A 144,179-nucleotide genomic window follows, 5' to 3' on the forward strand; every position below is an offset into this window, starting at 1 on the left:
CAGGGTACACCTGTGAGGACCCACCCAGCCTAATCGCGTGTGATTATTCCCGCGCACCCCTGTAATACACGTACCCAGCCAAATCGCGTGTGATAATTCCCGCGCACCCCTGTAATACACGTACCCAGCCAAAGCGCGTGTGATTATTCCCGCGCACCTCTGTAATACACGTACCCTGGCTAATCGCGTGTAAAACTTCACGCGTACCCCTGTCATACACGTACCCAGCCAAATCGCGTGTGAAAATTCCCGCGTACCCCTGTAATAAACATACCCTGGCTAATTGCGTGTTTCACTTCACGCGTACCCCTGTCATACACGTACCCTGGCTAATCGCATGTAAAACTTCCCTCGTACCCCTGATATGAACGTTACCCGCTTTGCGTTCCTTGTTTGGCAGCCCTATAAACTGGTCCAGGGTTAGCGCAGCCCTTTGCGATGATTTAGCGATTTTGATGGCTTTTCCTTGCACGAGGGGGGCCTGGTGGAGGCTGCCCACGGTGGCTGGGGGGTGGGGGTGGGTTGAAGACATGAGTGGGGGTCTGGTGGGGGCTGCCCATGGTGGGTGGCGGGTGGGGGTGGTGGGAGACATGGGTGGGGGCCTGGTGGAGGGTGCCCCACACTGCTGGGTGGGTGGGAGACATGAGTGTGGGCCTGGTGGGGGCTGCCCATGGTGGCTGGGGGGTGGGGGTGGTGGGAGACATGGGTGGGGGCCTGGTGGGGGCTGCCCATGGTGGCTGGGGGGTGGGGGTGGGTACGAGACATGAGTGGGGGCCTGGTGGGGGCTGCCCATGGTGGCTGGGGGGTGGGGGTGGTGGGAGACATGGGTGGGGGCCTGGTGGAGGGTGCCCCACACTGCTGGGGGAGGGGGTGGTGGGAGACATGAGTGGGGGCCTGGTGGGGGCTGCCCATGGTGGCTGGGGGGTGGGGGTGGGTGGGAGACATGAGTGGGGGGCTGGGGGGGGCTGCCCATGGTGGCTGGGGGGTGGGGGTGGTGGGAGACATGGGTGGGGGCCTTGTGGAGGGTGCCCCACACTGCTGGGGGGGTGGGAGTGGCGGGAGACATGAGTGGGGGCCTGGTGGGGGATGCCCATGGTGTCTGGGGGGTGGGGGTGGTGGGAGACATGGGTGGGGGCCTGGTGGAGGTTGCCCCACACTTCTGGGGGGTGGGGGTGGTGGGAGGCATGAGTGGGGGCCTGGTGGGGGCTGCCCATGGTGGCTGGGGGGTGGGGGTGGGTGGGAGACATGAGTGAGTGCCTGGGGGGGGCTGCCCATGGTGGCTGGAGGGTGGGGGTGGTGGGAGACATGGGTGGGGGCCTGGTGGAGGGTGCCCCACACTGCTGGGGGGTGGGGGTGGTGGGAGACATGAGTGGGGGCCTGGTGGGGGATGCCCATGGTGGCTGGGGGGTGGGGGTGGTGGGAGACATGGATGGGGGCCTGGTGGAGGGTGCCCCACACTGCTGGGGGGTGGGGGTGGTGGGAAACATGAGTGGGGGCCTGATGGAGGCTGCCCATGGTGGCTGGGGGGTGGGGGTGGGTGGGAGACATGAGTGGGGGCCTGGTGGGGGCTGCCCATGGTAGCTGGGGGGTGGGGGTGGGTGGGAGACATGAGTGGGGGCCTGGTGGGGGCTGCCCATGGTGGCTGGGGGGTGGGGGTGGTGGGAGACATGGGTGGGGACCTGGTGGAGGGTGCCCCACACTGCTGGGGGAGTGGGGTGGTGGGAGACATGAGCAGGTGTGCAGGGTAGTCCCCTGTTTTGTGGGCTGCCTGCAGGGGCCGTGGAGGGTGTACAGGGTACACCTGTGAGGACCCACCCAGCCTAATCGCGTGTGATTATTCCCGCGCACCCCTGTAATACACGTACCCAGCCAAATCGCGTGTGATAATTCCCGCGCACCCCTGTAATACACGTACCCAGCCAAAGCGCGTGTGATTATTCCCGCGCACCTCTGTAATACACGTACCCTGGCTAATCGCGTGTAAAACTTCACGCGTACCCCTGTCATACACGTACCCAGCCAAATCGCGTGTGAAAATTCCCGCGTACCCCTGTAATAAACGTACCCTGGCTAATTGCGTGTTTCACTTCACGCGTACCCCTGTCATACACGTACCCTGGCTAATCGCATGTAAAACTTCCCGCGTACCCCTGATATGAACGTTACCCGCTTTGCGTTCCTTGTTTGGCAGCCCTATAAACTGGTCCAGGGTTAGCGCAGCCCTTTGCGATGATTTAGCGATTTTGATGGCTTTTCCTTGCGCGAGGGCGTTCTTGGGGGCGTTACTGACGCTGCTGCAGGGTCGCTGCGATACTCTGCGCCACGGCTGGTTTGGGAGCCTAAAATCCATGAATACGCTGTGCGCGGAAATCGGTTTTGGCGCACGCGCTGGGCGCAGACAATCGCACGCGGACACTCTGCGCCAGCCACTTGCGACACTTTTCTGCGAAATTCTATGAATTACCCTGCTAATCTCTTAATTGATTCCCTTGGGAGTCAGGGAACTAAGTCTGTCTATCCAGAATGTTTTACATTGATCCATTCTTTTTTGTAGATTCTAGTGTAGATTCTCGTGTTTCTCCCTTCTTTGGACTTTTTCAAGAATTACAAACTTAAATTGGGCCAAGCTATGTTGTTTATTCTGCCAGTGTCTTGCCACTGCCGAGCTTGCAGTCTTGTTTCTGATGCAAGATCTATGCTCATTCCACCTTATCTGTGCTGTGCGTTGTGTTTGGCCGACATAATACAACCCACATGGACATTTGATCCCATATATGATTCCAGCTGTGTCACATGTAGCATAACATTTAAGCCTAATCTTTTCTCCAGTGTGGGGATGATTTATTGTTTGTCCTGTAATGTAAACGCAGTTGCTGCAGTTCAAGCACGGAAATGTGCCTATATGTTATTAATGAATTCCGGTTCAGGGGGAGAACAGAAGGAGGCAAGCAGCTGATCTTCCCTCACTGAGCTACAATGTGGCAGTTTTCTGGACTTAAAACTGCCTCTCACAGGTACATTTTGACAGGTTATTTGGTATAGTACATGTTTTTCTTGAAAGGCTCTCTTCTCCTCTAGCCTCCCTGCCGCCGCTGCTCCTCCGGCACCAGGCGCTGTTTGCGCTGTGGTGATCTTAAGTAACCCTGGAAGAGAGCGTACATTTTCTTTCACCGCTGCTACAGTCCAACCATTAGTGCTGGCTGCCCATGAAGGATCTGCCGATTCAAGTCCCCCAGGGCCCTCATTGAGTGACTAAGCCATTCCCAGGCCCCACTATGTAAGGATATTATAATATAATTCAGTTTGTGTAAACAGAAGTTTCCTAATATACTAAGCCCCTGAGAAAAATAATGACTCCTTCAATCCCAATGGATAGTGTAGAAATGGCGTAGAATCTTTTGCAAATCGATTATTCAAAATTGCCATCTCTTGATTGCAACGTCTACATTAATAGATTTAATTTGAATCCTGCCTTTATATTGCAGATAATTCAAAAAGTAGCCTAGAAATGGTCCAAATGTATAGAACTAGATCCATGCGGTGATAATTATTTCTGAAAACAAGTTTTTTTTTTCTGTTTCTTTTCCGGAAAGGAAGATACAATTGTCCTTCCTCCTCAGGGCTTCCTTGTATGATATGATATGATATTTTATTTGTATCGCGCTCATACACACGTGTTTCAGAGTGCGCTGAGGCAAGGGAGGGGAGCAAGGAGAGACAAAACAACGATTTTACGAGGCCCGGTGACATCGAGAACGTGCAAGTACAGGGGAGAGGGAAGGGGGAAAGTGAAAGGAAGAGGGGAGAAGTGGAAAGTGCTGGGATTCTTTGCTGCTGAAACAGGCTGTGTTTGTGTGTGGAGCGGACTTCCTTCTCGTGCTCCTTTGAACTGAACTACCTACAGGCACTGCGAGCTTGGCTCTTGCCTGATCTGTTCCGCTTCCTGATGGAGGCGGAGTTTGCATAGACCACGTGGGTGATCACGTGACTGGCAGCTCAGTCAAAGCTGCGCTCGAGCCGCCCGAGCGGCGGATTCTTTGCTGCTGAAACAGGCTGTGTTTGTGTGTGGAGCGGACTTCCTTCTCGTGCTCCTTTGAACTGAACTACCTACAGGCACTGCAAGCTTGGCTCTTGCCTGATCTGTTCCACTTCCTGGTGGAGGCGGAGTTTGCATAGACCACGTGGGTGATCATGTGACCGGCAGCTCAGTCAAAGCTGCGCTCGAGCCGCCCGAGCGGCGGATTCTTTGCTGCTGAAACAGGCTGTGTTTGTGTGTGGAGCGGACTTCCTTCTCGTGCTCCTTTGAACTGAACTACCTACAGGCACTGCGAGCTTGGCTCTTGCCTGATCTGTTCCGCTTCCGGGTGGAGGCGGAGTTTGCATAGACCACGTGGGTGATCACGTGACCGGCAGCTCAGTCAAAGCTGCGCTCGAGCCGCCCGAGAGGCGGATTCTTTGCTGCTGAAACAGGCTGTGTTTGTGTGTGGAGCGGACTTCCTTCTCGTGCTCCTTTGAACTGAACTACCTACAGGCACTGCGCGCTTGGCTCTTGCCTGATCTGTTCCGCTTCCTGGTGGAGGCAGAGTTTGCATAGACCACGTGGGTGATCACGTGACCGGCAGCTCAGTCAAAGCTGCGCTCGAGCCGCCCGAGCGGCGGATTCTTTGCTGCTGAAACAGGCTGTGTTTGTGTGTGGAGCGGACTTCCTTCTCGTGCGCCTTTGAACTGAACTACCTACAGGCACTGCGAGCTTGGCTCTTGCCTGATCTGTTCCGCTTCCTCATGGAGGCAGAGTTTGCATAGACCACGTGGGTGATCACGTGACCGGCAGCTCAGTCAAAGCTGCGCTCGAGCCACCCTTGCGGCGTTAAGCCCGTGAGGGGTAAAGGGCGCTGGCTGTTGTGCGGCTGTTGGGAGCTGGCGGGGCTGAAGTTGTGAAATATTGCGCAGAGGCCAAATAAGGGTATAGTGTCTGTAATTATTTTCTGGGGTACCTATAAAGCAGACATTCCGTATAGTATTTTATCATTCATTTTAAACAGATCATTTTACATACATGTATGGGATTGCTTTTATTCTTTTATCAGCATTTGTCATTTTAGTACTGCAGCATGTTAAGGTATTCCTCTTTTAGTATTGAGATTATCATATGGTCATACAAGTGATTGAGTAGGCCAGTAATCATAAAGTTTGGTAACCCTCCTGGGTTCCCATAATGGGAGTCACACTCAGAAGTATGGGAAGTATCCCAGAGGAATATATAGTTCAGGGGGGTAGAGTCCCACCACAGGTGGTAATTTCTCTTCCACATCCTTCTCAAGTGACTCAAGTAGTTAACAAGGGCTCTGTTACCTCTATGGTAGTAGACACTTTGGTAGTCCCGCAGGGAATTTCCACTCCTCCGGGTATAGAGGGCCCTGGGGATATTGGACCGGAGCAAACTAATCAAGTGGATTCAATGGCAGAGGTGGTGGGAGTTATAAATCGGGCTTTTTTAAACATTGAATCTAAAGTGAACTCTTTGGTAGACGAACCACTGGTGGTGGAGCGAGATTTAGTATCAGATATTTCTATATTAGCCCCACTGTTGACTCATGAGTTTTCCAGGAAAGTTCAAGGCCCAAGAGACCCTAAAAGAAAGATTTCAACAACATCAGTCCCTATACCTAAAGAATGGGGTTATAAGGAGAAATTGTCACAGTACCAGTTTAGCCAAAAGCAAGAGAGGGAAACTGCTCGTGGGGATGAGGCCACCTCGCAAAAAATTCAGGTTAGTGAAGGTGTCAAACTTGGGGATGATGACTCTATAGTGGGGGACCCAGTGATCGAGGATGAAGCAATAGAGTCTGAGGAGATAAAAGAAGTCTCCCAACAGGATCAGCTACTCCCAGTAGATGAGTTATCATCCCCAGTTCTTTCTAGAATTATGGACTCCATGGACAGAGGCTACGACACATTGAACTATGAAATCCGGGAGCTTAGGAAATCCATGAAGGAAGTATTGAGCAAAGTGCATCTATTGGAAGGCTTTATAATGGCAACCTCAGTCTTCAATACCCCAAGCCCGAAAAAGGTGGTTAGTGAAGGGGCTGTGTTTGTACAAGGCGAGAGAATGGGAGTTAAAAATATGAAAACACAGGGGGAGAATGCTGAGTTAAAGGGAGAAAGTCTTTTGGTGGTACCTGAGGTATCCGGAATAGTCCTCCCATCGGTATCAATGTTGGGGAAGGAACAGGTTCAGGATAAGAAGATGTTGAGTAGTAGCCCAAAGGTAAAAAAAAACAAGTTGTCCTAACAAGCTGAACTCACTGGAAAAAAAATCCAAAAACTGTAAGCTTCCACCCTCACAACAGAATAAAGGATCACGGAAATTCCTCCGTAATCTAAGGTTGGCAGTGGACAAACACATGCAGATTGATAGAGACATACTAGATCAGAGAAAGAAAGACTTTTTTATAAACAGGAAAGGGGGTAAAGTTAAGGAACTAATAAGGTTCAAGGAAGTTGATAGGGTTTCATCTGTGTTGGAAAATGTACAGGAGGGGGATAGTCCTTCTTTCGATCTAAGTAATATATCTGTTTATCCAGTAGATATGGAAGAGGAAGAGATTGAGAAGATTAAGGATCTAGAAGCCCCAAAAAATATTGAATTTGGAGCAGGTAGAGGAGCTGGCAAGTGTTGTAATTTGGAGGAAAGACTGTTGGTTCCACCGCATATAATAGCAGGAAGGAGATTGGTGAATCCTCTGGTGGAAGTCCCGGAAACAGGAATACCAACGGCACCTAAATTATATGCAATTTTTGCGAAACCTGTGGTGGTGAAGGCGGACTTGGGGAAGTTGCCTCCACCCAGGGTTTCCTTAACAGTGCCATTACCGACCCTAAGATTAATGGAGGAAATAGGTCTGGGGATTCCAAAGAGTACGTTTTTGGATTCATTGAAGGGGGTGGGGGAAAGTACGGGGCAAATAAAATCACCCAAAAAATGGAATTCGAGGCAAGCGGCCAATTTGCAAAAAATGATGCCAGATAACGGCGAGCTATGTATTTTCTTGAATCGGCTGTTCGAAAGTTCAAATAGATATCACTTAAATAGACATTATATCCTGGATTTGATGCAGGAAATCCCAAATCTGAAATTGATATCGTCAGGGGACATTAAGACGGTAGAATTTGTCTACGATGATTGTCTAGATACTGTAAGACTTCATTTAAGGTCACACCTAATAAGGGAAATAATAATGGGGGAAAGAGAGCGTTTCTTAGCCCTAGGTTTTGAAGTTACAGACACAGGGCCCTCAATATTGTCAACTCTGGCTCCCATTTATCAGGCAAAGCAGGGTATGATACAAGACGAAAGAGAACGATACAACAAGGAGATCTATAGTTCCAGAGGGTATACACAAGCTCCTATTGGTAGAGGGGTAAATCAAGGAAGGGAGGAAAAGGGTTTCCAACATACATGATGGTCTAATTGGTCATTAATTACATGGAATTCGAGAGGGTTCAAGAACATCATGAATAACCATGAACTTTTCTCGAATTTTGATATAATCTGTTTGCAGGAAACTTTTTTGCTAGACACACCTATGATAGATGGATTTAATACAGTCTACGTTAAGGCCCGACGGGGAGTAAAGGGTAGGCCATTTGGTGGACTACTAACAGCAGTTAAACATTCTTTGGGACTTTCCATGCAGGTAATTGATGTAGACAGGTCGGACATCCTGATTGTACTCTTAGAATGGCAGGAAGATGGTGAGAGTCTCGTAAGCAAATGTTCTTTGGTAAATGTTTATTTCAGTCCCCTAAAAGACAAACTGGAAGAAGCCTTGACAGCAATTTCTTTTACATCAATGGGTGAATTCCCGGATCATGGGGCTTCAGTGATAATCGTTGGAGACTTTAATGCAGAATGCTTAGAAGAGAATTGGTATTTAGAGAATAATAGAAAGTTTGTCTGTAAGGAATCCCGGGAGAGAGGAAAGAGGATTATCCAGGAATTTGAGGTGTGGAACCTTAGCATTATTAATGGTAATATACAGATGGATATTCCGCCAGCTTTTACACGGCAGAATGGGTTGTGGAAATCAACAATAGACTACATTTTCACTTCCCATGATCTAGCCATAAGAGGAGTATCCCTGGAAGTAAAATCTCTGATATGGAGTGATCATTCCCTTCTGGAATTTAAATTGTTCAGTCCGACAAAACATGTTGAAACTGACATTGTGGGAGTGGAAATAAATTCAGGAAAGAACGAGGTCAAGTGGATTCCTAGGATTGCATCAGCATTCTTGTCTGAAATTGCAAACTTACCAGTAAATAAGATGGCCCGTCTATGTACAGCAGAGGGATTCCCTACGATTGTGAGGGAGTTGTTAGGTAGGTTAACAACAGATAGAGGCTTAACCCAGATGGTGGCAAGGAGGAAGGGTTCCCACTCTTTTGATGTAGAAGTCCAGGCACATAAAAAGGAACTACACCGAGAGGTGAGGTATCTCAAGAAATCTGCACCTCCAGGCTATATGGAAAAGGTGCGGATTCTAAAACAATCACACAGGAACTGGGTAAAAGGTAGAAAGTTTTTCCTATACATTAAGGATGCCGAGAGAATGCTGGCTTGTATGCTAGGGAATAGGCCAGGAATATTTTGGGACCTAATTAAACCAAAAGGTACACAAGATTATCTTCAGGCACATGCGGTCAGTGACATTGGTTGGGTGAAACATTTCACTGATTTGTACAGGGTGGAAGGTTTGGACCAATCAGTCACCTGGGCAGAGGCGGATTGGAAGGGTGCCCTAGAATGGGACTTGGAGGATATAAAGAATCTGATAAAGAAAAGCAAGTCCTCGAATGCACCGGGACCAGACGGTCTTTCTAATCTGACCTATAAAGGTAACTTAGTAGTATGGTCACAGGTACTGTCTGCCTTATTTTCGGATATTCTGGCTAACAATTCGTTCCCCTCTACCTGGTCAGCAGCAACCTTAATCCTGATTTTTAAAGGCGGGGATAGGTCTTCTCCACTTTATTAGAGACATATATCCTTGTTGGATGCTTCAAACAAAATATTTGTGAAAATGCTGCTGAAAGCCTTGCAAAAATGGGCAGTGGAATCTGATTCCCTAGATGTTTTTCAGTCAGGTTTTCGGCAAGAGCTGAGTACATCCACTAATTGTATGGTGTTAGATTTATTAGCACACCAAGCAAAGGTCCAAGCACGGCCAGTATTTTTCGCTTTTTTAGATATTAGTAAAGCGTTTGACATGGTTAATAGGGCTTTTTTGTGGAAAAAACTATATGATAGGGGGTGTCCGGTAGCTCTGTTGAGTATTTTGGTGGCTCTCCATACAAATGCAAGGATTAGAGTAAGGCTGGATGAATTAGGGAATTATTCCCCCTGGATTCAGACAAATAGGGGTTTAAGACAGGGGTGTGTTTTGGCACCCTTTCTCTTTTGCCTGTATTTACTGGGAATAGGAGGTTGTATGGAACTTGTAAAAACTTTCCCTCCAAGATTGGGTGCTATGGTTGTCCAATACTTGCTTTATGCAGACGACATTGTTATATGTGACCTCACAGCTATTGGGCTCCAAAGAGCATTAGTAGCCGTGGAGGCGTTTCTAGAGAAACTAGACTTATCATTAAACACTGCAAAATCAAAGGTTTTGGTGTTTAAGGGGGGTAGAAAAAGGTGTAAAATAATGCCTTTGTACTTGAAAAATGGTAAATTAGAAGTTGTAAATAAATTTGTATACTTAGGGCTGGTAATTTATGACAAGCTCTCAGGTCCTGAATTACAGGAAGACTTAAGGGTAAAATTTGCAGGGGCAGGTGTACAACTCCGAATTTTCGATGGGAAATTCGGTAGATACTCTCTTTTACCAGCCCTAAAGTTATACAAACAACAGTTAATCCCAAAATTAATTTATGGGGCCCAAACTCGGAGTCAGCTGATTAACTGGTCACAACTAGAGGGGGCATTATGGAAAGGCCTACTTCAACTCCCGCAGTCAGTTCCTTTAGCAGGGATTTTGTTTGAATTAGGTCTGTTACCTATAAAGACTATGGTGGATTGGGGTAAGCTTCAGTTGTTGGTAAAAATACTGAACCCTCCAGGGGCGTCAATATATGAACAGTTAAACCTGGTAAGAGTTCAGGGTAGCTGTAGGGTTCTTGGGGACTGGGTTTTGAATTGTCAATTGATGCTTCAACAGGCAAATATTCCAATGGAGGAATTGGAGCTCACACCGAAGGTCGCCAAGTTAAGATGGTGTAGATATGTATGGTCTAACCTGAGAACTGACATAATGGAGTATAAATGCTTTGGGGATCACTTTCTTTGGTCATGTAAAAGTTTTAATACTCCAGCTCCTTACCTTGAAAAGCACCCGTCGAGATCCTTTAGGACACAAGTGCTAAGATTAAGGTTGAATTTGTTACAAACAAAAGAAGTATTGGGCCGCCGTGTGGAAATTCCACAAGAACAGAGATTATGTCAGCATTGTAACAAAAATATTGAGACGCTAAAACACTTGTGTGTGACTTGCCCTAAACTGGAGGACTTGCGGTCTTGTTTTTCAGCAGGCTTGGTTTTCTCCTCCGAGAATGAATTATGGAGGATATTGAACTGTAATGAATTAAGCTTGACTATACATGTTTTTGAATTTTTAAGGAAAGCTGCAGTAATTTTATAAATGTTGGATATATGTACATTGGATTGTGTATTTTTGTATATGTGTTAAAAGTACTGTGGTACTGTAGAACACAATAAAATAAATAAATAATAAATAAAAAGGTGCTGAGCAATGGATAAAACAACAAAACCTGGTAGTGCAGCCAGCGAAATGGCAAGTGCAAGGTTAAGGCACAGACAAGGGGTGTCTGATAAGTGCAAATAGGGGCACTGTAGGGTAACAGATACAGAGCCAAGTGCAGGGTGGCCAGGAGGCAGTGCGGGTGTGTGGCTGGGTGGGCAGGGACCTAGGCCCGAAAAGCAGAGGGCAACCAGGTGCCCGGTGGCAAGCAGACAAGATCAGCAGGGGAGAGGAAGAGCTAAGGCAGAAGCAAAGGGGAAGGTCTTGAGGTGCTTCCAGAACTGGAGATGGATCTCCTCAAGTTTCAGAGAGACAGGGAGGCTGTTCCAGAGTGAGGCCCCAGCCGAGAAAAGAGATCTACCACCAACTCGTTGCTTGGAGAATGACTGACCCTGTGGGAGTTAGAGGTGGCGGAGCAAAGAGCTCGAGAAGGAAGATACTTACAGAGGGAGAGTTGCAGGTATTGTGGACTCAGGCCCCAAAAGGCCTTGCGTGCAATCCAAAGGGTCTTGAATTAATCCTTGCAGCCACTGGGAGCCAATGATGACATTTCAGGGCTGGAGAGATACGATGCCAGGGCTTAAGGCCAAGGACAAGTCTCGCATTTCTGTTCTGGATAAGTTGCTGAGGGCGGAGAGTAGAGGCAGGCTGATTTAGAAAGAGGCTGTTGCAGTAGTCCATGCTAGAGAGAACCAGAGCTCAAGAGATCCACAACAGTTTATCTTCACCCAGTAGAGGACTGGTTTAAGCCAAGCCTCATGTTCTATAGCAAAGGGCCCTAGCAGTGTCCTGGAAGAGGTGCCTGGGCACTATTAGGGATGCATATGATCCTCATTTATGAGGCAGATTCTGCCACCTTACGGTGGTCCAGCCATGAAAAAAAACATGGTTCAGCCCCTCACAGGGCTGAGGATTTTTCCTGGGCTCTGTTTATTTTTATTGTAGAGGAAATATCTTGCCACCTGTATTTCTCTGGCAGGTTTACACTTCTTCTTCACCTTCTCAGATTTAACTGAGACTTCCTATAGAATAAGTCGATGTCATCTAAAAAGAGCAGTATGACTAGAATCATTGAGTTTTGAAGCATCAGAGTTTAGTTTGGGAACTGCCATAGCTAAGTTGTTGCTATACAGGAAGAACAGTGGAGGATCCAGAACACAACTCTGGCACACACCTACCTTGCCTTGAAAAACGTCTGTCTTTTCACTGCTTTTGCCCAACTCACAATAAGATAGCTGTTAGAGTGTAAGCCAATTTCGGCATGTAATAGACCTTCTGGAACTGATAGAAAGTGCACCAATGTCTGGAGAAGCAAGCTGAATCTGAATCTCTGACTAATAAGTCCCAGAGCGTGTGAGGATATTATTCTCGTTTGCCCATAAATCAAGACATTGCTTCAGTATATTGCCTAGGTCTTGCCAGGCCTTGCCAGGCCATTGAGGATGGATATAGGGTGGGAGTTACCTGAATCTTGCCTACTAACATTTTCTATATCAGCACAATGTCTGCCCTCTTTCATGGCGTTGGGAAATTCCACTAATTGCTTAACTCATTAAAAAAACGTTGTTAACAAAGGGATATGTAATGTGGGTTCAGACTTAAATAATGTTATTTAGAGTTTGTTGTTTCTCTGAATCCCCACTTACCTCTTTTTCCATTAATGTTACGCTGAATAATTTTGTACAAATACGTGAAGCAGTTCTAGATACCCCCACTGCAGAACAATGTGGCACAATGTTGTTAACCTTTGTCCTTTTTGAAAACATTTTGAAACTTTGGGTTTTCGTGGATTGCTAAGACATGACCTACACACATCTCACTATGACTGTGGTGTTTGCTGTGGTGCTGGTGTTGGCGGTCTAGCTACCACACACTGATGTTTTGCACTTCAATACCTTACAGATTATGTTTGAATGACACAGCATATAGGTGGATGAGTAGCTTTAACTTTCACTCCCAGCCCTGCAACTGCCATTGTTCTCCTCCTCCTCAGTATCAGTCGTTTGCAGAATCATGTATTGTAACTGGATGTGATGGGTGGAGCCAGGACCTTCCTATTTCCTTCTCCTCTACAATGTGCACTGTGTCCCCTGGCTCATCTGACTACTCTACATTGTTGTTTGTCTTGACTCATTTTATTCCTCTACACTATGTGAGGTGTCTCCTTGGCCATCATGCTCTTCTACACTGTGTGAAGTGTCTCCTGGCTCACCACGTTCCTCTGCACTGATTGTTCTTAGTCAAATCTCATCAATGTCTTATGCAGCAGGTGCTGTTGAATGCAACATTGATGCACTCAGTTTGCCGTGCACAAGTTTGGCTTCTCTGTGCTGACATGTTGGCACGCAAGATGGATATTGCATCATTTCCTCCTGCCACCGAATCATTCCAAGAATTCTTTACCTAGAATATACGGTAATTGATGCCTTGTGCCATGAAAATGTCGTCAATATTTGTGCTGCCAACACTGTACAAGTAAGTAAGGCTAATGTAAATTTCACTACCCTTGTAATAGCCAACTCGACATGCAGAACCCCTAAGGGAACTGAGTGGGCTACCATGGTTAGGAAGCTTGCAACATGCACACCCCCGGGTGAAATTTACATCACCACTGCCCAAAACATGGAGACCAGCCTTCAAATTTGTAATAATGACCTCACTGTGCCCACTTCTTCATCTATCCCAAAGACTTCTGGACACTGTGACCTGTGATCTGGCAAAAAGACAACCCTCCCACAATTTGCCAACCACCCTGCCTCTAGTGACATTGTGACCAATGTTTTGGTCAAAGAAAATGGGCTACCAACCCCCCACCCAGATGCACCGACACTTCTCAAATGAGCCTTAATCAATGCTAAATCACTAATAGCACATGACCTTGACATTCTGACCTTATCAACGCCAATAATCTCGACCTTTTGGGCGTCACTGAAACTTCATTTCATCCTGCAGCTGGCCCCTCTCTATCCCTGGTTATCTCAGACAACTATACCATCCTCAGGAAGGACAGACCAGCAGCCAAGGGGAGGAGAGTGGCTTTCATTGCCAAAAAGTGATTAACTATTAGAGACATGAACAACCAGGCCTTCCTAAGTGGTGATCTTCTGTCTATCAAATTGACCCTCTCTTACACAGCCACCCTAACCCTTCATCTTATTTACAGCCCGCTGGTCCAGTACACTCATTAGAAGAAGATATCACTAATCTCCTCTAACTAGAGGCTAAGCCCTCATCTAGAATTTCACTTTTGGACAACTCAAACTTAGGATCCAATTACGCCACAGACACCTACGCACTCTCCCTAGCAAAGTTCATCGAAGTATTGGACTTCGCCCAAGGCATCTGAAGCCCTACCCATGGTAAATGCCAGATTTTAGAGTGGCTATTTGATTACAACTGCAACATTAAGGTATTGTCCAATATGCCCTGCCCTTGGTCAGACCATTCCTGTGAGTCATCCCTCCACACTGGTGACACTACCTCTTCCAGCCACCCTCACGAGAACCCCTTACTATCTATCAACCTTGCATGAAGGACCCAGAAGTAATGGTTGACCTTTACAACCACTCACTCCTTTAATGGTGATTGACAAAGTGTCCACTCTAACCAAGCATAAACCCAAGCCTCCAGCACACCTGAACACTTGGTTCACCCCTAAACTCAAAACTATAAGCTCAACTCAATGAGCTGCTGAGACCTTATGAAAAAAAGACCCCTCAGATACGAACAAAAAACACTCCTTTACATTTCTAAAACATATAAACAGGCCAAACTCCAAGCTAAACGTGTCTCCTATAATGAAAGAATTGACAAAGAGCAGTCTGGGACTTGCAAGTTCTTTGCAATATTACGTGAACTAGAGTCACTGGTTACCTCCCCAGCCAGCTGCCTCAAATACATCACCTGGTTTGACAGTATCCAAAAGGCACTATTGGACAAAATCTCTTCACTCCAAACAGAAATCCTAACAATAACATAAACTCTTGGCCCTGGGTACACTCTGAGTCCAAGCCCTAGCTCCACCTCATCTTGACAACCCGCCTTTCTGAGTTCTCTTCGGTCACCGACCTATAAGTAACTCAAATAATCAAAAGTCTAAAGCCATGTAGATGTCAAGGAGTTTTCTGCCCTGCTAATGTTATTAAAGACTGTGCAGCAGAGTTGGCACCATTCATTGCGTCACTTATCAACACCTCCTTTTCCACTGGAAGTGGGCCCTCCAACCTAAAAGACGCCTGGGTTCTCCCACTCCTGAAGAAGCCAACACATGACCCTAACATTGCTATGAACTATCACCCGATCACAATGGTCCAATCCTTACTCAAAATGTCAATGGACAGAGCTGCATACCTACAGATCCAAAAGTATCTTGAAACTAACAATCTTCTCGCACTGTGCCAATCCGGATTCCAATCTGCACTCCTAGACCTAAAAATAAAAAATGGACAAAATCAGAGACAATGGCAAGCTAGCCCTCCTCCTCCTGCTAGATCTCTCATCTGCCTTCGACCTGGTGGACCACAACATTCTTTGTCAACAACTGTCCTCAGCCGTACACTTCCCTCATAAGGCAATAACTTGGATTGAATCCTTCCTCTCTAATAGATCAATGAGAGTTTTTTCTCCCTCCGCATCTGCCTCACCAGCCCCAGTATCCTGCAAAGTCCCTCAATGATCCTGTGTCTCACCCACACTCTAAAATATATTCACAAAACCGCTCTTTGATCTCCTCGACACCTTGGGTATCGTCTACACTAACTACGCAGACGATACCCAAATCCTCCTTCCTATCTCAGGCAACTACGACTCTGACTCTAAGTCCCTGACTAAAATCTATCAAAGTATCCAAGCCTGGATGGCCCTGCACTCATTATGCCTTAACAACGACAAAACCGAGTTTTTCCTCCAGGTATCTCAAAATCTCCTAAACAAACTGGATGGAGCTTACACAACCTTTGTTGAAGGCAACACCATCCCAGTCTCCAAAGAAGTCAAAACCCTTGAGGTCTACTTGGACTCTTCCCTCTCACTCACTAGACAGGTTAATGCGATAGCCTCATCCTCCACTTACACAACTAAACTCATCAATGCTGGCAGACCTTTGCTGACTATGGGCAGCTCCATTACTCTAGCGAGAGCCCTCATTGTCTACAGATTAGACTATTGTAATGCCCTTTTTTGCAGGTACCACCGAGTGCAACATTAAAAAAACTCAGGTGATGCAAAACAATGCCTTAAGATCAGCCCTGAAAATCCCTAAAAAAGACCACATTTCAACAACCAGAAGAAGTGTACATTGGCTCCCAATTCCTGACCACATCCAATTAAAAACTCAGACCATAACCCACAAATGTTTTTAAAACACTGCCCCTAGATATTTATCGTATACATTCAAGAAAACACAATCAAACAAACCCACCAGGGCCTACCACTCCCACCTCCTAGTACTCCCTAGAGTCAAACTCCAGAAAGCAGGGGGCCCATCTTCCCGGTGGTGGCCGCAAAGCACTTGAATTCCTTTCCGCTTCATCTAAGAGCGGGAAACATCCTTTTGGACCATCAGGAAAGCCTTGAAAACTTGGCCCTTTACACAAGACGTATAACCTAGGAGCTACGGACAGCTGATCAATGCACTACCAAGGATAATAAGCCTTGACTGTTTGTCTACTCTGTGACCGTACTACTGTTTAAATGTCTAAATGCCTCCACACAACTGAGATTTCTGTAACCAATGCCATGATGCCTCTGGGTTTGGTACGCTCTACAAATGACAAAATAAATAGAAATAAATAAATGAGCAATGTGGACAGGCCCCATTCTTGCCTACTTAGTGACAGTCGCTGAATGCAATCTCCTTCTGCCTCCTAGGAAATCTAAGATTGTATTATGCCAGCAAAGAATATGGGGATTCATCTCAAGAACAAGATGCTCACATTTACAGCCACTGAATGCACTTTTTCACTGGCATAAAGATTTCTAAGAGTTTTCATTGCAATTATAAAATGCGTCTGTTAATTAGGCCCTAAGTCACAAGTATGTGGAATGGTCACAGAAAGATGGCACACTCAGTTAGATAGCACACTCAGTTAGACCCACTGAATCTAATCACCTACCTGTCACTGCCTACAAACAATTCTGTGATCCTATGCTCCTCAATATGACAAGAAATGTACATATATTTATATCATACAGAAAGGTCACTTTTTCCAACTATGAATATAATCTCTACTTGCCTTCCAAGAATTATACGACTTTCTATGCAAGCAGGCAGCAAAGAGAATTCTAAGACGTCCCTAAGCATGCAGCAATGCGTGATCTAGCCTCACAAAGGCAACATTCTAAGTTACAGCACCCTATTCACTTTCTTGACTAAAACGATTTCTAAGACTGCAAATATGCCCCATGTCTTTAAAGACACAAGCTCACAAACGGTAGCCACAATAGATCTAACAACAGACATCAACACAAAGAATGAAAAAGGACAGACATGCTCAAGAACCTGTAGTCAAAGTAAGAAAATCGCTGACACAGAGTCTGCCCAAAAAAATCTGTCGGTATTGTTGGTAGTGGAGAGCGCAGCGTTGAGTCTCACAAAAATAGTGGAAGAAATTGAACCAGCATATACAATATTCAAAAAAGTAAAGCTAGGGGCGGTCGTGACTTTTGGAAACACCACCTCATTGATGCCCGAAGCGACCGCTCAGTCAACAAATAACTCAAGTAACAATACCATGACATCAACAACAAAAAGAGCAAAAAAATCTGGCTCAATACACAAGTCAATTAACACGGATCTTGAGAATACACAACGCCCAGTGGCAACAGCAGATAAAGTCACGAAGTAAGACTCCCCAAAGTCAGCAGATGACTTTCTTAAGAATGACCAACTGATGAACTTAAGTGTCTATTCCGATGAGGAAACAACAGCATCATATGTGCCATCATCTACTGATCGGAAGCAAGAAATGGACGTCCAAGGCTCTGGAGCCATAAAAAAGGCATGCGCCATCCGACAGACACTGTGATCTAAAGATCGTCAGGAGACTGACGAAAGCGAGTTTGAAACTTTGGAGGAGAGATGTAAATGATTAACTCAAACATTAAAATGGAATTTGAGAAAGAAGGAACAGGACGTCATGGAAACTCCAAAGCAAGACAGATACACAAAAAAGTGAAAGACTAATGAAGAGAGGAAATACACAAGAAGTAAAAGCGAGGCACATGACTTGAGTCAACAACAGTGCTCACTAACAGGGCACTTTTTGAAAGACGACAGGCCAAAAGAAGCCTCAAAAGTCCATCATAGATCGAGAACACAGATCTACAATTCCAAAAGTGCAAAAAGACAGGAAATAAGATGGACTATCCAAATGGACCAGAGATCAAGTAACACGACCGGACTCATACTGAATAGAAGATCGGTGTTGTCGATTCTACATCAAATTCCGAAACTGCGAACAATGAAATCAGAGGATTTGATTACTGTCGCACCGTGGCACGACCGTCATAGAGCAATAACACGCCTGTACATTGGATCATCTACAATATACAAAATGCTCTGCAATAACATACCAGAAATCCACAGCCTGGGCCTCAACCTGTCGGAAATAACTCAAAAAGTTGACAAAATGGAAATAGTAACGAAAAGTAGTCAAAATGTCGATAAAGTCAAATGTAACAAACAAGACAATAGTAAAGCCTGAAAGGAGAGGATCCATTCAATAGTAAGACATGAAGCAGTCCTCGAAAATCATAACGATGCCAAGGAACACATGTCCAGAATGCCCAATGCAGGAAAACGCACTAGAGAAACAACTTCAGTGGCTGAAAACATGATCATGACTGAAAAATCTGGAATCGACCGAGTCCACAGAGAGCACAGCCCAAGAAGAACAAACATCAGGGCTCGCACAATGACAAGAACAATTACTCAAGTAGTACAGAGTAATCAACATCACTCAGCACCAAAACACAAACCTGACAACATACAGGGCATCTGGGCATGGCTACCTAAAGTGCTAACTATGCACCTGAAAAAATAGCAACCAGTGAACAAAGATCACAGGCAGGCTCCGATTCTTCAAGAAGAAGCAACACACAAAAAGTGAAATTGTGCTCGTGGAATACTCGAGGGCACTCTCACCTAACTGTGCTGGGAGAGTTAAATCTTGGAACATACGACATCATATGTCTCCAGGAGACCTGGCTATTACAACAACCGACTTTAGAGGGCTATCAAATTGCCATGGCACCAGCAGCAAAAGATCATCTTGGCCGCCCTTCATCAGGCCTCTTGATTGCGTGTCGTAACGGCTGCGGGCTTTCTATAGGAAAAACACTGATCGCAAATCTGTCGATATTGGCAGTTACTGATACTTGGGATCAAAAGAACACTGAATGTGACACATTAAACACAATAGTGATTGTTAATACTTACTGGAACCCAGCTGCCATCAACGCCGAAAAATTCATATCGTTATGTGAGTAGGTGATCGATGAGTCCATGGCTACGCTAATGGTGACCTTCCTACTTATCTATAGGGATCTCAATGCAGTATGCCGTCCAGACAAAGGCAATCGAGCCAAACTCAAGAAATCTCCAGCAGAACAGCGAGGGAAAGCCTGGCTTGACAAGACCCAGTCACGCGACCTTCACAACTTAGATGACGTCTTCATGCAAACTAACAGACTACCAACATGGGAACGTGCTGATTCCGTTGTCACAATCGATTATATTTTCATTTCTCAGCCTCTGCTGACATAAATGACGTCTTTCAAAGTTCAGAGAACAATCGCCAGTGATCATAACCTGCTGGAAACAAGCTGGCAAATCCCTGGGAAGCAGAATAACAGGATGAGTACACAAGTCGAGACCAACTCGCAAGGATCGCGCATCAAATTGAGCACAAAGGCCATCCAAGAACTGACGGCAAAATACAAGACGATTGGGCAACCCTTACTATCGGCATATAAACATCATTTGCCAAGACGGAAGTGTCCACGCATCCCAAAAAATCACACCTACAACAAAGACCTTGTAGACAAGACAAGAGACGCGAATTCAGAAGAGACCAGAGGATGGCAAAAAAAAACAGACAAGCCAAATGCATGCACAAAGACTAAAGAAATCACACGAGCGTACAATGCAAGGGTGAGATTTCACCGGGACATGCTATACCACCAGGATGCAGTGGACATTGCCAAAACATTAAGCACACACAATACAAGAGACTTTTGGACCCTGATGAGATCCATTGATGCGCCATTTGAAAAGACAATGCCCAATAACATCGGACAGCAGACCTGGGAAACACACTTCAACGGAGTATTCAAATCCGTCAGGCTCGAGTGCAGAGAAGATGTGCAACATAGTAACATGAAGTGGATCAAGCTCGAAAACAGCAAGGACATCAAGGAAGTAATTAAGAAGCTCAAAAACTCCAGGGCTCCGGGACCCAATGGAATCACCAATTTTGAGCTCAAAGCGCATCCCCATGAATGGGCTGCCCTGTTAAGCATAATTTTTCATCGATGAACAAAACAATGTCACTTCCACCATCATGGACCTCTGCGTTTGTGATTCCGATTTACAAAAAGGGGAACAGAAACGACCCCCACAACTTCTGACCCATAGCCATCCTTGATGCTATGGGAAAGGTGTTTGGGTCTTTACTGCTAAAAAAAATTCAAACTTGGGCCGTCTCTGCAAACTGCAATGACCAGCTGCAAGCTGGATTTAAAAAAAAAGCAGGGACTGCAGATAACATTCTCCTGCTCAGCATCCTGAAAACCAAGGCTCTACAACACAGTCATCGCCACTTTGTCATCTTTGTCGACTTCACTCAGGCGTTTGATCGCGTTGAAAGACCTCTCCTTTGGCAAAAACTCCTAGACTGGAAGTGCCCTAAAGAAATCTTGGCTCCAATACACGCTCTACATTTTAAAACCTCCATGAGAGTTCGCCTCAGCCGACAAGGGGATCTATCGGAAGAAATTCCAACTACACCTGGAGTCAAACAGGGATGTCCCTTGGCCTCATCTCTATTCTTGGCCCATATAGGAGATTTCCAGCAGACTGAGGTGGCAGTATGTGCATTTCCTCCAGAAATCAGAAACACTTCGATTTCACGGCTCCTGTACGCTGATGATCTTAGATTATTCGATCAAACACCCATCGGCCTACAGCAGCAATTAAATAATCTACTTCTGTACACAAAAGAAAACTTTCTTGAGATCAACAAAGAAAAAACGAAAGTGATGATCCTGCAAAAATCTACCAGGAAAGCTGATGAAAAAAAATGTTTTTTGGGAGAAACTAAAGTAGAGACAGTTGAAACATTTAAATACTTGGGAGTCATGCTGGACAGTTCCAAACGTGAAAATGCAATGCAAGCCGCCTTACATGGAAAGATCAAAAAGTTAGCGGCCCAGGCAAAAGCGATAGACAGAAAATGTGGGAAGTACTCCTTAATCCCGACAATCAACTTTTACAAAATGAAGGTGGTGCCGGCCGTGACGTATGGAACCGAGGCCATGCCAACCATTCTAAAGGACCTATGGCCCAAATTGGAAGCCGCCTTCTGGAGATCTGTCCTTGGTTTGCCGCCCTCAACATCTGGAGTGGTTATCAGACGTGAATTGATCCTACTATCACATGAATGCACTGTCAGCTGCAATTTGATGATGCTGTATAGAAAGTGCAGGATGGCTGACAGCAACCCAATTTACAAAATGATCAACAAAGAAATGCAGGGTGACAACTGTGATCTGTTAATGAATTGGCAAAAGGAAAATGAACTTTTACTGGACATAACTGTTTCCGAAGCAGAAGAGCTCATTCGAAATCCATGCATGGTCCTGCGTAAAATCAAAGACCTAGATTGCGCAAAGACAACGGAAACAGCAGCCACAAATAAACTGACGTCACACTTACCTCACAATAAAAAAAAGCTCAACGAATTGCAAAATTACATAAAGAAATTTCCCAACAGGGTGGCTCGAAATATGATACTAAGAGCGAGATGAAACCTGCTAGAAACAAATGAAATTTTACACATTAGAGGCCGTTCTCTAACACCAACCTGTCACTTTTGCCAAGAGTCATCTCCCCCCCTCCAAGAAACCATTCAACACCTTCTGATGGTATGTTCAGGGACGCTGTTGATTAGAGCAAGATACCTAACCAACTTAATCGGAGCGGACATACCGCCACAGGAAGAGCCTTGGTGGAACAGGCTCATAGACGGTGACAGAACCAGTTGGCAAATTACAACAGCAAAAATGCTTCAACATATTGAGAATAACTTGCTTCAACGGAAACCACCCCCCCCCCACTGAAGGCGACACAGTCACAAATAAGTAAGAAAACATCGTTCACGCTGCTGTAAAGCAGTACCCAATCATGGTTTAGACGCTCATCGACTATAATATTGTAAAAATCTCATGTTGATTAAACAATAAAAAAAAAAAAGAATGAGCATAATAGTTGTAGGCAGTCTTGAAGAGCGTTCGAGTGGTAGTATTCTTATTTGCAGGGGTAGGGAATTTCAGTGATAAGGAGCATGGAGGGTAAATGAGCATTGGTGGGTGCCAGGATTAAGTGAGGGGAACAGAAATGTTGAGCGGGGCTTGAGGTTGCTGAGTGTGAGTAGGTTAGCATTGGGAGGTGGAGTTAGCCAGGTATGCGAGAGCACATCATGCACAGATTTAAAGACCAGGAAAAGGAATTTAGTCAGTGGCAAATGTTGTATAGCAAGCTGCCCTGCGGAGAGGCGGTAGGCACAGTTGGGTGAAGAAAGGGACAGTTTAGAGAAATTACTGGGGGAAAGTTCAGTACTTTGGTTTTACAACTTTTTTTATTGAGTTTTGTAGCAGAAATACAGACAATGAGACAATGATCAGCAATACATCCATCCGTAACATGCATTTAATAGTTCATTATCAGAGAAGGTGCCATTTATTCCAGTGGCCAAGACTGGTACCTGTGTGACCCCATGCCCACTGCGTTAGTAGACAACTGAGTATCCGCAAAAGATCACCCATTTTTCAAGCAGCACTCAATACTGAGCATATCAGTGGTAGTAAACCAAATTGCGGTAAACATTATAGGCTGGGTAATCACTCTGCCCTGTCGACATGTATATTCACTTTGGCCACCAGCACTGATAAGAAGACCGCCCCACCCAGCAAACCCCTGCAATCCCTCTCTATCCGCATTCTCCCATTTATGCCAGATTTTGTAATGTTTTTATTGACATCCCCCCATTTGATAGACTCTTTGTTCCAGTGCCATACAAGTATCCACTCCTGTTTTTTCAGTATGAAATATGCAGTTTGTCTGGGCTGTCCCAACCTGTGCAATCACATGTCTTGTTACTGCAAGTGCCACTGCTAGGAATAATTCTTCATATCTACCCCCTTGCACCTCACCCCATATGCCCAGTAGAAACAACTTGGGATCAGCCGTACTTGTTCGTTCAAAATAGTGGAGAGGTGTATGGCCACTTTAGATCAATATGTCTCTATTATTGGGCAAATCCCAAATTGTGTGTATGAACGTGCCAATGGTCACTTTACATCGAAGGCAGTAGGGGTTGGGTGCCGGGGCCCCATTGATGGAGCTTGTTCCTAGAGAGATATACCCTATTTATGCACTTCTGATGTGTTAGTCATAGCTTGGCAGGCACAATATATTCCCTGGGGTGTGTTAATGCCTCAATCCATTCCACTGGCTCCCTAGGCCCCACATCCCTGGCCCATTTGTCTGTCACCTTTAATTCGTCCGGGGAGATAAACAATGCTATTACCTGGTATAGTGTGGAGTTAGCTTTGGTTAGAATCTTTGCCGACTTTATATTTGCTTCAAGAGACGAATGTGTCAGGAGTGCCCCGTGTTCCGGTATTTAAGCCTTCAAAGCGTGTATCAGCTGTGTGTATCGATAATTCTCCGCCTCTGGTATTGCATGTATCTGTGTCAGCCTCTCAAATGGGATTAACCTCCCATTGTTTGTGTGATATGGTTGTCTGCCCATCACCTGACCATTCCAGATTCCCTAACTTCAGTTAGGGTCTTGTTGTCCCACATGGGGTTTCCAGAGTGATTATGTGGTCCCAGCCAATCTTTCTCAGCACTGTGTATTTTATTTGAATCACTAGCTGCGAGGCTTTGGGTAATGTGGCCATCTGACCACTGCCAGAAAAATACTGCTGAGGCACATCCGGTCCCATTCATACTAATTTGCACTTAATATGTGGTAGTGTTGCTGCCATGTGCAACCAATTGTTGGCAACTACCAATTGCAATGCCCAGTAGTATTTTTTTATTGTTTGGTAAACTGTTACCTCCATCAGTCATCAACCGGTACAGTGTCTGTAGGGCTACGTGGTTGAGAGTTTTCCCAAACAACGTGTGCACTGCTGCCTCTATCTTGTCAAATTCTGCCCCCGGGATGTCATACGGCGAGGTCTGTATGACATATATGTATCTGGGGAGGGTAAGCATTTTGAAGAGAGCTGCCTCCTCCCCAAAAGCGTTTGCAGTCTCTGTGTCAGGCCACCCATAAGTGCTGGTTCGAGCCTCAAGGGGAAAGGCTGCTCTGAGTTCTTCCGGCCCTTGGTCTCAGAGATTAGGAGCGGGGTAAAAATTGCTGCATCTACCAGGGCCTGCGAGTCCACAAGATCATTATGTTCCACTATAGCGGGTCAGTTATACTTCTCAGCATTAATTATAGAATGATATTTTCAGTGAAGAGTGGAGGCAGGGTGCTGTGTGACTGCATGCTTCGGTGTGCCCCCCTTGAGTACTTTGTTGAGTGGCCAAACGAATGGATAGAGTGGGAGTCACATGAAAGGTCTGGTTCAGTAGTCTAGCCTTCTGAGACCAGGGGTTGAGGTCATGTTTTCGCGAAGTGAAAGGTCAATTGGAGTCATCTTTTGCAGATGTGCAATCGGCTTAGACCCAAAGCAGTGGCAGTGGATGTGATAAACAGCTAGGGTTTAAGTTTGCTGTCAAAGATACCCTTCTTCGTTGCAAGCCTTGGGGAATATGATGAAGTGATCCGCTGGAGGGATACAGGAGAGGGAAAAAGGGGTGAGACAATAAAAGGAGGTACAAAGTTCACTTTTATTTTTCAAGAGTTGATAATCAGTGAGCAGAGTGCCATCCAGTCAGAGTGGCCATTGGAGCTGCGTCAGGAGTCAAGTCGGGGAAGAAGATGATGTGCGTGTCATCAGCCAATGATTGACCGGCGAAAACGCAGGACATTGGTTCTCAGAGAGAGATAATGTAGAATGTGAGGAGGAGGAGAGTAAGGTCACACCCTTCATGAACCCCTGCTGGGAGAGGAGATACTAGAAAGGGGGCAGTCAGATAGGTTAGACCGTGTTGTGTCCCATGACCACTAACTAGGAACATCGTACAAAGGTAAGGTCATGTTGGCATTCTTCACTCAGAGCATTAGTCAAATATACTGTGTCACTGATCTGGAATCCTACACCTTTAAAGGCACTTCTTCTCTGAAATCTCCTGGGCTCTGATTTCTACATTATTTGTTAATCACAAATGATTGTGTCCAATACAGAGACTATTTTGCAGTCTTCAAATATCCAGGTCGGAGACAAAGTAAAGATACCAGTTTTGCTAAATAATGAAGCCCTTATGTTACCAGGAACATCACGATTACTCCTTTACTCCAGAACTGGTCTCAGAGAAGTCACAATGAGGTGCATTTTGCAACCCCGCAGAGCATAAATGAAGGTGCTAAAGACAGGCGCAAAAGGTGTCATATAATTAGTAGAATTAGAATATCTTGAGGCCAGCAGAAGAGGAAAGTGGTCACTTTCAGTTCTTGTAAGTACCTGCATGTCAATCACATAGGGATGCATCACGTAATTGACAAAGAAATAATCAAGGGTTGTGTTAACTCGCATATGCTTCCCGGGGATATCACCAGGACACTGGTCGGTTAACTTCGTAAAGCCTCCAGGGTATAATAGGGAAGCCCAGCGCCTGCCCTTTTTATCCTTGCTATTACCATGGTGCCTTGTGTTGGATTCAGGAGTGGCATGGAAATATCATCACCTGGTATGCTTGCATTAAGCAAGCATGAATGTATATAATGCATTTCTTAGTCCAGTTGACCCTCTCTTTGAAAAACGAGAACCAGGGTGAAAGTCACTGCAGACAAGCAGACTCCGGTGCTAAGACAATTTGTAGCTCTGGATCCTACTCCCATAGACAAAGCACTTCTTTGCCATATGCAAGATGCTCAATAGGCAGCTGAAGATTCATTTGACTTCATTAAAACAGGCGCTGCTTGCTCTGATATGATCTTCAGCTTCTGATAGCTGAGGGGCAAACATTCAACTTGAGAACAAGAAGATGCTGGGAAACAAGGGTTCGATCCGCTTCGAAGCTGGAAATTTAACATCAAGTGCAATATAACTGAGTGATAAAATAAATATAATTACATATTTAGAACTAGAAAGACTGCAGGGAAACTTCAAATGACACCGAGAAGGCACTATTTCAAGCTCTAATAAAAACATCAAGAGCACATGTTCAAACACCAACAAAATTGCTCCACGTGCAGAATCACAAAGGCACTAAATCATCCTAAAGAAATATTCAACATCAAATATCAACACAGCAACATCACATCCTAAGGTATGTGGATACAATCTAGCCTCGAAGAGCGCGACAACACTGCTCACTTCTCACCAACCAAAGATGAAAAATCAACAAGGACATTCACAATTCCAAAGGGCACATGTAAACACCTCTTGATCCCCTGTGTTAACTTATGTTACCACCACTCATCACAGACCGCCTAGATTCCTACCTTAAACCCAGGATGAAGAAAGGTACAGCATTGTTTTTTCACTGCCTGAAATCAAGCTTCGCAATTTGACTCTAATTTTCACCCACATGCAAATCGGCAACAATCTCTTTCTTCACACCCAGTATGAAAGCTTGGTTCAAACACAGGATCATACCCCAAAAACTTAAAAAGTTGCCATTATCCCTAAATGTGGATGGGTGATTTCGGTAAAAGAAATGACAAAATAAGTAGTAGACTGGCTCCAGCATCAAACAATTAAAATATGTCAGTCAGACCAGGCCAGGCCATGGCAAAGACAAATCACAAATGCTTGGGAATAAGGTTTTGGATTCTGAAACGATTCACTAACGCACCCACTACACCTTCACCATCAGCAACTTTTGATACAGTGGTGAATAGCATCTCTCAGAACGGCCTCGGTTCTAGAGCAGCAGTGTAATTAAATTCACTAAGGTTGCTCAGTAAATTATTAACCAACATATACCAAAAGTCATCCCCTTTTCTTTTCTGAGTCCTGCAGAGATCTCTGGCTCCTGTATTCTCTTTAATGTCTATATAACCATCCTTCTAAAAAATGCAAAAGCACAAATAGTTCCTATGAACTCTTCCCGATTTTTTTAGCCGAATTTCATTAACATCAAATTTCATGTGCCGAATTTGCTGCTGTGTTTTTACCACAAACAACGGTTGGTTGAGAACCCCCCCTCAAAACCCCTTCTACCTCAAACCCCCCGTACTATATACCTTACCCAAACGTACGATCTGCAAGTTTGTGGAAAAATATTCAGCCGAAAAAAAACAAAATCGATAAAAGTGCAGTTCGGCAAAAGTGGGGGACACCATAATTCCTGCAGACCTTTGCAGATGATAGGCAGAATAACTTCAAATTAACAAGGAATCTAAACAACCTCAATGGCCCAACAATTAAAATCCAACTTGAAAGGGGATGGCTTTCAACAGATCTCAGTCATAGCCTCCAGAAACAGGGTTGTAATCCCCAGTTCCTATCTCTCATACCTCTATTCTCATCAAGTCATGTCCACCTTTCAGGCTCACCCTGCGCCTGTGGTAGCATGAACAATGATGCACAGATAGAATGGCACTCTCACCTCTCCCGAACACCCTAGAACGGATTACAAGACGCAATGGATAAGCAAGTAGGTCAGAACTGTTGAAACAAAGGAAGAAACTGGTGTCTAACCTTGTTTAAAAGACTGTATAGCCATGGACGGACAGGAGACAACTTCAGAAACATGAGGTAACGTACCCAGTGGAGCTGTAGAAGGGAAATTAGAAAACAAAATTAATACTTGAGAGCTCTGTGAATCCTTTGCTATGCCCCTTATTCTTAGGATCTCGTAGCTACTAAGTTTACTGAGTTAGAAAACCCTTAACCAAGTATATTCAGTAATCCAGGAATGGATGATTGAAAATTGGATGTGTCTCAACAGCTCTAAGACAGAGCTCATGATCTTTGGAACCAGCCAGGCTAGAATGAAGTTAGATTCAGCTTACACAAAATGTAGTTTAGACACCGGTACCATCAAAGTGGCTGAAAAAGTAAAAACTCTGGGCACCAAATTTGTGGCATCTCTCAATGCAGATGAGCACGTCAACTATGTGACCAAAAACACAAACTACCATCTAAACATCCTGAGACAGAAAAACCCCCTCGTATCACGTAAAAACTGTGAAAGCCTGGTTCGAGCCATAATCCTGACCTGGCTCGACTACTGCAATGCCTTACTATGCGGAGCAAGTAAAAAAAAATCAAAAAATTACTGACTATCCAGAAAGATGCCATCAGGATAATCCACATTACTAGGAAGGAACACATCTCACAATACAGGCAGGAGTTTCATTGGTTGCCTGTGGACAAGCGGATCCTGTTTAAGACACTGGCCCTGGCCCAGAAATGGCTATACGGAGAAGCACCAGACTATCTAAAACAATCTCTCAGGAAATACTCCCCAAGCAGGACTCTGCGCTCAAGTGCAACTCAACATTTGGTTATCCCATACGCCAAAAGATCACTTGGAAAAGGTAGATTGTTGTATCCTGCATATGTATGAATGAGGTCTGAGTCTGTGTAAGAGCTGTGTTGGAATGCTAGGGGAGCTTGGAATGTTGGGGCACCTGGGAATTCCAGGAGAGACGGTTGGGCACTTGGAGCTGGGCAGGGAACCAGGGTAGAAGCTACTGATGATCTCTCTCCTATACTCTGAACTGAACCTGTAACTAAGAGAATAAAGCGTGTTCCTTTTCTACATACCTGGGTCAGCCTGGTTCTTGCTCCTTGTTGTTACTGGCCCAGGGTAGATCCTGCAGGAGGCAGGATACATCATAGATCTTTCCCTACTAAAGCTGCAACTAATTGGAATAAACTTCTGCTATCCCTGCACTCAGAGGAAAGTTACTCTGCTTTCCGAAAAGATTTGAAAACCATGTTGTTCGAATAAACTGATCCTTTCTCTTGTAAGGCAATGCACATATACATTCACAATCTTATATAGTGAAGGTGCTAGCACAGATGAACACGGTGGGCACGCTGTCCCCAAGAGTTAGAGGCAAGTTATAGACCGGAGTGGGCTGTGATGTTTTGACAGTGAAGATAGGGACTTGGTATACTATCCACTATGGGTCTGTTTTCACTACAGGGAGGTGTTGGAATTCTACTTACCCAGTTAAGGTGAAAGTAACCCCTTGACACTGAACGTGACCTGAAGCTGTGGGGAACCTAAGGACCCGCTAGAAATATACAGACAGCCTGTATGAAGGTAAGGGCCTTGGTATATTTTGCAAAGGTTTTGGTAGTTTAGGCAGTCCTAAAATTGCAATTTAAAAACTCATAGAGGTTTCATTTTCCATTAAAGTCATGGATGGAGCAAAATTGAACAAATGACCCGCATTGGCCATGGTACATGGGGGGATTTAAGTAAAAAACTACAATCCTCCTCAAGAGTGAGAATACCAGTCTCTGTGACCGAGGTGAGGATATTATCCTATACCTATGATATGATTTCTCTCAATAGGTTTAGAGGGAAGTGACTATGATTGGTTGTTTGTCTAGGTATGATATACTTAGAAATGACCTAGGTGCTGTATTCAGATATAGGCAAACTCTCCCTACCACTTAAAAGGTGATTAACAAGAATTGTAATTGTTAAGGAACTTGTAAACATTTAGGATTATAAGTGTTTTTTGGTACAGGTATATTAAGAATTTTATAGTTGTGGAACCCTATTGGTGATTAGGGATGGCTAGGTTTAATAAACAAACCGACAATGCCCTGTTAGTAATGTGTTGATGTTTGTATGTGCCCTCAGTTATAGGAACTGGAACCATAGAGGAAAGAATACAGAAGACTACAGAAAGCACAAGACAAATTTCTGCCCCTGAAGAATGTCCAGTTATTGAGAACACCAAGGACAGAAATTTATATAAATTGGGCTTTTTTTCTGTACTAGGAAGCAAGAGTAATTAAGTTGCTACTGCGGAGTGTATCAAGCATCTGTAAACTTGATTCTGTTTGGTGGAAACACTACTTTTAACATTGTATACTTTTATGTGGTGTATATGTGTTTTTTAATGCTTTTTTGATACTTGTGCAATGAATAAGTAAATGAATTAAAAAGATGACATTTTAGCAATTAATGTGTACATGTTATTAATCATATCACATACAGCCCATAGTTGTTAAGTGGCTGTATTAATGTTTCTGAGTTCTGGGGGTAACATGTCTTGTTAGTGATAATGTATGTGTCCCTTCTTTTGGTTAAGGAGATATATTTAATCCTCACTTGGTAGCAGGGATTATCACCATAGTGTGGGGCAACCCCTGAATAAAATAACGCAGTGAGTTTTCAGTGTCAGTGTGTATGTATGTGTGTGTGGGTGTGTGTTTGTGTAGGCATGTCTCCATGTAATTCGGAAGATGCCCATCCAGTTCTTGTTTTTTGTGTGCATTTTGTGACTTGTTTTGTTCATCAAGTGTCCTGTACTACAAGTCCCAAAATGCAAAGTGAAAATGAAATCTGAATGATCATCTTCCAAATAACAAGGGACTTGTGGCATATAACAATATATATAAGACATGCAACTTGACTATATTCCTGATTTCTCCTGTACCTCTATTTGTTTGGGTGAATGGCAGTAGGGGATCTGTAAGTTGTTTAAGGAGGAGGTGCTTAGAGTAGAATCAGAGGAGGCGGAAAAAGTTAAATGTGTTTTTTTTCAGCTGGGGAAAGTGAGAATAAGGGGCTGGAGAGGTGTGGTGTCTACACAAAGACTGGTAGGGGGTGTCTGTACTTCTGCTCTCTATATGGTAGAGGAGAGGCACAGAAGACCCCAGCCAAGATTCTCTATAAGGTAGCAATGGACGAGCAATCAAGGCCTAGCTTCTCAGGAGGTGATGCAGGCTGGTTCTTAAGTACAGTGTAGTTCCCGAACCCCCACAAAGGAATGTCCACACACTGTATTACTGAAAACACAGTCTTTATATAATTAATATTCAAAGGTATGTACACGATCACAATAACGCACTTTGTACTCGGAAGTCAATAATGATAAATATATACAATTCTGAAGTGGTACCACCAAGGTTATCAAATCTCATTAAAGTGCATCAACTGTACGGTTAAAATGTCACACAGATCAATAACGAGGATACCAGCAATATAGATAGGCAGGAACGTAAGATTGTTGAAACAATAGGCAGAATGCTGACCCCTACCGCTAGGCACAGTTCTGTGTGGAGATCCCCCCACCTGGGCAACCTGTAAAATAAGATATATCGCACAAGCCCAGTCCATATGTTCAGTAGTCTCACTTCTTCCTATTAAGGTTTTAACCCCCCAATGTACCTGGTGGAGTAGAGTTCTCCGATGATGCGTCGACCGATCCGTCTTGAATGCCTCCCTTTCAGGCGGGAGCCACGGATTGTCAAGAGGTGTCGGGGAACTTGGCGTTCGGTATCGGGGAATCGACGGCCCTTCTTGAGTGCCCTCCCTTTAAGGCAGGAGTCACGGGTCGTCGAAAGTCCGACGGTGAACAGGTTGAACTAGGCAGGGAAGTGACGGCTTTGTTCCTAGCGGTGCTCATCGACGACAGAGCGTTGGCGTCCTGCAAGGAAGAGGTGTGCGGGGCACCTCGGTGATGGTAGTTCTGGACCGCAAAGAGATGATGAAGAACCGTGGCCCATCAAGGGCATTGAGTCATCGGCGTCTCTGTGGTCTTTAGGTGGCGGGAAACCCACCGGTGGATGCTCCTCGGCGCGTCGACGGTCAGGCCTTCTCCAGCAGGAGACAAGCGGGTGACGATGCAGACGAGAGCGTCCGATGATCAATTGAAGTTCTTAGGCAAACGGGAGCACGGCGGCTCCGGTCAGTGACGGCGGTCGTCGACCGTGGCAGACAACAGTCCGAGGGCTTCTCCTTGGAGTTCTGCAGCAGTCCCTGTATCGGGTCGGCAGCCTGTCATAGGTCTGTCTACCAGGGAGCTTTGGCAAAGGTCAGCTGTGCACGATGGTCCCTCGTAGCTCGGGAAGAGGGCCCCTTACCAGGTCCTCTCTGGGTCAGTCCTTGGAGGCACAACAGCTTTCAGAATGTGAAGGAGAGCAACAGCAATTCTTCTCGTCCAGTAGGGCTTCAAGGTCAAGCGTCAGTTACTCCAGTTACTCGTCGTAGTGGCCTTCAGCTTCTGGACACGATTCCTAGCAGTGAGAGGTCCCCAGATATACTGTTCATCTCCCATTCATTCCGCTGGGCAGGAGTGGACTGGCCTATAGGGAACTCTGGAGATTTCCCGGTGGGCCTCTGCACCCTGGGCCTCTTTTGTATGGTATTTTCAAATGTTCTCTTAGGAAAAGCATTGGGTTTGCTGAAAATGTGTCATATGGGGCCACTTTGAACATTATTTCCAGGGCCTCTGTTGGTCCCCAGTAATTATTTCCAGTGCCTCTTTTAGTTCCCAGTCCACCCCTGCCGCTGGGTCACACTCAAGCATCCAATCACGACTACGGGCATTCATGCAGGCAGGCAGCCAATCAGGCACACAAGGTATTCAGGCCATTCACTTCTCTCCAGACACTCACAACAAGTTATGTGTATTGGGACAAGTACCGAGCCATTCAACACTCCAAGCTGCATTCATACCGGTTTCGGGCAGGGTTGTCTCAGTCATTGTGTCAACCACCAGATACTAGACACCCACAACACAGAATGCATATTCATCACACACTCTATTCACCCAGGTCCCACCCACAGGAGGTACCCACAACATACATCACCGGGAAGGCTCCAGCTAGTCTGGCCGGGCCTTCACCACAGCACCATATATGGCATTTCCACCCAACAGCCAGTCAGGGGGAAGGGACAGAGTCAGGGCTTCCCAGGACTTTGGGAAAACAAGCTAATTGGTAATAGAAAGCAAGAGGCCACAGGGGCCATCTTGTTTTCCATCAGGAATCAACTGATCCCAATGGCAGGTCCGGGGTATCCCAAAATGGAGGATACTCCACGCACTTGTCGATTTCAGCATGGAGCTGCCACCAGCCCATACCCTGCTCTGTGGGCCACCCACAGGTGCCCAAAAACATATACTAGGGGCACAGGGTTGTACCCCCACCCATGGGTGCCATAAAGGTATCCCACGGGTCCATTCACCAAACCAAAAGAGAGAGAGCTGCACTGCCAGGAGTCCCATATGAACTCCTGCGCGGAAAACACGACAGAACACACGATAAAAAGCAGTAAAGGACAAGGATACGGAGGCCCTGTCTCTCCGATGCATTTCCAGCATCACAGTCGCCCCCCCCCCAGACTGAAGTGGAGGGTGCCTAATCTCCCACGGGATAAACACCCTCATCCAGATGGTCAACATACCTTCTGGAAAGGCCATATGCATTATCGTGACTCTTCCCTGGTCTGTGCTCTATGGGGAAGTCTAGCCCTTGCAGGCTAATGGACCACCTGAGCAGTTTCGGGTTCTCACCCTTCATCTGCAAAAGCCACTTCAGGGGCTTATGATCTGTTTGGACCTTGAAGGTAGACCCCGTAAGGTAGGGCCTAAAACGTCTAAGGCTCAAAACTATACTAAAACATTCCTTTTCAACAGTAGCCCACCTAAGTCCCTTGAGTTGTCTACTGATGAATATGATAGGATGTTCACTCCCTTTGTCATCTAACTGGGACAAGACAGCTCCAATTCCGGTGTCGCAGGCATCCGTCTGGACGATAAAGGGTCGGCTGTAGTCAGGCGCACACAACACGGGTGCCCTACACAGACTTTCTTTCAAGCCGTCAATGGCCCTCTGACAGTCCTCAGTCCAAGTAACCTTCCTAGGCTGTTTGGGTGAAGTCAGAGCTGTCAGTGGTGCAGCTATGGTTCCATAGTCCGCCATAAAATTGCGATAATACCCAGTGAGGCCCAAAAAGGCTCTCACCTGGGTTTGAGTAGTGGGAGTCTCCCAGTCCTGTACATCCTGTACCTTACCGGGGTGAGGTTGGATTTGACCCCCTCCTACCTCATGACCAAGATACGTGACTTTCCCCTGAGCTATCTGGCACTTGGTGGCCTTGATAGTGAGGTTAGCCCTTTTTAAGGCCTGCAACACTCTACCCAGATGTGTCAAGTGCTCTTCCCAAGTGGAACTGTAGACGGCAATGTCGTCTAAATAAGCCACACAAAAGGCTTCCAGCCCACTGAGAGCATGATTGACCAATCTCTGGAAGGTGGCAGGGGCATTCTTCAACCCAAAAGGCATGACCCTAAACTGGTAGAGTCCCTCTGGTGTTGAGAACGCCGTCTTTTCCTTGGCATGGTCCGTCAGAGCTATTTGCCAATAGCCTGAGGTGAGGTCAAAGGTGCTCACAAATTTGGCAGCACCTATGGTGTCCACGAGCTCATCAGCCCTGGGCAATGGGTGCACGTCAGTTTTGGTGACGGCATTGACTCCTCGGTAGTCCCCACAGAACCTCCAATCCTTGGTACCTGCCTGGGAACTTGCCTTGGGGACATGGACCACGGGACTGGTTGAGGGTTCAATAACACCCAGATCCAACATCTTGGCGACCTCAGCCTGGATGTGGTTCTTAACCGTATCTGACATTCAGTAGCTCCTGCTCTTGACAGGCACGCTGTCACCAGTGTCAATCTCGTGCTTACACCACGGTGTAAGGCCTGGCATCAGCGAAAACAGAGAGGCATACTGCTGGAGCAAAGTCCTGCAGGCCCTCTGCTGCTCGGTTGTCAAATTTGGAGAGAGATGCACTCCCTCCACTGAGCCATCCTGAGGGTTGCTATGCAGCAAATCAGGAAGGGGCTCACTCTCATCTTCTTCTTGCTCTGAAGCCAGCAAGAGACTATGAGACTTTGGCTCGCCTGTGGAAAGGCTTGAGCCTATTAACATGGAATACCTGATGGGCTACTCCTGGGATTCCCATGTCAACCAGATAATTGACCTCGCCCATCTTGGTGATTATCCTGAAGGGTCCAGTCCATTTATCTGCCAATGCTCGAGGCTTGGTAGGCTCCATCACGAGGACCTCCTGTCCCGGAGTCCAATCCACTTGCGACGCTTTAAGGTCATGCCAGTATTTGTTCAATTCCTGGCTGGCCTTAAGATTCGCTGTTGCTTGACCCATCATCTGTGTCATCCTCCGTCTGACGCCTAGCACATAGTCCCCCACTTGCTTGGCGGGACCGGGAGGGCTGGCTTCCAAACCTTCTCTGATCAAGGCAAGGGGCCCCCTCACGGGATGTCCAAAGAGTAACTCAAAGGGGCTGAAACCAACACCCTCTTGAGGTACCTCTCTGTAAGCAAACAGCAGGCATGGCAGGAGGAGATCCCATTTCCTCCTTAGGGGCTCTTCCAAAGCACCTAGCATGCCCTTGAGAGTTTTATTAAATCTCTCCACCAGACCATTGGTCTGGGGGTGGTAAGAAGTGGAGAACTTGTAGGTTACCCCACACTCTTTCCACATGGATTTCATGTAACTAGACATGAAGTTGGATCCTCGGTCAGAGACAACCTCCTTGGGGAATCCAACATGGGTGAAAATGCCCAGGAGGGCCCGGTCAACCACCTTGGCCGTAACAGTCCGAAGGGGTATAGCCTCAGGGTACCTGGTGGCATGATCTACCAAAACCAGGATGAACCGATGTTAACCTGACGTGGGAGGGTCAAGGGGACCGACGATGTCGATGCCCACCCTCTCAAACGGTGTGCCAACCACTGGCAATGGCTGCAGTGGGGCAATGACACTGCCTCCAGTCTTGCCAGACAACTGACAAGTTGGGCAGGTCCTGCAGTGGGACTCCACTTCTACTCCCATCCAAGGCCAGTAGAAATGGGCAGAGAGCCTCTGCTTAGTCTTCTTGGTACCAAGATGACCAGCCAAGGGCACCTCATGCGCCAACTGCAGTAGGAAGGGCCGGTAAACCTGGGGTACCACCAACCTCTTGAGGGCACCAGTTTCAGGCTTAGTGGGCTCACTAACAAGGAGCTCACCCTTCCAATAAATCCGGAATGTCCTAGGCACTTCTCCTTGTGCCTGGGACAGGGCAGGTTTCCTCAGACCCTCGAGAGAGGGACACTCTCTCTGTCCTTTACAGAAGTCTGCCCGGGAGGGTCCCCCTTTAGCTAACAAGCATTGAAGATCGGGATGATCCTCCGGGTTGAAAACCTCCCCCACAGGAGAGTCTTATGGCTCTTCTCCCACAGCAGTTGAGACGGGGTTTACCACTGGGCCCAGCCCGTCTGGAGCATGGATCCCAATGGGTGCTGTAGGGACAGCAAGAAGAGAAGGAGCTCCCTCCACAGAGGCGGCCTCCTTGCTCTTCCTTCGTCTTGCCTTAGGCCGCGCCTTCGGCTCGACTACCTGACTCACAGTCAGACCCGGTGTCACCTGTGATCTAGTGACCGCAGCTGCAGTCATGGGAAGACCATCCGTGATCAACCCCAACTCTACTAGATCGTTACCTAACAGAATGTTAGCAGGGACATTGTCCTGAACCAGGACAGGAAGCTTTGCTGTCCTGTCTCCAATTACGAGTGTGACTCGGGCTACAGGTGATAATTTGGGAGGCCCACCAGCTAACCTGGTGGTTCTCAGAGGAGCATCTACATAGTCCTTTGGCTTGAGCAGGGTCCTGTCCACCACTGTCATGCTTGCCCCAGTGTCTCTCAAACCAGTAGAAGGCTCTCCATTCACGAGGACACTTCTCAAAAATCTACGGGTGTTCTGTGGGATAGTCGCCAGTACTTCCGCATACTGGTCCCAGGCCCCAAGGGACACTAAGGAAATCTCTAGGGGAGCACCAAATGTGATCCCTGTAGAGGAGGGGAGGACAGTGGCCTCCACCTCAGACATGGGGTAAAGGTAGGTCAGGCTAACAGCCTGTACTCCGAGTGCCTTACTTTTACACTTGGAGTCACCCCTTTTGTGATACAAAGCCCCACAGTCCCATCAAGTGCCGGAAGTGCGGGGTACGGTCCTGGAAGCACCGGGAGCCTGCTTTGCAGCAGGTGGACCACTACTCTTATTCCCACCCACAGATGACTTATCCCCACTAGATTTTTGGGTCTTAGGAGAGGAGGGTTTAGGTTTATTCGACTGTGACTGCTTTTGGGACTCCTCAGCTTTCTGAGAGGCCCCCTTTTCTTTGTCCTTGTCCTTCCCACTGGTGTCCTTAGGGGACACCTGGTGGGAGACCCACTTGTCAGCCAACCTAGCCAGCTTAAAGGGATCCAAAATGTTCTGGTCAGCAACATACTGACGCAGCTCTGGTGAACAGGCTTCAGAAAAATGCTCAAAAAACAACAGGTGGGACAATTCAACAAAAGTTTTCACCTTGTAACCATCAATCCACCCCATCATATTCATGTGCGCAGCACTCACCCAGTCAACCCAAGACGCATTCTCTCTTTTCTTAAAATCCATGAACCTTTTAAGGTATTGGGTAGGTGTCTTGCCAAACTTGGCAATCAAAGCAGATTTCAAACACTCATACTGACCCCTTCTTCCACACTCAGTTTCAGAATATAGTCATATCCAGTTTGAGGCACTCTGCTTAGCAAACACTTAATCCAATCTCTTTTGTCAACATCATGAATTGCACAAGCCATTTCAAATGCCTCAATCCATTGGAGGATATCAGAACCCTCCGAAAACACACCAACCAAATCCTTCATAAATTTAGTTGCCGGGGACCTGACACTCTCACTGGGTTTCGCTGAAGTCTCCACTCGAGCTTTCTCTAGCTGGATTCTCTGACATTCAGTGTCCTTGTCTTTGAGTTCAAGATCCCTATTCTTGAGTTCAACATGTTGAGCCAACTCCTCTTTCTTAAGTTCAGCATCTATTTCCAACTTGCGATATTCAAAGGCCAATTTCATCCTTAATAACTCAAGTTCCAAGGAATTGCTGGGGTTCGGAACAGAGGCAGCAGGAATGGCGGCATTCCCAGAAACAGATTCAGTAGAAACCCCAGGGGCAGAGTCCTCATTGGTTGCATTCCCCCCTTCATCAAGAGTTTCACCATCGGTCTGGTAGTCCACCAGGGCAGCTATCAGCTCCGCCCTAGACTTATCCACCAAGTCTAACTCCCTGGCTTCACAAGCACTCTGGAGAGCCTATAAGCTCATCTGAGTCAATTTACCATTCGCAACAGACTCCATTGCTTCTAATGCAGTTATTTTGTACACACCCAAACCTTAATCTAATAAAGTGTGGATATTTTGTAAGTGGCACGGTTATACACTGATTCTTAAAACCATAAGCATCCCACCGCTGCCAGCAGTGTAAAGACTGGTAGGGGGTGTCTGTACTTCTGCTCTCTATATGGTAGAGGAGAGGCACACAAGACCCCATCCAAGATTCTCTAGAAGGTAGCAATGGACGAGCAATCAAGGCCTAGCTTCTCAGGAGGTGATACAGGCTGGTTCTTAAGTACAGTGTAGTTCCCGAACCCCCACAAAGGAATGTCCACACACTGGGCCTCATCACGACTTGACTTGGGCGGTAACGGTAACGCTATTAGCGCGGGGGCTATTAGCGCGACCGCCATAGCCCCAGGCGCTAATAGCGCGGGATCACGACTTTGGCGGACTTGGGAGTCCCCATTCCCCATTGAGCCCATTCGGGAATGCCCCATTGCCCATTGGGCTCAATGGGGAAAATTCGCGCTCTTACCGCCGGCGGATTTCCCGCCGGCGGTAATAGCGCGGATCTTTGGCGGATTTCCCCCCAGCTAAGGGCTGGGGGGAAATCCACCGAAGTCCTGATTTGGCGAACCCTTAAATCCGGCGGTAATAGCGCTACCGCCAGATTTAAGGGTTACCGCCAAAGTCGTGAGGAGGCCCACTGTATTACTGAAAACACAGTCTTTATATAATTAATATTCAAAGGTATGTACACGATCACAATAACGCACTTTGTACTCGGAAGTCAATAATGATAAATATATACAATTCTAAAGTGGTACCACCAAGGTTATCAAATCTCATTAAAGTGCATCAACTGTACGGTTAAAATGTCACACAGATCAATAACGAGGAAACCAGCAATAGAGATAGGCAGGAACGTAAGATGGTTGAAACAATAGGCAGAATGCTGACCCCTACCGCTAGGCACAGTTCTGTGTGGAGATCCCCCCACCTGGGCAACCTGTAAAATAAGATATATCGCACAAGCCCAGTCCATATGTTCAGTAGTCTCACTTCTTCCTATTAAGGTTTTACCCCCCCCAATGTACCTGGTGGAGTAGAGTTCTCCGACGATGCGTCGACCTATCCTTCTTGAGTGCTTCCCTTTCAGGCGGGAGCCACGGATCGTCGAGAGGTGTCGGGGAACTTGGCGTTCGGTGTCGGGGAATCGACGGCCCTTCTTGAGTGTTCTCCCTTTAAGGCGGGAGTCACGGGTCGTCGAACGTCCGACGGTGAACAGGTTGAACTATGGCAGGGAAGTGACGGCTTCGTTCCTAGTGGTGCTCGTCGACGACAGAGCGTTGGCGTCCTGCAAGGAAGAGGCGTGCGGGGCACCTCGGTGACGATAGTTCTGGACCGCAAAGAGATGATGAAGAACTGTGGCCCAGCAAGGGCGTTGAATCGTCGGCGTCTCTGTGGTCTTTAGTTGGCGGGAAACCCACCGGGGGATGCTCCTCTGCACGTCGGCGGTTGGGTCTTCTACAGCGGGAGACAAGCGGGTGACGATGCAGACAAGAGCGTCCGATGATCAATTGAAGTTCTTAGGTAAACGGGAGCACGGCGGCTCCGGTCGGCGACGGCAGTCGTTGACCATGGCAGACAACAGTCCGAGGGCTTCTCCTTGGAGTTCCGCAGCAGTCCCCGTATCGGGTCGGCAGCCTGTCGAAAGGTCTGTCTAGCAGGGAGTTTTGGCAAAGATCAGCTGTGCACGATGGTCCCTCGTAGCTCGGATAGAGGGTGCCTTACCAGGTCCTCTCTGGGTCAGTCCTTGGAGGCACAACAGCTTTCAGATTGTGAAGGAGAGCAACAGCAATTCTTCTCATACAGCAGGGCTTCAAGGTCAAGCGTCAGTTACTCCAGTTACTCGTCGTAGTGGACTTCAGCTTCTGAACACGATTCCTAGCAGTGAGAGGTCCCCAGATATACTGTTGATCTCCCATTCATTCCGCTGGGTCACACTCAAGCATCCAATCACGACTACGGGCATTCATGCAGGCAGGCAGCCAATCAGGCACACAAGGTATTCAGGCCATTCACTTCTCTCCAGACACTCACAACAAGTTATGTGTATTGGGACAAGTACCGAGCCATTCAACACTCCAAGCTGCATTCATACCGGTTTCGGGCAGGGTTGTCTCAGTCATTGTGTCAACCACCAGATACTAGACACCCACAACACAGAATGCATATTCGTCACACACACTATTCACCCAGGTCCCACCCACAGGAGGTACCCACAACATACATCACCGGGAAGGCTCCAGCTAGTATGGCCGGGCCTTCACCACAACACCATATATGGCATTTCCACCCAACAGCCAGTCAGGGGGAAGGGACAGAGTCAGGGCTTTCCAGGACTTTGGGAAAACAAGCTAATGGGTAATAGAAAGCAAGAGGCCACAGGGGCCATCTTGTTTTCCATCAGGAATCAACTGATCCTAATGGCAGGGCCGGGGTATCCCAAAATGGAGGATACTCCGCGCACCTGTCGATTTCAGCATGGAGCTGCCACCAGCCCATACCCTGCTCTGTGGGCCACCCACAGGTGCCCAAAAACATACACTAGGGGCACAGGGTTGTACCCCCACCCATGGGTGCCATAAGGGTATCCCACGGGTCCGTTCACCAAACCAAAAGAGAGAGAGCTGCACCGCCAGGAGTCCCACATGAACTCCTGCGCGGAAAACACGACAGAACACACGATAAAAAGCAGTAAAGGACAAGGATACAGAGGCCCTGTCGCTCCGATGCATTTCCAGCATCACAATGCCCCTGCCATTTTCAAAGTCTAAAAGTAGCGCAATATATTAAGAGACTAATGGGACTGTGTGGCAATCCCCTCCCTTGAGCTGCAAAGAAAGTATTGTTTGCAGTGGCTCACGTGCAATAGAAGACGCACAACTATTATTAACCAATTGGTAGTGCAGCTCAAAATACCTTCTTAAAATCATGCACTGATTGGGTGAACGTTTCCATGAAGGAGGCGACATGGATCAAAGACATGCCTGTTAAGATTACATAGTCCAGAATATAGAGCATTTACCATACTGTTTTAAATGGAGAAAAAAAAGTCTTGAACCCTAGTCTGCCAGAGTACAAGGACCAGCATTCAACCACTATGCCACAATGGCTTAATGCTTCATGATGCATGCATTTCATACTTAGCCAACAATTTAATACGTCCAATGGTAAAAGGCTAAGTATGAAACTTGTGAAAATCCAAACAATCATATCATTGTAGCGAAATGGTTAAGTGTTTTCTTTTGAACGTTTGCAGGCTAGGGTTCTCGAAGGCAGCGTACAGAACAAATTAGTTTTCATTTCTTTTTTTTTAGTTTATAATGTTGCCCAGGGACAGTGTAATACATGTTCCATTCTGTTTTATAATGTTGCAGTAAATAAACGTGTTGCATGCTTAATATGTGTTCAATTCTGCAACAACGGTGTAATACATGTCCCATTGTGTTTTATAATATTGCAGTAAATAAATGTTTTTCATGTTTAATCCACATTACAAAACAGAAAGTGCCTGCACGTTCAATTGCGAAATCTCGCGCCAAAACATCCTTGAGCCAAGAAGTCCCTGAGCCCTAATGGCTGCGTCTAACTGGGCGTGCCTAAACGGGACCTGTGGTGAAATGGTCACGCCATAACGTACCCGTTATGGCGTGACCATAACTTAACTGGCGTAACCATGCACTTAACTGGCCGCGCAGAACTGTCCTGTCCCATGCTCCAAGCCCCTTGTTTTATGGCCGGTCCCTTTGTGACTGTTGTGATACATCGCACAACCCTGACTAACTACATTTAAGCAGGACGGAAACCAGCAAAAAATACCCGCTGCAAGAATAATATATGCCCAGGTACTTTCTACACTCATAGCGAAAATCAAAAGCGGCACCCATGAATATATGCAGAGTAAGTGAACACATAACTTAAAGTGAAATATATAAAAGTAGTTCAATAGACCTACCCCTTCGACGAAAATGAGCAAGACAAAATAGCATTGGCCTTTAAAAAAAAGTAATGAACCCCAGAAAAATAACCTGACACAGGAAATGTTCCAATAAATATGCTGGCAAAGTATGAAAGGTGCTCACCTTTTAAACCCAACAACCTATAGTGAAAATGTCTATGGAAAACAAAATCCCAATACGAAATAAGTGCTTGTGGTCTTGTGAGTAAGCATCTCTACTGGGAACAACCTGAGGAAAATAGTTCTAGCCAAATACTTTAGAAATGTGTACTTTATTGGTACCATGAAAAGCAGCCACAATCAAGGGAAAATAACTACACCAGTGTCCAGGATTGCAAACTCTCTTGACACATTATGGGCAAATACTCATGACTTACTTGCCCTCTCATCATTTCCACTCCTCACCCCCATGTCTGGCTTTCAACAATTCTCTGCTTTATAAAGCTAACTTGAAAAGTACCCATACCATTGTGTCACTCCAATATATGAATCCTTATAGAACTATGTTAGGCAAAAAGTGTACAATTGTGGTATAATTCCCTCCATCTTGACTGTGAGACAACTACCAGAATGCAATTCAGCATAAGGCAAAACAATGGTCTCTGAGTGCAACACCTTCAAGGTATGACAGTAGCACAGTCTAAAAAAATTTGCATGCTGTATGTTATGAGATATTTAAAACTAAGAAAACACACAGCAAGTGTGCCATCCATGCAGTAACTGGGACTGACCCTGCTTAGTTTCAAAGGGAGGAAGGATCCAGCCCCCTTACGCCATGTTTCTCCAAGTGGTCTTGTAAGGTGGGATAATTTATTAGGCAACATGGCCTTAAGGGGCGGATCCTTTCCTCACTTTGAAGCTAAGCAGGGCTCATCTCAGTTACTGCTGGAATGGGAAACCCACTGTTGCTGTTGATTGACTGGTGGGTGACTACATATACCAGAATGTAATTCAACAAAGTGCAAAACTTTCAAGGACCGACAGAAGCACTGTTTAAAAAAATAAAATAATTCAGATGCCCATCCATGCAGTAACTGGAACTAACCCTGCTTAGCTTCAAAGCATGACTGACCCTGCTTAGCTTCAAAGCAAGGAAAGGGCCAGCCTATTTCTCTAAGGCAACATGGCCTGAGGAGGCTAACCCTTCCTTATTTTGAAGCTAAGCAAAGTCTGTCCTGGTTACTGCTTGGATGGGAAACCTAGATAACAATCGTGTCACTGGCCATGGCCAGTGATTTTTCACACCCAACTTCATTATACCTGTTAAAATATCTTTATAACAAACCCTGTAACTGCCGATACTGAACTACACATACCCTCGGCTATCTGTAGTCCTTAATAGACTCTTGTGCATTGAAATCGCACTTACAAGGAACTATTTTGAATTCAATGGGTCATTTTACCAACAAATAAAAGGGACTGCCATGGGTGCCACCATGGCCCAGAGTTTAGCCAATCTCTATGTGGAATTTTTGGTTCCATGTGATATTTTCGCCGCAAAAATATTGCGATGCAAAAATATCGCCATATTTTTGCGGCAAAAATAACACATGGACCCTGCGGGGGACACCCCCGCAACCCCAGCATCATTTTTGTATGTGCGGGGGACACCCCCACAACCCCCGCACCTAATATTTTTGCCACCAAAAATATCGCCTATGGCCGTTCCCGACGACCATATGTTCGGCTATATTTTTGCTGGCGAAAATATTACCTGATACCGAATTTTTCTAGAAACAATATATATATATATCCACTCCTCAACCATTTGAACAATATTTGCAGTTATGGGCCCGCTATATCGATGATATCATCATGATATGGACGGGTCCTCAAGACACAGCCAGAGAATGTCTGATCTGGTTGAACCAACTCAATCACCACCTATAATTTACTATGAATATACAAAAAGAATCTATTGATTTTTTGGCCCTTACCATTTACCATGATAGCTGGTCACCTGCTGGTTAAACAGTATCATAAAGTGACTGATAAAAAATGTACTTCTTCATTACCAGAGTCATCACGTGAAACATCTCAGGGATACCTTGCCCTATGGGCAATTCCTCAGACTCAGAAGGAATAGTAGTCATCATGCATCCTATGAGGAAGAAGCTAAGAACCTTACGAACAAATTGAGGCAGAAAGGGTACCCCAAAAAAACTGGTAAGAAAAGCGTCCCAAAGGGCTTGTAATAATAATCGTGATGCCCTATTGGATGAGAAGATTAAACAACCACCTGACGAGAGATTGGTCTGTGTCAACAACTACACCAATATGATTCTGACTATGCGAAACATTATCAGCAAACAATGGAAGGTCTTTGAAAAATCTACTTCCAAATTGCCATTTCTGCTTTTTGCTTATAAAAAGTCCATCAGGATTGGCAACTGTGTTAGCAGCAGTAAACTAAGAACCCAGACACCGCACATTGAGAGCCTCACTCAATCATGGGGCCTTAAATCTCCCACTGGGCACTATCCATGTGGCCATTGCACTGTTTGTAAAATGACCTCTAAATCCAAAGAAGTTATTATTGATCTAGAAAAGCCATGGCAACAAAAACACTAAACTCTGAATACACCATGTACATGATCACATGCCCATGCCAGCTAAGGTACATAGGAAAGACGAATAGGAAGATTAAAAGCCGAATCGCTGAACATCAAGAATAAAACTTTACTATTACCCATGGTGAAACACTGTTTGGAGAAAAACAGTGTCATTACCGGTGCCCGGTATCCCTTTGCGTCCACCTCAGAATGAGGCCCTTAGACATTCCTACGTGCCTTGTTCTGCCCGCTAACAGCATGGGAGGTTGGACATGTTCATATGCATAGAGTGGTTCATAACCACCACCTCTGCCCCATTTTTAACAGACTGTTGGAGCCTCCGTACCCAATAAGATCAAGGACTGATTGACCAACTTACATATTTCTGTCGGGATCTAAACACCCCGCACATTTAATTGCTACTTGTCACCTTTGCCCCCTTTTTTTTTGCCCTTTTTCTGTCCAGGCACACTGGGCTGTGGTGCCATATAAACACATGGGCAGGTAGACCAGTGTGAACTGTGGACTTGAGGGACTTTCGAAATTCCACATTCGGTAAGGCACTAGATTGAGGGGTATTTTAGTACCCCGAATACCCTTTTTCGCCAGAGTGCTGAATGTTGGTCCGGTTTTTATTCACCACTGAAAGTTCAAACCCTTGATGAATCTGTGTATTCCAGCCCGCTGAATCGACTTCTAAAAGATAATATAGACTATCAGTTATTATCTATATAGGAACAGCGAATTATGGGTAGGCTCCCATCACTCATGTGAATTGGCATCCTGACAAGCGCCTCCTGGTTTTCAAGCGACTAGGATTTCACGATAGTAAAAACTAAAAAAGGACTCTGATTATTCCTTCAATATGGATTCCAGGCTTTTCTGGCGTTTTTCACTGACGAGCCGGACATTATTTCGGTTGTTACTCTACCCGAGTGGATTGTACGCGCACACCACTCCTCGCCCTGGTGATGAGATTGCAGCTTAGTCTTCTGCTCTGATGCCCTAATTCGGGATGATTTAAGGTAAACTTTCATGTCCGCACCTTATTTAGGATGCTACACTATTTACAACTTTTACGGCTTTGCTTAGAGTTACATGATTGGCGCACCGAATTAAAGTAGGCAACATATTCTATCCTGCAGATCCCGTTCGCCAGGAGTGGAGTAGTATGAAATGGCTACTTCTCCTTACTCATGACTCATTGATTGAAACAGCATTTCTTCCCATTCATGATCCTTTTGAGTCAGTGGAGTTTTCCACACTTTAGGAACTCTATAGTTACTCCGCTAAGGTAAGCCCCTTGTTTGTTACTTGATAGAACAAGAAGGCTCACCTGTTGTTGGTATCTCTAGACCTCTGTTTGTTTTTACATAGGCACTTCACCCACAAGAGGGATTAGAGGCCGAGCCAGGACGAAGCAGTATTTTCTACTGACTGAACTATGAACTCTGTTGTAACCTTTATCTATTTGTTGCTACAGGAAGTTCACCTTTAAATTGGAGGTAAGCCGGTGACTACTCTGGAGAGAGTTTGGCGCACATTCTGTGGTTATGTCAGTGTCAGAAATCATAGTTCTCCTACTTTATTTATTAATATGTTGGTTCCAGTGCATTTCAAGTGTTTCTACTTGTTTAAAGCTTCTAGTCCATTGCTGGACGTTCAACCAGTGAGGACGTGTTTCCACAGACTGGACCAGGTAATCTCTTTATCATGTCTATTTATGGCAAATTGAGTTTGCCCTGAGGTAAAGAAGCAATTATTGCTTTCCCTTATTTTTGCTATGTGTTATGTATGGAGTGCCACAGGGATCATCTGTCTCACCAGCACTCTTCAACATCTTCACGTTGACCCTTTTTGAGACACCTGATGCAGAACTAATGGTTTATGCAAAGTATGCTAATGACACGCAGTGCCTTATTCCACTCTCAGGGGATCACAACAGAGACACCATCACCGTTAATTTCATTTGCAACCGTATTGAATCCTGGATGGTTAAAAATGGTCAAACACTTAACAACGCTAAGACAAAGCTTATGATAACTGGCACAGCACCCCAGCAATGAGTACCAGCTATATCAGATGACAGGCTGTGCCATTACTACACTGCCCAAGATAAAAACACTGGGTTTGATCAATAGATCCCACTCTTCGAGGCCAACCAAAAATCAAATGTACCAAAGCAGGAGGCGCAAGCTTTCCATTCATCGCAGCCAAATAGTGGAATTCCATGCCGCCGACACTTAGAGCAGAACCTTCCTACCTGGCATTCCTAAAAGCCTTCAAAACCTGGCTGTTCACTTAGGTGCCATCAGGCTCAACTAACCCGAGTGTAAGTGTATTTGCCAATAATGTCTGTACTTAGCCTCATTGCATTTAGTGCTTCATTAACTGTAAGTAGCGCTGAGATGCCTCAGGCATGTTTTGTGAGCTTTGTAAGTGAAAGAAATAACAGCCTTATCTACTGTCTTCAACTCCTTGCACAAGTAAGGCCTTTTCTTAACTCTGTAAATTGTGCTACCATCGCCAGGGTGATTATTAGGGTGAGACTGAACTATTGTGCAAGTCTGCTCCAAGGTATTGGTAATGGCTGAATCTCGCGCCTTCAGCTCATTCAGAACAATGCGGTTCGTGTTGTCGAGGGATTGAGCAGATCAGACCATGTATCAACCGCAAGGAGGGCTGTGCATTGTTTGCCCATGCGTGGCAGAATTGCAGAATTTCCTTCCGCACGCTCTGTATCACGCACAAGTGCCTTTATGCAAGATCCCCAGATACCTCTCCAACAGACTTTCTTGGCTTCTGGATCGTGGAGTACTCAGGTCTAATAATTCTCATCTATTACAAATTCCTAAATCCAAATTGACCATAGTTACTCAGGGTTCCTTCCCGTATTCTGTACCCAGATGCTGGAATGCCCTGCCACCGGATCCAAGAGCATGCCCCGTCTTTGCCAAATTCGAACGAGAACTGAAAACAGCACTCTTTGAACGAAAGATACTGTTTCTCCCTGAACCCATGATGTAGGCTTTTGCCTCTTCCTGCTTGCCTGGCTTTGTTTTACTTTGCCCTAATTGTTTTCGGTCTTGTCTTAGCGCTATTATGCCTATGTGCCTTTGTCTAAGCAATTTACAAATTAAATAAATAAATACATATGATGGCCACAAAGCAAAGTTTTCATCTGCGCTTTGCTTTCCTCCTCCGTCTTGTTTGGGAGGGCACCTGGATTAACACATGCATGAGATATTCATACATGCAATTTTTTTTTTAATAACACGCCACACGTCCGTGGCCCTTAAAGCACACAAAAAGAGACAAGGAGGGGGGCAACGGGCTGGCAGCAGGAGGTGAAAAGGATAAACTAGGTTCCACCTGGGTTAAGCTGCAACAGGTAGGTTTTTCTTTCTATCTTAGAAATCACCAGATTTTCAGCCATGCGTATATGTCCGGGAAGTAAGTTCCACTGCAACGGGGCCTAGTATCGGAGGAAGGTCCTCCGAAACGCACCAGTTTGTGTCTGGGCTGGATGAGTGTAGGATATGTGGAAGAGCGAAGTTTCCTTCCGCCTACTTGAAGTCTTACCATATCCATAAGATAGGCCGGGCAGGTGTTTGTTTGGCATTTAAAGGACAATGGATTCCTATGGAATTCCCTTTACATTTGCACCTGTTAAATAGTAAGCAAATTCCATGGGAATCCATTAAGAAAAGCTGCCCACAAAGTGTAATTCGTAGGTGGCGTTTATTGTTTTGCAAAACAGACCATATAAGCGAAGAGTAAATGCACCGCTGCCTTGGTACACTCTGCGCAGTTAGACTCCGCCTTGCAAATGATGAAAATTGCAAGGAGGGGAGGCCACAGCACGTGAGAGCTAATGATGGCGCCCCCTTCCAAGCAGTTTACTTGTCCTTTAAAAATGACCCCCTACGAGTTATAAACACCCATGAACGTGTCTGAAGGTCTGTAAAAGTTGCAAGAGATGATTCAGTTCCTGTAGTTGGAATAAAGAAACACCCCAAAAATTGTTTATGAACGAATACAAAAACACGAACAAAGCAAGGTATAGCATCAGAAGAGTTTTGGGCCAAAGGACAAATAACAATGTTTTATTAGTATATGTATAGTAATTATATAGTATATACATATTGAAAAACCGAACATCTATCCTGGTAATATGTGCCCTGTTGAATAGATCCCCTTTAATAGGTCTGTACATATATCTACCTTTTAAGCTGTGTATGGAAATAACGCAGTAATAAAAAATACATGTCAATCTACAGTTTATCCCTAAACGTTTGAAAGACTGCCAATAAAGCGTCTGTGTTGATCCACAAGACACTCAAATATAAACTACATTCCAATGGACACTTAGTATAAAATGAAGCCTGCGGTGACTCGCTGCATAATTACCCATAATGGATGCTTGTGGTATTGTGTATAAATATTTCACTAAATCTTGTGGATTTCTGGCATCAGTGCTTACAAACAATCCCATCATTATCCCAGTCGAGCATTAGTCGGTGAGCTCATGGCAGATTGGATAAGCAGACAGGCAGAAGGCGACCTGGGGCTCACCGCAGCTGGGCTGGAGGATGATGGCGTCACAAACGCAGGAGAGTGAAGAGCTTCTTGGCGAGCCTCAGTGGACAGTGACGTGGAAGTAAATACTGTCGGGAAAGGACTGAGGGGGAGGGCAATGTTGCCACTGGCTGCTATGTCTGTGCTGAGCCGCTGCTGCGCAAGTGTTCACGCAGTGGGTCAGCATCTCAGCGGCCGTCATGTGTTGGCACAGAGGCAAGCAGTGGTTCTTATCTGTACTGGGGCCCTCCCTCACTTACCCTGACAATGGACAAGGAGGCATTGGCGGAAGAGGCCTTTTAGCTTTTCTGCTGAGTTCAGTATTTGGTGAGGTATGTTATGGTATGATGTGGTATGTATGATATGATGGATTGTGGTATAAACACGTGGGGTTTGGGGAAGGGTTATATGCGGGTGTCGTGCGGGTGCCTGTGTGGAGCTCGGGATTGGGAGCAAGAGGAAAGCGCAGAATTAAAATTTGAAAAGTATATGAACACCTGACTCGAAAGCAAAAGTAAAGATCTCTCCTTAGTATGTAGTTTTCCAAGTGAACATTCACACCAAGGACTTAATGACATTGTGGAGACCACACATAGCAGCACTAGGGTGAGAGAGAGAGAGAAAGAGACAGATAGATAGAGAAAGAGAGAGAGAGAGAGAGAGAGAGAGAGAGAGAGAGAGAAAGAGAGGGAGACAAAGAGAGAGAGCGAGAGGAAGAGAGAGAAAGAGTGAGAGAGAGAGAACAAGTTCAATGAACAAGAACAATGTTCCTAAAGTTTGCTACATACTTGCCCTCACCCTCACCGAGAAGGTATGGAAACAGATTTTGTATCTTGTAGAATGTAAAATTCGTGCATTAAAAGATGTATGCAACTTTTAGGCATGCTTTCACTACCACAGATACTCAATGATTTGTTTGGCAGGGCCGGGGAATGGAGCAGAGTTATCTCTACCACTGACCCCATCCACTCTGCCAAACCTATGGATTCCACCTGATTTTACCACCAGCTAAAGGGTGGCAGATTCCTTAGGAATCTATTGTAAATGGCTAGAAGGATTTACCTTATTTGCGCTACTGAGTGCAAAAAGAGGATATGAAAGCAATATTACCTGTTTGTAGTCTGTTTTGCGCTTTGTGGTGCTAATGATGAACATTGCTCAGAGGAGACCTTTTTACACATAGGTTTAAATGTAAAGTGTCCCCCCCTGTGAAATTCACTCTTTTAAGTAAATGACCTCCCAAATGCGACAGATGAAAAGTCAAAATAATGTGCTGTTTTGGCGTGCAAGCAATTTGCTGGCTGTGGTTCAGTGCACAAACTATGAACGGAAATATGTGCTCTGGTGAAAAGTGTCATTGTTTCAGAGGAAATATTGTTGCAAGTGACTTTTACTAAGCTATGCTTCTAGAGAAATCAGCTTGGATGATATGTAGACATCAGGAGAAAGGGCAGGTTTTAGTTTGAGTGACAGGACTAACATATACATTGAGAAGACAGAAGAAGTGGAGCTTGTTGCTGTCCAGAAGAGAATGAGAGTGTAGCTGTCAGCAGCCAGAGAGCAGAGCTGGGCAGTGCAAGTCTTTCCATGTAGCTGGGGCCTTGAGCTGACCTTTGTGGGTTGTGAAAGCTGTGTGGAATTTGGGATGCTGTCACATGCAGATAATCCACTTCAGAGAGGGGTCTTTACTGATAATAGCGCAGAAGTCTCCCAATTGAATGTAAGTATCTGTAAAATTGAGGAGCGAGCGGATAACTGTGTTTATCTTTCCCGTCAGTCAGGATTAAGTGGTTATTTTTTAACAGTGTTTTTTTTTCTCTTTGCATTTGTAAATGTTAAACTCTAAAGTGTAACGGGAAAAAGGAAAGTTGTCAGGCTGTTGTGCTTTTGTTTTCTGTTTCTTCTCTTAGACTCTATGTTCTGCCAACTGCATTGGGACTCAAGGTCTAGGTAATATGTGCAATTCAAATGCTTTGTGATGAATACAGGCTTGTCATGTAATCTAATGTAGAGGTGCTAATTTGTATTAATGTGTATACTGCAGAACCTGTTTTTAAACAATAGTGCCTATAAAAGAAAATAATTTTAAAACTGAACCAGTGGGGTTGATCTTTCTGTGTCTAAGTGTACTCAATGACAAATGGGTGAAAAACAGGGAAGAGCCCCAGTGCGTTAAAAAGAGGTAACTCAATTTACCACGGGTGGTATAACAGGAGGTAAAGTTTGGCAATTTTAGCAAGTAAGTTTATAAGCATATGGTGCATGGTGAATCTTTCATAATGAAAAGTGTCCTTTAAATAAATCTGCCCAAGACAGTAGTACAGTCTCGTATATAAGTGACTGGAGAGACAATTAGCACCTCGGGTTCTGAATGTACAAAGCCCGCTATTTTGCGTTTAGAGTTGGCCCTAAGTAGAATACAGGTATTTGAGGGGGATTTTGTCACATCATATAGGGTGTCACCATAAACATACTGTGTCACCACGTTGCCACTATTTTACCCCTATTTTTACCACAGTAATAAAATACTACCAAATTATGTAATAGCCCTCTGACAAAATGCCTAACAGCACTGAGGCTTCCTCAACTGGCATCTGACAAAGACCGGTCTGACTGATAACTCGCAGTCCCGACCTGAAGCTCCTCTGTGAGAGAGGGGTAAATGGCCACAGAGGTGTCTAAGGAGTTAGCACCAGAATCTGTGATCTCACGGTTGCCTACTGGCATGAAAAGGAGGAACCTGGGCTGGTGGACAGGGACATTTCTGACCTGAAAGGCCTGCCAGAACTGAATGAGTTGTCTTTTTCTGTAGTTACAGGTCAGGCTGACATTTTCCAGGAACAGAGAAACTGTGCCTCTCTGTCTGGTCTGTGGAAGCAGACCAAGGAGCAAGCACAAGGCAAAGGCTTTGAGTCACTTGTGAGGGGTCAGAATTGTGAGTTGGACAACCTTGTGAAGTTTTCTCAACAAATGCTATTGTATTGTACAAAAAGGTTAGATGAACGCCTCACTATCGTGAAGAGGATTTCCCTGCCTAAAATAATCTAAAGGAAACACTCTAACAAAGGATATCTCTCCCTCACACTTATACATACAACAAATAAATAGGGAAGTGCTTGCCAGTTCAAAACAATAATGATTTAATTAACAATGTAACCACAATCTCTCATAACCTGGGCAAATTCCCCTTCCCCAGGTTTAAAAGTGATTCTGCTTTACAGTTCAAGAAAAGAAAATAAGGACATCCTGGTTTTCCTTTAGCACCACAAATAACATGAAGTGTCTCTGTCAGAACCACCTTATAGCACTTCTTGAACTTCCACCTCGCCTACTTCCATGCCAGGCCTACAGTCTCCAAAGGTTTGCCATCTGGGTAAACTCCCCTGCCCGAACAGCGTTTCACAACAACAAGTGCTTTTGCGGTTAAGATCAACTGACAAGGGATTCACAACAGCTTTACAGCATTCAACAAATTGCAGCCTTCAAAACCTTCAACAACTTTTCAGTGAAAACAAGATTCACCTTGGTGCTCTTTAATAGCCCTCTGAAAAAAATGCTCCTCTCCTTCTAGATATCTCTTCTGAGACAGGCAGTCTTTATAATCTCACAGTATTCAACAAATTGCAGCTTTAAAACTTCCCACAACTCTTCAGAGAAAACAAGATTCACATTTTTGCTCTTTAATACTCCTCTGCAAATGATGCTCCTCTCCTTCTGGATATGTTTTCCAGAAGGGCAGCCTTTTTGCCACTCTTGTTTCCCCACTACACAGGTATGATATGATAGTATATGATATGGTAGGTTATTTATAGGTAACCAAAGACTGATAGGAATAGGGTATCTTCAAGCTTCTCCCTTCGTTTTGGCAATGTGTGTTTATCCCAGCTTTTAGCATATGATGTACACAGTATGGGCAATTTATTTCAGAGTTCCCAGGTGATCCTGCTGCAGAACACCACCCCCAAGGTCAGGATCAGAACGTGTCTGCCTTTCCCAATCCGACTCGGAGGAGACTTTAGGTAGGGAATTAGTATGGAGTCTGTAGGATTCATCACATTCTCCAACAAGGAGAACAGATGAAGAACAAAAGCCCTGGACTATTCTAGAAACAGAAGGATTTCTCAGCTGGAGAATGTGGGAGAATGGTGTCACCAGTAACTACCAGTCCAAGCCTGAAGTCCTGTGAGGTGCCTACTCTCAGCGCCCACTGAGGTGACTATGCAGTTAGAACTGGATTCTGTGATCTCAAGGCTGTCTGTAGGCATAGAAAAGGAACCTGAGAAGGTGGACGGGGTGGTTTCAGACCTGAAGGGCCTGCCAGAACAGTAAGAATTGTGTTCAGCTGGAGTCCCAGGTCAGGCTGACTGTTGCCATATATAAAGGGCCGGTCACACTCTGGTAAGTCTGTTGGGGCAGAGAGAGGAGCAGGTGCAGGGAGGAGATGCTCAACGACTCCAAAATGGGCAACAGGCACAGAGCGAAAGCCCTGGCCTCTTCCAAACCAAGAACCAGTGCAAGGCGAAACCTGGACCAGTTCAACTACAAGGACCCCCAGAATCCTGAGCCAGGCCACAGCCAGGATTTGGGTGCTCACCCAGGCATTAGGAGTTTCCTACCGGACTTGACTCCTGACACACTTGCTGGAGACGTAGATGTGACTGGGACATCTGGCAGCTTGTCAGATTATTTTTGCAACCCATGTGTGGATTTCAAAAAGGAAACTGTGCACTCTGTCCTGTCTTGCCTAGGTGCTGTCCAGACGGGAGAGACACACTGACCTCCTTAAATGCACTACCTCATGGTTGGGTGGTCTGGTGAGAGGAAATGTAATTTCTCTCTGTGGTGATCCCTCATATATGTCATAGCTGACACAGGATCCCATGTTATACCTGTGGCAGTACAGACACCCGAGGAAAATATTTCTTCCAAACTAATTTTCAGTGCTGGAAAGCTGGCTTGAACAAGACATCAGTTCTGGAACTCCCATACTATTGGCAGGGAATGAAATGCCAGATAGGTACCTGTCAAACTGGCACTGGAGTAGATATATTGCAGCTGAGCTCAGGAGTTTTCAATCAGCCTATTGATTACCTTTGCAGGCAGATGATGGTGTCAGGGAAACACTGTGCCACAGTTGAGAAGAATCCAGCTATGATATGGCCCAGATATGGCTCATCACATGGGCATTGGGCCATATCTCTTAAAGATTTAAAATGGACATGCTGCTTGAGCTTGCCTCTCAGCATGCTAGTGCAGATGGGAACCGAACATGTTCTCATCTTGAGGATGTGCCTGACACTTAGAAGAGTTGTTCTCGACCTTTTTGTCAGGATTGTTTGTCAAGAATTGCAATCTTCAATAGTGTAGAAGCCATGTTTTTTTAATGTTATTAATTAATAAAATGATGCAGGAAATCTCCTGTGAGCAAACCAGGTACCCTTTCACGCGCTCCATGCCAAAGGCATAGTGACATGTGCCCTGCTGCATCAGTCTCCTCATCTGCAGTGTCTGCTCACCAAGGGCACAAAGGAGGTTCCACCTTCATCGGTGCCCTTTTGACATCTTTGCGACAGCCAAGTCACTTCAGTGCAAAGGCTGCATTAAAAGACTGCACTTCTGTTAAAAAAAAACACATAGTGATGAGTAATTTCTATTCTGCTGATAGTTTAATCTTTAAATATAAAGCCAAACATGAGTTTATGGCATGGTGATAGTAATTCACATAACTATAAATAGCCATGGTATTAGGTCAAAAGACCTTTTTGAAAAAAAGAAAACAACACAATCATTTCAGAAAGACTGCTCTTTGACCGCACAGAGAGGTCTTTCTAAATCAAACTGTCATGCTCCTGCCACACACATGTGCATGCAGGGGCTGACAGGCATGGGAGTGCTGGGTAAGTGAATGTGGGGCTGTGTGTGTATGTGCGTGTGTGTGTTTAATCAGTGTGTGTTGTGCTGGGAACGGGTGGTGGGTGAGGAAAATGAGGGATTTAGGGCAAAACCCCCAAATTTAGAAAACAACTAGTGGGAGAGGGTGGGGATGGGGAAGAGGGAGGAAGAATAAGTCATATTTTGACATTTTATATCTGACACGAACACAGCCTAAAGAAATCAGTCTTTTTTGTGTTCGGTCTTTAAAATGCAGAAATATGACTTAGAACCAAAGCCATATCTGACATATATCATACATGTGTCAGCACTGTGAGCCCAGCACAGCAGTGTAAGGGTTATGAGTATTCTGTTAAGAAGCCTGCCCCTGGCAGACCCACAGACTGAATTGCTATGTGTCTCCTTTAATCCTCTGTGAGTTTGGGTAACACCTCTCTCCAGCCCAGGTAGCCATCAGCAAGGGTTGTCCTGGGAAAGGGCACAACACACCAATGTTACTAACACTTGCAACATTCTTCGCACAGATCAGAATTTGGAAAATGAAGAGGGGGTACCCTAAAAAGATGATTAAACAAGTGAGGAAAAGAGCACGAACATCCCTCGAGAGATAACATTACAACAGAATGCAAAACCAGAAGGGGAAAAAGCTATTACAGCTATGTTCAGCTATTCGGACAACGCTAATAGGATCAAAAAAGAGATTCTTAAGTTGTGGCCTATCTTGAACGTTGGGACTACTGTCCTGCCTACACCAAGATTTGCAATGTGGGGCTCAGACACTCCGTCTGGACATTCCCCATGCGTTCAGTGCAATGTTTGTACCTTGACAAGATGCACTAAGGAATTGGACCTTGGTCTGCACACACCAAGGAGTCAAAAACACTTCACTAATTGTAATACCTCCAATGTAGTCTATTTGATTAGCTGTCCGTGTCAATTGAGGTATAGTAGGATGACAAGCAGACCAATAAAAAAAACAGATACAAGAATGTATGTCCTGTTTCAGACAGAAATGAGTGAATGCACCTACCGTGGCACATTTCCAACAAAAGCAACATGCCCCCACAGACATACAATGCACTATTATTGAAAAAATCACATGCCCATGATGGGGGGACATGCAGGCTTTGTTATTAAAGAGCGAACAGAACTTGATTCTCTGACTGCATACTGACAAAGAAGGCCTAAATGAATCAATAGTCTGGCAGACCCTGACCATGTTACCACATTTAGATGACAAGAGCCAAAAAGCGCTGCAGCATACAAAATTTGAGGGGCAGCAATTCTCTATTTCTTCAACTAGAAATTTGAACAAATGCATCACAAGCTGACACTGATGACTCCATAATGAAGTAGTGGATTCCACCTTTACCTGAGAACTACTAGGGAGGATGATTGCCTCTATTCATTGGACAGGTCATCTCCACTCTAGTGGGGGCCACTGGCGGCCCAGTAACACCACCGGCAGTGAAGGTGAATGTTCAATATATTAGGCTTATGCACTAATTGCTACAGAACAGATAGTGCGAGCTATCGCATAACAGCATCCATGTAACATCGTGTGAATTTCAAACACAAGCTACAATATAGGTGCAGCATGTGATTCGAGCATCACAACTGTGCGAGAACAATTTGTGTAGCTTCCACTGCGAGCAGGGTCATCATTAATTGTGCGAGCCGAGGTAGTTATTAAGTATCTCGTACAGAACAGAAGAACTAAAGCACCAATTTGAAACGAGGCCCTTCATGCCTGACTTGCCTGACCATGCTATGAGACTACACAAAACTGACGTCTACGGCAAAAAGTAAAATCACTTGAATAGTTCCGATCACATTCTACTTGAAAGAAAGAACAGATTGACTGCGCATGGTGTGAAGGCTTGGCTACGGTCTGCAGCGACTGTTGGGGTGATTATGCAAAGTTGCTAGGTAAGCATGTAATATTAGGCGCTCGCCAGACGACAAGAAAGTAAAACCCTGGAAATAATGGGAACACATGCACTTGCGAGCACGGCACAAAAATGCTGCGGTTTATGAATACGGCACCCTTTGTCACCCCTAGATTACACCAGAATTGAACAGACTGAGAATGCCATAGAGGCCTTACAGTCCGCCATCCGCACAGTAGAGAAAACCATCGGGACTTGAATATTTGACACTACAAGCACGTCCGTGGCTTTCACCCGTTTACCTTTACTTCATGTAATTTACTTATCCCCTAAAGCCAGACTCGATGGGAGTAGGTACCTCCCCGTATAGAGTGACCCAGCTGGTTCTGTAAGAGGGATTGCTGCAGAGCAGTACAATTCTAAAGAGGTCAGTGCCACCAGCACTTATTCCTATGTATGTTGTAATGAATGGAAGGAGCACTGACGCAGTGGGTCTCCATATGTGTCACCACCCCGCTTATGGATATAGGCATCGGACATTAAGCTCTTGGGAGAAATTACAGAATTGGTGTAATAATGATTAACAACTGGAGGAAGTAGTATGTACAGAATGTCTAGAAGTGTGTTCTCTTGGAAATGCGACGAGACGCATATTTCTGATCTAATTAAATGAGTCCTGCAATGGAAGCGGACCCTGTCCCTTTTTGATTTATTACAGGGCCACCTGCTTTTAATTCACACACGGCAGTTCAGGAAGGTGTGGCAAGGATGCCCAGCACCTGTACAACAGATTACCAACGCTAGAAAATAAACCACGTCGGGTAACGAAGTCTGTCCTGAAGAAAGTGGGTATAACCACTAAAACCACTGAAAACGGTAGATGATTAAATACTGTGAGGAGGGTAAGAGTACTACCAAGTTTACAGAGTTTTGCTTCACTCTCGGTTTGGTCCCCTTGTGACTCACAGGGCTGACTACAGAGAGTGATTGCTCTTTTGGTCTTCCCTAACACATATGACATGAATGTTGTATTCAGCAACATACATGTTTCTTAGGCTATTCTTGTTATATTCCACATGTTAGATGGGATACACTCAGTTGGTCTATAGGTCATTAAAATTGTTAAATTGCCACAAATAGAAAAACGGAACTCTTGTTTTAACTGCCTGTTCTCTCGTAGTTGTATAGATATTCGAGTTTGGATGACAGATAAGGATAAGAGGTTGACCCAAAGCACTTTGTTGAGCTGCAGAACGTTATGATTGTTTTTCCTTTCGTATCCTGTCTGCTGTTAGACAAGCGCTCCACCAGCGACAACTAGCACTAGTGGGACATAGGCAGCTTTAAATAGATCTTCAAGCTATTCTTGTGTCCTCTTTTGTGCAGCTCAGTTATTGGGACACCTCGTTTTCCAAATCCTGATCGGTGTGAAGAATGTTGCAGGTGTTGGTAACTTTGGTGTGTTGTTCCTTTTTTGTGTAAACATATTGCTAGTTGGAATCAACCCTTCATACTTGGCTTTGAGGCACCCTTTTTTTGTGACTTCTGGGAAAGGGCACACCAAACACAAAAGGACTAGGCTCACATCAGGTTGTTGCATACCAATGTGCCTTTGATGTTATGGCTCTGAGAAGAGGTGGGGTTAGTGTAGACTGAAGGAGTTCAGCACAAGTGGGAAAGGGTGCCATCATCTTCTTTTTCTCTATACCTCTCTTTCCTTCCTGTCACTTTCACTTCCTTTAGCACAAAACACTGTGGGTATGAGGTAAGAAGGCAAAGAACATTTGTCTCTAGAACATGGAATGGACCCCTTAAATCATGCTTGCTTGTGTCCAATCAGCTGTGGGCTTTTGCCTCTCAAAGGGGGGGGGGCATCCCGCTCCTTTATTGATTCACTTGTGGACTTCAAGACTAAAGGAAGAGTTAATTTGGACCTCTGTTGGAAGAGTTTATCTTTTCAAAGTCCTCTGCCAATGAAGCGAAGATTGATTATCCAAGGCAGAGAAATTCTCTGCTCCATAGCCATCCGCAGGGCACACTGAGGGTGACCTGCTGCTGAAGCAATACCTGCATCTCTGCCAGCTACAACAGTACCCAGGACCTCACTGAAGTTGAGGAATACCTGCAGGTGTTTGCCAGCCTCCCCTGTGTTTGTGAGACAGAGAACAAGGGCATATTTCGGCCCTGAACCCCTGCATTGTGACTCACAGTACCCTGAGAGGCAAGATTGCCAGGATCCCTGCTTTTTACTGCCTCAAACTGTCTAAACTATCTTCAAATTGGGTTCTCATCATTCAAGCAACCGGATCTGTGGTTGCTGCCTTTGGCACACAACCAAGCTGATCGAACCAGCGTGCTTGTGACTTTGAAGCAGCTGACTGCTGCATCGCACCTTCCAGAGCCCTTCACCTGCTCAGTCTGAATTAGCTTCTCATCGCTGGATTCCAATTTGAGTCACTAAAGCATCACTTACTAACCCTAAACAGTGGTTACTACACGTTGCAAACTGGCTCAACTACACACTGATCCAGGTTAGCACTCCGACCTGCTTCGCTCGAGCCACCGCATTTGAAGTGACTCAACGCCTGCTCGCTGCTTGGACCAACATGACTTGCCACACCCATGCTTGGTTCGCTAAACTCAAACAACATTGCGAAGCCTGGTTCAATTCTGTTGAACCGCCAGGAACAGCTAGAAGGTCTACGGACTCATAACTGCCCCTCTGGTCCACTTTAGGTCTTTTGAGACTGGTTCGGTAACCTTGAATCCCTTTTCTCACTCAAGACATATCCTTTTAAATTAATTGTGGTTGCAGATTGCGTTTTCATCCCTGTTTCTTCAACCAGAGTGCTATATCTTTCTATATTTTGCCTATTTTCTTTTCTTTCTTATAGGGGTGGGTATTTATAGTGTTTTTATAGTTGCTTGTATATTGGTGTGTTTAATTAAAGTATATATGTTTATAGAACCTTGCTTGCACACCCTTCACTTTTATTTTGGAGTGTTGTACCTTGCTGTTTGGAGGAGGAGTAGTGGATCACATTCACACCCCTATTGAGAGTATAGCTTTCTTTCAGCCCACTTTACCTCAAAAGGCGAAGGAGGTATATCTCTTAACTGTGCCTGTCTCAACTTTATGATTGTGGTCACTCTTGTTTTGTAGAGATGTGAGGGCTAAGTAGGTGGTTTAGCCACTGCTCATCCTTGTACTCCTGCGGTGCATAAATCCTTTCATCACATATGTTCTTTTAGACTTCTTAGTCAAGATCTTTATCACTCACTGAACTGCCATAGCAAAAGGTGTCATCCCGAGACTGCTCTCTGGGCCCTCACTACATGAATTTTATTAGCCAGACAATCTGCTTCCACTCAACCACAACCTGGCATCGATTTCAGAGGTTCAGTATATGTTGGAAAGTTACTAATTGCTTTATTCAGCTATAATCCTGTACAAAACATCATCATCATCATCATCATCACACCAACACCGATAAGTGACTTTTGACATCTTATGATATGATATTGTATTTATAGTGCGCCTATACACAAGTGTTTCAAGGCGGAATGAGGAAGAGGGGGTACAAGGGAGGACAAGACACTGATCTTACTAGGTCAAGTGACATTGAGATCACGCAAGTGCGGGGAGAAGGAATGGGAAACGTGCAGGGGGAAGAGGAGGAGGAGAAGTGCGAGACATAGGATCAAGATATAAGAAAAACAAAAAGTGCGGCCAAAAGGTGGTGGTGCAGTGGTTAAGTGTAGACAACAGGTGTTAGATAAGTACATGTAGGGTGACTGTAGGGATGCAGAATACAGCCACAGAGTGCAGGGTTGCCAAGAGGCAGTGCAAGTGTGCAACCGTAATGGCAGGGACCTGGGTCTGTGATTCAGGGGGTAGCCAGATAACCAGTGCATTTGTAGGCATGAGATCAGCAGGGAAGTGGAAGAAAGAAGGCAGAAGCGAAGAGAAAGTCTTGATCTGCTTCCGGAACCGGATATGGTTCTGCTCAAGTTTCCGTAAGGCAGGGAGGCTGTTCCAAAGGGAGGCACCAGCCGAAGAGAGAGATCTGCCCCCAACTCATTGCTTAGAGAAGCAACTGACCCTCAGTGAGTTGGAGGAGGAAGTGAGAAGATCTCAAGAAGGAAGATACTTATGAAGAGAAAGCTGGAGGTATTTTGGCCCCAGGCCCCAGAAGGCCCTGTGGACAATGCAAAGGTTCTTACATGTTATCCATGCAGACACTGGGAGCCAATGGAGAGATTTCAGTGCTGGAGAGATACGATCCCTGTGCTTAAGGCCAAGGACAAGTCTCACAGTCCTGTTCTGGATGGTTGCAGAGGACCAAGAGTAGAGGAGGTTAGATTTTAAAAGAGACTGTTACAGTAGTCAAGCCTAGAGAGAACCAGAGCTCTGGAGACAGTGAGCTTCTGGGGGAAGGAGAGTAAAGGAAGAATATCTCTGAGGAGGTGCAGTTGCTAGTTTGACTTCTTAGAGACATCAGAAATGTGAGGGAAGAAGGAAAGGGTGGAATCAAAGTTTAACCCAAGGTTCTTAGCCTCACAGGTGGAAGCAGGGAGAGGGCCAAGGGAGGCTGGCCAGAGAGTGGTGGAAAGGTGGGAACAGGTGAGCAGATGAGGAGGATCTCGTTCTTACTGGCATTCAAGCAGAGAGGCAGCGCACCACTCCTGGATTGTGGACAGACAGTCAGAAATGAAAGAAGGAGAAGAGGCGGCAGAGGGGAGCCTGAAGGCAAGCTGGGTGTCATCCGCATAGCACTGAAAGTTGGAGCAGAAAGCAGCAATATGGTGGGCGAGAGGTGCCAATATAGGTTGAACAACCAGGGAGAGAGGTAAGACCCCTGAGGAACACCACAGGTGGAGAGAGAGATAAAGGAGAGCAAGGACCGAAGTTGGATCTGGGAGGGTCGGTCAGAGAGGAAAGAAGTCAACCAGGCCAGTGCCTGATCAGTGATACCCAGATTATCACAGAACCGGTTAAGCAGGATGGCATGGTTGACTGTGTCAAAGGCAGAAGAGAGATCCAGTCAGATGAGAACAGAAAGGAGGTTAGAATCAAGGTTGGAGAGCAGGTCTTTGCAGATGTTCAGGAGAGCAGTTTCCATGCATCTGGCTGCTCTGAAGCCAGCCTGATGGTTGTGGAGACAACCAACAGCTTCAGTGTGAAGATTAAGGTGGGAAATGGGTAGCTTTTCCCGGAGTTTGCCCAGAAAAGGAGTGATAAAGATCGGGTGATAATTTGCCTGAAGGGAGGGGTCGGCTAAGGGTTTCACAAGAGAGTGCTTAAGGGGGAGCGGAAGGTTCCAGAGGTGAAAGAGCGGTTGCAGAAGTCAGCCATGGCTTGGGCAAGGGTGTCAATGTGGTCTTTGATGGTTTTAGAAGAACAGGGAAGAACCTGTTTAGAAGATGTTTTGATGGATCAGACTTGTCTAGAAACCTTGTCAGGGGAGAAGAGAGGAAAGGCAGAGAAAGGAGGGGGAATGGCTGCAATGGGGCCAAAGGAAGAGGAAAGAGTAGAGGGAGAAGCAGGAGAAGCAGAAAAGGTGGACAGGATGCTCTGGGTTTTAGAGATGAAGTGGGAAGCCAGGACCGTACAGAGGGCCTGGGAAGGGACAGGAGAGGTAGAGATTGCAGAAGGATGAGCCAATTCCTTGAAGGTTTTAAAGAGTTTGGTCGAGTTGTTAGATGCCACAGAGACGCAGGATTGGATGTGAGCTATCTTCTTGGTAAGGACAGAGTCGGCATTGCCTTTGGAGCAGGCGGAAGGCCAGTTTGTCAGAGGATGTACATGATGCCAACCATTTCCTCTCATCCACCCTACACTTGTCTTTTACGTGTGACATGGTCAGAGTCGTACCAGTAGTTGCACTTGATTTTAGGCTTCATGCGGATCCTCATGACAGGGGCAAGTATGTCAAGAGATTCAGAGATAGAGGACTAACGAGAGGGCCATGCCAGGGTGTGTGTCAGCCAGAGGTACAGGAGGGGGAAGGACTGAGAAGGTGGGTGGCAGGTTGGGGGTAGGACTGTGGCATAGTGAGAGAGAGATGAGAGGAGAGGAGAAAGTGGTCACTCCAGGAGAGAGGAGTGGAGAGGGGGGTTACGGAGGGGGAGGTCATAAGAGATCAGAACATCAAGAGTCTGCCCTGCAGAGTGAGTCAGGCCACAGAGTGAGTCGGGCCAGAGGGAAGAATAGAGAGAGAGAGAGAGTCACAGAGATTGCGAAAGAGACGCGTGGCAGGACAGGAGGCATCCAGATGGCTGTTGAAGTCTCCTAGGAAGAGGAGTGGAGTGGTCGAGGCCAGGAGGGAGGAAAATAGGTCCGCACACTCGGAGAGGAAGGAAGTTATCTGACCAGGATGCCAGCAGATAGTGGGAACCATGAGAGAGTGGCCAGGGGAGAGAGAAAGACAACAGACAAGGCATTCAAAGGAGCAGTAGGCCTGCATAGGAATGATGGAGGCAGGGATCCACTCCAGAGAGATCAAGACTAAACTGCCACCGGGACGGTTGGATCTAGACGCTGAGAGGATCGTGTAGCCATCAGGGAGGAGAGTGTCAAAGCTTGTGACAGAGCTGATGGTGAGACCAAGTACATCAAGGTCAAGTTCTTCATGGAGACGGCAGATGTCAGAGGAGTGTTAGACAGCTGAGCAGGGTTAAGAGTGCTGAGGTGGAGAAGGTTGCCATCTGTAAAGACCGGAGGGGGGTGTCTGTACTTCTGCTCTCTATACGGTACAGGAAAGGCTTAGAGGACCCCATCCAGATTCTCTATTACAGTAGCAATGGACAAGCAATCAAGGCGCAGCTTCTCAGGAGGTGATGCGGGCTGGTTCTTAAGTACAGTGTAGTCGCCAAGCACCCACAAAGGAATGTCCGCACACTGTATCGGTTAAAACAGTCTTTATATAATTAATATTCAAGGTTATGTACAATATCACGATAACTCACTTTGTACTCAGTTATCTATAATGGTAAATATGTACAGTTCTACGTGGTACCACTCTTACTCTCTTTAAAGTGCATCAACTGTACGGTTAAATGTCACACAAATCAGTTTGTAAAGGAAACCAACAATAGATATAAGAGGAAAGCAGTTGGTGAGAGCAATTGGCAGAATACTAGTCACTACCGTTAGACACAGATCTGTGTGGAGATCCCCCCACCTGGGCAACCTGTACAATGAAGATATATCACAAGCCCAGTCCATATATTGTTCACAAGAGACTTTACAATAGTTCTGCAATGCCAAAGTACCTGTCGTTGTAGCGTTCCTCGTCTGGGAATCGACGGCCCTTCTTGAGTGTCCTCCCTCTAAGGCAGTAGTCACGGGTCGTCGAACGTCCGACGGAAAACAAGGTGAGCTACGACGGTGAAGTGGCAGATTCGTTCCTAGCGTTGCTCGTTGTTGGAAAGTGTAAACATCCTGCAAGGAAGAGGCGTGCGGGGCACATCGGTGTCGATAGTTCTGGACCGCAAAGAGTTTGAAGAACTGCGGCCCAGCAAGGGCGTCGAGTCGTCGGCATCTCTGTGGTCTTCGGGTGGCGGGAAACCCACCGTTGGATGCACCTCGGCACAGGGCTTCTCCAGCGGGATAAGACAGGCGGCGATGCAGACGAGAGTGTCCTTGGATCAAATGAAGTTCTTAGGCAAACTGGAGCACAGTGGCTCCAGCCGTTGACAGTGGCGGACAACAGTCCGGGCGCTTCTCCTTGGGATTCCACGGCAGTCCCCATCTCGGGTCGGCAGCCTGTCGTAGGTCTGTCTACCAGTGAGCTTTGGCAAAGATCAGCTGGTGCACGATGGTCCCTCATAGCTCAGGAAGAGGGCACCTTACCAGGTCCTCTTTGGGTCAGTCCTTGGAGACACAGCGGCTTTCAGATTGTGAAGGAGAGCTACAGCAATTCTTCTCTTCCAGCAGGGCTTCAAGGTCAAGCTTCAGTTTCACTCCAGTTACTCTTCGGCTTCGGAACATGAATTCTAGCAGTGAGAGGCCCCCAGATATACTAGTTGGTATCCCATGCATTCTGCTGGGTCACACTCAGCCAACCAATCGGTCAGAAGGGCATTCATGCAGGCAGCCAATCAGGTGCATAGTGCATTCAGGCCATTCACTTCTCTCCAGACACTCACAACAAGTTATGTGTATTGGGACAAGTACCCAGCCATTCAACACTCCACACTGCATTCATACAAGTTTCTGGCATGGCTGTCTCAGTCATTGTGTCAAACACCAGATACTAGACACCCACAACACAGAATGCATGTTTGTCACACACTCCATTCACCCAGGTCCCACCCACAGGCGTACCCACAACATACGGTCGTTGGGAAGGCTCCAGCCAGTCTGGTCAGCACTTCCCCACACTACCATATATGGAACTTCCACCCACCAGCCAGTCAGAGGGAAGGGACAGAGTCAGGGCTTCCCGGCACTTCGGGAAGATCAAGGTAACAGGCGATGGATAGCAAAAGGCCACAGGGGCCATCTTGTCTCCATCAGGAATCTACCGATTCCAATGACAGGGCCTGGGCATCCCAAAATGGAGGACGCTCAGGGCACCAGTCAACTCAGAACAGAGCTGCCACCAGCCCGCACCCTGCTCTGTGGGCCACACACAGGTGCCCAAAAACATACACTAGGGGCACAGGGTTGTACCCCTACCCATGGGTGCCATAAGGGTATCCCATGGGTCTGTTCACTAAAACCAAAAGAGAGAGCTGCACAGCCAGGAGTCCCACATGAACTCCTGTGCAGAAAACACATCAGAACACATGATAAAAGGCAGTATAGGACAAGGATACGGAGGCCCTGTCCCTCTGATGCATTTTCAGCATCACACCATCCTTGAAAGACTTCCGGGGAGGGTACAAATTAGAGGTACTCCCTGCGGAAGTGAAGAAGGAGCCCGAGGGATGGGGGAGGAGGAAGGAGGAGAGGGCAAGGTAGCCGAAGAGGACGAAGGGGGTGCCAGAGAGGTGGTAGAGGGTGGTGGTAAAGAAGCCAAAGAAGGGAGCGAGGTCACAGCAGGAGTGGAAAGGAAATTGATAAGTCACGGGCAACGTCTGTCAAAGAGGAGGCGGTTGGCCTCAGGGCTTTGGACCAAGACGGTGCCATTAAGGAAAACATTAATGATGACTTTAGAGGAGTGGAAGGAAACCAGGATGGACTCCCAGTGGGTGCCACCATTAATGGGAGAGGAGGAGAAAGGAGAGAGCACAGAGACCATATGAAGAGTCCATAAGTCTGGCGAAGGAACGACAAAGAGGATGTTGGTGAGGGTCTGTCTGGAGGAAGCACTGGTGCAGGTATCAGTGATAGGGAGGCCAGGGTTGGAGACCAGGGTATCCTTTTTGAGTTTCTTCCTACCAGACTTAGTGAGAACAGTGGGATAGTCGATGGTGAAACAGTTGGAGAAGATGGGAGAAACAGAGAGAGCCATTGGTGGTGTGGAGAAGGGGGAAGATACGGATGGTTGGGTGGGAATCGAGTAAGGATGGGCGGAAGGGGGGTGATGGGAACACTGGGAGAGAACAAGAGGGGAGGGTGCAAGCAAAAAGGGACAGAACAGGACAGAATGAGGCAGAATGCAGTTACTTGGCAGGGCTACGTTTGAAATGTAAAAAAACCAGCCACTGGGCTCAGCTAAGTTCGACATTTAAACATTGCAGGATGCTACACAACAGCAGCCACTGGGCAAAGCTAAGTTCGAAATTTAAGCAGTGCAGGATGAAACACAACAGCAGCCCCTGGGCACAGCTAAGTTTGAGATTTAAACAGTGCAGGATGAAACAAAATGCAATGTAAGAGCACTGAGCGCAGCAAAATTCAAATTGGCAGGACAAGGATAAGGGAAACAATGCAGCAACTAGGGGAGAGATGTGAGACAGACTCAGAGGTGGACGAAGAGGGTCAAAGTAGTTAGTTGAGAGAGCCCACCTTCAGAGAACAGTTAATTGTTCCATTGATTTCCAGTGACCCAGGCATATGTAGTTCACCTCAGCTTCCATGTGAACTTGGTTGGGGTGTAGGGAGATGCCCAGCCCAGCCAAGCAGCTGACAGAGCCTTGGTAAGTAGGCCTTTGAATAGGGGGCTGGCTAAAACCAGCTGTCGTAATGCAGTGATAAGGGGTGAACGGCACCGGCATCCTTACCGGCGCCGTTAACCCCTTACCGCTGACCTCGTAATGAAGCCCAGTGTGTTCAGAACTGGAAGTGGGCCTTTGAATAGGGGGCCGGCTAAAGCCTGCTGGTCCCCGATAGGCTACTTTATGTTGCCCAAACACCAATGGGCATGAGGGAAGGCTGGATGTGGGCACTCGAACTGCTTTCACAGCATAGACAATGCAGCAGCCATTTTGGATTTGCCGCAAGGTTCAGCATTGCACCCCAGTATGGATATCACAGCCTTACAACCTCCCAGAGCTGTGGGACAGCAGAAAGCAGAGGCAGACAGCACCGCAAAAAAAGGTGTGTGAAAGGATCATTAATACATTTATTCTGCACTCCTGTGAATGTGTTTAGAGATTGGCAGTGTGTTTTGTTAATGTGTTTAAAAACAACAATTTGCAAAAAATGTAAGCGGTCACATTTGAAAGAATTTTGGCCCTTATTTCAAAATTGCCTGGAAAAAAATATTGCCTACTTGGATGAGGTACTGATATATATTGTTGGGTTCATGTACACATCACACTTGACATGGGGTCCCTTCAGGGACGTCATTTCACCAAAATGCCGGGGGTATCGGAAGTGACATCACATGACCCTTGACCTCTGATGATATCACCGAAAGTGATGTCATTTGAAAACACCCCCAAGAGACATCACAGGAAGTGATGGTACATGACCTTCAGATGTGTCTAACGCCTGTGTTTCCAGGAACTCTCATTTCAGCAAGATATGCACAGAGGAAGGCGTGATTTGTCCATGATCACACATTTGGAGAATATCATTTTCCAGATTCGATATGGGCCCTATATGTAAAACATACATAATGCAGTACTTGTAATAGGGTAGCTGAAATCTCTAACATAGGCTACAGCTAGTGTATGAAACATCTATAGATCAATGGACACCAAAGTATTCGTTATCTGTGTCATTGACATGAAAAACAAGCCAAAAAAGCACTGATCTGGGAGGCATGAGCTGTCTGTTTACCCAGGAGCAAAATGCTGCACGAGCAAGGCCTTAAAATGAAATCATTGAGCAGGATTTAGTATCACCAACATTCCCTGGTTATAAATGTATCTATGAGTCAGCTACCACTACGATAGAAGGCACCTATTGTGTGTGTGCAAGCTGGGGCCATCAGTCTCTTTGTGCATTTATCTTTAAGTTATGTGACAAGCAACCACATATTGTCCCCTACAACGCCGAGACGAACATAACACCTTAACGTCATATGAGAAAATGTTTTGAATAATAGATTGAAATGGTGCATTACACAGCACACTTTCTGTGATAATATGGGTAAAAGGCCAGGCAGTTTTTAATCTGTTTTGTAGGGTGTAGGGTAACTCATGAAAAAAAGTACAATCGATGCAGTTCAAAAAAAGTGCACAAGCACACTTCCCAATGCATTGTCATAACAGTCCCTGCAATATATGGCAGTATAAAAATCATTCTCATGCTGGCTGTGCCCATACATTTCCAGGCTGGCCCCACCAACATATGCTAGCGTTCCCATATAAGTACATACTCATGTTCGCTTTGAAATCTTTTTTATAGTATCATTACCGGCAGTAGGCACAGACTGGCTCTGCCAATATATGCCAGTAGTACCATGTAAGAAAATACTCCTGTTGGTTTGGACATTAAAAGTGACATATCACAATAAGAAAACAAGTCCAAACTGGTTCCAATGTAAGCCAGTCTAGATCCATAAGAGCGCTTCCTTGCTTCCTCAGAGATGCTCAGTTAATAAAAAGTCATGCTACAGTGATAAATATACAGGCTGATACACCAAAACGTCATTCTAGTGAAGTAATACTACTTATCATGCTTGCTTTATCAAAGATGATGAGTAATATACACACACACACGCACACACACACACACATACACGTTTTACCTACCTTGTGGGGACTATGTGTGGATACCTACCCTGTGGGGACTAACCTTTCCCAATGTTTTAAAAATATGCTAACAGCAGAAATATATTCAGAAAAAATTCATAATATCGGATCCAGCTTTAAATGTGCAAAAATGCTAATTTTTAATTGCATGTACGGTACCATCACTGTGGGGACCTGAACGTGTGTTACCATCCTTGTGAGGACTTAATTCTTCTCATTTGAAATTGAATGTTTCCCTATGCAAATAGCTAAATGTTTGTTTCATAGACATCTTGGTAAAATACCTAGCTCTATTTCTATATATGAGTACCTGCCCATACCAGAGGAATACACAATAGATGGATGGTAATGGTGTTGTTTTTCCATAAGAAGCTCACTTAAAAACGCACTCAATCTGGCATTATACTATATTTTAAAACACTCCAAATGTGTCACAAAAGAGAACTGTGGCAGAAAATGCTTAGGTGAATGTCGCGGGATCACACGCTGTGGTCAAGTGAGGAAGCAGTGATTTGAATACAGGTGTCATTGTTTCACAGTTACCATCTTGTCCACCGAAACACATCTACTCTCTATGATTGGTCTGATGACGAATATGTTACAGTCCTCATTGAAATGGCGTTTGATGTTGGTGATGTTGAAGTCCCACTAGAGTTTGTATGCCATGATACTAGGTTCAGGTCCTCACAGAGATGGTGTGTATGCATAATCATGTTAAAGACCCTATACCTATGTTGTTTTGTAAACCACACAGAGATGGTGCATTATTAACATAATGATAAAGTACCCATAGATATGGTGTTTGATGTTGGTGATGGTGAAGTACCAAAAGTGGTTGAATGTCATGATAATCATATACATATCCTCACAATGACAGTGTCTGATAATTATGTTAAAGTCCCTGCAGAGCTGGTGTGTGTTAATAATAACTTTAAAATCCCCACAGTGATGGTATGTGATAATAATATTAAAGTCGCCAGAGAGATAGTGTGTAATGATCCTGATGTTAAAGCCCCCAGAGAGATTGTGTGTGTTAATAATAACTTTAAAGTTCCCACCGTGTTGGTATGTGATAATAATGATATTAACGTCCCCAGAGAGATAGTATGTGATTATTTTGATGTTAAAGTCCCCAGAGAGATGGTGTGTGTTAATAATAACTTTGAAGTCCCTACAGTGATGGTATGTGATCATAATAATATTACAGTCCCCAGAGAGATAGTATGTGATTATCTTGATGTTAAAGTTCCCAGAGAAATGCTGTGTGTTAATAATAACTTTGAAGTCCCTACAGTGATGGTATGTGATAATAGTAATATAACAGTCCCCAGAGAGATAGTATGTGATTATCTTGATGTTAAAGGCCCCAGAGAGATAGTGGGCTTCATTATAAGTTTGGCGGTCTGGAAATAATGTACCGGCACCCTTTCCGTACCGCCAAACTATGAGAATGCCGGTAGGTGCCAATGAACTACCAGCAGGCCTGACCTGCCAGGTTGTCAGGACCCACACACATATACACACACATACACACACATACACACACCTATACACACAGGCATCCCCTTTCACCCACCCATGAATCTCTCACATTCATCATGCATTCACACTGCATTCACCACATAGGTATGCACCCACCCACCCAGAACATTCACACACACAATCACATTCATACCCATTCACCCACCAGTCACTCACCCATATACCTTCTCTCACATACACTCAAACTGGTACCCATGCACCCAGAATATTTACACGCACACACACACACACACTCCCATTCCTTCTCACACACCATTCACTCACCCATAAACCTCTCATGTCCACTTGCACTGCATTCCACAAACAGGAATGCATCCACCCACCCAGTATCTTTACACCCACACGCGCACACACACACACTCACATTCCTACTCATTCATCCACCATTCACTCACCCATAAACCTTTCACGTCCTCTTGCACTGTATTCTCCACACAGGAACGCACCAAGAACATTCAAACACCCACTATAACATTCCTACACATTCACCCACCACTCAATGACCCATACCTCTTCTCTCGCATCTTCTCACAGTGCATTCGCCACATAGACACATGCCCATCCAGAACACTGAAACACACTATCACATTCAAACTCATTCACCTACCAGTCACTCGCTCATACACCTCCTATTACATCCATTCTCACTGCATTCTCTACACAGGTACACACCCACCCACAACATTAAAACACACACTATCACATTCCTAATCATTCACCCACCAGGCACTCACTCATACACCTTCTCTTACATTCACTCTCACAGCATTCTCCACACAGGCACATGCCCACCAACCCAGATAATTCAAGCACACACACTATCACATTTCTTTTCATTCCCCCACCACTCACTGACCCATAGCACATACATACATCTGATCGCACTTCACAAATGCAAACTACACATCACATTTTTTTTAAAAAAGCTTTTATACATGTTCCTTCACTCCAGGCCACTCTCAGCTCCTTCGTGCTGCTCAGAAACAACAAACAAGAATCTGAGAGAGCTTCCTGGTTCCTGTATATTAACCTTGATGAAGTCAAAGGAGAAGGGGTTGGAGCTGAACATGGCATATGACACATGGCACATGTCACAGTCAGCTCCAACCCCTACTGGGCGCTTCCTTCTCACGCTGCATGCCGGGGCCCAGCCTTCACCCTGATATGTGAGGACTGGGCTGGCCAGTGCTCAGGAGATTCCATTTTAAAACATTTTTAAATACAGGGATAGCTAGAGAGACCTCAGGGGTAGCAAGGTAGACCCCAGGCGTCGTGGCTGATGTCCTTGGGTCCCCTGGCAGATATGAATCATTAAGCCTCTATAGTAGCTGCACGCATGCTACAATACCTCTAACCCTCAGTAAAAAGCTTGAAGTACGGCGTGAGAACATCTGCCGCTAAAGGGAAGTTACTACTTGCTTTACTAAAGACGTAACATTCAAAGGTATCTTGAAGTTTGGATGCTGTAATTGCAGTTATCATTGACACTTTGAAATTGTGGTTTAGTTTCCCCCGATCCCATAAGGGTTGCAGCTTGCAGGATTTGCAGAGGTTTTGTGTCCGTGCAAAAGAAAAATCCCATTTTGCTGTGTGCTTTTTGCGGTGATGCATGATTGTGGCTCAAAGCACACTGAAATGTGACGCTCTAATCAGCATATGATGACTATATCTAGCACGTATGGCTATGAGCAAGATAAGTTGAAAAAACTGGTCATCTAAGCTTGTTTTGCCATATGCAGGAAGTGCCTCTGGCATATGGTTGTCCTCCCAGGTACACCCATGGCATTTCAAGGCAGCCCCCTACTTAAATATGTTTTGGTGACTAACACAGTCTTTTTCTGTAAAAGCAGCTCAGTTGTTATTGTATTATTCTTAAGATACTTTTAATTGTGTTATTTATGTATTTGTAAAGTCAAAGTTGCTCTCTGTGATGTCATCAGGGTCACAGGTTATGTGACATCAGAACACCCGGAGACTGCCCTTGATTGCTAGTGGAGCATGGTATAAATCAACATAACAGCATCACTCCCCATAATGTTTTTGTGTGCTTGTTATTTTCATGCTATTTCTACTGTAGTCAGTTGCTCAAATTCTGATTCATTTGTATCCCTACGTTACATTTGGATCCCGTATTTCTTAGTTGTCAACTGTAGGTTCTGCTAGCAGGATTACGTGTTGATTCAAAAGTTTGAGATCCTTCCATTTATTAACCCAAAGGTCTCATTTCTGTCTGGCGAGTCCCTTCTGAGCTTTCTACGGCAAGTGTATGACTTCATGCGGTATCTTGTTCTACCAGAACTACCACTGCTTACAGCCCTTGTTTACCCTTTCTGAATCACACCTCATCTTCGTCATACCAATCTGCCCTTTAAGTTATACTATTTGAGGTATCTGCAAAAACACAGGACTACTTTGCCTTTGAATTCCCCAAAAATGTTACGCTTTGCAGAGTGGAGGCTACAATCCACGCCATGATCACTTTCATACTTGCCAACTTTTTGTCACCAGAAATAGGTAGGGGTTTTCAAGCTTCAAAAATAGTAATTTACACAATGATGACATCACAGGGTATGACATCACTTAACCATTAGCCCAATGACGTCAAATTACATTTTGAACAGGGATGATGCTTTAGATCCTGGCAGTGTCTTTTGGGCAACTTCTGACCAGAGGTAGGTCAATTACTAGGAGAAAACGATAGCCCATATCTGCCTGGATTTCACTTGCCAACCAGAAAGCATACCTTGAAATACACCATTAAAACAGGGAATATATTAACATACTCTAACAAACTGCTACTGTAGTAGAGAAAGCAAGGGAGTGGGAGAAGAGAGCGGTGGAACGGTGTAAAGCAATTCTCAGATAAAATGTAATTGCTCTTGACTTCTTTCATTTGCCACCAGCTCAGTATTTTAAACCGGCACTCCACGGACCTCTTAAGGAAGTGGGCTATGTTAAAAAGCATTAGCCTAATAGTGCCGAAACTTGTTGGTGGCAATATGCATCTTGCACCATTTGCCTTAACTCTGTTTACAATCAGGGGTTTCCAGCCTTTACATTGGCAAGAGCAACTTGTAGTTAATTGCCAATATGCGGGAGCTTCTGGGCTGGGGATGTCCATGAGTATGAGAATTTGGACCAAGATTTTCTGCTGCGGTTTTCTTTGTTGTTTACATCAAAAAGGAATAACATATGTATTGATCATGATATTAAGAACTTCAAAAACATCTATATTGCATTACTTTTAATTAATGCCTTCCTAAAAATGAATTGTCAAGCATATAAGAATGTAGAGAACCAATCAAGACATTCACAGGGTAATTCATAGAATTTCGCAGAAAAGTGTCGCAAGCGGCTGGCGCAGAGTGTCCGCGTGCGATTGACTGCGCCAGGCACGTGCGCTAAAACCGATTTCCGCGCACAGCGTATTCATGGATTTCAGGCTCCCAAACCAGCCGTGGCGCAGAGTATCGCAGCGACCCAGCAGCAGCGCCAGTAACGCCCCCAAGAACGCCCTCGCGCAAGGAAAAGCCATCAAAATCGCAAAATCATCGCAAAGGGCTGCGCTAACCCTGGACCAGTTTACAGGACTGCCAAACAAGGAACGCAAAGCGGGTAACGTGCATATCAGGGGTACGCGTGAAGTTATACACGCGATTAGCCAGGGTACGTGTATTACAGGGGTACGCGGGAAGTGTAACACGCGATTGGCCAGGGTACGTGTATTACAGGGGTAGGCGGGAAGTTATACACGCGATTAGCCAGGGTACGTGTATTACAGGGGTACGCGGGAAGTTTAACACGCGATTGGCCAGGGTAGTGTATTACAGGGGTATGCGGGAAGTTTTACATGCGATTAGCCAGGGTACGTGTATTACAGGGGTACGCGGGAAGTTTAACACGCGATTGGCCAGGGTACGTGTATCACAGGGGTATGCGATTTGGCTGTGTACGTGTATTACAGGGGTACACGGGAAGTTTTACACGCGATTCGGCTGGGTACGTGTATTACAGGGATGCGATTTGGCCAGGTACGTGTATTACAGGGGTGCGCAGGAATTATCACACGCGATTTGGCTGGGTACGTGTATTACAGGGGTGCGTGGGAATCATCACACGCGATTTGGCTGGGTACGTGTATTACAGGGGTGCGTGGGAAGTCACACGCGATTAGGCTGGGTGGGTCCTCACAGGTGTTCCCTGTACACCCTCCACGGCCCCTGCAGGCAGCCTACAAAACAGGGGACTACCCTGCACACCTGCTCATGTCCCCCTGCACCCCCACCCCCCAGCAGTGCAGGGGCAGCCTCCACCAGGCCCCCACCCATGTCTCCCACCACCCCCACCCCCCCGCCACCAGGGGCAGCCTCCACCAGGCCCCCACCCATGCCTCCCACCACCCCCAACCCCCAGCAGTGCAGGGGCAGCCTCCACCAGGCCCCCACCCATGCCTCCCACCACCCCCAACCCCCAGCAGTGCAGGGGCAGCCTCCACCAGGCCCCCACCCATGCCTCCCACCACCCCCAACCCCCAGCAGTGCAGGGGCAGCCTCCACCAGGCCCCCACCCATGTCTCCCACCACCCCCACCCTCCCGCCACCAGGGGCAGCCTCCACCAGGCCCCCACCCATGTCTCCCACCACCCCCACCCCCCCGCCACCAGGGGCAGCCTCCACCAGGCCCCCACCCATGCCTCCCACCACCCCCAACCCCCAGCAGTGCAGGGGCAGCCTCTACCAGGCCCCCACCCATGCCTCCCACCACCCCCAACCCCCAGCAGTGCAGGGGCAGCCTCCACCAGGCCCCCACCCATGTCTCCCACCACCCCCACCCTCCCGCCACCAGGGGCAGCCTCCACCAGGCCCCCACCCATGTCTCCCACCACCCCCACCCCCCCGCCACCAGGGGCAGCCTCCACCAGGCCCCCACCCATGCCTCCCACCACCCCCAACCCCCAGCAGTGCAGGGGCAGCCTCCACCAGGCCCCCACCCATGCCTCCCACCACCCCCAACCCCCAGCAGTGCAGGGGCAGCCTCCACCAGGCCCCCACCCATGCCTCCCACCACCCCCAACCCCCAGCAGTGCAGGGGCAGCCTCCACCAGGCCCCCACCCATGTCTCCCACCACCCCCACCCCCCCGCCACCAGGGGCAGCCTCCACCAGGCCCCCACCCATGTCTCCCACCACCCCCACCCCCCCCCGCCACCAGGGGCAGCCTCCACCAGGCCCCCACCCATGCCCCCCACCACCCCCACCCCCCCGCCACCAGGGGCAGCCTCCACCAGGCCCCCACTCATGTCTCCCACCACCCCCACCCTCCCGCCACCAGGGGCAGCCTCCACCAGGCCCCCACCCATGCCTCCCACCACCCCCAACCCCCAGCAGTGCAGGGGCAGCCTCCACCAGGCCCCCACCCATGCCCCCCACCACCCCCACCCCCCCGCCACCAGGGGCAGCCTCCACCAGGCCCCCACTCATGTCTCCCACCACCCCCAACCCCCAGCAGTGCAGGGGCAGCCTCCACCAGGCCCCCACCCATGCCTCCCACCACCCCCACCCTCCCGCCACCAGGGGCACCCTCCACCAGGCCCCCACCCATGCCCCCCACCACCCCCACCCCCCCGCCACCAGGGGCAGCCTCCACCAGGCCCCCACCCATGCCTCCCACCACCCCCACCCCCCCGCCACCAGGGGCAGCCTCCACCAGGCCCCCACTCATGTCTCCCACCACCCCCAACCCCCAGCAGTGCAGGGGCAGCCTCCACCAGGCCCCCACCCATGCCTCCCACCACCCCCACCCCCCCGCCACCAGGGGCACCCTCCACCAGGCCCCCACCCATGCCTCCCACCACCCCCAACCCCCAGCAGTGCAGGGGCAGCCTCCACCAGGCCCCCACCCATGCCTCCCACCACCCCCAACCCCCAGCAGTGCAGGGGCACCCTCCACCAGGCCCCCACCCATGCCTCCCACCACCCCCAACCCCCAGCAGTGCAGGGGCAGCCTCCACCAGGCCCCCACCCATGCCCCCCACCACCCCCACCCCCCCGCCACCAGGGGCAGCCTCCACCAGGCCCCCACTCATGTCTCCCACCACCCCCAACCCCCAGCAGTGCAGGGGCAGCCTCCACCAGGCCCCCACCCATGCCTCCCACCACCCCCACCCCCCCGCCACCAGGGGCACCCTCCACCAGGCCCCCACCCATGCCCCCCACCACCCCCACTCCCCCGCCACCAGGGGCAGCCTCCACCAGGCCCCCACCCATGCCTCCCACCACCCCCACCCCCCCGCCACCAGGGGCAGCCTCCACCAGGCCCCCACTCATGTCTCCCACCACCCCCACCCCCCAGCAGTGCAGGGGCAGCCTCCACCAGGCCCCCACCCATGCCTCCCACCACCCCCACCCCCCCGCCACCAGGGGCACCCTCCACCAGGCCCCCACCCATGCCCCCCACCACCCCCACCCCCCCGCCACCAGGGGCAGCCTCCACCAGGCCCCCACCCATGCCTCCCACCACCCCCACCCCCGCCGCCACCAGGGGCAGCCTCCACCAGGCCCCCACCCATGCCTCCCACCACCCCCAACCCCCAGCAGTGCAGGGGCACCCTCCACCAGGCCCCCACCCATGTCTCCCACCACCCCCACCCACCCCCGCCACCAGGGGCAGCCTCCACCAGGCCCCCACCCATGCCTCCCACCACCCCCACCCCCCCCGCCACCAGGGGCAGCCTCCACCAGGCCCCCACCCATGCCTCCCACCACCCCCACCCCCCCGCCACCAGGGGCACCCTCCACCAGGCCCCCACCCATGCCTCCCACCACCCCCACCCCCCCGCCACCAGGGGCACCCTCCACCAGGCCCCCACCCATGCCCCCCACCACCCCCACCCCCCCGCCACCAGGGGCAGCCTCCACCAGGCCCCCACCCATGCCTCCCACCACCCCCACCCCCCCCGCCACCAGGGGCACCCTCCACCAGGCCCCCACCCATGCCTCCCACCACCCCCACCCCCCCGCCACCAGGGGCACCCTCCACCAGGCCCCCACCCATGCCCCCCACCACCCCCACCCCCCCGCCACCAGGGGCAGCCTCCACCAGGCCCCCCCCCATGACTCCCACCACCCCCACCCCCCCCCGCCACCAGGGGCAGCCTCCACCAGGCCCCCACCCATGCTTCCCACCACCCCCAACCCCCAGCAGTGCAGGGGCACCCTCCACCAGGCCCCCACCCATGTCTCCCACCACCCCCACCCCCCCCCGCCACCAGGGGCAGCCTCCACCAGGCCCCCACCCATGCCTCCCACCACCCCCACCCCACCCCCGCCACCAGGGGCAGCCTCCACCAGGCCCCCACCCATGCCTCCCACCACCCCCACCCCCCCCGCCACCAGGGGCACCCTCCACCAGGCCCCCACCCATGTCTCCCACCACCCCCACCCCCCCCGCCACCAGGGGCAGCCTCCACCAGGCCCCCACCCATGCCTCCCACCACCCCCACCCCCCCCGCCACCAGGGGCAGCCTCCACCAGGCCCCCACCCATGCCTCCCACCACCCCCACCCCCCCGCCACCAGGGGCAGCCTCCACCAGGCCCCCACTCATGTCTCCCACCACCCCCACCCCCCAGCAGTGCAGGGGCAGCCTCCACCAGGCCCCCACCCATGCCTCCCACCACCCCCAACCCCCAGCAGTGCAGGGGCACCCTCCACCAGGCCCCCCCCCATGTCTCCCACCACCCCCACCCCCCCCGCCACCAGGGGCAGCCTCCACCAGGCCCCCACCCATGCCTCCCACCACCCCCACCCCCCCGCCACCAGGGGCAGCCTCCACCAGGCCCCCACCCATGTCTCCCACCACCCCCACCCCCCCCCCCGCCACCAGGGGCAGCCTCCACCAGGCCCCCACCCATGCCTCCCACCACCCCCACCCCCCCCCCGCCACCAGGGGCAGCCTCCACCAGGCCCCCACCCATGCCTCCCACCACCCCCACCCCCCCCCCGCCACCAGGGGCAGCCTCCACCAGGCCCCCACCCATGCCTCCCACCACCCCCAACCCCCAGCAGTGCAGGGGCACCCTCCACCAGGCCCCCACCCATGTCTCCCACCACCCCCACCCCCCCCCCCCGCCACCAGGGGCAGCCTCCACCAGGCCCCCACCCATGCCTCCCACCACCCCCACCCCCCCCCCGCCACCAGGGGCAGCCTCCACCAGGCCCCCACCCATGCCTCCCACCACCCCCACCCCCCCGCCACCAGGGGCACCCTCCACCAGGCCCCCACCCATGCCTCCCACCACCCCCACCCCCCCGCCACCAGGGGCACCCTCCACCAGGCCCCCACCCATGCCCCCCACCACCCCCACCCCCCCGCCACCAGGGGCAGCCTCCACCAGGCCCCCACCCATGCCTCCCACCACCCCCACCCCCCCCGCCACCAGGGGCACCCTCCACCAGGCCCCCACCCATGCCTCCCACCACCCCCACCCCCCCGCCACCAGGGGCACCCTCCACCAGGCCCCCACCCATGCCCCCCACCACCCCCACCCCCCCGCCACCAGGGGCAGCCTCCACCAGGCCCCCACCCATGCCTCCCACCACCCCCACCCCCCCCCGCCACCAGGGGCAGCCTCCACCAGGCCCCCACCCATGCCTCCCACCACCCCCAACCCCCAGCAGTGCAGGGGCACCCTCCACCAGGCCCCCACCCATGTCTCCCACCAACCCCACCCCCCCCCCCCGCCACCAGGGGCAGCCTCCACCAGGCCCCCACCCATGCCACCCACCCCTCCCACCCCCCCCGCCACCAGGGGCAGCCTCCACCAGGCCCCCACCCATGCCTCCCACCACCCCCACCCCCCCCGCCACCAGGGGCACCCTCCACCAGGCCCCCACCCATGTCTCCCACCGGCCCCACCCCCCCCCGCCACCAGGGGCAGCCTCCACCAGGCCCCCACCCATGCCTCCCACCACCCCCACCCCCCCCGCCACCAGGGGCAGCCTCCACCAGGCCCCCACCCATGCCTCCCACCACCCCCACCCCCCCGCCACCAGGGGCACCCTCCACCAGGCCCCCACCCATGTCTCCCACCACCCCCACCCCCCCCCGCCACCAGGGGCAGCCTCCACCAGGCCCCCACCCATGCCTCCCACCACCCCCACCCCCCCGCCACCAGGGGCACCCTCCACCAGGCCCCCACCCATGTCTCCCACCACCCCCACCCCCCCGCCACCAGGGGCAGCCTCCACCAGGCCCCCACCCATGCCCCCCACCACCCCCACCCCCCGCCACCAGGGGCAGCCTCCACCAGGCCCCCACCCATGTCTCCCAACACCCCCACCCACCAGCACTGTGGGGCACGTGGCCAGCAGGCAGTCAGGCAGCAGCAGATGGCAGGTGGGAGCGTGCTCAGGGCTCTGGGGGGCAGTAATTTGGCCTCCTGGCCAGGAGCGTGGTCTCTCGTGTGTGAACGCGTGGACAGCCTGATAGGGAGTGAAATCCCACACGTCAGCGTGTGAATCGAGGAAAGGCCCTTAGCGCGTAAACCCGTCAACAGCATATGCGCGCCTATAGTCACCTGCACGTGCAGGAAATTGTTGCGTGACACGTCCCAGTGTCAAAGCGTGTGATTGGTGAAAATGGATCTACACGCAGAAGTGACAAAGCGTGTGATTGGTGAAAATGGATCTACACGCAGAAGTGACAAAGCGTGTGATTGGTGAAAATGGATCTACACGCAGAAGTGACAAAGCGTGTGATTGGTGAAAATGGATCTACACGCAGGAGTGACAAAGCGTGTGATTGGTGAACATACACGCCGCGTAAGTGACGCTGTACGTGTGGGCCTGTATATAAGGTACATGTAGAACACCATTTCCTTGTACGTGCTTTTCGTGGAGAGCGAGTGGGTGAATTCTGTACTTCTTGTCGTTTCACACGCGATTTACTTCACGGCGTTTCCAGTTCGTACTCCCTGTTACCTCTGACAGCTTTTTCTCTATTTTTCCTCTTGTACTGGTTTACCTGGGCCTGTTCCCTCAAACAGTGTCCCCTTCTACTGTTGTCCTGTCTTCTCAGACAGCGTACACATCTTCTTTTGGCGGGGGTTTAGCCAGCCAAACGCGCTCATTTTTCACGCTCTTTTACCTGGCAGACGGTGAGTCACGCACGTATCCAACTTCTGTGCTTGCCCCGTGTGTAGCCTACCCCTTCAGAGGTCATTCTAGGCTGCGTGTGACACGCATACGTTCATTCTTGTGTTACTGGGTGCCACAGCGTAGTGCAGGTTTTTCTTTCTGCACACGTGGTCTAGGAGGGGTTGCGTGCACGTCATCTCCCTTTTTTGGGCCTCCTGTGCGTTGCGTGACCCGTCATCTTTCCCCAGGGGTTACAATCAGCCGTGCTAGAGCACTAGGGTACAATTACCATCTGGTACCCAACCCCTTTGACCCCCAATTGCCCAGGACAATTGTCTACAGCCACTCCCATACGCACATTAATATCAGTGCCATGGCTGGGAGGCGAGGATTCCGTAAGGGTGGCAAAGGTGGAAGAGCCACAAGTGGTGGCCGTGGTGGATCCGGTAGGGGACGTGGTCGTAACTTGCAGGGTGAGCCTGTCCCCCCATGTGTGGAGGACCAGTCAAGGGCACCCATCATCCCCCCCCCCTTCCCCCCCTCCCCCCCTCCCGTTGAGGCTGAAGTGGCTGACACCATCCATGCTCAGCCCTTGTTGGACCAGCCCATTGTGGCACCAGACCTGGCTGACTCCATGGCTGACTTCCAGGTCAGCAGGGCTACGACACGTGCGCTGGTGCACGTTGATGCTATCATGCCACGTGGATCTGGGGCAGCAAGGTCATCTGCTGCCCCAAGTAGGCAGGGCGGAGAGGCTGCAGGGGCAACTGCAGCTCCATCCACCCCAGCTCTCACACACCCAGCCAGGACAGTGTCCGTCCTAGTCCATTCTGCTGACATTCCCCATGACACCATTACACTTGAGCCAATGCCTGCACCAACTCCCATGCTGAGTGTGCAATCCCACACACCTGATACAGAGCCCACCAGGGCTCCTGCCCCTAGTGTCCAGAGCGGCGCAGGACACTCAGGATCACCACCACCTTCCAAGCGGAAGAGGAAGAGTGCTCGTCCGGCACAGGCTGATGCCCCCGACACGGCTACACAGTCCGGTCCGTCGAGGAAGCCCAGCTTCACGGATGTGGAACTGAATGCACTTGTCGAGTATGTGTCCGGACATGATAACGAGATGGTCATTGTTGCAGGATCCAAGACCACACCTGCACAACGCCAGGCACACTGGCAGACCATTGCGGACATCGTAAGTGCCCTTGGAATCGTGAGGCGCACAGCCAATGATTGCTACAAGCGCTGGAATGACCTAAAGCGCAGGGCAAAGAAGAAGCTGGCCTCAAGTCATGCCGCAACTCTAGTGACTGGAGGTGGGTCTCCAGTAGAAGACATGGAACTCACTCCACATGAGTCAGTCGCTGGGACCTACGTCACGGAGGAACAGATCCAAGGCGTGGGAGATCTGCCTGATTACGAGGCATTGTCCGGTGAGTGCACATGCATGTGTGTGTCATCCATGTGCATGGTGTGTGTGTGAGGGCATCTGTTTGTGTGCCAGGTGAGAGTGTGTGCGCCTGAGTCGAATGGGTCAGCCATGTGCTTCATGCAAGACATCCTGGGCAGCTGCATTTCGCCATTGCAGTATCCCTTCTGCCAACAGTAGACATCTAGCCCAACAGCACCCAAGTTGGCCTTGAAGTGTCACCTTGCCACTACATTGTTGATTATTTTCCTATGTTCAATCAGACAGATTGTATGCATTCCACCACTTATACTAGGCATTCCTCAGTCCTCTAGTCACATGTATGGCATGGCCATGGTAAAGTGGAGTTACTTTGTTACCTGGATATCATATGTTCACACATGTCCCTGTGCAATTGGACCATATTGGACTGGCAGCTCCAGGTGATAAAGCAGACCTGTGAGAATTAGAAAAGCTATTGCATGTGGGAACTGGACAGAATGAATAAGTGCTGCCCTCCTCTCCATCTACACTCAATAGCAATGGCACATGCCATCTGTGTGATGGCATGTGTGTGTCACCTGGCAATCACAGGGCAATGTGTGATGCCACTGCCAGGCAGCATGCATGAAATGTGTTCATCTTCCATCTTTGTGTAATGAGTGTGTGCCATTTGCCTGCCCTTCATACGCAGTGAGGGTGCATGCATGGGAGGGTCTTAGTCATGTGGGACATGTGTCAATCAAGTACTGGTTCTCTTGTTTCACAGCCCTCATTGTGTGCCATGGTGCTAATGCGGGTTTCCATTTCTTTGTCATTATGTCATTGCAGGGGAAGACGCACCTGATACTGCTGGGGTTGTGGAGATGGTGCAGAGCCAGGAGGGGTCCGAGGGCCGACCAACCACCAGTGAGGGACGTGGTGTGCTGGTGGGTGAAAACCCACAAGTGCTGCAGGTCGTGCTCTCAAGGGGTGTCTCTGGCTGCACCTCCCCCGAGCTGTACTCAGCTGTTGACTCGGATGATGAGACCTACGTGCCGTCGCAGGTGAGTGTTCCAGGGAGGGAATCTGTTCTGTCCCACCCACCTGCACCAGGGTCAGAACCCTCAATGGGGATGTCAGTGTTGGCAGCTAGGCCTTTGGTGGTTACGGATGCAGGGGCACACTCCGCGACATCTGATCCTGTTCCTGGGCCAGCAGATCAGAGGGGGAATGCAGTCCTGCAGCCTCAGGCAGTGCCGGCACAGCAAGGCGCAGTCCGCCTTGCCCCAGACAGGTGTGGTGCCCGCCGACGTGGTGGCCGTACGCCACCTGGCAATACCGTATGGGAGCAATCCATTTACGGTATGGCTACCCAACAGGCAGCATCATCCGAGATGATGGCTCAGGCCATGGATAGGGTGGCCACTTCCATTGTCCCCCCTGAAAGGCTGATGGAGCGACTAGAGCAGGCAACCGACTCCATCTGCCAGTCACACAGGGAGGACATGTTGGCGTCCAACAGGGACAGGCGGGCGGCACTGGCGACTCTGCAGGAGGCCATCTCCATAGAGTCCCAGGGCCACAGGGAAGCCCTGAGGCAGGAGCTACATCAACTCAGGACGACTCTTGTTGAGCTAGAGGCTTCAACACACCAAAGGACAGAACAGCAGCTGGAGCGTCTCACCCGTACGCTCTCAGCTGAGATGCAAGCAACGAGGGCGGAGGTCCGGGCATCCCGTGAGTTGTTGCATGGGGACCTCCGCACCCTCATCCTCCAGAACGAGACCTACCACACCCGCATGCTTGCAGCCATGGAGGAACAGAGTAGGGCCTTGCGTGGGCTGCCTCCCATAGTGCAACCACCTCCGGATGCAGCTGCACAGGGTGATAATAGCGACAGCAGTGATACTCCCACAATAGGGTAGCCGTGTGGGCCATGAGCCCATGGAGGTGTTTTTTTTTCCCAGGATCCACACAGGTGGTTTCTGGTGTGCACCCTGACCTCGGACCTCCTGGGTGGCCTCCCCAACCCCCCCGGGCCCTTTAATGGCCATTTTTGATTTTCTTTTTATTTTTATATTTTTTAAATTTTTATTTTTAATTTTATATTTTACCCAATTTTTTGGGGACACATTGTTGGCTTCCGTGGTTCCTGTGGGCATACGCTGCATTGTGGCTGGGCACATGCAGGCTTGTCATGTATTAGGTTCAGATGCCTGGGTTTGAGTCACACACACCCCTCCAGCTTCCCGTTTCCATGGGCTTGCAAAGGGTGTGCCCAAGTGACATTGAAGTACATGGTGACATTGGACTCCCACTACATGTGTGGGTAGTCTAGTCAATACTGTGTATACATTCCTAGTGCATATTGCTGTTGTGTTGTACACTGCATGTTGCATTGATGTGTAACTCATCATCTGTGTCTGCCTCCCAATTTGCAGGTCCCTTCCTCATGTCTACACAAGGCCCTCTAGTCTGGAGATGGGGTCCTTGTTGGCAGCAGTGCACCTACAACTCTACATGGCACAAACACTGTTCAGTTGGAAGTGGTGGGAGTGCAGGCATATCCAGGTGGTGAGACAACTGATTTATTACATTACTGAAGTCATGTTTATGGTAGTACGTGCTCAAGTATGTTGTTTGTCCTGCATTACAGTGAGCATTTCAGGTGTAGGAAGTTTCAATTGGGGACACTGTACATCGCAACACTTGTCACGTTGTGGGGATTACTTTGTTTACCTGCACATAGCATGACATGGCACGGTGTGTTGTGTGGCGGTGCTGGGGATGGGTTGGGTGACATGGCACTGTCCTCTTGTTGCATTTAGCAAGTGGGTATTAATTTTGGCTGCATGAATGTGTTCCTTCACAAAACTGCATTGGTGTTGTGTGTGGGTAGGGATGCACACATTGTAACACTTCCAGGTGAACAATCTCAGGCTGATATGCTTTTCACGGTTGAATCTCCAGACATTCAGGATCAGTGTCAGGTTGAGTCATCATTGATTGTCAGATGGAATGTGCCAGGCCAGTGTGCACTCCACAGGGGAGTGAATACTATGTGAAGTAATTAGCCACTAGCTGTGTACGGGCTGCCTCCCCTCGTGCCCTTTCCCCTCCCATGCGCAGCGGCTGTGCATGTGGTTGGGGATGTGGGGCCACCACCATGTCCACGGGCAGGCCCCGGCGTGTTGCAACGTTGTGCAGGACACATGCTGCCACTATGATCCTGCACACTACTGGGGGAGCGTATAACAGCTGCCCGCCAGAACGGTCAAGGGAGCGAAAGCGTGACTTTAGCACTCCGAATGTGCGCTCCACTATGCCCCGGGTTGTAATGTGGGCTGTGTTATATCTTACCTCGGGTGGCGTGGTGGGGTTCCGAATTGGCGTCATCATGTGGGGGCTGAGAGGGTAGGCACTGTCCCCTGTGGAGGTGGTGATTGGTATCATTGGTGGGGTTGTGACCTTGCTCAGTATCCAACATGCATGCATGTGCAGTGGCATACATACTCACCGAGAAGCCATGTATCGCCATGCCGCCCAGCATCTATGTCCCGGCATAGGGTGGACATTCGGTAAATGAAGCTGTCGTGGGTGGACCCGGGATAGTTGGCATATACTGAGGTGATGATTCCCTTGGCATTACATACTACCTGCACGTTGATGGAATGCCAGTGCTTGCGGTTCCTATAGATGTGCTCTGATGCCCTGGGGGGACGTAGAGCCACATGGGTGCAGTCGATGGCACCTAGCACTTTGGGGAATCGTGCCACTCCGTAAAAATCCAGGGCGGCAGCATGCCTTTCAGCAGGTGTTCTGGGCAGGTATATGTGCCTGCGGACTGATGGGCGTGCAGTGATGATGTCCAAGACCTGGTGTAGGCAGCGTGACTGGGTGGCCTGTGACACCCCACCCACTATGGCACTTGTCCGCTGAAATGATCCAGTGGCTAAGAAGTGCAGTACATTGAGGACCTTCTCCAGGGGGCTGAGTGCTTGAGAGCACAGGGTGGGTGATGTGAGGTCATCCTCCCACTCACTCACCAGGTCCAGTATTATGTGTGGTGGAAACCTGTACCTTCCATACACCTGGTCATCAGGCATCCCGAAAAGGCTGGTTCTGGGTGTGAATATTCTGGCCCTGACTCTCCTCCTCCTCCTCCTTTGGTAGCCCACTGCCACTGCTGCTAGGAACGGTATTTTCATCCTGGCATCTGGCTTGTTATTTGAAAAGTGCGCAAATTAATGCTTTGCGCGTGTTCTAGGCGAGCGTGTGACCCGCGCACCCCTGGAATCTAGTTCCCACTCCAATAGCGTGTGGAAATTCCCACGCAGCAGCCATACAGGTGCGCTGACGTACTTGCGTGTGTAAGTGCCCGCGCACCCCTGAAATACACGTACATAGGCCAATCGCGTGTACGCGCACTTTTGTCCAATTACACGCGATGACACTCTGACGTGCAGTATTTACACGTGTGCTCCGTCATCACGTGCTGGGTGGGGAACACCCGTGCGGGTCACGTCACATACGCGCTTACGCGCTGAGGGACTCTGGACCAATAGAATCGCGTATGCGTGCTTACGCGCTTACGCGCTAAGGGCCTTTCCTCGGATTTCACGCTGACGTGCCGAATTTTCACGTGCCAAATCACTCCGTATCAAGCTGGCCACGCGAAAACACACGGAAGACCACGCTCCTGCCCAGAAGGCCGAGTTAATGCCCCCCAGTGCCCCGAGCAGCCTCCCACGTGCCATCTGCTGCTGCCTGCCTGCCTGCCTGCCTGCTGCCACCGTGCCCTGCCATTTGGTGCCTGCACATCAGCCATCTGCAGGGGTCCAGTTGCTGTGTCCACCCCTGCTGGAACTGAAGACTCCCGACTGGGATTACATCGCTCCACAGCCCAGCCCCAGGACCCAGTTGCCCACCCACACCTGCCTCTGGGGTTGCCATGTCGGGCACTTCCACATCTGGCACCAGTGGCAACCCCAGGCCAGAGGGGCAGAGGGGCACCAGCTTCACTGCCACCGAAGTTGGTGTCCTGGTGGAGCATGTCCTGGGGCAGTATGATGCCCTCTTTGGATCGTCCCGCGCCAGCAAGGAAGGACGGGAGAGGATCTGGGCCGACTGTGTGGTTGCCATCAACGCGGAGGGGGTGGCAACCCGCAACGTCCAGAAGATCAAGAAGCGCTGGGAGGACTTGAGGTCCAGGACCCTTGTGAAGGCCCGGCGCCTCGTGGAGGGGGGCCGGGGCCGCATGAGTTCCATCCAGAAGAGGGTCCTGGAACGCGTACGCCCAGCGCTCCACGCCCAGGTCCTTGAGAGGGAGACCCGTCTGGAGTTGAGCGGTAAGTGGCCAAGCATTGCTGTGTGAGACAGGGCATGTTGCGGTGTGCTGGTTCTATGATACTTGCCTGTATGTGTGCCATGGGCCATGTATGCATGTATGTGTGCAGGGACATCATGGTAATGCATGTGCGACCAGTGATGTGTGACCCACATGGTTGTTGCATGTGTTGAAATGCGGCATGGGGAGCCCTATGCAGATTTTGGACATGAGAGCATGCCAGTCTCTGTACCTGGACATGGATGGGGGTGAAGGATGGGTGCTGATGCCAGGTACATATATGGTAGCCATGTCTGTGTGCCTGACCTGCGTGTCTGTGACTTGTGCATGCCATGGATGCATGACACATGTGTGTGACAATGCACAGATTCAGTGACGCACCCAACTTACCCTTGTTTCGCCTGTGTTCGGTGTGTTTGGGGCCAGATGGATGTGACTGAGGTGAAGTGTGTGCATGTGATATGCATGAGCCATGATGCATGTGAGTTACATATCATTGAATGTTTCTAGAGTCCATTGGACATGCATGGAAATGTCCATGGCATGCACCATGCCTGTTACTGTGTGTGTTTTGCCTGGACTGACCCATGTGTTGTGGAGGGACATGATGGAAGTGTACTTTGACAGTGGTGCTCATCTGCTATTGCTTCCTGTCTAGGGGACCATTGTACAGTAGCCTGATGCTTGTGTCCTTTGTCTCCCTCTACGCAGCGGCTAGTGAAGAAGAGGGCGGAGACGGCGCTGTGGAGCAAGGCGGCGGGGATGCCCCACGGCTGCAGCGGAAGGGGTGGGTGAGCCCCCACAGGGGCCTGCTACGGCGGGAGACGGTGAGGAGCCATCCAGGTTGGTGGTTTGCACAGAGGAGGAGGAGGCCGACACTGGTGCACACATGGGGCCTGGTGGGAGCATCCCTGCTGGTGCAAGTGGTGCAGTCCAGGGCCAGGGGCAGGAGGCAGCACAGGTCACCGTGGAGGGGCCTGTGCATGTCACTGTCCCTGACCCTGTAAGTGCACCACCATGCACCAGCAGGGATGCCCCGTCCCAGGCCCGTCCGCAGGTAGAGGGGATGTCCATGTCACCTGACTCCCCTCCACCTGCGGACGTGGTAACCCCTGGCCGCGTGGAGAAGGTCCTGATTGGGGTCGCGATGCGCACGGCTGTGATTCGTGATGACGTGCGTGCTTCCCGGGAGGAGCACGCACGTCATCACGAAGTGCACCGTGCCGACGTGGCCCAATTGGGATCGGCCATGTTCGGGGGTTTCCTGCATGTGTTGGCCAATCTGACGGCCCTCTCCTCCTCTGTGCAGGCTATCCACCGGTCGTTCTCCTTGCCGTCTTCCGGCCCAGATGCCACCAGGGCCCCCTGTGGACCTGCCCCGACCAATGCAGCCAGCTCGGTGGGGATCCCATCCCTGCCACAGTTGGGAGTCGGAGGTCCAGCAGGGGTGGACAACACAGCAAGTGGACCCCAGCAGATGGAAGATGTGACGGCATCATCGGGCAGGGCACGTGCACGACGGCGTCGGTGGTTTCCATCAGCCTGGATGCCGTCGTGCTGGCAGAGGCAGTGGCGTCGGAGGCAGCAGCGGGCTCGACGTGGGAGGCATCATGGCTCGGGGCCATCAAGATCAGAGGGGCAGGCATCGGCCGGAGGGCAGGGCAACCCTGGGATGGTGGTGTGTTCCGTGTGGGAGGAGTTTGGCCAGCGGATAGGTGCGGAGCGGCAGCGGGCGGAAGAGGAGCGGCTCGCCATGGTCAGGGCGGAGTTCTCCATGCGTCGGGCATTGAGGCGGGCTGAGTGCCTCGAGGAAGCTCGCAGGGAGTTTGAGGTGGACATGGGGTTGTCCCTGCGAGACCTCGGGGCCAGGACAGAGTCCCGCCTCCAGGACATCGACATGGAGTTCGATGATGCCCTGGCCAGCAACATCACCAAGTGAGCCGCAGGACTTGCCCGCTGCCTTTGTATATAGTTATTTAGTTAGTTAGTGCTAGGTTTCCTTTATTTATTTTTATTATTTTGGACCGCTCGGACAATGGCCACTTTTTTGTACATATATTTTACATTAGTTAGTGGTAGGTTTCATTTTTGGTGTTGGGCTCATGGACCCTGGAACATTCCTGTATATAGTTTGTTTTTTGGGAGATACATTTTTTTAATTTCTTATTGTTTTCACCATGATGTAATGGTTTTTCATTAATTTCCTATGACATGATATTGCTTTGGACAAATTCATTTTAATTTTTTATTCCTTTGTTTTTTTGTTTATCACTTTTGTTCTCGGACATGGACCATTTATTTACTTAGCCACATCGTTGTATGTTTGAAAAGTTCACTTATTTTTGGTATTTAATACATTTTTTATATTTTCTTACACTTGTGTTATTTTCTCATTGGTTTGTTACATGTCATGATATGGGTTTTGACATTCACTTGCACCCATTGTGTATGTGTGTGTGACGGACATGTGTTCTTTTGCATACTTGGCATTGGGGTTGTGTCATGTGATTGCATTCACTATGTGGGTGGATGCAATCCTTGCCTGGGTGTTTGTGCTGGGTATGCTGGCCATTACTGCCATGATTGTGTATCGTCAGGACCTGGGGCCAGGGGGACATGTGTGGGGGCCTGCTGGCAGGTTCCCCACAGTGCTGGGGGGGTGGGGGTGGTGGGTGACATGAGTGGGGGCCTGGTGGAGGGTGCCCCTGGTGACTGGGGGGGTGGGGGTGGTGGGTGACATGAGTGGGGGCCTGGTGGAGGGTGCCCCTGGATGGTGGGGGGTGGGGGTGGTGGGAGACATGGTTGGGGGCCTGGTGGAGGGTGCCCCTGGTGACTGGGGGGGTGGGGGTGGTGGGAGACATGAGTGGGGGCCTGGTGGAGGGTGCCCCTGGTGACTGGGGGGGGTGGGGGTGGTGGGTGACATGAGTGGGGGCCTGGTGGAGGGTGCCCCTGGTGACTGGGGGGGTGGGGGTGATAGGGGACATGAGTGGGGGCCTGGTGGAGGGTGCCCCTGGTGACTGGGGGGGTGGGGGTGGTGGGTGACATGAGTGGGGGCCTGGTGGAGGGTGCCCCTGGTGGCGGGGGGGTGGGGGTGATAGGGGACATGAGTGGGGGCCTGGTGGAGGCTGCCCCTGCACTGCTGGGGGGTGGGGGTGGTGGGAGACATGGGTGGGGGCCTGGTGGAGGCTGCCCCTGGATGGTGGGGGGTGGGGGTGGTGGGAGACATGAGTGGGGGCCTGGTGGAGGGTGCCCCTGGATGGTGGGGGGTGGGGGTGGTGGGAGACATGAGTGGGGGCCTGGTGGAGGGTGCCCCTGGTGACTGGGGGGGTGGGGGTGGTGGGTGACATGAGTGGGGGCCTGGTGGAGGCTGCCCCTGCACTGCTGGGGGGTGGGGGTGGTCGGAGACATGGGTGGGGGCCTGGTGGAGGCTGCCCCTGGATGGTGGGGGGTGGGGGTGGTGGGAGACATGAGTGGGGGCCTGGTGGAGGGTGCCCCTGGATGGTGGGGGGTGGGGGTGGTGGGAGACATGAGTGGGGGCCTGGTGGAGGGTGCCCCTGGTGACTGGGGGGGTGGGGGTGGTGGGTGACATGAGTGGGGGCCTGGTGGAGGGTGCCCCTGGTGGCGGGGGGGGGTGATAGGGGACATGAGTGGGGGCCTGGTGGAGGCTGCCCCTGCACTGCTGGGGGGTGGTGGGAGACATGGGTGGGGGCCTGGTGGAGGGTGCCCCTGGATGGTGGGGGGTGGGGGTGGTGGGAGACATGAGTGGGGGCCTGGTGGAGGGTGCCCCTGGATGGTGGGGGGTGGGGGTGGTGGGAGACATGAGTGGGGGCCTGGTGGAGGGTGCCCCTGGTGACTGGGGGGGTGGGGGTGGTGGGTGACATGAGTGGGGGCCTGGTGGAGGCTGCCCCTGCACTGCTGGGGGGTGGGGGTGGTCGGAGACATGGGTGGGGGCCTGGTGGAGGCTGCCCCTGGATGGTGGGGGGTGGGGGTGGTGGGAGACATGAGTGGGGGCCTGGTGGAGGGTGCCCCTGGATGGTGGGGGGTGGGGGTGTTGGGAGACATGAGTGGGGGCCTGGTGGAGGGTGCCCCTGGTGACTGGGGGGGTGGGGGTGGTGGGTGACATGAGTGGGGGCCTGGTGGAGGGTGCCCCTGGTGGCGGGGGGGTGGGGGTGATAGGGGACATGAGTGGGGGCCTGGTGGAGGCTGCCCCTGCACTGCTGGGGGGTGGGGGTGGTGGGAGACATGGGTGGGGGCCTGGTGGAGGCTGCCCCTGGATGGTGGGGGGTGGGGGTGGTGGGAGACATGAGTGGGGGCCTGGTGGAGGGTGCCCCTGGTGACTGGGGGGGTGGGGGGGGTGGGTGACATGAGTGGGGGCCTGGTGGAGGGTGCCCCTGGTGGCGGGGGGGTGGGGGTGATAGGGGACATGAGTGGGGGCCTGGTGGAGGCTGCCCCTGCACTGCTGGGGGGTGGGGGTGGTGGGAGACATGGGTGGGGGCCTGGTGGAGGCTGCCCCTGGATGGTGGGGGGTGGGGGTGGTGGGAGACATGAGTGGGGGCCTGGTGGAGGGTGCCCCTGGATGGTGGGGGGTGGGGGTGGTGGGAGACATGAGTGGGGGCCTGGTGGAGGGTCCCCCTGGTGACTGGGGGGGTGGGGGTGGTGGGTGACATGAGTGGGAGCCTGGTGGAGGGTGCCCCTGGTGACTGGGGGGGTGGGGGTGGTGGGTGACATGAGTGGGGGCCTGGTGGAGGGTGCCCCTGCACTGCTGGGGGGTGGGGGTGATAGGGGACATGAGTGGGGGCCTGGTGGAGGGTGCCCCTGGTGACTGGGGGGGTGGGGGTGGTGGGTGACATGAGTGGGGGCCTGGTGGAGGGTGCCCCTGGTGACTGGGGGGGTGGGGGTGGTGGGTGACATGAGTGGGGGCCTGGTGGAGGGTGCCCCTGGTGGCGGGGGGGTGGGGGTGATAGGGGACATGAGTGGGGGCCTGGTGGAGGCTGCCCCTGGATGGTGGGGGGTGGGGGTGGTGGGAGACATGGTTGGGGGCCTGGTGGAGGGTGCCCCTGGATGGTGGGGGGTGGGGGTGGTGGGAGACATGGTTGGGGGCCTGGTGGAGGGTGCCCCTGGATGGTGGGGGGTGGGGGTGGTGGGAGACATGGTTGGGGGCCTGGTGGAGGGTGCCCCTGGATGGTGGGGGGTGGGGGTGGTGGGAGACATGGTTGGGGGCCTGGTGGAGGGTGCCCCTGGATGGTGGGGGGTGGGGGTGGTGGGAGACATGGTTGGGGGCCTGGTGGAGGGTGCCCCTGGATGGTGGGGGGTGGGGGTGGTGGGAGACATGGTTGGGGGCCTGGTGGAGGGTGCCCCTGGTGACTGGGGGGGTGGGGGTGGTGGGAGACATGAGTGGGGGCCTGGTGGAGGGTGCCCCTGGTGACTGGGGGGGTGGGGGTGGTGGGTGACATGAGTGGGGGCCTGGTGGAGGGTGCCCCTGGTGACTGGGGGGGTGGGGTTGATAGGGGACATGAGTGGGGGCCTGGTGGAGGGTGCCCCTGGTGACTGGGGGGGTGGGGGTGGTGGGTGACATGAGTGGGGGCCTGGTGGAGGGTGCCCCTGGTGGCGGGGGGGTGGGGGTGATAGGGGACATGAGTGGGGGCCTGGTGGAGGCTGCCTCTGCACTGCTGGTGGGTGGGGGTGGTGGGAGACATGGGTGGGGGCCTGGTGGAGGCTGCCCCTGGATGGTGGGGGGTGGGGGTGGTGGGAGACATGAGTGGGGGCCTGGTGGAGGGTGCCCCTGGATGGTGGGGGGTGGGGGTGGTGGGAGACATGGTTGGGGGCCTGGTGGAGGGTGCCCCTGGATGGTGGGGGGTGGGGGTGGTGGGAGACATGGTTGGGGGCCTGGTGGAGGGTGCCCCTGGTGACTGGGGGGGTGGGGGTGGTGGGAGACATGAGTGGGGGCTTGGTGGAGGGTGCCCCTGGTGACTGGGGGGGTGGGGGTGGTGGGTGACATGAGTGGCGGCCTGGTGGAGGGTGCCCCTGGTGACTGGGGGGGTGGGGGTGGTGGGTGACATGAGTGGGGGCCTGGTGGAGGGTGCCCCTGGTGGCGGGGGGGTGGGGGTGGTGGGTGACATGAGTGGGGGCCTGGTGGAGGGTGCCCCTGCACTGCTGGGGGGTGGGGGTGATAGGGGACATGAGTGGGGGCCTGGTGGAGGGTGCCCCTGGTGACTGGGGGGGTGGGGGTGGTGGGTGACATGAGTGGGGGCCTGGTGGAGGGTGCCCCTGGTGACTGGGGGGGTGGGGGTGGTGGGTGACATGAGTGGGGGCCTGGTGGAGGGTGCCCCTGCACTGCTGGGGGGTGGGGGTGATAGGGGACATGAGTGGGGGCCTGGTGGAGGGTGCCCCTGGTGACTGGGGGGGTGGGGGTGGTGGGTGACATGAGTGGGGGCCTGGTGGAGGGTGCCCCTGGTGACTGGGGGGGTGGGGGTGGTGGGTGACATGAGTGGGGGCCTGGTGGAGGGTGCCCCTGGTGGCGGGGGGGTGGGGGTGATAGGGGACATGAGTGGGGGCCTGGTGGAGGCTGCCCCTGCACTGCTGGGGGGTGGGGGTGGTGGGAGACATGGGTGGGGGCCTGGTGGAGGCTGCCCCTGGATGGTGGGGGGTGGGGGTGGTGGGAGACATGAGTGGGGGCCTGGTGGAGGGTGCCCCTGGATGGTGGGGGGTGGGGGTGGTGGGAGACATGGTTGGGGGCCTGGTGGAGGGTGCCCCTGGATGGTGGGGGGTGGGGGTGGTGGGAGACATGGTTGGGGGCCTGGTGGAGGGTGCCCCTGGTGACTGGGGGGGTGGGGGTGGTGGGAGACATGAGTGGGGGCCTGGTGGAGGGTACCCCTGGTGACTGGGGGGGTGGGGGTGGTGGGAGACATGAGCAGGTGTGCAGGGTAGTCCCCTGTTTTGTGGGCTGCCTGCAGGGGCCGTCGAGGGTGACAGGACCCACCCAGCCTAATCGCGTGTGTAACTTCGCACGCACCCCTGTAATACACGTACCAAGCCAAATCGCGTGTGGAACTTCCCGCGCACCCCTGAAATACACGTACCCTGCTGTAATCGCGTGTGGGACTTCCCGCGCACCCCTGTAATACACGCGCCCAGCCTATTCGCGTGTGGAAATTCCCGCGCACCCCTGAAATACACGCGCCCAGGCTATTCGCGTGTGGAACTTCCCGCGCACCCCTGAAATACACGCGGCCAGGCTATTCGCGTGTGGAACTTCCCGCGCACCCCTGAAATACACGTACCCTGCTGTAATCGCGTGTGGGACTTCCCGCGCACCCCTGAAATACACGCGGCCAGGCTATTCGCGTGTGGAACTTCCCGCGCACCCCTGAAATACACGTACCCTGCTGTAATCGCGTGTGGGACTTCCCGCGCACCCCTGAAATACACGCGGCCAGGCTATTCGCGTGTGGAACTTCCCGCGCACCCCTGAAATACACGTACCCTGCTGTAATCGCGTGTGGGACTTCCCGCGCACCCCTGTAATACACGCGCCCAGCCTATTCGCGTGTGGAAATTCCCGCGCACCCCTGAAATACACGCGCCCAGGCTATTCGCGTGTGGAAATTCCCGCGCACCCCTGAAATACACGCGGCCAGGCTATTCGCGTGTGGAACTTCCCGCGCACCCCTGAAATACACGTACCCTGCTGTAATCGCGTGTGGGACTTCCCGCGCACCCCTGTAATACACGCGCCCAGCCTATTCGCGTGTGGAAATTCCCGCGCACCCCTGAAATACACGCGCCCAGGCTATTCGCGTGTGGAACTTCCCGCGCACCCCTGAAATACACGCGGCCAGGCTATTCGCGTGTGGAACTTCCCGCGCACCCCTGAAATACACGTACCCTGCTGTAATCGCGTGTGGGACTTCCCGCGCACCCCTGAAATACACGCGGCCAGGCTATTCGCGTGTGGAAATTCCCGCGCACCCCTGAAATGCACGTACCCTGCTGTAATCGCGTGTGGACCTTCCCGCGCACCCCTGGAATACACGCGGCCAGGCTATTCGCGTGTGGAAATTCCCGCGCACCCCTGAAATACACGTACCCTGCTGTAATCGCGTGTGGAACTTCCCGCGCACCCCTGAAATACACGCGGCCAGGCTATTCGCGTGTGGAAATTCCCGCGCACCCCTGAAATGCACGTACCCTGCTGTAATCGCGTGTGGACCTTCCCGCGCACCCCTGAAATCCACGTACCCGGCCAAATCGCGTGTGAGACTTCCCGCGCACACGTATTTTTTGTCAGCGTGTCCGTGTTTGTGGGTACCCCTTTGCACCTCATTTGTCCTGGAGGGCCACAGTATAGGACATTCATCATGGCAGTATATGGGTGCTATTTGTTGGCGCACCTTTTGGCGCACATTTCTTACAGCCGCTGAGACGCTACCGCCTGCTTTCTTGTGGCGGTCGTGTTTGTGCCTGTGCGCTGGTTTGAGCGTGCGCTTTTTTGACCTATTCTATTCCATGAATACGTGTTGTAGGCGAGCGTGTGGGCGTTCTGCGCACTTTTACCCTGTGCTTCCCCCGTGACGCCCACATTTTGGCAAGTTGTTCCCCATTCCGAGTGTTACGCCCCGTGTTCCGCCTACTTTTGTTGCGTGCGCCGCGCTATGTGCGATTTTCGCTGTGGACTGTGCGATTTTCGCTGTGACCTGGCGCATGCCGTTAGATGGCCTGTGCGCCAACGTGCGCCGCGCACTTTCTTATCGCACGTCCGATGGTTTTCTCGCGCACGGCCTTCCATGAATCGATGTGCGCTGCTTTTCGTGCGATTTTCGCTATTCCACTGCGATTTTCGCTATTCCACTGCGAATCGCACGTTTTTGGCCACTTGCGCCGCGCTAATTATTCCTTGAATCGGCCTGTCAATGTGAAGGCTGACACTGCATGCTATGCACCAGGGCTCAGTAATCTGGCGTGCAGCTTGAAACAGCAGCAGCACTCATATACCGTCAGACAGGATCAACGTTTTGATTTCAGGAGGTTCATGCCTGAAAATATTCACAGAGCCAGGCCATCACATTGGCTGATAGTGCAGATATCCTTCTTGCCATAGTGTTTGTTACTGTACACCCGACATGGCAGGCATAAATTCAGGACAGTTTTTAAAATCTCTTACAACAGCCTCAGTCACAGGAGTCACTGAGCTCTTCACAATTGCACCTTCTGTAAAAGTGCATTTGTTTTTCGTCAAATAATTAGCAACTTTGAAGGATGCCTCTGTAACAGCATTTGCATTGCAGCATTTGGTTTACCTACTTTGTAGGCTCTCAGACAGCTTCCTTTGAGAACATGATTTTCATAATATATGTGTATCATGGCAAAAATGATTAAAGATGATTAAAGATGAAAGTTTTATTTTTATACCATAAGAACAAAAGAAAGGTTTCCCACTATGGATGGAAATGGTACATCCTTTGCCTTTTGTTGGATGGTGCACCTGCTTCTGCAACCAGGTTTTCAACAATGATAGTTTATTTGTTTCTTTTGGGGAGTCATGTGCAAAAACAATCTGAGGAGTATTTCAATCAATGTGTTACACGGTTCTAAAACAATTCTGCATATACCACATTCTGCTTTACAAAAAAATTTAATCCACTGAGAGTTGAGCATATCCCCAATTCATGGAAATTGCTCAATTGCCAGGTCACAGAATTCAGCCAAGGAAATGTAAGCAAAGCCTACTATGTTGATTACGCTTAAAATGGTATATCAAAATAATTGGCAAGATTGAAAAACCGAACATGTGGAAAATACCTGATCGAATTATATGCAAAACAAAGAGTAAATCACAGGGCTAAAAAAACTTTCAGTTTTATAGTAATGACTTGAAACGTGCATGCACATAACAACCGAACCAGACAATATATGAATCTTTATATTATAATTATGAGCAAAGAGTGTATGGTTGTAGCAAGTGTCAACTTATTCATAATGAGGGATGACCTGCCACCCATCAGTCCTTTATGAAGGAGGGAGTATCACAGAGAATGACTCACAGGATTGCATCCTCCCCCTGAAGGAATCATGCATGCTCTTCTGGTGCATGACCAATGGGCCATGCCTGGCTTGCATGTACAAATGTCTCAGGCACAGTGAGAGCTCAAGCTTCACAAACATGCTTTAAAATGACAATTATGACATTTTGTTTGTAATGGAATCAACATGTGTTTTACAGTGACAGTGCAGGCACAGTGCCGGCATATACTGTGTACTGTTGGCGACCAGGTATCCATTGGTTTCTATTGGACTTTTCCATATTTTAGACAATTACTTGTACATTTTATGGTGTTTTGCCCAATTTGTAGCAAAAAATCAGTATTAAAAGGCAGAAAATCCCCTGCCAGAATTTGAACATATTGATACAGGTTCCCCACAGATCTGTGAATATCTCCTGGTGTGTGTACATAGCTAAAGGGGATCATCCCTACTACTTATTCTCCCATTCCATGGCAGCACATTGTTTCGTACAGTGATCTGTTACTTGGTAACTAGTTTTGATATATATTGACCCTATACATATCAACATATATACATACAACCCACTACTCACATGTCTCACTTAATTATAAAACATAGGCTGAAACAGAACTCTCAAAACATGTTTCTTTAAGTCTTGGCATGATAACACATGTCACTTTACCATCCTGTTTAGTTTTATAAATGAAGTGGACAAGCACTAGAATGCAATGCATTGAGGCCTATGGCACTTGAATTGCTGTGTTGGGACACACATAAAGGTGGGCCTCTCTATATCGTGTCAAATTCCATCTTAATCTTTAATACAATTGGGGAATTACTGCCGTAAAACTGAGAATACAGTATCTTCAAATGAAAAAAATCATTAAGTCACAGTTTTACCATAAACAGCAACATGTACCGCTAGATGTGCCTTTTTGCTTGCAAGGTGGAACTCACCCAGATTGTCTTTCTTTCTACACAGACACACACGCGCGCACACACACACCCACCCATAGCAAAAAAACAATTACAGATGTAGCTTTATTTTCCCGATTCTGATTGAAAACGTACAATTAGCAGCATGCAAAGTAACGCTTACCAGAATACATATGCAGAAACACAGTCAGACTGAAACTATCAAAGCTCTAGCTTCATTAGCTCTAGCACCACTTCCCTTTCTAATCAGCCATCATTTGCATCTCTTGCTGTCAATGGCTACAATACACATTTCCCATTTACTTTTGTTATTGATAGTTAACCCCTTGTTAGGACAGTGTCCACGCCCTTTAAGCCCAGATGTAGCCCTTACTCTCACCATGCACATTGCTTTTGACTCTTTGCTTAGTAGGAAGAGGTTACGATGGGTGCAGGGAAAGAGGCAGAGGGACTTCAAACACCAAAGTAAACACACAGTGCTTATTTTGGTCTTTGATGCGAGTAGCTACTGGTAAGCCACAGGCTAGCTTCCAGTAGCTCATAATCTACTGGTTGGAGACCATGGGCTCACATGATGTCTCACATTTTCTCAAGAAGGCTGTCTTTCATGTTGTCATTGAGCTTTGTGCACCTGACATCACATACTGTCACTCTGGGGGAGTCACATTTCAGACATTGGGCCTCATTAACAGTTTGCCGGTATCCTGCTGGTAATTCCGGTGCAATACTGGCAAACGCGAATACTGTTACCAGCAGATTACAAGTGCCACTTTAAATGGTAAGTCCACATTCCATGGAGTCCTATAGAATCCATCGAGGGATTTTGCCAGTATTACCAGCAACAGTATTATCATGCCGGTAATACCGCCATTTTATTGCCAGTAGGGGAAATGATTTACCTCTAGCTCTTATCTGAAGGTAAATCCTTCATCCCTACTGGCAAGGTTGTAGTGAGCTGGGCCGGTAATAGTGCCAGTAAACTTTGTTACTGGCACTTTTACCGTGTATTGGCCATTTTATAATGAAGAATACAAGAAATGTTGCCTCAAAACAATCAGGCAAATGGAAGTGCAAATCCCTCAATGAATACTTCAAGAAAATAGTCCTAACTCAATTGATAGTAGTCGATACAGTGATTTAATGAGAAGATAAAAACATTTAACAGAAAAGTCCACAAATTGAGTTCATTGATCAAGTACAGTCATTGTAGATCCTTCATGAACTGTACCTAAAAAAATTCAAAAAGCATCTAATATTCTAATACAGATTGTGTAAAACCCACATTTCCAAAATTTAATTTTCACGAGTGAAAAATAAGGACATTTCATTTCAAGGTCATGCAAATATAAGGAATTGATTTGGGTCCTCTGGTGCAGTCTCTTTCAAGATTGGTCCTGAACTGTATAAAGTTCTGTTGAAAGATACACTGATACTATGCGTTTCAAGTCTGTGAACATTCTTGAGGTGTAGGGGACTCAAATAAGTTTCTAAGAATAAAGGAATAGAATTCAGCCTCTGAATGTCCTGCGGATACGATCTTTGTTTTGAAACTATTAATGATTGTACTGAACAGCAACTTCTTTAGATTTGAAGATCGCCATTATATCCAAATAGCCGTTAGTTCCATGGGTGCTGCCATTTTGCCTAGCTATGCTAACATTTATATGGCCCTTTTGGAGCAGGAACATATTCTTACAAATAGCTGTTGGAAGAAACATCTAAAGTTCTACCTTCGCTACATAGATGACATTTTCAGAATTTGGGCAGATACCCGACTGGTACTGGAAATATTTTTTAGTTTTATGAATCAAATAACCCCCAGGATTACATTTAAAATGAAAACAAGTGTTTTGAGATTGAAATTCTTAAAAGTGGCGATCTATGTGGAAGGCGGCAATCTTAAGAATACAGTTTATTCTAAACCAACAGACAAGAAAAGCATATTACTGGCTTCTAGCTTTCACCCTAAAACTACTATTGAAAGCATTCTGTTTAGCCAATTCCTGAGATATAGACGTATCATTTCAGACAAACAGCAACTCATCGTGAAATCTTGTGAATTGTCAAATCTTGTGAATTATCAAATACGTTCAAGAAGAGAGGATACGCTGAGGAAACGATCCACAAGATGATGAAAAAAGTGTTTGCCTGATTGTTTTGAAGCAACATTTTTGTATTATCCGCTTTATACTTTGTCCCACTAGCCAGGGACAGTTTTGGCGGTTGCATCTGAAGTCAATCTGAATCATTAAAACTTTATAGGAATTTTGAAATTGTTGTGCGCCTCTCCAACCCCTTTTTTTGCAATTCATAATGAGGCCCATAGCCTTTACTCTAGCTCGAAAGATGGGTATTGGAATCTGCACTGCTTTTGAGGCGGGTTTACCAAAAATTACAATACAAATCCAAAGATACCTTAATCAATACGTCAGGCCCGGCTCCAGGAATTTTCATCTGGGTGGGCTAGTTGTGTTATCAGGGTGGGCCCAATTTCCATTGGGTGAGGGTGTATGAGTAGCCTAGAGAAAATGCTGCCATTGATCCAGATTTGCCAGATCTGTGATCCAGAAAGAAATGCCTTGCAACTTCAATCTACCTAGCTTCCCTTGCCATCTGCTCCTCCCATTTCTATTATATACACATTTCCTTCACCTTTCATCCCCAGTTACCTTCTATCAGGTCAGGACCCCCTGATCATCATTCCCATTTACCTCCAATCCCACCTAACCCAGAATCCCACACCATGTGTTTCTTGGCTTTGTTGGGAAGAATCAAGGGTGACGCTTACTCCTCCTCTGCGAGGGGTGAGATGCGAGGACCCCAGTCTTTGTTCCATCTCAGATGGTGTGCACTCAACAATCCCACCCTGAACACTGTGGCTACTCACAGCAAGCCCTGAGGAGGTGCTTGTGGTCCAGCCATGTTGTTGTAAAAGACAGGGACCCCCTCCAGAAAACTGAAGCGAGGAATAGGACATTTTGTTTCTTTATAAAATGACAATTTGAAGCACAACATTTTATTGTGTTGTTGCATTTTTGCAGAACATTTTAATTGAGTTGAGTGCACACGGGAGTGCTCCCATGCAGAAGAGAGAGCCAGGGTGGTGGGGAATGAGATCAGGAGACAGACAGTGCAGGGTGAGTGGTTTCTGGATTCCTGGTATCACTCTTGTTGGGGCTTGGCAGGGAGGAGGGGTCCTTGCTCCCCTGCCATGCCCCTGTACATCATTGTCTGGTACATAGTGTTTACATAATGGTTATAATATGCAATTATCCTTATGGCTTTTTGTTTGATGTGTACGTTCAATATTGTGGCCTGATATTTTCAAAGAAAGGTGTGTGTGTGTGTTCTTTGCAGGTCCTGAAACATGCACTGCCCATCTATTAAACCATGAGTGAGGCTTTTTTTAGTGGCTTATACTGTGAACTAAATCACTTCTAGAGGCACCTCACATGTGCAGGTAAGAGAAAGCGTGATTAAATGATTTGCCCAGGATAACATAATTTGGTTAAGTAGTAAAGCATGAATTTGAGGCTAGCTTGAAATTTAGATACTTGACCACGCATCTTCCAAGCTAAAGTTGGTACGAATATGTGGGGGGAGTCTGATTTTGAATACTGAAAATAATACTCAATTGCATACAATAACTTTAAAAAGTCACATGATAAACCAACCTGATGATGTATACATCATTGTAGAAACATGTTGATGAAAAAGAGTAAAGGAATCAATTGGCTTTGCATCCTAAATTGCACAGGTGGGACCACTGGTATTTGCAGGTTTTTGCAAAAGGGCCCCACAACGCAATTTGAATTGTTTCCACCAAGTACTGGTAAAGTAAAGCATAAAACACTGGTAAATATTGCCTTTGATCTTCACTTTTCCACTACATGTCTGGAAAAGTGTAAATTCCTCCCACAATTAACAATTGTGGGAGCCATCCATTATGGTTTCTTTTTTAATCTGCCTGCTTTTATCAGGGTGAAACAGTCAAGCAGATTGCATAGGAATCCTTAAGTGTTCTGACAACATAAAAATACATGCTGTTGGAACACCAATCGGCTATCAGCACTGGGACCTGTAAGAGCAAGCAAACTTGTTAAGTCCGATCTGCTCTCTAACTTCACCTGACAAATCATGCAAAATTCTGCAGCGCACAAAAAGTGGCAATTAAGGTTTTACCACCACTTTTTCCACTCCGCTTGACTTGGAAAAGGACCCCTTATTATTGTAGCTTTATTTTCCTCATCCTGAATGGAGACCACAAGCTCCACCATAGAAAATAATGAGAACTTATAATAAAAAATGCCATAAGAGACAATGGGCTTCATTACAACGAGGGTGGCCGCGGAATGAACGGTGCCGGTAAGGGACCGGCACCGTTCATACCGGGCTGACACATTCCGAGTTCTGCAGTGGATCCCGCTCTGGACGCCTGGCCAGACCAGACGTGCAGAGCGGGACACGCTAGCAGACCAGGATGCTAACAATGGGCCTGTCATTAACAGGCCCGTTGTTAGCATCCTCCCCATTCCCATTGATCCTTATGGGGGCTCAAATGGGAATGGGGATGTACGGGTCCGGGTCCCGAGAATGGGAATTACCGGGCCCGCTAAAGTCGGCATGGCTCGGTAATTCCCTATTTTTGGGACCCAGACCCGGTACCCGGTTTAAGGGTAGCCATGCCGCTAAGAACGGCATGGCTACCTCCAAACTCCTAATGAGGCCCAATGTGAAATGAAATGCATTACCAGGTCATTGTTTCACACAGCTTGTTCTGCATACCCTTAATTTCTAATCACCCACCAATCGCACATAATATAATTTTAAGAAAACATGTCCAGCATTACTCAATGTCAGTTACCATTTTGCATCTCTAATCACTTCCTGTTGTAACTAATCTGCTTCTGAGACACATTAAAAAGATAAGACCGAAATGTTTGTGTTTGAGGGGAAAGAGGCAGAGCAGGGGGAGTGGTCATGAACATTTGTCCCTTGTCCAAATGGTAAATCCACCTCTGATTGCATTCTTTAGGAAATATTTAATCACAGTTGTTTAGTTTTAAACGATGTATCTTACATACTTTGCCCGCAACATTAAAGAAAACACTCTTCTCTTGTGTTATTTTCCAGCTGATCATGATTCATCTTCAGAGAGGCAAATGTTTATTGGAGGGAGGTGTTGGGGGAGAACAATCCTCCCAACCCGCTTCCCTCCCCATCACTGGTGGGGTCCCACAGCAAATAATTTCAATTTACGGCACTGCCTAAACACACAGCAACCAGGATTTACATCATACTTTCCAAACAAGAGTCACCAGGTGCAGAAAGCAGTGAGAGTTTCAAACGCTTTGGGCAAACCAGAGTTAGAGAAGAGCGTAGGACGCCAGCAAAGCTTGGAAGGAGTTCTCTGTGGGTCAAGCTGAGGCAGACTTGAGCACGAAGCAGGAGAAAAGAGGAGAGCAGCATACCAGAGTGTGGAGCTGCTGCAGTGTTGTGAAAAACAGAGAGAGAAGCCCAGTGCACCCGAGAGAAGAACCCCAGTCCCAGGAAGTCCCTATGGCCTGCTGAAATCCCTCAGAAGGAAACAGGAGATGCGAGAGACCAGGAGGAGTCATGGGTGGAAGATAGACAGGTCAGGTCTCTAACACTTGTATACCCAGCATCCGAGGAAGGTTTCCTCGTTGCAGTGGTGACAAAAAGCCCACTGACCACCAGAGATTGGGTCAAAGACCCCAACCAGTACAAATCCAAGCATCCGAGGAGAGCTTCCTCATTGCAGTGGTGACAATAAGCCCACTGACTACTAGAAATGGGTCAGAGACCCTAATCAGTCCAAACCAAGCATCCATGGAGAGTTCCGTTGTCGCAGTGGCGACAACAAGTCCAATGACCCCCAGAGATGGGTCAGAGACCCCAAAGATTGTAAAATAAGCATCCAAGGACAGCTTGTCGATGTAGTGGTGACAATGAGTCCACTGACCACCAGAGACGGGTTGGAGACCCCAACTATTGGAAACCAAGCATCCGAGGATAGCTTCCTGGTCATAGTGGCAGTAATAAGCCCATTGACACCCATAGATGGGTCTGGGACCCGATGTCTTGGCATGCACATGCTCTAAGTTATGGGATGCCTGGAGGCACCACCATTAAAGTGCCGCCACATTCATTCCTCTCGTATCGGTACAGTCTAGTTGTTATTCAATATGGCAACCCCCTCTTGGGATATCATCGGCTTGGAAGTGCCCACCAGCACGCTACAACCCTGTCCTCTCCGCTTTAGCGTAAGACGCTGTTTTCCTTGTTTTCATCCCCAACTGTCCTTCAGCTCTCTTACACTTGTAACCCTGCTTCGCTGCATCTCCCACTTCCCGGTTCACTGGCACTTCTTCCCATTACCTTCTCTCTACTGCCTATACTCTTTCTGCTATGTTCCTTCCTTGTGCGAGCTCCATTCAGGGGATCTTTTCGTTTCTACATACTACGGATTGCTTTTCTGGTGCACGACTTACATAAGAACGCTGTTGCTTCATGAACGTCATTTGGGGGTCGCAACTGCGACCCCTAAGGTCTCCCTTGCTAGCCCTGTGGTCTCCCTTGCTACCCCTAAAAATAGAGAGGGTTAATATTATTATTATTTTTTAAGGTGTAACCTCCTGGGCTGTGGCCAGAACCATGTGGCTTTTGTTTCTGGAGTGGATGGCTTTCTTGTTCAGGCCTCTAAAAAAAAGAAAACAGAGGGGGTTCCGCAAGTCTAACACTTTGAGCAGTGACCATAAATAAGAAATAACAGGAATAACAAATAATTTGTCTTTCTGGAATTCTATACGATAATTGCTAGACTCATTATAGGGTTTTTTTCAGGCACAATTCAGGTGGTGAATCGCTGATTTAGTTTGTTCTTAAACACCTCAACTCATCCTTTAATCCTTTTGAGGTTGATAAATGAGTACCAACACAGGTTGGGTGATATTGTATGTCTATTTGTCCTGTATAAAGCGCTTAAGCGTAAGTGCTATATAATAACACATAATCATTTGGCCTTAGACGTCTGCTTGCATTGACATCAATCTGGTAATAAGGGCCTGATATTAATAATATATTTGGTGATCCATTCTTGTATGAAATGTATGTCACATTATAGTGATATTATAACCATGTTTTTCATACTGTACTTAGGAACAATGCGATGTGATGCCACTTTCTATTTTGTCAAGGGTTGAAAGGTCTTGTTTCGTCGCTTCCCATGATGTCACTTCGGGGGGGTGGGGTCAAATGACATCACTGTTAGGGAGAGTTCTCAAAAATGTGCTAAATCCCACCACCTTAGAGACCCCCAGCAACTTTGCTGGATTTTGAGGACTTGAATGTTTTACCTGGGATGAACTACTGTTTCCCAGAGAATGTAAAGGGAAATTGACTTTACTAGTCTTTCCAAATTCCTAGATCCAGCACACACCATCCTACAATGGAGTGCTGGAGGGGTTACATAGTATCCCCTGTGTCTAAATACTCATGTAGCAGTCAAATGCTACACTTTCCTATTGAAAATGCTGGTGGTAGTGGTTTTACAACAAACTACCATGATATTTCCCGACCGCGAACACCGGTAGCTAAAAATCACGGGAGCCATGTTTTTCGAGATGGCGCCTTAAGCCCCTTTGTTTAAACAGGTACCAGTCTTCTTTTTTCGCTGTTTCTTTTTGGAAAGGTCCTTCTAGAGTTTGTCTCTGCGCGCCAAACCAGGTTTGGTCCCTTTGTTCATGTGCCTTTGGCGGGCTTCAGGAGTGAAGACCGCCTCTGGCATCTGAGTGTCTGGGGTGGGCAGGAAGTGAGGGAGGTGCCCAAAACTCCCTGTGCTTAGCCTCCTAGGAGACCCAAATGCAATCTGGCGCGATTGGCTGGCCGACTGTCCGGCAAGGACAGCCACCCTGCTGGTTGAGTGGCAGCTAGGCTGGAATGAAAGGGAGAAAACTGTTTAAAAGGTGAGTCTCTTGGACTGGAAAGCAGAGTCGACTACTGAAACAAAGGAACTGAAAGCGAGCTGGAAGAGGACAGCTGCTGAAACTCCTGGACCGTTGGTTTGCCCAGTCAAGCCCTGCTGCAGGTCCGAATTGCCAAGTTCATCTCGACAGAGAAGCCCCTTCAAGGACGACTTCTTCCTTTGACTTGGTGGGACCAATCAACTCGCAAGCCACCTGCATACCATTCTCAAGGCTGGTTAGTATTAACCAGGGATAGGGACACCAGCTTGTGTGCTTGAATTACAGCTACTGGAACTGAAGTGACTCCAACTTGTCAGCGTTTTCCGATGATCCCATGCAGTGCATTAGCCCCCCGACGTCCTCCCTCTTGTCCCCACGACTGAGGCTCAGGAACAGCGAGATCTGCAGGAACTGCCAGGAACCAATCTCTTCAGCTGCATTTGGTTCTTCATTCTAAGCTACTGTGCCAATCCAATTGAGAGAACTTACCTCTCACGGTGAAAGTTTGTGAAACTTTCCAAACTTTCAGACCTAATCAGCTTGTGATCCAACATATGATTCTTTTTTGGATACACTACTTCTGAGAACTTTTGCAAAGACTTTACCGTTTACTACACAAATTGCTCTTTCCTATCCAAGACAGTAGGCCATTGACTTTGGCCTAGGCCTATTGAACCAAATCGAGTCATCTTGTGAAATGAAACCATTTGCACTGCCTAAGAAAGTATTTATGATCTATTCTGCTAAACTTGTGCCTTTTTCTCCCATTGAAAGTAGCTGAAATGCTATTTTGCTCCTATTTTACTCATTGGTTCTGTACTGAAGTGTGTTTGTATATATTATTAAGTTGCCTTCTTCAAGTGAATATTTTCTAAATGATTGTGCAATAAATTAATAAGTGTTTCACCAGGAAACCTTGAGTATAAGTGTCTACTTGAACCACTGTGATTGAAAGACCTCTGTCTAACCTCTTGTAATGCTCACATTCACTCTTGAGATAGCCTGTCAGCTCAGCTCGCTATCAAAAACTGTGTGGTACAGACTTATACCAAAGGTTGGTTTGGCTTACACATGTAGTTCTAATTGTATGTGGATGTCCCAGAGGATACAGCATGCAATTCTGCCTAACAATCACTTCCTGTGATGTCATCAAAGGTCAAGGGTAATGTGATGTCACTTCTGCTACCTTTGGCATTTTGGTGAAATGACGTCCCTGTGTTGCTTCCTTGACTCTCCTGACTCTTCTTATCCTTTCCACAACCTATGCGACTCTCTTTCTCTCTCCATTCTACCTTTTGGCCCGACGCGCACTGCAGGCCACACCTTAGATGTTCTTATCTCTACAGACCTCTCTCTCTCTAGCCGCCTCATTACCTCACTCTTCTGGACTGATCATGCTCTTCTCTTTTCCCACATGAAGCTCTCTTCTCCATTAGCACTAGCTCACCCTTCACTGCCTTCCGCCTTCAAGGTCATCTGAACCATGAAAAGAATGACAGTGGCTGCCTTTGCATCCACCTACTCTCATCATTCCACTCCTGTGGCTGACTCCCACCTTACACAGCCCTCTCTAATTTTCACCTTTCATTTCCAACAATCTCGACACTACTTCCCCTGTCATTAGGGTCCATTTGAAGCCTTCCAAAAAGTACAACTCTTGGTACGACTCCGAGCTGGCTGCCCTCAAACGAAAGTGCAGAGCAGCGGAACAGAAATGGGGATCTTCCGGTGCACCATCTGGCAAACTGGCCTGCCGCCTTCTTCAAAGGCAATATAGACACTGCATCCGCTCCAAAAAAGAGTCTTTATTCAAGCCTGCATCTCAGAGGCATCTAACAACATGGCTGAACTCTTCAAAGTCTGAGATGAGCTGGCCAACCCGACTGCAGCCTCATCCTCTACTGCACCCCCTTTGCTCTGCCCTGGCTGCACATTCCATTGCCAAAACACAGGGCATTCTGTCCTCTCCCTCCCCCACACCTTCGCCTGCACCCACATCTCTTGGGCCCCCATCGACTCCTCTCCCTTCTTCTTTCTTCCCTCTCCCCTGTTACACCTGAGGAGGTCTCTAGACAAGTCTGGTCCATGAAAACCTCCTCCAAACAGGTAGACCCATTAAACCATTAAAGACAACACTGATTCTCTTGCTTCAGCCTCTGTAACCTCTCTTTCACCACTGGACTTTTCCCCACTTCTCTCAAGCACTCTCTTGTGCACCCTCTGCTCAACAAACCCTCTTCTGACCCTCCTATCACGGCAAACTATCACCCAATCTCTATCACTCCTTTCCTGGACAAACTCCTGGAAAAATTAGCTATCTCTCAGCTTACCCTCCACACTGAACATGTTGGTTATCTCCATGACCATCAGTCTGGCTTTAGAGCATCCAGAGGCACAGAAACTGCTCATCTGGTGACCTGCTCTCAAACCTTTACTCTAACTCTCCTTCTGACCTCATTCTCCTCGACCTCTCTTCTGCCTTTGACACAGTAAACCACAACATCCTGATCTCCCATCTTCAGGATACCCTGTACATCACAGATATGGCCCTAGCATGGTTTGCCTCCTTCCTCTATGTAGGTCCTTCCCAGGTGGAACTTTCTCTCCTCTATCACTCTCTCTACTTGAGGTGTCTCCCAGAGATCTACCCTATCCCCCTGGTTCTTCAATGTATACATGGCCCTTCTGGCCCACAGGATCTCTACCTTCACCTCTAACATTCAGTAATGTGCAGATGACACGCAACTCTCTTTCTGACTACCCTCGGCCTCTTCCTCCTCCTCGCTCGTTCCTCACTGTCTTTCCGCAATTCAGTTTTGGTGTGTTGCTAATGAACACTGCCTCAGTGCCAGTAAGACAGAGATCGCCCTCATTGGGACCCCTGCTCCTGGTTTCCACTTTTTCTCTGGCCGGCCTCCGTTCGCCCTGTGCCCCCACCTGCTAGTGAGGCAAAAAATCTGGTGGTCATTTTTGACTTTACTCTCTTCTCTTCTCACATCTCAGACATCTCTAAAAAGTCCCACTACCAGCTGCACCCCTTCAGAGGTACTCTACCTTTTTTCATTTTCCCCCAAAGGCTCACCATCTCCAGAGCCCTGGTCCTCTCTAGGCTGGACTGTGGCAACAGCCTCTTTCTCAATCTTCCAACTTCCACTCTTCGTCTGTTACATCACATCCAGAACTGAACCGCAAGACTTATCCTTGTCCTCAAGCCCAGGGACTGCATCTCTCCAGCACTGAAATCCATCCATTGGCTCCCCATGGCTAATAGGATCAAGTTCAAGACCCTCTGCATAGTCCATAAGGCTTTCTGAGGCCAGGGCCCGTACTATTTACAACACTCTCTTCCTAAATACTCTCCTTCTAGAGCCCTCCGCTCGGCCTCCCCCAACTCTCTGCATGTGAGCCATTTTTCTAAGCAGAGATCTGGGGGTAGATCTTTATCCTCTGCAGGTGCCTCCCTCTGGAACAGCTTCCCTGCCTCTTTCTGCCCTGAGCCAGAACTCCTAGGTTCCGGAAACTCTTCAAGACCTTCCTTTCTCTTCCTCTTTCTCTCTCCCTCTCCCTTGCTAACCTCTCATATCTTTCTCTCCAGCCTCACTCCTCCATCTCTCCCCTAACTTTGTTCAGTTTTGCAGACGGGTCACCTGGCTCACCTCCAGAGCCTCACAGGTCCCATGCTCCTCCAGGTTCACCTGTCTTTGCACTTGCCTCAGGGCAACTGCACTAGGCCCAGCACTACTGCACTTTCAGCGTTCGGTCCATGAGAGAGGTAACCCATACTACACTTCATAATGTGTTCCATGAGAGAGGTAACCTATCTGCACTAAACCCAGGGCCCTGCTGGACTGGGCACACTTGTTTCCCCCTCCCCCTCCCTCGAACCTCCGTCTGTACACTTGCATGACCTTAATTTACTAGGCCTATTAAGTTCTCTCTTGTTCCCGCTTTGTCTCCCCTCTCTTATTTGGCTGGTCTGTTACACTTCATGCACTTGCACTAGGTGAAATGCTGTGAGGCCCAGTACACTATTTACTTTTTGTTGGATCATTCGGAAAATTCAAGGTCTAAGAATTACTACTGTTTTTCCCTTCCACCCTTCCCGCCTTGAAGTGCTTTGAAGCACTTCACTTGTGTATAAGCACTGTACAAATAAACAATTACAATTACAACATAAGAAGATCAAGGGATTTGCCAGCTAGCAGCCAGCTAGCAACCAGTGACCAACAATCCCAATCCTGTAGCTACTACTTCCCAAGAAGAACCTATGCACATTGGTTTGGCCCATGGTCCTCGTACTGCAGCAGAAAGAAGAAGGAGGGGGGAAATGAGATTATGTCTCTATTGCAGATCAGATGCTCATTTTACTCCATGACTGTCCAGAGATACCTCCCAGATGCTAGGGAAACGACAGACCCCGGTCCTAGGTGGGACAGCCAACTGGGGTGTTGTCAATGTGTCCCACTGTTTCCACCCGGTCTTTGCCTGGAGGTTTGTACACCCGTTTAATTGTGATTCAAATTAGCCTTTATCTCCGGGAAGGTAGGATTATACAGACATAGGCCCTGCTGGATAGCCAGGCACTGGCAATTTCATGGATATTATCTGGGCGTATACGGAAAATCTTCCTCGCAGTCTCAAGGATACCAATCAGCCAATTGAAGGAGTCGATGGTAAGCCTCTTTGTCTGGGTCCCATCAAGTATTCTTCTCTACCTGTGTCTCTTTCAATATTTGAACATCAAGAAACCATTACTTTTGACATCATTCAAGCAGCCCATTTCCCCATAATTCTAGACAAGAACTGGACAGGTAAGCAATGGGATGCTCTGTACCCACTAAGTCCTGCTTCAGAACGGCTCCTGTGGCCGCTGAAGATGCATTGATCTCAGCATAAACACACTGTGTTTGGTCTGGTTGTCTGAGAATGGGCACTGAACAAAAGCTGAATTTCAGTTGGTTAAATGCTCGGGAAGCTCCTTCATGCCACTCAAGAGTAATGTGCTTGGTGAAAGCTGTCACTCCCTGAGCAGCATTAGAAGATACATCTCTGAAAGAGCTACCCCCACATTGGGTAGAAGTCTGTGCTATAGATCTAGTCCCTGATGCAGTGCTTCCCTTTGGAAGGATGTATTCCCTTACCTTGCCAGAGAAGAAAGCTTGGAGGGAATATCTAGACAACAATTTACAGAATGGGCTCATTCAGGAATCTAAGCCCCCAGCAAGGGCCTCACTGTTCTTCATTCCTAAAAAAGATAGAAAGGAATTAAGGCCATGTATAGATTTCAGGGGTCTTAACAGGGTTACCATCCGGAATCTCTATCCCATGCCCCCGTTTAAGGACATTCTCAAAGCCATTCAGGGGGTGACAGTTTTCACCAAGCTCGATTTCCGGGGTACTTATCACCTGCTCAGAGTAAAATGCAGAGATGAATCGAAGACAGCGTTTAGGGGACCATATGGGCCTTTTGAGTACCAGGTGATGCCCTTTGCACTGGCCAACGCACCGTCCATCTTCCAACGCTTCATGGATAGACTGTTGTCTGATCTCCTATTCCATTCAGTAATTATATACCTGGATGATATCCTTATTTCTCTGCTTCAATGGAAACCCTTTCGAGACCACCTTAAGGAGGTGTTGGAGCAATTCTGGTTCCATCAACTACTGGTTAAAACAAAGAAATGTCTATATGAGGTGTCCTGTGTTCCCTATCTGGGTTTCATCTTGTCTGACAAGGGCATCGAAATGGATGCCCGCAAGACCTCAGTTATACTATAGTAGACGGCTCTTTCCACTGGTAAGGAGAGCCAGCATTTCCTTGGGTTGGCCAACTTCGATAGTAAATGCATCAAGGGTTTTCCGATATTGTCATTCCCATAACGGCACTGCCCAGAAGGGACATTACTTTTGAGTGGCATGAAGGAGCTTCTCGAGCATTTAACCAGCTTAAACCCAGCTTTTGTTCAATGCCCATTCCCAGACAACCAGACCAAACACAGCGTTTTTGTTGTTGAGAGTAATGCATCTTCAGGGGCCAAAGGAGCCGTTCTGAAGCAGGAATTAGTGGGTACAGAGCATCCCATTGCTTACCTGTCCAGGACTTTGAGCACCAGCAAAACTAATTGCTCAGCCATCGAGAAAGAGTTACTGGTGATACGATATGCATGTGTAGAGTGGCATCATCTGTTGATGGGAGCAGCTTATCCTTTTGAAATACACACTGATCACTGTAATCTAAGGGTACTGCAACAGATGAACTGTTGCAATGCTAGGAAAGCTTGTTGGGCCTATTTCTTTGCCCAGTTTGATTTCCACATTACCTACTTACCAGGGAGTGAGAATACTTGTCATGATGCCTACCTCCAAGGAGCCAGGCCGGGCCCAGCAACCCCAGAGGCAGACATCATTTTCCCCAGGGAAGTCTCAGCGGGCCCAAGTTGGGGCCCTTTGGACTCAGTCCTGGCGCCTTAGGTGCCAGGCTCATAGCGGACCCCAGTCCTGGCGCCTTAGGCGCCAGGCTCATAGAAGAAGATATGTGTTTAAGTGCTTGGGTGCACACTTACCTGATGCAGACCTTGCTGCTTCATCCAGGCCCTCTTGAGGCCTGAATGGGACTACTTTACCTGTAGGACTACTTCACCACCCGGGTGTGGTCGAGGAAGGATACATACCTGATTGGTGGAAGGATACATACCAGGAACTTCTTCCAAGGCTATTTAAACCCCACCCGAACAGCCACACGTGCTTCGCGTTGTTCTGCACCTAGCAGCTGGACGCTCACCGTGTCAGCTCCTGCATCCTGACTTCAGCCACGCCTGCCAGCACCCTGGAACACCTGCAAGGGGAGAAAGGAAGAGAATAGGAGAAGAAAAGCCCTTACCTGCTAAATCTGCATCCCGGAGTCATTTCTCCAACGGCCCTGAAAAGGAAGACATCATTTTAAAGGCATTTTGTTTCGATCGCTGCAGCGCTGCATTTTACTCACCTTTGCAAGGCGCTTCCATCTTCAGCAGCGATCTTCCGGATTCAGCTACGCCCCGGCGCCTAGAGGAAAAAAGACAAGAACAAAGGTGAGAGGGAGAAAAGGAATAAGGAAAGCTCAGTTTCCTTTTAAGTCTTACCTGTTGGATTATTCCCACTGCATTTCGGGTCCTGCCGCTTCCTGGCATCTCCGGACCCCGGCCCCTATGGGGAAAAAAGACAAAGACATTGAATGAGCGAATGCAAAGACATTACCTGAGCGCTCATCCAGAACTGTTTCACTTCGGGTCGGCGCCATATCTCCGGCACTCCGAACCCCACATCGCCTTACCTGAACAGTCAAGCTTACCTGAACTCCCATCAATCCTCAATCCAGTGAAGTAACTGGGTTTCAACGCGCCCCTGCATCAGAAGCAGGATGGAGAGCTCATCTTTCCAAACCCTAAGGTGAGGCTTCACGGGGAATCGTGGAGGAGGTATCGTGGAGGGTTGGAAGGGAGTGGGAGGCTTGAGCATTGTTCCACAGTTGGTAATACTCCCTTTTCACGCACAGGAGGGTATCCAACGAGCCAGGGAAGCCAGAATAGAGGGGCCCTTCCTGTCCATCTTCAGAGTTCTGCGCCTTCGACGCCGCGCCTCCGTGGGAACCAGGTGAGCGTTACAGAACGCGAAGCCTTACCACAATCTCCCACCTGGGCGCTATGGAGACTTCCGAGACAGATCAGCTGGCCCATCTTTTAGGGGAATTACGGGCAGAAGTGCACTCAGCCCGCCAGGAGACTAATGCTCTCAGAAGGGAACTAATCCTATCCAAGGAAAGAACTGATGATCTGGCCAAAAGGTTATTGCAGGGCCAGGCAGAGCACACTCCTTTACCTGTTTCCGGAGGTATTTCTACAACAATGGGTTCGAATAACCCGGTACAAATCAATCTACCTGGACACATGCCTTTGGCCCCGCCGGAACGTTTTGCGGGGGATCCCAAGAAATATGCCGTTTTTATGAACCAATGCCGTTTACACTTTTTATGCAGGCCCGGGGCCTTCCCCAACGACCAGACCAAAGTAGCCTTTGTACTATCTTACCTCAGTGGCTGTGCTGCCGATTGGTCTATTCCATTGGTAAATCAGGATGATCCCATTCTCCGGGATTTCCAGGGCTTCCAGGCCAGCATGGAAAGATTGTTCGCTCGACACTCGCAGGGACAGGCCCTTGACAACGAACTGCTATCCTTACGACAAGGTAATCAGGATCTTTTGTCCTATATCGCCACCTTTAATAGACTAGTTGTGGAAACCGGATGGCCTGAAAATAAAAGGATCACATTGTTTCATCGAGGCCTGTGCGGAGAGCTTAAAGATGTTATAGCTCAGATAGTAGATCCACCCCAGGCCTGCGCAGACTACATAGACTTAGTGGTTCAACTTGATCACAGACTTCAAAATAGAAAAGCAGATCGGCTCAAGTATGAAACCAGAGTACCTATCAAGACCCACGTTAACTCCAAGAGTACTGACTTTTCCGAACCTATGCAAATTGGCAGTGTTAAAGGACCATTAACGCAGAAGGAACGAGAGAGAAGGCGACAAATGCAACTTTGTCTGTATTGCGGAACTTCCGGTCACTTTCTTCAAAGTTGTCCAGTTAAACCACCCAAGAAGGTGGTTGGAGCCACTGATAACGAGTTATTGACACCTGGTTCGGGAAACGACCTAGCCCGACAAGCGTAGGGGTCCGCTTGCCGAGCTTGAAAACAAACTCTTTGACCTCGCATTTTGTCATGCCAATGGTGCTTGTGAACCCAAAACAGCCTCAGCAGTGGCATGCTATAAAAGCATACATAGACAGTGGAGCTATTGGAAATTACATAGACCGTGAATTGGCTTCCAGGATTAAGCTTCCTCTCCGCCCGAAAGTAACCCAAGATGTAATTACTACAGTTGATGGAACCGAAATAGCCTCAGGGCCTGTAACGCATTCCACAGTTGAAATCACTCTGGTGGGTCAGGACGGACATCGGGAAGCAATCGTGTTTGATGTGATCAAGGCCCCACAATTTCAAGTACTTCTTGGTATCCCTTGGTTAGAAACACATAATCCGAGAATAGACTGGCGAGCAAAGAAGATAACTTTTCCTGATTGTGAACCAACCTGTTACCCAAGGAATCCAGCTATGGGTCTAGCCTCTGTAACTTCCACCCCTGTACAGCTACCATCTGAATACCAAGAATTCCAAGATGTTTTTCAGAAAGAGCAGGCTAACACCTTACCTCCCCATCGATCTTACGATTGCCAAATCGACTTGGTACCCAATGCACATCTACCTTGTAGTAGGATTTATGCTCTTACTGAACCTGAGAACCTGCATTTGCGCCAGTATTTGGATCAATACCTGGCCAATGGCTTCATTCGCCCATCAAAGTCACCAGTCTCTTCCGCTTTGTTCTTCGTACCTAAAAAGGAAGGAGACCTTAGGGCCTGTATTGACTACCGTGCCCTAAATCAGATAACGATTAAGAATCGTTACCCTTTGCCCCTGATACCTGAGCTTATCGACCAAGTAAAAGATGCTCGTGTGTACACCAAGCTAGATCTCCGAGGAGCTTACCACCTGGTACGTATAAAAGAGGGTGACGAGTGGAAGACTGCATTCCGCACCAAATTTGGGCTCTTCGAATATCAAGTAATGCCCTTCGGTTTGTGCAACGCACCTGCCGCCTTTCAGTACTTCATGAATGATGTTCTTCGGGAACTTATCGATGTTTGTGTCATCGTTTATATTGACGACATCCTGGTGTATTCCTCCTCAGAATCTGATCACAGAAACCATGTTAGGGCAGTTCTTGAGAAATTGCGCCAGCACAAATTATTTGCCAAGCTCGAAAAATGAATTTTTCATACCACAGAAGTGGAGTTTCTCGGATTCATCCTGACACCTCAAGGAATCCGAATGGACTCGCGGAAAGTGGACGCCATTCTCAAATGGCCATCTCCTAGCTCTGTGAAGGGAGTGCAAAGCATGCTTGGCGTTGCCAATTTCTATCGAAGGTTCATTCCCGGAATTTTCTCGAACTGTTCAACCCATCACAGCTCTCCTAAAGAAAAATAAACGCTTTGAATGGACTCTTGAGGCTGAACAAGCCTTTCAGGACCTGAAAACCAAATTCACCTCTGCACCTGTATTGAAGCACCCGCGCCCAGATCTCCCTTACATCGTGGAAACCGATGCATCCAGTTCGGCCATGGGAGCTGTCCTGTCGCAAAGAGACCCAGAAACTAACCAACTACACCCTGTAGCCTTTTGGTCCAGAAAATTCTCTCCACCTGAACTCAATTACGCAATTACCGACAAAGAACTACTGGCTATTAAATCAGCTTTCAAGGCTTGGCGTCACTATCTTCTCGGTGCAAGACACACCATCACCGTAATTACGGACCACAGAAATTTGCAGTATTTAAAGACGGCCAAAGCTCAATCTTCGCGACAACTCCGATGGGCTTTATTCTTTGCGGAATTTGATTTTGTAATTACCTATCGCCCTGGCTGCAAGAATGGTAAGGCAGATGCCTTATCCCGGATAGGCATGGAAGAACCCAATTCGAGTTTAGAACCTGTGCCAATCATACCGGAACAAAGAATTCTGGGCTTGACTTCATTGCAAACCATTGAGGACATCCAAGCTCAAGTAAAACAGCTTTTTGACTCTTCTGCCTTACTGGAATGGAGTCAAAAGGGTCCTCACTACACCGTTAAGGATGATTTACCCTACTTCCAAGAGCGGTTATTTCTGCCAAGTAAAGAATTGCAGGAACTTGTCATTACCCGTCATCATGAATCATTAATGGAAGGACACCCCGGTATCGCGAAAACAGAAGAAAAGATCAAACGCCACTTCTGGTGGCCTTCTTGGAGAAAAGACATAAAGTCATTTGTGTTGTCTTGCGGAATCTGTGCCCAAAATAAGAGTCAAAAGAAAAGGCCAGCCGGCCTACTTCAACCTTTGGACATTCCACCAGCACCTTGGCACACCTTGTCAATGGACTTTATAACTGACCTGCCTCCTTGTGGTGGTTACAACACGATTCTCGTAATAGTGGATCTATTCTCCAAAATGGCCCATTTTATCCCTTTAAAAGGATTGCCGTCAGCTTCCACCTTGGCCAAGGAATTTATGGAAAATATAGTGCGGTTACATGGTTTCCCTTCCATATTAGTCTCAGACCGTGGAAGTCAATTTATCTCCCACTTTTGGAAGAAATGTTGCCAACTAGCACAAATAGACGTGCGGTTATCCACCAGCCACCACCCCCAGACCGACGGACAAACCGAGAGAACCAATCAGACTCTCGAGCAATATCTGCGGTGCATGTTACACCAATCCAAGTTAAATTGGAAAGACATCCTTTGGATTGCAGAATATGCATACAACAATTCAGTGCATTCTGGAACCGGACAGACTCCTTTTTATACCCTGTATGGTCACCATCCTCGGACCTCTGACCTAGATCCACCTCTGACCCTGGAGATGCCTGCAGTAAATCACCTACATTCCACAATAACCCAAGCCTTCAAAGAAGCTACAACCCACTTACAGCAAGCCAAGAAAAAGTATAAAGAAAACGCTGATTTGCACCGAAGTAAAACTCCTCCTTACCAAGTAGGAGATCAGGTATGGCTAGCAACTAAACATCTACCCCTCAAGGGTCAGCGAACTTTTAATCCCAGATTCATTGGGCCTTACCCCATCAAAGCTATTATCAACCCAGTGGCCTTTAAACTCGATTTACCATCCAACATGCGGATTCATCCCGTTTTTCACGCATCTCTTCTAAAACCAGTACAACCTGGAACCAGACTGTCTGAGCCCCCAGGCCCTGTCCAAATTGATGGAGAATTAGAATTCGAAGTGAAAGACATTTTAGATTCCAAGATAGTTAAGTCGAAACTCTTCTATCTTGTTGATTGGAAAGGATATGGACCTCAGGAAAGATCTTGGGAACCCAGTAACTATGTTCACGCACCACGATTAATTCAACGATTCCATCGAAGATTCCCGCACAAACCAAAACCCCCGGAGGAAAAGACCTTGGGAGGGGCCTTGAGGGGGGGTACTGTCATGATGCCTACCTCCAAGGAGCCAGGCCGGGCCCAGCAACCCCAGAGGCAGACATCATTTTCCCCAGGGAAGTCTCAGCGGGCCCAAGTCGGGGCCCTTTGGACTCAGTCCTGGCGCCTTAGGTGCCAGGCTCATAGCGGGCGCCAGGCTCATAGAAGAAGATATGTGTTTAAGTGCTTGGGTGCACACTTACCTGATGCAGACCTTGCTGCTTCATCCAGGCCCTCTTGAGGCCTGAATGGGACTACTTTACCTGTAGGACTACTTCACCACCCGGGTGTGGTCGAGGAAGGATAGATACCTGATTGGTGGAAGGATACATACCAGGAACTTCTTCCAAGGCTATTTAAACCCCACCCGAACAGCCACACGTGCTTCGCGTTGTTCTGCACCTAGCAGCTGGACGCTCACCGTGTCAGCTCCTGCATCCTGACTTCAGCCACGCCTGCCAGCACCCTGGAACACCTGCAAGGGGAGAAAGGAAGAGAATAGGAGAAGAAAAGCCCTTACCTGCTAAATCTGCATCCCGGAGTCATTTCTCCAACGGCCCTGAAAAGGAAGACATCATTTTAAAGGCATTTTGTTTCGATCGCTGCAGCGCTGCATTTTACTCACCTTTGCAAGGCGCTTCCATCTTCAGCAGCGATCTTCCGGATTCAGCTACGCCCCGGCGCCTAGAGGAAAAAAGACAAGAACAAAGGAGAGAGGGAGAAAAGGAATAAGGAAAGCTCAGTTTCCTTTTAAGTCTTACCTGTTGGATTATTCCCACTGCATTTCGGGTCCTGCCGCTTCCTGGCATCTCCGGACCCCGGCCCCTATGGGGAAAAAAGACAAAGACATTGAATGAGCGAATGCAAAGACATTACCTGAGCGCTCATCCAGAACTGTTTCACTTCGGGTCGGCGCCATATCTCCGGCACTCCGAACCCCACAGCGCCTTACCTGAACAGTCAAGCTTACCTGAACTCCCATCAATCCTCAATCCAGTGAAGTAACTGGGTTTCAACGCGCCCCTGCATCAGAAGCAGGATGGAGAGCTCATCTTTCCAAACCCTAAGGTGAGGCTTCACGGGGAATCGTGGAGGAGGTATCGTGGAGGGTTGGAAGGGAGTGGGAGGCTTGAGCATTGTTCCACAGTTGGTAATACTCCCTTTTCACGCACAGGAGGGTATCCAACGAGCCAGGGAAGCCAGAATAGAGGGGCCCTTCCTGTCCATCTTCAGAGTTCTGCGCCTTCGACGCCGCGCCTCCGTGGGAACCAGGTGAGCGTTACAATACTCTTGCTGATAGCCTGTCCAGGAAACCTGTGGTTACCCTCGACTTCAAACCCCTTAGGGAATGCCTACTATCGGAGGAGAGATTCATCCTGGCCGTTACCTCATTCCTGCAGGAAGTCAAGGAGGCTTCCCCAGGGTTTCAAGTACCCAGTTTAAGGAGTGTTAGGGAGAATTCTCCAGAATGGCTAATTTCCCTTACATGTTGAGTCTCTCAGCAGATTTGCTGGATTTCTAGGGTTTAATCTTTTTTACCTGGTAAGAGTGTGAGCCTTTTTTCCCCACTCTTACATGTGTTTGCTGTGTGTTGTACATTTGTTGTTCATGCACTATGGAGTCTCACCCGCCCCATAGGCATCATCTTTTTACTGTGTGTCACAGAGCACCTTTAGTGCAATGACACAGGGTTGTCTTTTTCAGACTTCCCACTTTAAACTCCATTTTCTGGGACTGAGTACTGTCTCCCAGAACATGTAAAGTTGCCATTGACTTTAATAGTCTTTTTAAACTTACAGACCCAGTACACCCTATCTTCCAATAGAGTACTGGAGGGGTTAATAGTTATCCCCTTTTGTCTGATTCTCATGGAACATTAGTAAGTTCCCCTTTCTCTAAGATATGGCTGGTGGCAGTGGTATCTACCATTTGTATTCTACCGCAAGCTATGAAAATAGCCTCAGTAACATTAGAGGCTATGGTGGTAGCCTCAAACTTAAACCTGGTAATCCACTTTTTATTTAACTTAGTTCCGGTCGAGTTGTTTCACCATATCTGTTTGTAAAGATTTTTCTAATGTTTTACGCTGCGCGCCAAACCAGGTTTGGTTCCTTTGTTCGCCGTCCTTTGGCGGGCTTCTGCACAGAAGCCCGCCTTAGGCGCCTGAGTGTCTGGGTGGGCAGGATGTGAGGGAGGGGTTTGAGGCCCCCTGCACAGGGTCTCCTTGGAGACCCAAGTCACACTCTAGTTTGATTGGCTAGGTGGCTGCCCTGCCAGAATAGCCACCCTGCTGTGTGATTGATAGCCAGGCTGAGTGAATGGGGGATTTGGTGGAAAAAAAAACAAGTTTCTGGGACTGGAAGGCAGAGTCGCCACTGGAACGAGAGACCCAAAGAGAAGCTGAGGGAAGACGACTGCTGTAACTACTGGACACCCGGTGAAGCCCTGCTGCAGGTCCGAATCGCCTGAAACTTCGACGACAGGGGAGATCTGCAAGAAATCTTCTCCCCTTGAGCTTGGTGGGAACAACCAGCTCATCAAACACCAGACACTGGTCCTCATCCTGGTCGAATTTGCTGTGCATCGCTGAAGTAGATCGGATAGCCAGTGGGAAGAGAACCAGTTTCGGTTTTAAGGAGCACACCTTTTATTCATCGTTTTGCTCTGCTGCAGGCTTCTTCCCTGGGCAGTGCAGGATCCTCCAGCCGTCCTCTTTCTTGTCACCACACTGAAGCTTCAGGAACCGTGAGCCTGCAGGAAATGCCAGGAGCAACTGCCTCAGCTACAGCATTCTTCTTATTTTAAGGTACTGTGCAAACTCGTTCGTTCGTTCCGTCCGACCGCGGTGAAAGTGCTTGTCCTTCTCTTCTCCTTTGAATAACTTTTCCTCCGACCAACTTCGTTTTGAACTCTTGGCAAAGACTTAACCGCAAACTACTTTGAACTGTGTGATCTTCTGCAAAAACTCTGGACCATTAACATTGGCCCAGACCTATTGACTTGAATCCTAGTTTTATTAGCCTTTTCTAGATTGCCCTGCCTATAACTCGTTGGTGTTATTGATTTTGAATAACCCTGTCTTTTCTCCTTTTTAAATTGCTGGCGTGCCAATTTGCTTGCACTTCATCTTGAGCTTAACTTGTCCAGAATTGATTGGGTGTTGTTGTAGTATATTAAGACTGCAATTTTCTGCTGCTTTATGATTGTGAACTGTTTTATAACTGAGAGTTATAAATGTATATTCTTTTACTCAGAAACCTTGAATCAGTGTTTGTTTGAATCATAGTAATTGTTGTCCTTTGTGTAAACTCTTGTACTGCTCACTTTACTCTTGTGATAAGTCTGGCTGCTCAGCCATCGCTACCACTTTACTGTGTAGTACAGGCTTGTACCAAAGGTGAAATTGTACTTACACTTGTAGTCTTAATTGTGTGTAGCGTTCCCAAAGGGTACTGCATATGATTCTGCCTAACAAGGAGTCGTCATACGCATTGGCCCAGAGAGATGGCTTATGTTTTCATGGCGGGAGACTGATGTTTCCTTCTTGCTCCCTCCAGCGAAAGGTTATGAACTGGTGTCATGATTCAAAGCTAGCTGGACATAAAGGATATGCTGCTGCCATAAAATTTCTGGTGGCTTTCAGCCAGAGAGGAAATCAAGGAGTATGTCATGTCTTGTCCTGTCCGTGTCCAAGCAAAGAATAATACCTTGAAACCTATAGGTTTGCTGGAACAGAAAACTACTCCAACATTTACCTGGAGCCATTTGTCAACTGATTGTTACGCTCACCTGGTATCCACGGGGGTGCCCCTCTGCCCTGGTTGCCGGATTTCATCCTGGACCCTTCCCGATTTCCAGATGATGCCTTCTATGGAGGTCGGGCCTGAAAGCACAGGAGGACTGGATTTAGGAACAGATTTCCTTTCCTCCCACCTGCCCCTGGACTCAACCTGATGGCCCCCTCCTCACCTTGTTGTGATGTCTGGCGTGCTCTCCGTCCTGCCTTCTGTGCAGGGGTGCGTAGTTTTCTACGGGCTTGAACGACCGAGTTAAACTTCATTGGTGCTAACCCATTCAAGTGTCTTTAAGGAGGTAAGTCTGGTTACAGCAGTCTTTAAATGTCCCTGCTTTCTTTTCTTGCGCTTAATGTCTTCTCCTTATTTATTCCCCCTTAGGTGTACGGAGGTTCGGTCGATGCACAGCTTGGATCGGGCTCCTACCTGGATGATGGAAGCCAAAGTGTATGATGATTGGTAGACAAGCGCGAAGTGCGAAGCGCGAAGTGCAGCGCAGTAATGTCTTTTCTTGCTAACCTGTGTTCTTTATTTCTTTCAGGTCGTAGATTTCCGGAGCAGCGCCAGCCAAGAAATGCTCGGCCAGGTAAGGTTCTCGTGATTAATGCAGTAAATGCCGTGAATAACCTGTTTTAACTTTGTGCTTCTTTCTCTCTCCTTTCAGGTGCTTCGTTCCAATGAGTTAGTGATGTCCCAAAGATGCGGCCGACTGGATGGATGACCGCGAGCAGCAGGAAGATGGACAATCACCGGATGGAAAGCTGCAGGTAAGCAGGGACTGCTAATGATGTTTTTTGTCTCCTCTGCAGGTCCGCTGTTCAAGGATCGCCGGTATCTGGTCTCTGGACACGATGAGCGTCACGCTGCTGGCTGCAGAGTAACGCGAAGCACGTTCTGTAAATTGGGTGGGGTTTATATAGCCTCCGCTAGTAAAGTAGTCCAGGTAAAGTAGTCCGGGCTGCCACACCCAAAACACTGCACTGCACAGTCTGGTTCTAAGAACTAGACTGTGTGGGTGCCTCCATGTTGACTGCAGGCCTCCAAGGAAAAAGTAGTCCCTTCAAGACAGTGTCCCAACCTGAACATGAGCCTGGCGCCAAAGGCACCAGGACTGACTCCAGGAGAGTCTACGATGATAGTGCAAGGCCCTTGGGGCCCCAAGTGAACCCTGAGTCCTAACCCTACCTGGCATGTGACCATGCCAGTGGGGTTTTGGGTCACAGGTCGCGACACTGATTTCACGGTTGATTTACCCCCATCACAAGTGTGCACAGCTATCATGGACACCATACACTCATTCAGCATAATGGCAAATTTTTCCCCACTACCCAGCTTCCCTACTGCACCCAAGATGGCTAAAGTTTTTTCCCAGGACATCTTCCACCTACATGGACTTCCCACAACCATCACATCGGATCGAGGCTCCCAGTATACATCTTCTTTTTGGAAAGCTTTATGTGATCTTCTCGGCATTCAACGGTCCATGTCTTCTGGATACCATCCACAAACTAATTAACACACTGAAATTCTAAATCATACTATGGAGCAATATTTTTGCTGTTTCACCAAGGCTAAGCAAGACAATTGGGTGGAATTACTGCTGACTGCGTAATTTTCTTATAACAACACCATGCACACTGCAAAAAGGATGAGTCCCTTCTACAGCACCTACGGGTATCATCCTAGTTCCCTCCTCTGTGGGCCTTTGCTTTTATCTTGTCTGCCTTCCATTGATTCTTTGCTGGATAACATCACACTGACTCATAGCATGACCTATGACAATTTGGAAGAGAGCAAACAACGAAACAAGAAATACGCCAATAGACATAGAAGTCCAGGACCTGCATGGGACAAAGATAACTTGGTCTGGTTATCTACGAAATACTTACCACAATGGGTTCATCCCACAAAGCTGTCACTGAGATACATCAGTCCATATATGATAATAAGGAAGATCAACCCAGTAGCTTTTAGACTTCAGTTGCCCAGATATCTCCGAAGGATACATCCTGTTTTTCACTCATCTCTGCTACATGCATATCACCCAGATGTGTATTCTCGGAAGAAAATACCAGATCAGAAATAACCCCCTGATGATTCTGAGGAATATGAGGTGTCAAGGCTAGTGGTTTCCAGATTTCGGAAGGATGTGCTGCAGTATCTGGTACATTGGACGGGATTTCCAGCCTCCTAGGATTCTTGGGAAACCATCTCTCATAATAAGGCCCCGAGGTTACTTCAGCGTTTACATCGGCTGTGGCCTGGTAAACCCGGAACGGAGAGGCTGGGAAGGGAGCATACGGTCATGGCAGGCACATGCTGGAAGTTATGAAATGCCTGGAGGCACAACCATTAACGTGCCGCCACATTCTTTCTTCTCGTATCGCTACAGTCTAGTTGTTATTCAAGGTGGCGCCTTCCTCTCAGGATATCATCGGCTCGGAAGCGCCCACTGGCACTTTGCAACCCTCACTGCTCCGTTTTTCTTAAAAAGATTTATTTTATTTTTAATTCTTGTACCGCGCTTCACATCCATGGGCTGCAGAGCACACCCAGAGAACAAGGACGGAACGTGAAAAACACACAACAAAGGCTGGCTAAGCCACAATACCAATTAGGAAAAAAGATATTTACTCTGGGTTGAGATTGAACAAAAGGGTCTTAGTCTGCTTGAGGGTAAGATGTTGTTTTCCTACCGCTTCTGTCTGCCAGGTCTCTCCCGCTTGTATCCCTGTTTCGCTGCATCTCCCACTGCCTATCTCCTTGCTGCTACGTGCCTTATTTCTGTGAGCTCCATTCAGGGCATCTTTTCATTTCTACATACTATGGATTACTTTTCTTGCGCAAGACTTACATCAGAACGCTGTTGCTTCCTTTACATTAGACCCCGTTTGTTTTGTGCCCGCTGGTTTTTCCCCCTTGAGGGCTGCTCCTGTGGAGCTATTCGGTCTTGCTGGATATGCATGCGGACAGAGTGGCTTCTTCCAGGGGCAGAAATGACGTCTTCGAGGGTCGGCGGTCTGGAAAGAAGAAGAAGCCCCTCATTCCTCAATTCAAGGATACATTCGACACAGACCCTGAGTCAGCAGGTGAGAAGGTAGAAGGGGTGCTTGAGACCCCAACACAAGGGAACTGAGCAAGCTAGGAGAACTTCCTTGTTGCAGTGCTGACACTAAGCTCAGTGATCAGTAAGGAAGTATTTGGGACTTTGCTAACACTAAAACATAGTGGCAAAGTGTATATCAAGCTGAAGATTGTGAGAAAGAACTTTTTAGACACCAGGAGAAGGGTCTAAAGCTCTTGGGACACTCTCTAAAGACACCATAGGAAGGGAGCCATTCCCCTGACTTTGTTGTGAACTGTGCCAATAAATACTGAAGAAAGGAGTCATTCTCCTGATCCTGAATTGGGAGTTGTGCAGGCGACACCAGGGGTAGGGAGTCATGCACCCTGGCTGTAATGGAAACTGTATATACCTATACCTGGATAAGGAAGCCATTCTCCTGGACATGGAAATGATATAATGGCTGTGTGAAACTCGCAACCCAGGGGAAGGGAGTCATTCCCCCTGGCATTCTTGTTGCAAGAGAACATTCTTTTAAAACTATCTGAGCATCAGGAGAAGGGAGACATTTTCCTGGAGAAAAACTTTCTGTTAGATTATCCTTTAGTTGTAGTGTGAGGAATAGAAGTAGATTGTGACAAAGGACAGTCGAGTTTGATTTGACGGACATTCCAATGGACTCTTTAGCATTAGTTTTGGTGCAGGGAAACCCCTCTTAGAAGAGAGGGGTAGTGAGGGCTTGTGAGGGCTTTTTTATGCACACATTAAAGTCTATAACCACCGCCAAGCCACCATTGTGTCCAATTCCTTCTTCAACACCCTTACTGGCCCAAGTCGATAGATGCACCTTCTGCAGATATCTGTGTTCAAGCAACATTAGGTGTCACTTATTGCTTGCTATAGTTAGGCATTTTATTAAGCATGATGTGAAGAAACCATTATATTGCCACAATAAAAGAACATACTTTACATTACAGAAACCAATTCTTTTGATTTAAGGTTTGAGAAAATAGTTGTAGGCCTACTTAAGTTAAGTGTGTGTGAATGGCCCTTCATCTCCCTGGTCATTTGTGCTTTCATGGCTGTGGGGCATAGACCATTGTTCAGGGCAAGCAAACAAATCCTGGCTGGGTCTACTGCAGTGCAGCCTATCAGAATTCTAATCTCTCTGAGGTTCCTGCTGCACATTTAGTGCAAAATGAACCCCCACACCACTTGGCCCCCATCCCTCGGGGCCCACATTCAATTCCTCCTTTCTAGTGGGTGCCAAGGGGTGGTTTGTTTGTTTGTTTGTTTGTTTATTTATAGGGCGCCCGAAAACCCTTGGGTAGCTGGGCGCACAGAATAACAAGAATGCTTAGAACTTGGTTACAGGTTGCATATTACAGGTTGTTGGTAACATAAATTGTATACAGTAATTACATTATGTACATTCTTTACATGTAAGGGTGGAAAGGTAACAAATTATATACAGTAAATACATTATGTACATTTTACATGTAAGAGGGGAGGGGTGTGTGTGTCATCTGGGGGCCTGCCCCCCCTGATGCCCCTGCTGGAACCAGGGCCATCTTAAGCACTTTTGGGGCCAAGGGCACAGACATCTTTGGAGCCCCCCTCCACCAAACCAAATGAATTAAGGGATCAAGAATACTGGTTGCGCTCCCCACCCGTCCCGCTCACAACCTATAGTTTGATATGCTGTCTTGCAGCATAATAAGCATGTTTACTCCCTTTAAGTCCCCTTGGCTCATCACTCTGGATCTAATCAGAATGATAAACAAGTAGCATTTTAAGACCAACATGAGCAGTCTACAAAGAGGTTAGTGTTCTAGTACATACAGGATAATTTTTATCAATAACATCCAGGAAGGTAGATGTAGTATTAATGCAGGACGTATGTAAAAGGTACATGTAACCCATAATGGACAGAGAACTCACATTAGCTGCCTCACAGAATGTAAAAGTATTCATGCATGGATAGAGACCACCAATTGGAAGGAAGGAGAATGCTACACATAGCGTAGCATGGATCGTGGAGGCAGATTAGAAGCTAACAGGAAGGTGTCTTTATCCAGACAGACTGAGATCAGAAGTGGGATATGGTTTTCAAATAGTGTTGCCATTAGATATCAAAGGAACAAATGCCTGTGGTGTTCGATATAAATATGCTCACTATTAACACAGTGAAGCCATGAATAAGACTTTTATGAAGATCATACCATGAGAAGGAAATCACTCAGAAGGGCTGACAATTTTTAAAGGTTTAGGGACTGGCAATATTGAGAGGTTTGGAAATACAAGATTATATGAGCTACCCAGGATCACACATTGGTTAAGGGGGGAAGGCGTGAAGCTGCAATATCTGCATTTTAACACTTTATTTTCCAATTCTTACCATGAACTAAAACAATCTCATTTTATAGAAAAACACACTTGGAAAGTACACAAATCACATTACCAAACATGACAATTTTTAAACAAAATATTATAGAAGGGTGTTATGCAAAATGGGAATGATCCTAGCTTCATTCTCTCCATCATCAAGAAGTATATAAGAACCAGCATACCACTCGATGTGATTTAACAAATTTAATCTGGGTTTGTCTTTGTATTTTAAAGCTTTAAATACTTCCAAAACAATGGCTTGTGACATTTTCATTTATGAACGTGCATAAAAACCTTTGACTTTTACCATAAAGCAAAACGTTTTTTGTGCCAAACAAGCAGACCTTAAAATATGCTTTCCTGAGGCCTGCAACGTATGGTCCTCTCTCTTCTGTCTAGCAACCGTTCCACCCAAATGGCCTACATAAGAAGAAAGATCAAGTAATGGGCTAAACGATAACCAGCAGCATGCAAGAAGGCAAGCCACACAGAAGGCAGCACAGTAATGTAAGATATATTAGATGATTTCACCAGGATCACTGTATCGTCTGCTGGCAAATCCAGGATACAAACATGAACGCTGTCGTTCCATAGTCTTGAATTTGGATACTTATTCACCTCTTAGACTAACAGTTTATGCCATCGTTGGAAGCGATTGCCTAGGTTTTACAACACCCATCTAAATGAACCAATTTCTAGACCTTCACCATACGGAAGATATGTTAGTTTTTATAGTGCCCCCTATTTAGCACAGGTACATTGCCGATAATAGCAGATGTTGTTCTGCAAAACCAAGTACATATGCAGGCAGGTTTATAAACTTCAGACATAGGAAAGGCTCAGCCAGCCTTGCTGGAATGTGATATTATAATTTTGCATATGAACACATATCTCTCCAATGGATGCTTCACACACTGAGCTAACTTCTAAAAGATTGTGGCATTCAATTTATCAATATGCATTTCAACTTTAGCTATTGCACATGATCATTATAATTCCCACAGGAAAGAAAGAATGCTACAGAGTTGTGCCATAAGGAACACACAAACTATGCACCCATTAAATATCCTGACGTGTGCTATTTAAGTCTGGTGAACAATGGAATCTTATTTATTCAGATCAGCTAGCCTTTGGGGGGCCCCTCCAAGTTGGGGGCCCTGGGCAAGTGCCCCTTTTGCCCTCCCATAAAAACGTCTCTGGCTGGAGCCGGGCCGGCAATACCCTATTTTGTCGTTACAAAATCAATCTCAAGCGCAGTACTCACGTGTTTGTTTTTCTTTCGCCTTCGTTCTTAAAGTTTAAAGGAGCTGTAAGGCACGCGCCTCTCACCCTACCAGCCTCCTTTCCTCTTCTGGATGCCCCTCTAGTCTGACATTCCTTGGAATCCGTGTTCATGAAAACATCTCGGCTGAATGTGCAAGCTTCCACTTGCAATATGAAACCTTATTTGGCTCTTTCAAGTGAAGAGTTTACCGCACGTGCTCCAGCAGAGCGTTTAATTCCTATCACACAGCCGGAACACCCTTCCGTTGTTTAGCCGAGAGAGGCACATTAGAGAAAAGCTAGAGAGGATCGAACTGACCCATGAGGACAAACAACAACGACGTTGAATGCAGATGTCTAGTGAGGTGGGAGCTGCAAAGCGAACGCAATGACGGCGCAGACCATTGCTTCTACGCATTCCCTTCCGGCCTTATAGTGAAGGTTCGAGCTAAGGTTTCGGTCATGAATGAGAGTAGGACCCAATCACCCTACATGCCCTCCTTGTAATTGCACCGTGAGAATTCATTTTGAAATGGCTTTATATAATGTGAGCACCTCCCTCACGGTGTTCCCTTAGGCCTTTTCAATCCAAACAGACATACTTTGTGAGAAATGCTGACAAATGGGGCTTCATGTATTGAGCTCCCTAGTGGTACCAGCAGATCATGTGCCCCTCTAGATGCAGTGTCCCACAGGCACTGTTACCTGCATGGGTTCCCTGGGTTCCTGGGGTTCGAACTCCGAGGCTGTGGGGTTGCGCTGGGGCTCCAATGCTGTATCTCCTGTTTGCTGTGGTGTCCAAGAGCGTGACTGTGGCCTCTGGAGTTTATCACACAGTGCTTGTTCTGCTTGACTGTGCAGGTCCTTACTAAGAGTTGGACTGGTGTGGTGGCCGTGCTCCTGGGGATTATGGTCTGGGGGTTGCTGTGTTCCTGTCAGGGGAGGACTGGGTGGCCCAGGCAAGGGGATCCAGCACAGTTCACAAAATGTTCAACTATTTTGCCGGGTTCTCCCAGCGTGAAGGGGCAGGGAACTGCACTTGATGCACAGGAATGAATTCTGGTGAATGACAGTGCAATGAGTAATCACACAGAACCGGAGTTCTGCCTTTATTATTCGTGCCGGCAACTGCTAAGCGTGGGATTCCCCCATCACGCATGCGTGATTCTCCCTCATTCCCATTAGCAGGTGCTTTCTTTGATGGAGCTCGGCTGCTCCGTTAACTGTGTTCTCTCCAGGACACGACATCTCCCCCTTTCAGGCAAACAAAAGTCACTTACTGTTCTGTGTTCTCATATCTTTTCAATGAGATGCACAGGCCTTCTGATGCACCTGGTGGACCTGGTCCGACGTTCCTCCTGCTGGTCCCCTGGCTCTCCTTCGTCTTCTCTCGTCCGCTCTTCATGGTAATGTTATGGTAATGTTTATTTGTATAGCGCCTATAAACAAGACAAGTGTTTCAAAGCGCTCAAGGAGGGGGGAAGCAATGGGAGAAAAACAACAGTCATTCAGAGCCCTTGAATTTCTGAACGATACAAGTCTGCCAAGGCAGAGTAAGTGCATAAATACATTTGACAGGGTAGATAGAAGCAAATAGGTCTGACGAGGGTTCTGCAGCTTTTCCAAGAGCATAGAGAGCAGCCATGCAGGAGGGGAGACAGGGGAGAAATGATAGACTATCTTCAGGCATGGTACGTCCAGATTGTGTAAGTGCAAGCAGGAGATGGGGGGGTAAGTGCAAGGGGTTGCGGGGTGGAAACAAGTGCGGCCGATTAGTCAGAAACTGGTAAGTGCTGAGAGAAGTCGTTCTTATGGGTCATTGACCAAGTTCACTAGCAAAAGGGCAAGTGCAGGCCCTGAGGCAAGTGCTTGAGGACTTGAGAGGGACCCAGGGATCTGTGAGACTCTGAGGTACGCCCGGCGGCCAGTCGGCATGCTGTGTAGAAGGGTAGGGAGAGCGGAGAGAGAGAGGTATCAGGGCAGGGGGAGAGAGAAGGAATAGGAGAAGAGAAATGTCTTGAGTTGTTTCCTGAATTTAAAGCAATCAGGCTCAGGACGGAGGGTGGCAGGGAGGCTGTTCCAGAGGGAGGCCCCTGCTGAGGATAAAGATCTCCCTCCAAATCTCTGCTTAGAGAACCGGCTCACTCGCAGAAGGTTGGAGGTAGATGGCTCAGGAAGGACAGTATTTGGGAAGATATTGATGCACATATGTGGGTCCCAGGCCCCAGAAAGCCTTTTGGACAATGCAGATGGTCTTAAACTTGATCCTTGCAGCCACAGAGGGCCAGTGGAGGGATTTCAGTGCCAGAGAGATTGCTGTCCCAGAGCTTGAGGCCAGGGATAAGTCTTGCGTTCTTTCTGGATGAGTTGCAGAAGATCGCAGAGCAGAGGCAGGGAGGTTGAGAAAGAGGCTGTTGCAGTAGTCCAGCCTTGAGTGAACCAGTGCCCTGGAGACAGTGAGCCTCTGGGGGAAGGTAAAAAAAGGAAGAGTACCTCTGAGGAGGTGCAACTGGTAGTTGGACTTTTGGAGGGGTAGGGGTCCACCTGTTGGAGGCCTTCATAATCCAGACTTGTCTGGCGACCTCATCAGGTGTGATGGGAGAGAGAGAAGAGAGGATAAGTGATGGAGGGCCCAAGGGAGGCTTTAGAGTTGTTGGTATATGATGTGGTGTGAGAGTGAGAGAGGAAAGGATGTTGTGGGTTTTGGCAGTGAAGTGGGGGGCCAGGGCAGAGCAGGCGTTCTGGATGGGTGTTCTAGTAGAGGAGGCTGCTGCGGGATGGGCCAGTTCCTTACAGACTTTGAAAAGTTTGGACGTGTTGTTTGATGCCGCGGAGATGCAAGCTTGAATAAAGACTCTTTTCTTGGTGCAGCTACCGTAGAGGATATCAGGTGCACCAGAGGAAACCGAGAGTATTCATCCATAATGAACAGCCAGTATTTATTTTCTTCAAAGGAGCTGAAGAAATCAACTGTGAGGTGAGTCCCCAGTCGTTCAGGCATGTCCAACATCAACAGGGGTTCCGGACGATTTTGTCTACAAGAACTCTGACATAGGTGACATACATTGATTGTGTGCTCCACCATTTGGTCCAGCCCCGGGAACCACATGGTATCTCTTATTTGCCTATTCGTGGCCACTATTCCGCTGTGTCCTTCGTGTGCTAGCTCTATGACAGATTGTCGTAGGTCCATTGGAATCACTATTCGATGTCCTTGCATGATGAGTCCTTCCGCCGATATTCACAATTCTTCTCTCACGTTCTTGAATGCATGTATTTCAGCACCAAAGTGATATTCGCATACTCCACTGGTGCCGTACAGTTTATAGTGATAGCATTGAATGCAAAAACATCAAATGCAAAAGCCTTGAAAACAAATGCATCAAAAAAATGCGTTTATTGTTTTATTTTTTTAATGGGGGGTCCTCCCCAACCCCCATTTTTTTACCCCTTAAAACCCATTTTAATAAAAAAAGAAAACTTTACCTACAAAAAAAATGCATTTTTTCGAGGCTTTTGCATTCGATGCTTTTGCATTTGATGCATTGTATTCAATGGAATCACTGGATACCGTGCCATACATGTCTCTCCATCTCCCAAATAGGAGTCAATTCTGTACCTTCTTTAGTGTGATATCTTGCCCAGTGTGGTCTAGAATGGTTTTGGGCATGATTGCCCTGTGGAGCCTGTTGTGCGTGAGAAAGTTAACATATTCCTCCACCAGACTCTTATCAGTGGAGTTGTCTACAGTGGATGTCACGACATAAAGTCTGTCGGGTTGTATTCCTTAACCAGTTTGTGAACTATTGTGAAGTCAAAATCTTGTAGCCTCAGGCCCCACCTTTCTATTCATGGAGGCCTCTTGCATCGAGAACTTCCATAGATGGTCAATGGGGCCTGGTGATCCTTCACAATCGGTAATGGTTTGCATAGGAGAAACATTTGGAAAAGTTTGCAGGCCACGGTAATGGTGCAACCTTCCTTTTCATGTTGCGAGTATCTGGTCTCCACCTCTGAAAGGGTTGTTCTGGCATGGGCAATGACTGTCCGGGACCTTCTCGCCACAGTCAAAGTTGTGCTAGAATTGCTCCCAGGCCAACAGGGCTGGCATCAACAGTTACCGCTGTACACAAGTTCGGATAGGCCATGTGTTCTCCTGATGCAATGTCACTTTTAATTTGCACGAACGCATCTTTGCAGTGTAGTGACTATTGGAATGGTATGACTTGCTTGGTGAGTTCTCTGAGTGTGCCGCTGGTGTTCATTATGTCTTGAAGGTATCAGCCACAGTAGCTAGCCATCCCCAAGAATGACCTGACCTCGCTGATGTCTTTGGGGAGTGAAATGTTTGAGATGGCAGCGACCTTGCTCGGGTCGGGGCTCATGCCTTCTTATGAGAAGATGTGTCCATAGAACTTGAGATGTGACTTGTGGAAGACACATTTTTTGCTGTTAAGTGTTAAACCAGCTTTCACCAGTGCTGCACGCACCTGTCGTAGGGCTTGATCATGCTGTGCTAGTGTGGCCCCGAAGATTAAGATATCATCGCTATAATTGAAGCAATTGTTCACATGGCGAATCACTCTCCACACATTCTCCTGGAATATTTCGGCAGCCGAGCAGATGCTGAAGATGAGTCTCTTATATCTGAAGAGTCCAATTGGCGTGGTAAAGGTGATGATGTATCGGGATTGTTCATCTATCATGATCTGATGATATCCTTTGTTCAGGTCAAGCTCTGAGAACACCTTTGCTCCATTCGGTATGCTGATCGTGTCATCCAGGTGCATTCCAGGATGCCCTCATGCCCAATTGCTTTGTTTCCTTGGTGCATGTCTACACATATGCATATCTTTTTTGTGAATCCTCTCTTGGGAACAGTGACTATGGGGGGAAACCAATGGAGTTGGACCATCAGAGGGTTCGGTTATACCTTTGCTCAGTAGACATTTTATCTCCTCTTCCATGAGTGGTTGCATTTGCACTGGAATCCTCGTTGGATGTTGAGCAAGAGGCGGTACGGATTCCTCAATGTGGAGTGTCACAGGGCTTCTTTTGAGACATCCAATACCCTCAAATAAGGGTGGGATTATTTGCCTATCCGAGAACGTGTGCTGCATGTTATATGTCACTGCCGCAATCTCCATCTTGATGGCCGTGGGGCGACCAAGTAGGTTGCTACCTTGGACTTCTCCTTGTAGCACATGGAACTCAACATGCGTGCACTTCTTTTCATATTGTACAGTTGTGGAGAACTTTCCATGGGCCCTCTTGCTGCCCACTGGAAAACTTTCAGATCAGAAAGTCTTAGTAAAGGAGGAGACATCATCTTGTGGTATTCTGAAATGCACATGATATTCAGAGTGCCACAGTTGTCAATCAGGATCTTAGCATGGTGATCTCCCAGCAGCAAGTTGATGTCACCTTTGGGCGGGGTTGTCATGTCATTCATCGTGTAAGCATAATCACGCAGAGCTTTTTCTGTGGGGGGGTGAAGGTGATGGGGACCTTCCTGTCACTTGTCTGATGCATCGTACAAGATCTCGCCTCGCACTTGTGTATCCTCTTGGGCCATTGCTGTGTGTACTGAACTCTTGTTTGGGTGGTGTACAGCTATACCCTTGGGCCATCCAGGTGAAGAGTTGCAGACGACAGCCAGGTGATTTTCCCTGCCTCATTTGGTGCAAGCACTTCCGAATGCCACACTTCACCCCTTCCTGATGGGGGAATTGGAAGCCACACCGATAGCATCCTCTAGACAAAACAGCACCTCTGGACACGTTGCTTCTAGCGTGTCTGCTTTGGACTGCTGGCGAGACTTTGTAAATTTGCTCTCATTCAGGCACTTTGGAGGTTTCTGGGATTTCCCGTACGCACAGCAGAAGAGCGCAGCGGGCTAGAGCCTCACCCACCAAAGTCGTGCCGAAGTCCATCCCGCCTGTGCTCGTCCAGGTGCAGACTGGGCCATGGGCCTCTCAAATTAGCCAATCTAGCCACCCTCACATTGTTTGGTCTCACAGTGAGTTGTTCAATCTTGCTCCTCATTGTACAGTTCTTCCATAAAATACTGAGCGCTCTATGCTGGCTATAGCTGTTAACACTGGAGCTCTTAGCTCCCTATTAGTGAATGCGCGATCTCTTGCTAAGCACGCCGTTGATCTGCTAATGGAGCTAAGACCGACTTTGCTTTGTGTCACCGAAACCTAATTAAAGGACACCTCCCAGATACTTATGACCTTCTTAGATTAGACCGCAGGACGGGTAGATCCAGGAGTGGGGTCACCATAATTCTGAAAGCCCCCCCCTGATGGCTACATTTCTATCGGTAAGCCATAATACTGATTCTGAAATCCCTCTTGGCTGTAACAGGTTTTCGCGCCTGTTTTCAATCCATATTCTGATACTCTACTTCCTTCCAGAGTCAGATAGTTTATTCTGCAAACAGTTCCTTGAACTTATTGCTAATTTGTATCTGAAATTCCTACATCATCTGGTTTTGGGGGATTTTAATTTGAGCTTTATTGGTATATCACATATTGAAGAACTGCATTTTCTCAAAGCTATCAGTGATCTGAATTTGGACTCAGTTAGTTCAGGGGCCAACGCATAGACAAGGCAATACTTTGGATTTAGCTTTTGCCTCTCCTTCTTTGGTCACTACTTTCAGACCCTTCACTATTCTTTGGTCCGATCATTATGCAGTGCCTTTTTTAGTTCAGACTCCTATTCCTAGTAGACAACTGCCCAACCGTCAGGTATTGAAACGCTGCTGGCATCATGTACCCCATAAAGATATTGTCTCAGGAATTTTAGATAGAGGGGATAATTCCCCTCATTCTCCACATTTGACCAGCGTCGCTCAGATACTTAAAGCTGTAGCTGACACGCTCGCTCCTCTGCAGATGTGCATGGGTAAGTAGATGGCGGTTCCTATTCTCTGTCAGATAGGTCCTTGTTTACATTGAGTTATAAAACCTACCATCAAGCAATCTGCCTGGCTAAAATGAAATATTATGCTAGCCAAGTAGAAGGGGCATTAAATAAACCAAAATATTTTTTCCGGTGATGCGCTCGTTGTCTACTAATAATGACCTAAAAGACACTATTATTCCCTCAGAGTCAATGTGTGATGCGTTAGCTGACTTTTTCATTACTAAAGTCAGCAATATATGTACTTCCATTGCTGCCTCTGGCTTGCAAGAGACTGAGAGGGAACAAAAGGATACAGTTGGAAATAGCACAGAAAATTGTTCTGAGTTCCCAGTATTTACGCCATCCATAATCATTAAGCCCTCAACTGGCCTTAATCCACCTCTCCTTCTGATGCAATGCCTTTAGCTATCTTACAGGGGATCATTGAGCAAATTGCCCCCTGGTTTGTACAGCCATCAATCGCTCTTGTACCACTGGTCTCATGCCAGCAGACTTGAAGCAATCTCAGATTATACCTCTGTTAAAAAGAAAATCTCTTGATCCGGCCATTCTGGCCAATTTTCATCCAATGTCACTTCTTCTGTTTCTGATGAAACTTTTGAAATTTCTAATCCCTCCACTACTCACAGGGTTTCTTGAAATGTCCCAGTTTCTGGACCTGTTTCAATCAGATTTTCATACTGGCCGGGGCACAGAAAGTGTCCTGATTTCTGTCATGGATGACCTGACCAGATTTGTGGACCAGGCAGGGACGGGGTCCCTGATTTTGTTAGACATCTCAGCAGCTTTCTATACTGTGGATCACCCCACTCTGGTACTCCGTCTCATTTAAGCTGGCCAGGTTAGGTGTATGCTTGGTTTTCATCATTTTTGACGGATAGTGTGGGATGTTTTTACCCATGCATCCGAGCCCTTCCACAAAAACTGTGCCTTACTGGCATTGAAAACATCATGATGGCCAGAACTTCCCAGAAAATGCACAGGGAAATGCATGAAGAATAGGCTGCCACCCATTTTTGCCTATGTTGTGGGCACAGAAGGGCACTGCCTAAAACCACCATTGGGCTACACATAGTAGCCTGAAACCATTGGGAATGGCAATGCTGATTGCCAAAAGCAACCCAGAACTGTGGGGAATTCCTTTTCTTAATCCCAAAAATGGTTGCATTACCAGTACTCACCACTATCAGAAAGCCGGTGTTTTGAAACCACCAGACTTTTGTATAAAACTGCACAAATGAAACCAAACCAAACCAAGGAAAGACTTGCTAAGAGGTGGAAGAATGTAAAACCATATTCTGAAATGACTTGAAGGAAGTAATTATTTAATGCATAGGTACAAATTGTCAGTTTGATTTGAATGTAGAAAACTGGGAACAAAAAGTGACATTTAGCTGAAACCTGGCTTAATGAAACTGGATTCTGCCTGACAACTACCCCCGACAGGAGTTGAAACCTGCTCAGCCACTTCCCTTTGCCAAAAGGAGTTGTCACCTCTCTGATTAGATTAGGGGTGGAGCAGCTGGGGACTACAGGGAGTTGAACAAAGGCCTGTCCTGGACTCAGGCAAATGTTATATTGGGCCGTAAAGTGGCTTCCTCTTAGGGGAAACTTGGAGGGGCAGTGCCTCTGCTAGCAGCTGAGCTTGGGGGAAGTGGATAAACCAGTTATTCCACCCTGTGATGTGGGAAGCCACACCCCTTTTTGACCAGGGCATAATTTTAAAAAGATAGATAACTCATAGCGCGGACTTGTCAGAATTATATAAGTAATTTTTTTTATTTTTGTGATTTTTCTGTGAACATTTTGAGAGGCGTTAGGACCCTGTGGTGTATTCTGGGGGGTTGCTAGCGGAAAATAGGGTCTCAATCCAAATGTCTGCATATTAAAAATATGACACTTCATCCATTAATGTCCATACTCCTTGCGCACGTGTGTGTAATTATGGGTAATTGTCCGATATTGCAAAACCAGTTAAAAAGCGCAAAATGTTGTCATTTTTGAATGCAAGCCCCCAGGAAGATCAGAGGCGGACAAGCATGGACCATAAGGAATATATAATGTGCACATGTAATTTCAACAAATTGTATATCTGGGAAGGATGTATTTGAATCAAATATAGATTTGTGGGCAAACTGACCAGGGGAGGATCCTCTGACCCATAAACAGACTTCATCATGCTGACAATCCATTTCCTTCACCCAATCATGGGAGAGGGGAGAATTGGGCCAATGACAAGTAGAGAGGGGCAGGCTTAGCTAGGCCCAGCCACACACCCATTTTCAAAACACATAAAAAGGGACTGCTGGGACAGGTAGAGATTTTCAATTCCATTTGCTGCGGAGCATGCTGACCGACGACTTCACATCCAGAGATCCAGACTTCAAATCCATCAATCTCCAAAGACCAGAACTTTACTTCAGAACTTAAAGCAAGGGCCTAAACCCACAAACTGAGAACTCTTCTCAGCAGGCCTCAGCAACCTTAAAATAATTTGCGAACTATTCCACAGCCGGGCGAGCTGTTTGGATTCTTTTGCCAAGAACAATTGCCAGAGACCAGACCAGAGATCCAGAGTGACCCAGACCGATGTGAGCAGAACCAGAGAGCTGATCCAGATCACTGTGAAGTGCCGAGACCAGAACCGTAGTCCAGTCCAAAACCTGACCAGATCTGTGGCGAGGCCTATTTCAAATTTATATTGTGAGTACCTAGCAGAACTGTGCAGAACCAATCTCTTGGTTAAAATAATCTAATCCTAACTATTTTAACCTAAGTAGAACTGCCTCCTAGAAATCGTATCATCTGTCATTTTTAAAGCTGCACAACTGTCACCTGTCAATTCTGCAGCTGCAAGCTGTCACCTGTCATTTTGAGTTTACTTTAAATCCGAAAAACTACCTTTATTTAATCGTCCGTATCTCTGGAACCGTTTGGGCTAGGAACGAAATTAGAATCTAGGCTTTCCAACGAACCTAGAACCGACTTCCTACTCCCTATACTTTTTCCACAATCGCGAGACACGCACTCGCGAAATTTACAGCGATTTGCGATTTTGGCTCAATTTCTCCACTTGTCAAGATAGCAGCTCCATTCTTTCTTTTGTTAAAATCCGTTTGCAACCTGGTAATAACTCATAGAGCATTGCTAAAGTGAGCCTGAACTAATACCAACACGCATCTCCCACTCACCCTGAATCTCTAGAGGGAATTAAAATCAGTTGGCACATTTTCCCATCCATTGCGATCACATTTAAAACCATTTTGGGCCTGTGTTTCAAACTCCTACCTGTTTCCTATAAGCTTGCTGGGGGGGACTGAATTTCGTATTGTATTTGATTGCATTCCTGAGAACTGTGTGCCCCTCTTTCCATCTCCTTCCATTTCTTAGATTGCATAGGGAATTGCCAGAGAAAAAGTGATTATCTTATCTTTTGCTAAAATCATATCAAGTATTCCTGTACTGCATTTTATTCCTCATTGCTTTTCCCTTGAAATCATAAAAGTATTTTTGCTACTTTATCCATCCTATACTAACTCCTCATTGATTGTCAAGAAGTGTGCTAGTGTCAGATTACCCATTGTTGAATAACATTATATTTATAAGGGCGATATTGATTATTAATTTATTATAAAAGCGTGGTATCTATATTTTGTTTTATTTCTCAAATAAACCTTTTAAACTTGCAAAACAGAACTACTTCTTGGCTCAGTGGGGTCAGGGGGATTCTAAGAGAGGGGTGTTATATAGGGGTAGTCATCCAGAACTCATGAACTGGACATAAAGATATATCAATAAGGGTTTCCATTCATTATCCCAGACTAGGCATTGACTTAGCTGTAGTGTTGAATTGAATCCTCTTACAAATTGGGGGCTCGTAGCCGGGGATTCCGGATTAGATCTATCACTTGTGCAGATTAATACAGTGTGCTAACTGACAAGATACATACATCCGGTCGGATCACCACGCTGTGTTACGCTGTAAAGCACTCCTCAAAGGAATGCTCTAAGGAAACGGTCTGTTTTGCAAAAATAAAATACAAACTTCTGTAAGTCAGGAAGGAACTCAAATTCCAGAATGACGACACTGGTAGACATCAAAATAGCCAGAGAGCACTTCTTACATAAGCTATTTGTGAGAGGTGAGTGGACTCATCAGGACCAAACGGTCTGGTTGCAGGCAATCGCGCAACAGGTCACTGAAACAGGGTCAGATATATGGGGAGATCAGGGTCCCCTACATGTGGCCCTGAGTGAACTATATATGGCCCCTAAAGCCAAAGATGAACATAATAAGATTGCCAGGATAGCGGCATATTTGTATCTATATATGGGAGCCATACAGGACAAATGTGCTGAAGGCCAAGATCTGGCAAATAGGCAACAGATGGCGTTAGAGAAGGCCCAATCTGATCTGGACTCTTCTGAGCAGAGGCTGCTCAGGAGCCAGGAGTCAGAAAAGGACAGCAGACAGTACATCACTAAAATAAAGGAGGATATGGATGTGCTGCAACAGGAAAAGGCGGACCAGGATACCAGATTTCTGGCCTTGCAGAAGGAGTACCAAGAAGGTTTGGACTCCCTACTGCAGAGCCAGAAAAAGCTGGAGCAACAGTTAGACTTCAATAGGGCATGTGCTGAGCAGGTAGTCACCCTGCAAAGCCACCTAGATAGGGAGAAGGCAGAGAGCAATAAACTGATTTTGAAAGACCTGGATACCCAGGCAGAGTTTGACCAGGAGCGCCAGAAAGCTGGTGCCTTCCAAAGGCAAAGGGACGACCTGGCGGCACAGATGCAGGCTCTTAGTCAGGAAAGGGATACCTTAGGCCAGGAAGTCTGCCACTTAAAAAGGAAAATGGAAGAAAATCACCTGGCTCTCCAGGGACTGGGTGACCTCCAAAAAGAACACCCGAACTTGTTAGAGCACACCAGGAGGGTGGAGGATGCTCTGGCAAGAAAGGAGCACGCCAATAGGGACACAGCTCGGGAGGTAACCCCCCTGCAGCAAAGACTGGCCCAGTACTCCAGGACCAATCTGGAGGCACAGAGAGAAAATGAGGCTCTCTGTCAGCACAATGATAGGCTCCAGCAACAGGTAGCGATGCAGGAGAGACTGATAGAGTTTAGTAAGGCCTTAACTGAGGAACTGAAAGCGCAGGCTCTTGCATTGCAACAGGAAGCAGGGGCGGATAGAGATGAGGTTCGCTGGGAAAGAGAAACTCCTGAGCATAACCTCAGGAGCCCTAGTACCAGAGGCCTTCATCTCTCCCAGTCCCTGGACTCTGCCACCCCCATGTCCCCTCGCGCACATGAGCCCAGGGCCACGGGGATGGCAGATTACTATCCAGCTAGAAGTATGGGGCTCGTAGGCCAGTACCTCCCAGGAATGGATGGGCGGGTATCCGGGTATGGGCACCCAAACACAGTGCAATTTAGTGGGGAACCCCAGGAGAGTAGGCCCATTAAGGGCATCCTAAAAACCTCTGCCCAGTTAGGTCAGTGGGGGGGTACCCATCAAATCCTGGCAGCAAGGAGGGGTCTGAAGACTCCTCTGAGCATTACAGGACACAGGAGACCAGGTCCCCACATTCTGCCAGCCATTCCCAGGCTCGCAGAATCCGGGAAAACCTGGAAGATCAGACGGGCACCTCTGGGAGCAGCGCTTCTGAGTCGGAGGATGAATGGACCAGGGTTACCCGAACCAAAAAGGCCAATAAGGCAAAAAGGGCCTTGCTTAAGGACCCCTTAAAGCAGATCAAGGCAATCAGGAGTGTCATCACTCCTTATCATAAGAACGCCAAGTATTCCGTTTGGGAACACTTGGAGCTCTATGAGCAAATGATGGAGACTTTCCATTTGAAGGACAGCAGTAGCTGCATGCAGTACGTCAAATGGACATTCTCCCCAGAATACTCCAGTTTCTTTGCGGGGCTGGAGGACCAAAATCATTTAAGATGGTCCACCTATAAGGCGGCCATCTTGAAACATTTTTCTGTTCACAGAAATCCTCAAGAGGCTCGCAAGGCAGCCTACAATTTGCAATGTGGGGAGGATCAGGCCCCACAAGAGTTTGTGCAAGAATTAAAGCGTGCTTTTGCGCAGACCACCAGAAGGGTGCGCACGGATAGCAGAGAATTTATCAATACGTTTTTCCATGCCTTACCCAAATACATAATGACCCAGCTCGTGAGAGATTTTCATGAGAAAAGATCTTTAGACTGGGTCATTGAACAGGCTACCCGGATCTATGAGGTGCAGAAGCCCAACGAAAATAAAAATAATGCGCCGAAAAACCCCAAAACCAACAGCACCCCTGCTGCTGCCAAGGTGGCAGAGGTAAAGGTTGCCCCCGGTTTAGATTTGGAGATGGGGGGGCCTAAAAACCTGCCTGCACCAAATAATTCACAGCCCAGAAGGCCCTCGGGCCAGTCACAGACAGGGAGTCGAGGAGGTAGTCCCAAAAATGGGGTCCCCCGTTCCCCTGACTATGTAAGTCCCCGCTACAAGGGAAACCGACCAATCCTGGGTTATGTGTGGACTCCTCCAGCCCAAGGGGGGGGATCCAGCCAAGCACCTGACCCGGGGAACTTCCCTCCTAACTTCCCCCAGGAGGGCAGAAATTCTCCAAATCCTGGGCAGAACTTTTTCCCCAGGTATCCGCCCAATTTCCAGCCCCAAAATCATCCATCCTTCTTTCCCCAATTCCCTGAGCCCAGACAACCTAATCCGGGAGAGGGGAGGCCAAGGGTGGAGGGGTACCAAAATCTTCCCAACCAGGGGTACTACCAGAGAAGGGATAGCTAGCCTTCCCGGGATCAGCTCAGGAGAGAAAATAGAGCCCCGTATCAGCCTGAGCGGGTTTCACAACTTGAGCACCAGGTCCAAAATATGGCACGGGATCTGGGTCACATACTGAGGGCTCAACAGAACCCTCAGATGAGCATGCCACCGCAGAATGCCCCAAACTTTGGACCTGGTGCTCCAGAACAATGACGGGGGCAGCACCCCGATAACCCACCGGTTCCCAGGGAGGAGGCACAAGGGGAAGGGGGGTGTAAAGCCTTGGAGGAAGCTTCCATCCCAACTTGTAAACAGCCCCATGAAAACCAGGAACCGGAAACAAAATCTCCTGCCCCTGAAAGCCTGCCTCCCAAGGAGCAGAGGGGGGATAGGAGAAACAACGGACCCAAACAGGCCCAGTTTGTGGAGGAGGTACAGATCTTCCAATTTGAGGGAGAGGGATCCTCAGAGGATCCTGCGAAAAGGATCTTCTCCTTCAGAGATGGGGGAACTCCTCCCAAGGAAAAATGGGTCCCAAGGGATTCCAATCCAGACTGGGGAGATGTGGAGACTCAGCTACCGCCGCCCATCATCTCATCCCAGAACCGACAATACCAAAATCCCCTGGTTCAAACCCATCCTGGTGACTGCCTCCAAAAAGGGGGGGGCTGCCCAGAACCGGAACCAGGGGAACCCACAATGGCTCTGATCTCCAGTTGCCAACTTTTTCTTTCAGATTCCCAAGGCTCTCCACAGAATTCTGCCCAAATCTCTTTGCTAGCAATGTCCAAAACCAGAAAGTTAGCCCACCAGTTGTCCAAAAATGTGCATTATCTGTGCCCCCTTGAGGAGAAGGAGGGAAGATGCTATGCCCCGGTACAAGTACAGGGGCAGGGTACAATTTTGGCACTGGTGGACACTGGATACCAAGCTACCCTTCTGTCCAAAAGGGCCTTTGAGGAACTAAATGCAGGAAGGGGGGAGAATTACCGAATTCCTCTCACCTCTGTTCCTGGACAACTGCAGAACTTTGACGGGAAGGAAATTCCCGTTGAGGGGACTGTAGACTTGGACATTAAAATTGGGCGACACAAGGTGAAACACCCGGTCATAGTAGTGACTCCAGAGGGCACCCCTTGTTTACTAGGGAATGACCTCCTGAGAAGGTTGTCATCCCTAAT

Source organism: Ambystoma mexicanum, chromosome 10 (assembly GCF_040938575.1).
Source record: "Ambystoma mexicanum isolate Mex_15411 chromosome 10, UKY_AmexF1_1, whole genome shotgun sequence".
In the NCBI taxonomy this organism is placed as follows: Eukaryota; Metazoa; Chordata; class Amphibia; order Caudata; family Ambystomatidae; genus Ambystoma; species Ambystoma mexicanum.